This window comes from Mytilus galloprovincialis, chromosome 2, assembly GCF_965363235.1.
Source record: "Mytilus galloprovincialis chromosome 2, xbMytGall1.hap1.1, whole genome shotgun sequence".
NCBI classification, from domain to species: Eukaryota; Metazoa; Mollusca; class Bivalvia; order Mytilida; family Mytilidae; genus Mytilus; species Mytilus galloprovincialis.
In genome coordinates, this window is record NC_134839.1 from 39,057,421 (window position 1) to 39,164,638 (window position 107,218).

Genomic DNA, 107,218 nt, shown 5'->3' on the forward strand with positions numbered 1-107,218 from the left:
ATGTCTTTCTTATAACCAACAACGTGATGATTGTATGTATTTTTAAACATTCATGTAGTTTACAGTTTCTTTTATAATTTAGAATCATATTCAAAACAGTGTGGCTGTGGCCATTGATTGACGACCTTAATTATCCCATTGACTGGGACAGATTAGGTGAACGTTTGTCTGTAACGACCACTGCTCACTACTTACTTATTATAGAATTTAAACTGTGGGGTAACCAAAGGTTCTTAACGCCTTCAATAATAAAATAATTCGAAAAATTAATCAGGAATAACCTTTATGTTTTGATTTATATTATTGATATAAATTATAGCATCGTGTTATTCCTGATTAATTTTTCGAATAACTTCATTTAGGTGTTGAGAACCTTTGGTGACTCCACAGTTTAAGTGTCTTTAACAAGTACATAGTGAGCAGTGGTCGCTACAGACAAACGTTCACATAATCTGTCCCAGTCAATGGGATAATCTAGGTCGTCAATCAATGGCCACAGCCACACTGTTTTGAATATGATTCTAATTCATTTCCTCCTGTTTTGTAACTGGCAGTTATTAAATAACCTCTTGTGGTGTCAGGGATTTGCAGATACATAATGTACTTTTAGTTATGATATTAAAAAAATTCTTATGAAAAAAATATATCAGTTTTCGACATTTTACTTCATCTACACATCTAAAGTCTGTAAAGGCTAAGCGACAATATTCCGATAACTATAAACTGTTAAACATTTTAAAAGGTTAGGAACAATGTTTCCTATAATTCAGGTCATATGTTAAAATATTTCCGACCACCTAGAAGGTATTAAAATGCCATTTTCAACAGATAAATTTACCTAATTTAAAGTCAATTATATCACCCATTCGTCTCAACTCGGTCCATTCCGTACCCTCATCTAAGAGGATAGCGAGAGAGTAGCGGATTCTATCGAAGATTGCCGAATGTTAACTCACCCTGTTACCAAATGAGAATTGTACTAAAGGTACTTTTTTTTGTATTTTAAGTGACTATAATTCATTTCAATCCGTAGACTATCTCATCTTTCCCTTTCTAGTGGCTTTAGAAACCATGATCTTTTTAGTTCTTTTCGCATTTTAGATAGTTTTATTAAACGGTTTAAGCGCTGTCTCTCTTAAAAACAAAGAACGCGAGGATTTCATGTATTTTTAAACTTCCATGTAGTTTACAGTTTCTTTATAATTTAATTCATTTCCTCCTGTTTTGTAAATCGCAGTTATTAAAAAACCTCTTATGGTGTCAGGGATTTACAGATACATGATGTACTTTTAGTTATGATATTAAAATTCTTATCACAAAAATATATCAGTTTTCGACATTTTACTTCATCTTCTCATCTAAAGTCTGTAAAGGCTAAGCGACAACATTCCGATAACTATAAACTGTTAAACATTATTAAAGGTTAGGAACAATGTTTCCTATAATTCAGGTCATATGTTAAAATATTTCCGACCACCTAGAAGGTATTAAAATGCCATTTTCAACAGATAAATTTACCTAATTTAAAGTCAATTATATCACCTATTCGTCTCAACTCGATCGATTCCGTACCCTCATCTAAGAGGATAGAAGGAGAGTAGCGGATTCTACCGAGGATTGCCGAATGTTAACTCACCCTGTTACCAAATGAGAATTGTACTAAAGGTACATTTCTATTTTATTTCAAGTGACGATAATTCCTTTCAATCCGTAGACTATCTCATCTTTCCCTTTCTAGTGGCTTTCTCGTGTTATTAGCGTCCATTTTTCTTTAGTGTATGACCTCAGTTACTTCCTTATAATCTATAACCAGTGACATGGTATATCTTCCTTTTTTTACCAGATTTAAGTGTATTCTTCTGACTTTTCAGTCCCGTTCAGTCTCGTTGAAATCTCGTTCTTGAATTATTTCCAAACAATGTGATACAAGTGGAAAATATCAATGAATTTTTAAAGTATTATAATCAAACATAACTCTGTGGAAAAATTGTGTAATTACAATGAATGGTTTTTGAGTAATCCAGTTTTCAAATTTTACGACAAATCAAGTCTGCATTTTTAGCCAAAATTTTGAGAAAATGGGTGAGGGATACAAAAAATGATTTTACAAGAATCATGTACATCCCATATCATTTTGGTCGTTTCAAATTTCTAAGATATGTATTTTTTTTTCAATCATTTATAACAAAAAAGTTGAAATAATATGCATTTTGTTCTTAAAACTGAGAAAAATCAGAAAAATACCAATTTGACAGCATGGTAAATTTTACACAAAAGAGCGTCAAAATATGATAAAACGTTCTTATATTAACACATACCTATAGTTTTTTTAAGTAAAATTTATTCAGATTGGTCCACTTCATCTTTATAGAAAGTATGAAAAAAAGTTTAATTGTGGAACTGTGATTTTTTTCACGATAATAGCCCAAAAATAGGTAAAAATCGATGAAAAATGAGAAAAACATCAAAATTGGTCATTTTCAAAGGGCCGTAGCAAAAAAAGAATTGCACCACCATATGTTTGATTTTTTCTTCACCAATTGTTTTGTTACAGTCTTATAAACCCAAAAATCAGGTTAAGAAAAATGTTTAATTCTAGAAATTTTTGGCTCCTCAGAGGTGTACATCCTTAAAGTCATAGATGGAAAAAACGTGAAATATATATGCACTTCATTGTTGATGAAACAAGTTTAGGTTTATTTATTGAGAGTGGAGGAATATTGTAGTCAACGAGGTAAATAGAATCTGTATCTGTTTTTTTTTCAAATAGTTATATGTAAAGTGCAGAGTTCAATGTTCCAATTAGATATGACAAAAAATTGCACAAGAAAATTTAAAAATAGCTAATAGAAGTTGTTGTTTATATTTGAATATGGCTTCTTTCGTATTCTCCTTTCTTAAACAAATTAATGTATGAGTTAGCTCCCGAAACATGATACATTACAACTTATAGCTTTGGAATTCGATTTTCGATACAATATTGTAATTGTGTAGTAAAAAAGTAGAATGATTCCTAAATAAAATGAGTGAGTTTTGATCATTTACATAAGTTGATTAAAATGATAATCAAATAAGATGACTGTTGCCACTGCGGTGATTTGGGCATTTTTTTTAAATAGTTTGACATTACACATATTAGTTTATAAATCTCTTTGAAGTGGTTACTAAATGGACAACCTGGCACATTTACAAGTCTGTATAATATAAACTTATTATGTATAATGTAGATATCTCAATTCTCAATTCAGAGAAGTAAGGAGCAAATCAATCTTCAATCAGGAATTGTTCAAATGAAGATAAATGTATATGTATGGCAAATTCAAGTAAAGATTAAACAAAAACGACAAACAAAAGTCCATTATGGACAGATAAAAAATCGTTTCAAACTGTGAACACGTAAAAATATTCGAAGAGTTTTCTTTACTGTTCAATTATGCGCCAATCTTATTTTACTTTTTTTGTGACATAATTTATTATTTGACATCAAGGTATTTGTAACTGAATGTAAAAAAATATCTACAAAACAACTCGGTGTTAGTTATAATATAAGATACCAATAAACATGTTTAAATAAATCCTTCATTTTCACCTAAACTAATCCCTTCTGTGAATTGTTCAGTTAATAACGCTGTAAGAAAAGTTGCTATACATTCTAAACATTTTAATTTTATACCTTTTTTCAAATATAAATACAGTTGCCAATCTAAAAGAGGACATTACAATTGTATTCAGATACTATTACAATCCAATTTCATAATTAAGCTCTGAGGTAAATCAAATTTTGTAGAATCATTAGTTTTTCTTACTAAATTTTTTGTTATTTTTTTTATACATTCATTGTATGAGAATGGAGATATAAATGTATTCTGACTTGTCGAATTAGTGAAGGTATCAATCGGTTAGAACTCTGCCTAAAGATTCCGATATTGAATGTTCGATCCCGCATATAACATCCATGTTTTTTCAGAAAAAAAAATAAGATTTATAAACTAAGGTTTCAACTTCCTCATGCAAAGTTGATCTTAAGGATGTAGTCATGTCAGGTTTGGGATTTTTTGTCAGATTTTCGGACTTTCCTATTATGAAGAGTAAACCATTTTGCACCATATCGCTTACTTTTCTTTTCATATTAGACTTGAATAGCTAATAAAAGGGGATTTACCACAATTTAAGCAGATTCTAGATTTCTTTTCTTACAATTTGAGGCCCAAATGATTAAATGCTAAATACAAAATATATACGGTAAAAGTCCGAATAAGCCTTTTCCCACCATTTTTGTTCAATTAAATAACTCGAAAAGGAGTTCCGTAACCTTTCAATATTTTGAGCTTACTTTTTCCTTTACTAATCATCTTCTGATTTATAGTACCAATTTTTTAATTCCAGATTTTTGTATTTTTTCCTGACTACAACTTTTGGCGGATTTGGCTAATATAATATTAAATTCCTTAGTCCTACAATTTTCGACTTTTACGCTGTGCTACTAAAGACAATATTGAAAAGCGATTTCACTCATCATACTAAAAAAAGTGTTATTTTCATTTCAATTGCTTATTTTCGTACGTTAACTTACGGATCATATATTATATCAAGGTTAGGAAACATTTTTTAGATTATTCAAATGTAGATTTTACAGTATTGAGAGATACATGTAGTACAAAATTACATATATCTCATATGCGCAATTTCGAAAATATTTTCCTCGTCAAAGCACCTATGAGAGATCTAAATTTGAAACTGAAAAGCTAGACGTCCTTTTGGGCTATTTATTCAATTGATTGCTGCTGTCTTATGGACAAAAAGTGTACCTACCGTCTCTTTTTGTTTTTCTATATTCGTAATGTCAATATTTATCTTTGAGATACTAGTTACAAGTTAAGGAAGAAATATGTTGTATCTTAAGAATACATGCATTTAGTAATATGTTGGAGCTTGGGTTGCATTGGATCATGTTATATGCAATTAATTTGTCGTTTAACCAGATTTATGTATATCTAAAGCTTAACATTCAGTTTTCATTATCAACCGTCTATCCTTTGAAAAACTCGACCAAATTATGAATTGATAATACCCTGGTATTGACATAAATATTATAATAACCTGTAGATGGCCATGGGTGACATTTCAATTTGAAATAACCCCCAAAACACCCCCAAGAAGTACACATGGAATATGGCACCTAATTTTACTATATTGCAGTATTAGCAGCAATATCCACTATATCGAGGACGAAACAGCTCTTTCTGCATCATTCCAATGTCATACAAAATACTTTTAACAAGATTGATTAATAAAAAGTCAGGAATATGACAGTTGTTCATTCTTTTAACGTGTTTTATCATTTGATTTTGCCATTTGATAACGAACTTTCCGCTTTGAAGTTTCCTCGGAGTTCAGTATTTTTGTGATTTTACTGTTTATGAATAGGTCAAATGATGCGTATTGTCTATATACCTATCAACACCTTATTCTCTTGAAAGGACCACCTTAATCATTTTCATAAATCATTTGGTGTTACGTCAATTCTAACCGTGTTCCTTCCAGACCATATAAGTATTTGGACCATACGCACTTGCTCATGACAATATGCGTATACTCAATTGATCTGACCATCAGAATATGGTTTTCAAGTGTTTGGAATTTTCATGATGAAAAACCAATCGTATTACATGTTACAACATCAATTCTTGACTGACGTCAGACGCCTTTAGGGGAACTTGCTGAGACCACAGGGGGCTACATGCACATATATTTTGGGGATTTTTCTACATCTCGCATAACTTGCATTATCTTTACACCCTCGGTTTTGATATCAAAACGTTTGTTTATTGGATACAATAAGCCTAAGATTTTGATTTATTAAAGTATTATCCATCATTTTATTATTTAATCAGGTTAATCTCTAAACAAATAATACTGCACGATCCTTCGCTAAAAAGTGCATTTTGGTGAAAACTGATTTTTTGTTTGACATTTTGAATTACTTCTAATCCTTACGTTGACTATAGGAAAGTGCTGAAGAGGTGTATCAAACTAACAAAAAATGAATGTCATATTTACTGATAATTCTGAACGAGAAATTCAAAATTTATTCTAATCGTTTGGGTTTTATAAAGGCTTAAAATGGGATTTTCTCAAACTTAATAATATGATGAAAGTTTGCTCATACATCAAGTAACAAAATTTAATATTTCACAAATATCATGTAAGGTCACAATTGGTGATGCCATGTTTTACTTTCAATGATAATTTGTCATATATATGCGCTCCTTCAATTTTTATTTAACCATGCTATAAAAATTGAATGGTTGACATTCTGAACTTTTCTTGTGTCAAATCCACAACGGTAAATTGTATTGTTTTTATATCAAATATGAAAGAAATCTCCGTTGATACATAATTGATAGTACAGGTGCAAACTGGTAGATATGGCATAGAGAATAATTCGAATTTTAGACAAAGCGAGAAAGGGCGAGACGAAAAGATACAAATTGCATCACTCGTCAAGATATTTCATATTTGCACACTTTATCATACAGTATGAAGGCTAGGAATAAAACAACCGGGAATAAAATTGAATATCTGTAAAAAAACATATCATATAAGTTTATATGCATAAAAGACGTCTTTTAAATGGTACAGAAAATGATTTATTTAAAGGAAAGACCTAATTACCATAGGAATTGAAAAAGGCAAACAGACATCAAAGGTGCAACCGAAAACCAATCATGTCGAACAAAAATGTAACTTAATTGCAAAAAGACAGTCTTTAAAACACTACACCGAAATCTAAAATTTTATTACATTAGGGTTTAAATTACAGTAACAACGAGTTAAAAGGCTCTTCTGTGCAAAATGTATGCTGCTTTTACATAATATTATCTTGAAAGATCGCAGAATTCTTACAACATCTGAAAAATATTTGTAAATACATGTAACATGGAGATTTATTGTTTGTATTATTTACAATTGAAAAATAAAAATATTTGTATTTTGATAATAAAAGAATACAATCTTTGCTTAACGATGAGTAGCGAAATAATTTTGTGGACTAATTTTCAATAGATCATAAGAAGAGATAAATTACTTCTTAAGTATACTATTACAAGATATAAATTACTTATGTCGTGGTACGATTTTGGTTAAAACATAATGGTGCTTGAGACAACAATATTCCATTAGTTAATTCAGAGAGTTCTTTTATGTTATTTGTCATATTGAGAATTGACAAGCAATATTAATGAGTACTTCTATGCACCAAGTGCGTGTTCACATTATGGATATGTAATTGACTAACTGTGTTTGACTTTATAAACTTTCACATGGATTAGGACCATGCAGAGATAAAACTTTATCATAACTCGTTTTTCATAAATCAAAATCGACCATTACACAACTTATAAATTTGCAATCGCAAACGAAATAGGTCTGGGAATATATCATAGAAAATGCCATGTTTTCCCACTAAGCTTTAGACAGAAGTTACATGCAATTCCGAGCGAACAAGTAATGGTCCTGATTCGTTCTAATCCTATTTCAAAAAGCAATTTGTTACCTTGAGTTAACCTTTTAGGCTTTTATTTATGTAATTTAATGGACATGATATTATTTTTACTGATTCTATTAAAATCTATAATTTATTTATTTGTAATTTTTGTTGCTAAAATTGGCATTCATAATTTCATTTTTCCCTTAAGGTGGTACCCAACACCTTCGCTAAAATTAATTTGGCTCGTTTAATTTTCATAAAATTTTGACAAAGTATTTACTTTGACCCTTTGACAAAAATATAAAAATTTCAAAAAATTTGAACCAACCAATTTATCAGAAAAATTACACTGGTTATATAGCAGTTTGAAAAACACTAATTTTGATCAATGAGAAGCTTGATATTGCATTCACAACGCAACGTTATTAAAACGTTTAGCTGATTTTACAGAGTTATCTCCCTGTAGTGTTAGGTACCACCTTAAAAGAGGGTTTGGTTTAAAATCTTGCGATTAAAAGGACATTGATCTTTCAACGTTTTGCTAATACATGTAAGGGTTAAAACTCTTGCGAAAAGGAGGTTGTACATTAGAGCTTAAACGTCCGATTTATTTTCTCGCTAAAATGTCCTGTCGTGGCGCTTAAATATCCTCCGTCGGTTTGAACAAAGATGTAAGAAGGTTGGACTGTTGTTTTATTTCAAGCATTAATTTATTAAAGCGGATGTGTAAATTAATATTTCGCTAATCCTTGTGATTTTTTGTTCAAGTTTGTTAGGTAAGCCCAAAAACATCGATGACATATTATTGGTTAGCAAGTCATTTATTCAACTCATTTGAATCCATATTCATGCAAACTTCAACCTTTAACTGGGTTGGGCTAATCATGTTTAGTTGTTAAGAAGAAAAAAATCAGCATTGGAAAAGTGACTCAAGGCAACCACCAGAAAAATCACTTACGTTGACTGATTTTACTCACAAAACAATCATTCAAACATAGGTAAAACAACGATTTACATTTTGTTGTTGAATTTATAACATGAAAGTAAACAGACAAAGAAACTGGTCAATATACGATTTGTCAATACCCGAATATGTTTTGAAAAAGTGCCGAATTTCAAAACATTTACTCGGCTTACGTTCGTAGTGAGGCTTAAGAAAAGTCCTTCTACTGTCTGTTAGATCTGTACAGTTTGGAATATATAGGAAATTCATCAGCTTTCTATCCAGAATTACACAGTACACAGACTCTTTCCTGTCTAAAATTCGAAGTAACTGGTGATTTCAAGTTCTAAATTTACATTAATTTATTTAATTTTTATAAGAAAATGAGTCTAAATGTTCTCAAATTAAAGGTTTTCTGGAAGACCGATTTTTTTTACAAAATCTATTTCAATTTCTGATATGCAATTCGCTGAAATTGGTCAACTATTCTCTGTCAGATGTGACTTTTGTGGATTAAAACTTGTTATTCCTCTGTTCAATCCAAGAATATAAAAATCCATAATTTTATGATATCATCGAAAGACCTTCATAGACCAAAACAACTTTTATCATATTTTAAAGACAACACGCAGATCAACTGCATACCAAGTGTTTGTTTTTGATTAGGAATATCCTTCCTATTCGACTTTTTTATAAATATATCGTTAAGACTTATAATTTCCTTTGAATTTTTATTGTCAATATTTGGTTGTTTTTTTTTAAACAAAAACAGCATCGGAAAGTCGATTATTAGTCTAATATCAAAAATGTACTTTCTTATTCTGTTTGATTTTGTAATCATGTATTTCTCTGTTAGAAGCATAAACTAATTATCTAGAATGATTAAACTTTGAACGAGTTAAAATTTAGGTCAGTATGGTCAACACAAGTCAATTGTGTAATCAAAATATAATCTTACTATACAAAGCCAATTTTATTATAAAATAATGTTTTCAAATTAATAACTCAATGTTTTTCAAAAGGTCTTCTGAAAATGTACAAACATACATTCCTTCTGTAGACAATTTGTCCATGCTAAATTAATTGTGTACAAATTCCCGTCTTAACAAGAACCGGTTCGGCAGATAAATAGAGAATTCGTGGTGAAGTACTCGAACATTTGAAAGTAAATTATTCTCTACCCGATCTTTGACTTTTAAATTCGTAAAACTTCAAGTCACATCGTTGTGTCTGCTAACACAAATTGCTCATCGCGAGTTCCCCTGCGTAGATAAAAAGACTGTTACACCATGATACTACGATCCTTTGAAATATTAATTTATTCATCATTCTTGTCATTTTGAATTGTTATTCGACGACAAAGCATTGTTTTGTAAATTAAGATGACATTTCATATCTTTCGATTGCTAAATGTAAAAACTTCACACGAATACGTCACCATCTTCCACTAAACAATTATAAACAACATGAGTAATTACAGATATTATGTAATGATTGATCACTGTGGTAAATGTCCGCCATATTGTAATGGATTTGCACTTTTGAAATATCCGTCCCTGGATGTTAAAACCTAAAATATGAGTGAAGCCCAATAAACCCTTCCAACGAAAGCACTCGTACATTTTAAAGAATAAGATGAGGGATTGCCAAATGATAATTCTTCATTATAGTACAAATAACGCTTCTATAGATCACTAATTAAACATAAATAAGAATCCGATTTTGAACTTTAAAAAACTAAAAAAAAAAAGAATAAGACGTTTAGCGAATAAAACTCATTGAAATATTTAGTCCAAAATCTGAATTTCTCATCATGATTCACACAAAAAAAAAACATTTAAAGACAACGTTGAACCCTGCATCTATTTCTGTTAATTTCTTTTAATTTACATGAAAAATTAAAAAATATATACACCATTGTCTACATTTGAAAATGCCTGTAGCAAGTCAGGAGTATGACAGTTGTTGTCCATTCGTTTTTGGTGTGTTCTGTCAATCGATTTTGCCATGTGATTAGGGACTTTTCGATTTGATTTTCCTCAGAGTTCAGTATTTTTGTGATTTTGCTTTTTTTTTTGCAACAAAAGTTGCGATATATAGTGACATACATCATATATATAGCAATGTATCGTCTTCGTTAGTTTTGTTACCTAATATAAATAATGCTTTGAAAGAGAAGGGAAATTCTGCGAAAAAAATTGAAATGTTTGTTTCAGAATCTTTGAAACAAACCATTTTCGTACTCCAGTCATAAATGTGACGTTACAATATGATTGTCCGTCCGTCAATTCTTTTATCCGTCCATTCGTCGTACAAATACCATTGAATGCTTTCGGCAATTTACTAGTAAGTGAAAACTCCCTCCCGATTTTGACAACTACTCAAAGTAATGGGACTTCAGATTTGAGACAATAATTCGCCTGAAGCACACGTTCCAGTTTCAAACATTTTTATATCAATCAACGTATAAATTTACACCGTTGTAAGCTCTTTTTGCAATAAAATATGCATTTGTTCATTTATAGAGTTTTGGAACTTCGATAGTGGTAATTTTGAAGATATCTTCTCCAATATTCCATGTAATTCTTCAAACAACATTATCCATACCATGAAAGAAATACCCGCTGCTCACGCACCTGATTATACAAAACTACGTATAGTAGTTATACATTTATTTATTTTTTACAATAAAAATTAGCAAACCATCAAAGAACTTAGAAATAAAATTAATTTAATTTCAATTGAGACAAATGTCGGCATGAAATCTTAACAATTGTTTTTAATCAACTTCAATATTTGTCAGATTGACGTAATATAAAATAGTCCGGATTTTTTTTTAGAGGTTATGTAAATAATCATATAAGTAAAATGCACAACAATATTTCAGAAGTCGACAATTTCAAGTATTTGTTAGAATGATAATTGGAAGTTTATATGCATTATTAAAAAAACACTAAATTAATTTTAAATGATTGTTTAATTTATTTAAAACAAATACCGAAGAACGTTAGATTGACTTAATTTCAAGTGTTCACATCCTTCTTAAAAGTCAAATGAACTATTTCTGAAAGTATTTATTTTCATTTTGTTGTAAATATTTGCAACAATATTATGAAATAAGGGCTGATGTAAATGATACTAATCTAAATTTTTTAAAGAGTTGTGATTCGAAGAATTTTTGTTCAAACTATTAATAGATAATTTAAGTCAGTATACAGAAGGAGTAGGGCTAATTTCTCCAGTATTTGTTGCACTAAGAGAGTTAAAATCTTAGAGACTATATCGTACACTTCAAATGTCAAATATTTCCATAAAATTTAAATGTTATTCAGTGTTAGAGGTTGCTGTAAAAGACATTTGATACAAAATTGCAAATCATGCATATATTTTGTCGAATTTACCATTTAAGGACATCGCTTTATCCGAAATACAATACACAGTTTAAGTTTCAGCATACTTCCGGTAACGGGTTTTGTTTAAATATGTCCTTTTGTCTATGATTTTTGGGACCAACATTCAAAATTCATCAAAGTGTCTAAAGTGATTTGGTCTATCTTCAGGCGTTTGTAATTTAATGATATGTCAAGATATAAGCCATATCTTTTTTCAGATCCACACTAGGGGATGTGATACTATGAATTTAAGTACAGATTGAAAGACTTTTGGAAAATGGGCCTAATATGGAATACGTTGAGGGAAAATCGACCTTACTCTATTAATGAAATTAAATTGATAGGACAATCGTGTACTTACATATATAAACTAGTATCAATTTTATTTAGGGGCCAGCTGAGGAACCACCTCCTGGAACGGGATTTTCTCGCTGCGTTTAAGACCCATTGGTGGCCTTAGGTTGTTGTCTAATCTTTGGTTGGGTTGTTGTCTATTTGACATATTCCACATTTCCATTCTCATTTTCACTTTATACAAAGTCATATACTAATGAAAAGGGACTCCACAATTATGATATTAGTATAACTGTTTATTATTGAAATGTTGTAATATTGATCCCAAAAGGTACTTTACAGACAGTAATGGGAGCTGTCAACAAAATCATCTTGCATGACGTTGCAATATATCTGTAAAATGCTGTGCTTATTTCATTCGTTTATAAAACAGTTTAATAAAAGGTAAGCATGTTTCGACTGTCGAGTTGTTGAATTACACTGTAGAAGTGTCCACATTTATTACGGGAATTGTGTTTAAGGTAAGCGTATCACATTCAACAGTTATGGTAATATTTCATAATATTAATAATAAATCTGTTATAAAACATTGGAAGTATTCATGTTCTATTTGAAAGAAAATCATTTATTTATGAAAATTTAATTTTCATGCATATTAAGTGATTTTCTTTAGTGTTTCCCTAATTTCAACACTAAACTAGTCATAAAGATAAAGCAAGTTTTTATTTAGTTTACCGAAATAAAATGGCAATTTCCGTGAAAATGTGTATTACGTGAAAAATTCTTTTGCGATAAAGTTCTATATTTTATCATTTTGATCAAATCTTTTGAACTACTTGGAGTCACACAGTTGTACATTTTGGATCTCTAGACATTTTAGTTATTTGTATCAGTGTTTATAACATTAAAAGGAAAATACATAGTGCAATTATTTAATGCAAGTTGAATGACTTAATTTTGGTATTTTGACTTTTCAAAAATTAAAGTCTTAGAGATTTGAAAGTACTAAAGAACGTAGGTTTATCCGATGATTCTGATAAGGTATTCATTCACACACCTTTTAATTGATTGGTGACTAGGAAGTTTTCTATTTTAATCTGTTTGTTTTTACTTATAAATTGAAGTATTTTGAGAATCAGTAAATACTAAGAACTGATAACAGCAGGTGAAAGGTAAACGTCAAATAAATGGGCGGAGACAATCCAACCTAAACAAATTTCACTTTAAACAAAATTTGTTGAAAAGTATTCAAGAAGAAAAGTAAGTTTTATTGTTTTTAAAAGTGTACGCTTATATAAGGTAATTAATTAGTAAGATATATAACTTGTTTGATATATAATTATAACTTTTAATTTCTTTCGATTTTGACCAAGTTCTCTGTTATCTAAGCTTAACTTCTATATGTTTTAATTATAATTTTTTTTATTTTCAATAACTTTTTCTATTTAATATGTTATATGGAATGAAACACACTTTTTAAAATTATTTAATTGAAATGCATATATTCAAATCATCGAGAGGTTGTTTGTATCGCTGGATATCTGGTAAACATTCTAAACAAAAATATTAAAATATATTAATGGAGCAATTGTATACCAAACAAGTGACGACAATAAACAGATTATTTGTTGTATACGATGAGTAAAAGGGGCATGAAACGCCAATGAGACCAACTAATCATCGCAATTATCCATTTTTCATGCTATGAAAATTTAATTGTTCTATTCTATTGCAATATTTCATAAATCTTGTTTTAGTATTAAAATTGAAATTGAGAAGATGTTGTAATATTGCGAAAAAGACTAAATTAATACACCCGGTACAGTGATGTTAACAGCTGAAGGACTTACAGGTAATCGCACATCATTCAACAATGAGCAAAACCCATATTGTTTATTAGATAATAAAAGACACCGATATAGAATGAAATTCAAAACAGTGTGGCTGTGGCCATTGATTGACACATTAAATTCATCCATTGACTGGGACAATTTAGGTGAACGTTTGTATGTAACGACCACTGCTCACTATGTACTTTTTAAAGACACTTAAACTATGGGGTCACCAAAGGTTCTCAACACCTTAATAGGGTAGTTCGAAAAATTAATCAGAAATAACACGATGTTTTGATTTATACCAATTATATAAATCAAAACATAAAGGTTATTCCTGATTAATATTTTGAATTATTTTATAATTAAAGGCGTTAAGAAACCTTTGGTAACCCCACAGTTTAAATGTCAATCGTAAGTACGTCGTTAACAGTGGTCGTTACAGACAAACGTTCACGTAAATTGTCCCAGTCAATGGATGAATTTAATGTGTCAATCAATGGCCACAGACACACTGTTTTGAATTTCATTCTACCACATGCGAGGTACTTAAACATCCTCTCACGTAGGACAGTGGAGTAACAACATTACAACATATACATATTTTTATTAGGTAGTTAAAGTTTCTTTTTTAAATAACAAATATATTTTAACACGTAATTAATATTTTTTATCATTTCTTTTTTTTCAAAATTCTTGTTTGTCTAAGTCCATTAACCTTTTTGACTTGTTGCATGTACATGTAAAGCGATGCAAATACTCTGCAGAAACAAACCACTTGCTTGCTATCTCTACAATTTAAAGAAAAGGGTTTAATCGTTTCCTCTAATCATTTCATCTCTCAATCTGTTTTAAGAATTTCCAGGCGAAATAAATTTAATGAATTGTGTTTCCGCAAATATAAAAAAGAAGATGTGGTACATGTATGATTGCCAATGAGAAAAATCTCCACAAGAGACCAAATTACACAGAAATTAACAATTTTAGGTCAACGTACGGCCTTCCACAATGAGCAAAGTTGTCACACTGATTTGTTCAAAATTATGTACATTATCTGTCTACTGAACTGTTTGAATGAATTCTCAGGTCTTTATTGCAATCAGTTGTTAACAGACAATAAACGAGAAAATGGTGAATCTAGACATGTCAATTATGAGTTCATAGTTAAAAAATAAATGTCTAGAATTACTGTAACTATAAACTGGGAAAATAACGCTTTCTAAAACGTCAAACTTCCGTAGACAGGTCCGTACTGTTTGTCTACCTTTGCTTCAATTATTTGTTTATTGAAAATGCAGATCCTTCAGATTTCATTACAAGTATTTACAATTACTCAGTATATGCAGTTAGTTTTGATATATACAGTATCTGAAAGTGTTTTACTTGAACTCTAGTAAATATTGACACCAATGTTTTATTCAAATGAAGCTTGCATTAGTTGTGTACAAGAAAATTGCTCTAATTCAAAATGTTATGAAGACTTTATGAAAATATTTCAATCGAATTGATGGATTTGTATCAATTTGTTTTCGTTCGTTAATTAATTATTGTGTCATTCGAGTACGGGCCTAATAAGTTAGCAAATTCTATGTTATAAGGGAATTAAACCATGATCGAAAAGAGGCCTAAAGATCGATCACGTATCAATTGGATTGTTCGATATCACAGAAAAACAGGAACTCATTCTCACCATCTTAATTTGATTCTACTTGTCTGATAAATTTCACACCAATTTTCGTTTATTTCAATTACCCAAACATATATTACGCAGGTCATTTGCGGTATTTCTACGGACCCTATACTAAGCTACTTCCTGTCCCAATTACTGCGTCCAAATCCAAAAGACTGTTTTTGTCGTTTGTTGCTGTCGTCCATAATTGCTGTAACAAACTTAGTTCATACCCAAAACGTTTTGTACAAACTCGCACGTATTCCACACGAATTGCCTTATGACCTTCCGAAATTTAAACTCCTTCGGACGCATTTTTACATATGTTACTAAACAGAGTTGTCTAGGGTTGCTATAACAACGCGTGCTTTTAATAGATACAAATGAATAAAGATATAACCATAACAAGAATTCCACTGATTACTTAATTCACAAACGTTTTAATAGTACTTTTATATCCAAACATATAAATTAAGACAATTTAAAAAAAAAATGAAAAAAGGTCTTTTAAATTTAAATTCAAAGTCAAGCAAACGTCAAGGGTAATTGAAGCTTTCAAAGACGATTTCTCGTTTGATAATTGAATTTTCAACAACATCCTAGGCTTAAACAAACATGTCTAACACCTTATGAGATAATAACTGTCAAAAGTTTATAAATATTACAATTCGAGTTTATTCTCATCTTAATTAGCATAGGTAACACTTTAGTTATATAATACTCAGAAAATGTTGTGACGGTTGCTACACCAACAAAAATTGTCTTTTCTTATGCACAATCATTTGACCAAAATATAGAACTTAAAACTGCACGATACATGTATCATTCTTGCTCCCCTCATCACGTGTTTATTTTCCATAAATAAACAACCGTGCATTGGCCATAGAACGTCAAATGGAGTAATTATAGAACATTATATTGCGATTTTATTTTTACTCAAATACTTTGAAAAAAATACCCAACATAACATTACCATTTCCTTTGAAAAGTTCTGGGATTACTCAAGCATTTGATTTTTTTTAGGAATAATTATTAGAATGTTTTTATTATCCTTGAAAGATGACCAGACGTTAAAAGACTAATTGGTATATATAGTTGTTTCATTGGCAATCATAACACATCTCTTTACTTTTATATAGTGTACAAAAGAATTTATAAAAGCAAAGTCTGGACCATATCAAATCCATTAGAAGCATGATATAAAATATTAACCATGCTAGTTTTCGTACCTTAAGATTAAACTAGCCACTTTTGATAATTCACTGCTATAGTTGAATTATGTACGTTGACATAATATTCACGATGATGGGAGGAGCCTGTGATAAGGGAGGTTACAATTTACTCTTTAAATACGTGATGCGTTTGTAATAGACAATATCGTAATTGATTATTAACAGTTTTTGCGGAACATAATTTTATTAATCTATGAGATAAGGAAGCTTGCTGATCAGACTAGAGAATATGTTTTGCAATCATTCCATCCCTCAAACTACTAGAATGCACAAAACATATGGTCAGGAAAAACAAATATTTGTAGTTTATGCGTTTAAATTGTAATTTTTCACAATTACTACGACTCAACATACTAGATGCACTAGATTCCATTCTTCACTTCGTGCCTATAGATTGACAATTGTACTTCCACAACTAGCATGTCATTTTGGGTATTCAGATGCACTATCTGGCTATTGTTTAGAGTTTTATGTGTAAACACGCGCAAACTGTTAAACAAACGCAGATACATCTGTATCAACGACGTTGAATTTCAAAGGTCGGTATGCGGATACCGGAGGTTTTGTCAGTAAGTCTAATCTGGAACTAATAGATTACTCCCAGGTCTATACTTACGTAAATAAATTAGGGATACATCGCTTAGTGATTAAAACTCGATGTTATGAAAAGCACACATTACATGTATCATGTTTGAAAAAATTAAACGCTTTTCCGAAATCATTATTTTTAACAGTTCTGATAAAAATAATATGTTCTATTTGCCGCGTTCAACAGGAATTTATATGATCTTATATGGTGATCGAATAATTCATCAACACCGTTCAGAAACAAACATTATAAACCCGAGAGGCGGGATTCGACGTACTGAGTTCTTTGAACTGTATCTCCACAAAGAATATAGAAATAGACTTAACTTGCAAAAAAAAACAGTTAGCCCCGTCCCATCCTCAAATTAAAAAAAAAATAAATTAAAAAAATAAACACTAAGTGAAATCAATATTCATTGTGCAGAAAGAAAATCTATTTGTAAAGCTGTTACTGATTGGTGAAAAGTACTCTATAAATCATACACATTGCCTAAATCTTTATCCTATTCATCGAATTCGAGTTCACGAGGAATTTTCTCCATGAAGTTGCCAAATTAGAAATTATAAGTATTTATGTTGGGTGTTCACTTTTTTTGGAGGGAAAAATCACTCCTAAATTCTAATTAAAATACAACGTAGAAAGTAAACAACCTTTTTAAACAGGAAAATATAACCGGATGTCGTCTGCTTCGTGCTTTTCTGCAATAACTTGTTTCCGTTTAAACTCATACTATTTTAAAACGTAAAGCGGTCGGAAATATGAAATTGACAAGTATAAATAACACCAATGCTAGGATACACTATACCTTTCACAGCCTTTCTCTGCATATTGTGTAGACGTTACTAAATCTTATATTTGAATTGCTATATAATTTTGTAACACTTTTATTGCTTTGACAAATTTATTTTTGCTTTCATTAAATAATTGACGTGTTAAATTGCATCTTTTTCAACAGTGCGTTTAACACACTTGGCGGAAAATCTGCATTTTGAATTTATTTCTTACACTTTTAAAAGGTATCTGAATAACGCCAATGATATCATGAAGTCGTGTGATTATTGGCTGCTAGTATGATTTTGTGAGGTTTATTTAACTTGTCAAATTAGATGAAAATTTCTCAAATATGTGGCAGTAAGATTTTCAAAGCAAATTATCAATATGTAAAAAAAAATTTAAAGAAAAGACGACAAGAAAAAACATAATATGGTTAACTGAGGTATATAACAATTATCAATATGTGGACCTCGATTTCAATAAGTTAGACCAATTATTATAATTCCATAGTTAAATTGTTTTGTTAGTTTTGTTTTTGAAATCATTTACTTTTCAATTTGTTTTCCTATTTTTATTATATACAATAGATATCGTCTGCCTTGCTCGTTAGGTCCGTTTTATAATGTTTTATAACGTTTCGTTGACCCTCAAGAAACATCAATTACTAGTGTTGTGTTATTTCGTAAGAAGAATCAATTCAGACTTTTTAAACAAAAAGTTCAATTGATATACTAGTGTTCTTAATGGTATATTAAAGAGTGTCAGTCCTAATATGTCAAAATTATTTGCGAATTTGAAATGTTTAATAAATTGTGCATTTAATCAAATTATTCTCCTCTTAGAAAATATAAACATTTGAAAGCAAAACTTTATAATGGAGAAATAGTTGTGTAGTCAAAATAATTGAATGTTTTAATATGAAACAGCAAATAGAATAAAGTATTTAACGGCTGAACGAGCCAAGTTTCCATTTACAGACCGATAGCCATTGTTTCGTTACTAATTTTAATGATTTATTAAAGAGATCTATAGGTGGACCCTAAGTCGAAGTTGACTTTACAAGATCTACTATGCTCTCGGAGAGTGTGAAACTTTTAATGTTTTAATTGTTTAACCTCCCAAATTTTTTAACACTTAACTAATGGAGGTTATTTCTGAGACACATGCTGAAATCGGTCCCATATGTTATGTGCAACAAATCGGTAACGTTTACATTTGTATTACTATTTTTAGTTTTTAGGCCCCATTTATCGGCATGATGTTTTCTGGTATGTACTTCCGTTCGTTCGTTCGTATATATCTGTACGTCCGTAAGTCCATTCGTTTGTTCGTTCGTTCGTCCGTCTGTCCAGCTTCAGGTTAAATTTTTGGTAAAAAAAGGTAGGTTTTGATGAAGTTGAAGTCCTATCAACTTGAAACTTAGTACACATGTTCCCTATGATACGATCTTTCTAATTGTAATGCCAAATTACTGTTTTGTCCCCAATTTCACGGTCCACTGAACATAAGCAATGATATTACGATTTGGGCATCCTTGTGAGTAGTTATGGACACATTCTTTGTTATAGCTATTTTTTGGTTATTTTTATTCTTTCTTGTTTTATGTTTTAGATATTATACAGACAACACAGTAGTATGAATAATGGCTGATTTACCTAGATGGGAATACGTCCTCATTATTATATGTGCTGAAGTTATATTGGCGGTTATCATTACTCTTGTTATCTGTTGGAAATGTAGATGGTCAAAGAAGGATGAGTAAGTTTTTAAAAATAATTTAATATTTATTTTTCGTAGATTGGAAAATCAATTTGAATTAAATCATCCGACTGTCACACTATATATTGCTTAAGCGAGAAGAGCTACAAAGACATATACTTAGTACAAATTGAAAACTGCTTATCCATGATAAAAGCCGTGAACATGTATTTTGCAAACTGTTTGTAGGTTTGTTGCGCATAAATGTATACCGATGACTTTGTTAGTTTAAAGTGTTCGTCTTTTAGATTAAAAAAAAACAAAACAAACAACATCATCATTATTAAAAAAAAAATCAACAAAAAGCAGAACTTTAGTCTTCTGTTAAAGGAGATGTGACATGATTTTTTTATATTTTTTTTTTGGTAAATAAATATTTATTTATACATAATTACCCCCCAAAAAACATCGAAAGCAATATAATTATCGTTTAAATGGATAAATAATGAATCTAAATGTATCGATCTGTCGACCTACTAATTATGCATATTTCAATCCCGGAAGTCACTCAGAACGAGGCTGTGACGTCAGTGGTTACATCAATCATATTTGACTGACGGGTGTATAGGCATAATTAGCGCAATTTCATTTTCGAATATCTTAAAAAAAAGCATGACAGTGATTAAAAATAGTTCTGTGTGCTGCCAGTGGATGCAACAGAAGGCATAAGACAGTTTGAATTTATTTTTTTTCGTTTTCCGAGTAGATCATCATCTAACCCAGGAAGAGATAGGACTTCCTACCAAGCACTAGTCATAGACTTTGTTGCCCACTTTACAAATGTTTGTTACGATCGTGACCCAGAAGTTAAGAAGAATCTCGAGGGATGTCCTACCATGAAGCTAAAACTCCAAATGCAATACCTGATATTCCATTGAAACAACAAACAACAGCTGAGCCCAGTCCACCTATACCTATACGCAGGGAGCTTATAAAAAGCAGAGAAAGGCTGAAGAATTTTTTTTTTTCTTCGCAAATATTTTTTGGTTCACTTTATAATTTTTTTTTTATATAGTTTAGTCATATTTGTGTATAATTGTATAGCCAAATATATCTCAATATTAAAAATTGGTATTTTGTACCTCCTGTGTGTACCTTACTACCTGTTCACGTGTGCAGGTGTGTACACTGAAATTGGACATAATAAATTAAAAGTCACCAACATTGATCAGAAGTTACAAGTATCGGCACACGTTCTCTACAACGCTTGATTTACCTTTGAAGTTAAAAGCTACAGGTGTCATGCCCCCGGGTGGTGATATGTAAGACATCGGCAATACGCGCTATTGCGTAACATGCGCCGAATCTGTGTACATCCATGGGCTCACCTACTGGGTTCACAGGTGAGGTTGGCAATTGTTACGGATATAAGTTACGTAATGCATATCTGTTTAACCTGTTTGAATAAACAATAGTCAATACCTAACTGTCGGATATGGGGTATTACAGAATAGAACTAATACATAACCTGTAGTTGGTACATAAATTTCTATGAGTTTTCTAATAGAAATAAGGCAGGTATGAAAGGTGTATTGCAATAAGTTATTAGTACTTACCCTTATTATTTTATTCTTTAATTAATAATCATTTTATTTCTTAATAAAAAATAATTGTGAAGAGATGCCAAGTGATGCTTTTAAAATGACAGACCATTGATGCAAGGTTATTGCGGTGAAAAACTATACGCAAAAGGTGATTTGAATGTGCAACGAATATTTTGGCTAGTGAATGTATGCAAGTCTTTATATTGCATAAGACATAAAGCTGTATTACATAGTTTTAACTTAAATAATGCAAATACATCCAATTGATACAGACCTGGGAGTAGTAGATTATGTATAAGTATAGACTGAGTTAGTTGAAACATTATTTTATTTGCCGAATTAAAGCAAATTGGATTAGACACAAGTAAATCATACAACATGGACAATATAAAATTACAATTATACTAGTATGATATAATGGACATACATATAAGGCAAACAGTTTATAGAATAATACTAGCTTTCATTCGTAAAAAAGAGAAAAGGAAAGTTTGAAAAGTCATATGATAATGTGACAATGACGTGTGTACTTATGATGACGATCATGATGTTCCGTGCCAGTAACAGTAACGCTCTATCATAGACTATCAAGGCTTAACAAAAGCTGTTTGACCATTGTATGAAATTTTGAACATGTTTGAAAATTTGAATATTTTGTTCATTCGAAAGTTCAATGTGTTCGCAAATTAATAGTTTTGTATCTAAAACAATGCTTTCAGATAGCCAGTTAAGATTATTGAATAAGGTTTTTCTGCATGATGTGTATTTTGGACAAACAAAGAAGTAATGGTAGACATCCTCAATATCTGACCCACAATGACAAGAAGGATCATTTATAATATTAGCTCTACATAGATCATGATTGTTATAAATGAATGGGAACATCTCAATTGCGTTATTGGGCCGTACAAATGAAACGTTTCAATTTTATATAATCGTTTATCGTGTTTGTTTCAAATTTCTGTTATGCATTACTGCTCTCTGTTTTCTGTCGTGAAGATAGTCCTGAAACCAATTCAATAAGTTTCCGTCAATACTGTAAGCTTTCATTTTACATATTATACGGCCCCTATGCCAAACTTTGTCGAAGTTAGACAGAAGTCACAAAATACAAAACAATTTAAAGACTGAAGATATACCACACAGAAAAATATTAAAAAAAAATAAGACAGTGCCATAGAACATTTTCAATGGGATTATTATGGAGGAGAAGAGACATATGGATTTATTTTACTGTTTTACTTTAATACCCCCCCCCCCCCAAAAAAAAAAACCAACCCTGTTATGTCATACTTATAACACATTTATTGGTAACAGCTTTAGTGATTCAAATTTTACACCCGTCATACTTGGTAAGGTGATAGTTATTCTATTATTTTTATTCATTTGCTTGTTTAAGAAATTTTTCATGAAGCTTGATTAATGAAAAAAAAAAAAAATATCATGCAAAGGATATATCTGACGCCAAAATGAAGCCATTTATAGATATCAAGCCACTTTGACATGTTATTTTTATAACAATTATTTGATTATTGATATCTATTGAATAATTTTAAGTAACAAAGTTACTTCATATATAATAAATCAAAAATTTTGAATTTTCCTAAATTATTTTTTTCTTGTTAGGGGCTAGAAAAATAATTTCGAAAATAAATTGTGACTTTTTGGCTGTGACTTTTTGTCCTGTGACTTTCTGTCCTACATTCTTTATGACCTATCCTTTTCTCTTATTAAATGTAATTAAATTTCACTCAAACATTTTTAAGAAATGTATCTTTATTTTCGGTGAAATTAATTATTGATATAGTATTTTTATATTATATCGACATTGCTTGAAAGATCGTCAATGTCGGATGACGAATTTATATCTTCTACTTGATTTTTTTCTACAAGTAACGGCTCAAAATGATACGGTCGAATATCTAAAGTTAGAGAGTTGCCTTGAAAACTGATGCTAACACTGTCCATTGTTTAATTATGTAGAAATATGATCGAGTTCGTCCTCATTGAGACATTTTCTCGGCTTGTATCCACTGACGTCATCACGATCACGTGACCGGTATCTCATTAAAAATCAAAGATTACGACAAGCGCTGGATTCTTTGACCATTTAAAGGCCGTTAAATGATGTTTTGACAAGAAAAATTTATTACAATATATTTTTTTTACCAATATTTATTAATTAATCAAAAAAAAAAAAAAAAAAAAAATTGTGTCACGTCTCCTTTAACACAATACATGATTGTTCGTACATGCTGTTTGCACTGTATTTTTTTTATTGGAAGCGACATTATGTCATACGTTGTATGTTACTTATACCTACATGTATTAAGAGCGCTCAGGTTTTTGTTCCCAGCTGAGATTTTCTGATTACCGACAGATAACTACAGTTTAACACATTTTCATTCATTCATTTCAATGTGTCATATAGGGACAAAACTTGATTTTAATATCTAACGTACATTTTCCACTCTGATATGCATTTCTTTTTTAAACAATTCTAAAAGCAAAATATAATTCTTATTTTAAGATTATTTTACAACAAGCGTTTACATGATAATGTCTTGTAAGTGAATTTATGACTAAGGTGTTCCTCAGTGACTGAGGAACACAAAGTCAAGTACATTGCGATAACTTCACCATTTAACAAATTTTCTTTAAATGAATTGTCAACTTGTAATCTTTGAGAGTCATTATCAAAGTGTTTAATGCTTGTACAAGGCCCGGAATTACTGTAATTATATTCCTTTTGAAATGTTTTGTGTACTAATTTAAAAAGAAATATTTGCTTTAGTTTAAAAGAAGAGAAAAGACCTTTGCCTATGCCGGAAGTGGACGATGTAATGGATGATATGTTTAAGAAAGACAACCAAATTGTAGTTGGTCATGCTCCACTGCGTCACGAGTTTACTTACACGTCCAAAAAAGTGGCATTCCCTGACGAACAAGATGCTGTATTTTCAACTGCCCCAGCTGCCTACACAAATTTTGCTTTTGCCAATCTCGACCACAAAACAACAAAGTTAAACGAATCAGTAACTCCAAATAAAACAGAAAGCGACGACATACAATCAAAAGACAATCACACAGAAATAGCCGTAGGAACTGCAATTGTGTATAATGACAAAACGTCTAGACAAAGTAAACAACAATCTTTGTCTGTAGCAACTCAGCATACACCAGAGAATGTTTCGAGACAATCAACAATGATTCAAAATTATAAACGTCCAAACTCTATCACGATGGGAAATGCAATTTATGTTGTTAATAACCAGTTGCTTACCACCAATCATCAGCCTTCACCTAGTGCAAGTGAAAGCGCACGTCTCACTCCTGTCGAGTTTGAAATGAATGTAATGGATTCCCCTGGATTGGGCAATTCACCAATGATCCCTCGTCACAGCGTTCAGCCATTGTCTCCGTTGATTGTTCAAAGTGTTGACGCAGAACCGATTGAAATGGAACATATGATGTCAACACAACCACACACACTACAACCCTCCGAATGGAGACAGTTCAACCGAGAGTTAGACCTCCTGAGATCTCCACCACCCAGTTACCAGTCAGCAACAGGACGAAGAACCAACCCATTTATGGGGCAACCAGTCATGTTGGTTGAAGCAGATTATTAAAAAGTAATGATTTTTAAAAGGTTTATATATTGCTCTTACAAAACATGACATGAAGTCCGATGAGAAAGATCGGGTGTGATAAGGAAACGACCATTGAATTACATAAGGCCTCCCCATTACCTTATAATCAAATGTTCGTCCTTATGATATCATTATTACTGCGCATGGCTCTTATTGTTAAAATAATCTTCATCGGGTACCATCGGCAATCAAATATGTTTAAATGAAAGTGCATAAAAACAAAAAGGGTCATTTTGTCTTTTGTCTGCCGTGTTCAAGACGGTGTATATCGCTACTAAAATTGCATTGTCTTTTGACAACTGAATACATATGTACATATATCAATGCAATTTTTATACAGAGAGTAATTAAGAAAGTTTTAGTGACCGCTTCTTGAGTTTCTTTCATGAGGGAAAAAAACTTTTTCAATGGTGCAGCTCAGTTATCAAACACTGCATCAAACATTCTTTAGCAGAGGGGTTTTTTAAGTACAAATTACAACGTTTGAAGAATGAAAGATTGCTACTTTTTTTTAAACAACCAGAAAACTTGAAAAAGTATTTTTTTAGATGCCCACTTTTTTAACAAAGCATGATCTTTAAAAAAATGCTCAGACTGTCCTACTCTTGTAAAAAAAGAGAGACATAATAGCACATTTACAAGATTTTATTGTCTTTTTTACAGTGACCAACTTTAATGACAGTACAGACAGTCAGAAGTAAATGTGAATGTGCATAATTCTGTTGCAGGACTCGTCAATTAATGGAACATTTTTTTTTATTTGTGTAAATAATTTTGTATACTATTTATTAAAACAAAGAAATGATATACTTGGAATTCATTATAATGTATTATACAACGAATTTGAGTTTGAGAACGTACATTTACTGTATTTGTATTTCCTACTAGGAAATCAAAACTGTACTGTACACATATGTGTATGTGCCATAATGAGACAACAATTTTATGTCTTTTACCTTGATTAATGAATTCAAAATACAAATTAAATGACAATAACTGATTTTACCGATATCTCAAGAAACAATTTAAGATTTTGAAAATATCTTGAACATAATTTTGTTTTGCACTGTTTTTAATAAACTTTTTAAATTTTATTGCTATATAGCTTTTTATTAGTTGAGCCATTACTCCTTGTGAAACCATATATCTTGAATATCGATCCTCCCAGAAATAGAGTTTAAAAAGCAACATCGTGTGTATTTTCAAACTCTGTTCTTTATTGATAATCTTGTGGTGTTTTATTTCCTTTCATTTTTTACAAAAGTATGCAACTTCAGCAAACAAAAATGTCGCACTAGTTATTTTTGCATATGAGTTACATGGGAAGAGTCCAAATATGCACGAACCAATGCGAACAACCAGCAGCGTCCCAGAAAAAAGAAAAACATGAGTTTGGGAATAATATTATGATTTATCCATTGGAATAAATCTTTCTCAACGTTTCTAGAAAAGTAAATAAAAGAACTACTTTAAAAAAAATCCGTATAAGAAAAACTCCAAATGAAACCTAATTACTTCTGAACTATCTGTTTTTCATCGATATAGAAAAAATAAAGAGATGATGTTTGACTACCAAAGAGTCAACTACATGTTCCACAAAAGACGAAAGAACACGAATGCAAACCACTACAGACAACCGTACAACCTTCAAATATGAGCAAATTAGTTTTAAAGACACTGTGAAACAGAATGAAAAAATATCATAGCGAAATATTTTCCTCCAGATAAAAAAATAACAACAACTACTGTGACATTTTTTCCACCGGATCAAATTTCACCCGGATATAAATTTGCTTTACATATGCACTTAGATCGTGGTTTTCGACCTTATCAATGGATGTGACACCATCGAAGGCAATGACTGCCTGCAATCAACAACAAAATGTTTGCCATAGAGGTCAACCAGTTCTTTTGGGCTCATTTTGAGTTCTGTTTTGTACTTTCTGATTTTGTCTCTGTCGCATACAATACAGTGTGTTTAAGCAATTAAGTGGTTTAAAATTTAGTGCTTCGAATGTTTTCTGCAGTCGATTCTTTGGCATTTCAGTATACGGCAAACAGGATTGGCATTATTCTGTCTGCCATGACATTCATCGACTTGATTAGCAGTTGACGTTGTACATAGCTGAAATCATGTCTCGCAAATGAAGTTGCAGAGTCAAAAATTTCTGACGTTGCGTTGTCATTACATATTTATCTGGCCATCATGGATGGTCATCAATACATTCCATCTGCCTGAACTGTTGTTGTAAGGACAGTAAAACGAGTTTCTGACGTGAAATTGTCTGAAAGCAGCACGTTGACGTATTCTTGTCTGCAATATTCTTATGGTCTGATTCAGATTTTCATTGCTTAATCTCAGCAAAATAGAGATGTAGTATTCGTATGAGCGTGGGTATGGATCAGAAGAATTGTTTCTAGAAAAAATAATCGCCAAAATATGTGTTGCGTTTCAAAAATCTGTCAGTATATTTTGTTACTTTCTTGTATGCTCTTTTTTAACCGGGACCTATCAGGTGGTGTTACAAAGTTTATCCGAATCATTTTGCAAGCAATTATAGACCTAGGGCCGTCTTAAACTTGCAGTGAGGGGATAATTTGTATGCCCCGTGTTGAAGGCTTCACGACGAAGTGGCCTTAGTAAATGATAGAAAACATTTCTCTACCTCAGGAATAGATTACCTTAGCTGTATTTGGTAAAAAATTTAGGAATTTTGGTCCTCAATGCTCTTCAACTTCATACTTTATTTGGCCTTTTTAACTTTTTTGGATTCGAGCGTCACTGATGAGTCTTTAGTAGACAAAACGCGCGTCAGGCGTAAATACAAAATTTAATCCAGGTATCTATGATGAGTTTATTTTCTCGGATACCTTTCTTAATTGTATTATCAAGACTGTTGTTAAAACGCGTCCTATTGTTAAAATATGTCAGCTTTCGAGTGGCTTCGCCCCCCAAATTACAACTCGGAAACAAAATTCATTACATATATTTACAGACCTTTGAAATAAAAAAATAAATAATTATGTTATAAGCCTTTTGAATAAAATGTAAACTTCAAATACAAAACTTTCAAATTGGCAAAACTTTTCTAATGACAAAAAAAAAAAGCAAGTAGCCATTCCTCATGAAAACAATTATACAATTATACGTAATAACTTCTGAAAGTGACAATAAAAACAAATGAAAAAAATATCTTGTATAGTCTGATAGTCGAGAAGTTAGTCAAGTTTTAATAGTTTACACTCATAAAAATGCACAACGCAAACGCTGTTTGTACAAAATGATGGTTTAAATTAATAAATAAAACAATCATTGGTTATCTAAAATTATCCTAACTGCACCTTATATATAACTCAACTATAAAATCTCCCAATAATACAAGTAGCCATAAAAATGAAAATTCTCATACTTCGATATAGTTTATTACTGCAATTCAGTTGTAAAAATTGTATGACAAAAATGACGCATATTTCCGTATTCCTGATGAAATCATGGTATATTTTGAAATAATTTTCATTAGTACAAACTGGAATTAACATAGTTTATCTGTGCATTGATAACAATGTTCCTTCTTCGGTAAGTATAGGAATATTTTGGAATTTCATGTCATTCTCTTCATTTATTGATAAGATGTTTATTGTGATTAGACATACTCGTACGTGTTTATGACTAAAATGGACACTACCGCCAACACTTTGCATTTGTGATATCATAAAAAATAATGGAATGATCAAATGTTTATCACAGTCAACAAGTCCAGCTTTATATTCTTAATCATTTAATTTCTAAGTTTAGTAATGTCTTTTTTTTATCTTAAAAAGTTGAATTACAATATTTTACTATTTATGTCCAATAACATCAAAAAAGGGGGTTAGCATGTGATTGTGATATCGATATGACGAATGGTACAAATTCAGAGTGTCAAACAAGTAAAACCGATGGTAAGCAATGAAAATAACATGTCTATATATTCTAATTGGTTTTTTTTTTCGTCAGTCTCAAAGTTAATTATCGAAAAAACATTCACCAGGATGATTTTCTTACTTGGAAAATGTAAATATTGTAAACAAAAATGCTTTATTCAGTTGTGTGAACAAGGGGTCTTAACAGTTTGTGAAATATTAGAAACAAGAATGTGTCCATAGTACACGGATGCCCCACTCGCACTATAATTTTCCATGTTCAGTGGACCGTGAAATTGGGGTCAAAACTTTAATTTGGAATTAAAATTAGAAAGATCATATCATAGGGAACATGTGTACTAAGTTTCAAGTAGTTGTGACTCTAACTTCATCAAAAACTACCTTGACCAAAAACTTTAACCTGAACTTTGCACTTTCATTTTCTATGTTCAGTTGACCATGAAATTGGGGTCAAAACTATAATTTGGCATTAAAATTAGAAAGATCATATCATGGGGAACATGTGTACTAAGTTTCAAGTGGATTGGACTTCAACTTCATCAAAAACTACCTTGACCAAAAACTTTAACCTGAAGTCGGACGAACGAACGAACGGACGAACGAACGAACGAACGGACGAACGGATGAACGAACGGAGGCACAGACCAGAAAACATAATGCCCCTCTACTATCGTAGGTGGGGCATAAAAAATCGTATCGGAAGAAGAGGTATTAAAATGTCCTTAGGAAGCCTTATAGCCGTTCCTTTTACATCACTGTATCCCGACCACGTGCGTATCTCAATATGTAGCAAATGCTGATAAAGGTGTCATACCACCAATTACTCCCTCAAATTTAGAACGTATACATGCGAAAGTAGGCCTACTCGGACAAAAAATAGTGCATTTGATGTCATTGTTTACTGAAAATAACCAACAAATTGGCAGAAATGAAACTTTTGGTGAAAGAGAAATATATTAAGACCATGTTGAGCTAAAATTTACTTGTTTATGAGTTTGCATTCAAAATTGAGGATTAACGCACTCCATAGTATACTAATTTAAGACTTCCAGAAAACCAGGGGTTTTTTAGTGGTACCTCTATTCGGAAGACCTTTTCTTTTTTATATGATTTTAAACATCTGTTGAAAATTGGCATGTAGAAAGCTGATACATGTACGATTCAGGATATACCTGGGCCGTATGCATAAAACATCTTAACTTAAGTATTCCTTAAACTTAGATTTCACTAAGAATTTCCTTAGTTAAGTCAAATTCTTAAATGGTATGCATAAACTTACATAAGTCTACACTTAACTAAGGAATACTTAAATCGGAACCTTTCTCTAGTTACCGTATAATATATATTAGCTCATCACATGTACTCATCCGTGTAAAAGTTTGTTATGATTATTTAAATTTATTGATCAACGCATGATTTTATTTTAAAGAGCTGGGATTAAATTGATATAGGTATGTAAAACAATTCAATAGAACGTAACATAGTATAATGATAACAATTGGCGCATATAAGACAACGCTTTTTATGGTTGATGTTTTGACGGTTGAGCATTGGAAGAAAAATATTTCGGTAATCCACAACTTTCCTCTACTTAATCTTTAATTATCTTTCATGGTTGTAATATTTTCTGGAGACAATGTATTTTAAACGCTATTAAGCAAGATCAAGGTTTCAGTGGCGTAGCACAAGACTGCGTGTAGCGTTGTAAGCATGACATTATTGTGCTAACAAATAATTTTACAAAATACTTTTTTCAATAAAATGTTCACTATAATCGTTCGGCTTATTATGCGCTGCCACCTCCCTTGCTTACATTTTGCTTATGGTTTAAAAAAAATCTATTTTGATGTGAAATTAACATTTTTATCACTTCCCTTTTACAACAAAAAAAAGGGGAGGGTAGATTTTTTCCCCAAATATCCATATACAAACTTACTAGGATATTTTCCAAAAGTCCTACAATCTTTACTTAAACAAAATATTACAGGAAGTATATTCTCCACATCTTAACGTACTTAGCAATATTTTCGGAACCGCAATATATCTCACGGAGTATATAAGGTAATATGAAAAAATAATTCAATACCATTACGAGTAAGGTATTATAAATGCCTTATTCCATGGGGGTGTAGCAGTGGGGACTTCTGATTGCCGTAACAGTGATTCTAAATAATCAACCTAATTGTTTCAACAAAATGGAGGTCCATGCTCCCCCTTATGAAAGAAATCCGCTTCAATCTGATTTTGTCCCTGTAAGTGATTTTTTTTAGTGTATGCCCTACATCTTCAGAATAATACTGAATTGAAAATTCAAATGACGCACCCCCACCCCCACCCCCCTCTTCATTCCTTGATTCGGTTTAAACTAACGGTTACAATTGACACCGCACGGTGTATTTTAACAATGTAAAAAAACGTGCACGTACAGAGTAAACAAAAGAAAATAGTACCATGAATTACATGTGTGTAAAAATTGAGTACTTTTCGGTATTTAACAACGAGATTGGGAAATAGTATATATAACTACTCACTGTTATCTCTTAATTTGTTGATTATACGTGATTTGAAAATCACGATGATCGTTAATATTTACTTATTATTTAGCAATAAATAAACGAATAATTAGTATTTTATTACTGATATACATATTGATCAATCAAATGGTAGGTAACATATTAATGTTCTACCAAAAACGCAAACTTTCGACTGATTTTTAACTATTTTTGAAAATTTAAGGTAGCTCTATATGTACCTTAGACTTAAGTGTTATCTTAGGCGTTTCCTTAGTATAAGGAGTTTTATGCATACCACTTAAGTTTTGTTGGCGTGACTAAAAACAACTAAGATTTTACTTATGAAATACTTAGTTTAAGATTTTTTATGCATACCACTTAGATAAAAAGGGCGGAGTCTCCTTAACTTAAGTGTTTAGTAAGGAAAATCTTAACTTAAGTAGCTTTATGCATACGGGCCCTGAGGTTTCTATGAAGTTAAACTTAAGGTAAAATATTTAGAAAGCTGTGAAAATTGTAAAATTTGGTTGAACAGATAGGGACTTTTAATTGGTGGTATGACACGTAAACACTCCCGTTGAACAGATAGGGACTTTTAATTGGTGGTATGACACCTAAACACCCCCGTTGAACAGATAGGGACTTTTAATTGGTGGTATGACACCTGAACACTCCCGTTGAACAGATAGGGACTTTTAATTGGTGGTATGACACCTAAACACTCCCGTTGAACAGATAGGGACTTTTAATTGGTGGTATGACACCTAAACACTCCCGTTGAACAGATAGGGACTTTTAATTGGTGGTTTGACAACTTAACACCTCCGTTGAACAGATAGGGACTTTTAATTGGTGGTATAACACCTAAACACTCCCGTTGAACAGACTAGGGACTTTTAATTGGTGGTATGACACCTAAACACTCCCGTTGAACAGATAGGGACTTTTAATTGGTGGTATGACACATAAACACTCCCGAAAACATAATACTAGTAATGTCTTACTTTCACTTTATGTTTTGAATAAAATTGATAAAAGTTTAATGAAATTTTGTGTCTTAATTCCAGGTTTTTACAGGTCTTTATACTTCATGGTTTTATATCATTCACAAAAGAGCAAACCTATAGTAAGTAAAGAGATAATACATGTTTCAATCATGTTCACATTTAATTTGGTTACATACAAAAATGCTATGATATTGCATGAAAATGAAATAGACCATTGCTGATCTGCGAATAAGATCAGACTTACTAAGGCGTTGGTCGTTATAAAACAAATTCAGAAATGATTGTAGTAACTATGACTGTGTTCCAGACCTTACCCTTCAGTCGACACATGCAATCTCCTGATGTTGCTTCTACTTACTACACACGAAATTTGGAAATAACAGCAAAGATTTAGAAGAATTTACGTTGAGTTCCGGCTAAGTGATTCGGTCAAGCACAAAAAAGGGTTCATATTCATATCAAATCAACATGACCTCGTCCTGAAATGCAAGTAATATTTACACCTGAAAATTAAACACTGATCCGAACAATTCACATTATTATTACTGATAACCACTTGAGTCCAAGGAAGATCAACTATCCGGCAATTTCCTAATAAGAAAAACGTTGGCACCAATGAGATAACGGTTGAAAAGTAATCAGCGTATATTTCAATGTATCGTAAAAGGTGGCAATATTTCAGATGACTTCTCACAAATGATTGCTTCTAAATTTCTTATTCTGATTCTTACACACATGGGTATATTTGTATGAAACAAGTTTATAATTTTTGACCGAGTCAACAGCTATATATATTTGACAGTTTATCAATGTTGGTACATGTGTAGTAATACAAAAGTTGAATCAAGACGTCAGAATTTTGAATTTCTGAGACATCTTTTATTCACTATTTAAGGTTTGAATTTACTTTCATTATGCCCAAAGTGTGTATAAATCTAATACTCTATTGTGCATGCGACGATAGCGCATGAATACATATAATTAATATTTTAAAACAAAGGTCATATGAAGTCCCACTTTGAATTTACATAGTCAATTCCCCACATGTAATAAACATATATCTGTATGTGCCATTTTCAGAGGTAAATGGAATTGATTTCTTAGACTTTTACCCCAAAAAGGTTTCTTGGAGTTACATTTTTGTTTCAAAAGATAAACGCAAGAGGGTTTTTGTAAAACATTTGGAATATGTTCTTTACACAACTGTGCTGTTTGAGTAACTATTCTTTAAGAGTAATTCGTTTATATTGAATTTTATGATTTAATGAAAAATGTCAGTGTTCCTACTAATAAAAATCATCGGTGATTTGTTCATCAAAGTGTGTACAAATGATCTTCATGTCCTCATAACCAATCAAAGCAAATTTCAATCTGAAAAGAGGGGTCCATGAATTCCTTTTACAAATCATGAGCATAGAACACACAAAGAACGGCATAACATATCCAATTCTTACAAGTTTGTTTCAGATTGTCCCGATCCATGGGTTACTTTTGGAGGCAGTTGTTACAACTTTGTCTTTTATCCAACAAACTATTATCCACAAGCTAAAATGACTTGTATGGTAAGTACATATTAAAGACTGATACCGTTTTCGTTAATTGATAGCAGCGTTAAGGTTGATTTAGATTTTGATACATTTGACACTCAGTGAGAATTTTAAAATTGCAAGTAAGAATTACATTTAAAGTAGAAAAATGATGAACCTTCTAATGACTCATTCATGTGTTTTAATTAGTGTTGTCAAATCGTACACTTTTTCCTAACCGGTTACTCGGATAATCGTTCGACCGATTAACCGGTTAACCGGTAGTTTAATTTGGTGTTTGAAAGCCTTATCAATAGTACCCTTCACATAGATAAGATGTGGTATGAGTGTCAATTTGACAACCTTTCATCAAAGTCATAAATTTGCGCTTATGGAATTAAAGTTTGTCCTTTGGCATTATAAGGCTTGTCTGTGAGGATTCCTGGCGAAGTTTGACTCTTCATAATCGAATACACCGAAAAATTAAAACTTTTAATGTATAATGCTTTTTGTAAATTTATAGCAATCATGAGGTTTGTTTTATTGCGAAACTGAAATCGTAAGAATTAAAGATTCTTATTTCATTGCATTTTCTCTATTAATGAAATACATTATGTACGAAACCATATGAAAATAAAAATAATGGGGATAGGTTTTATAAGGGACACATGACCTTTAAGAAACAAAATTATGACGTTTTTTTTCTGATTGCGAAAGCTTCTAATTTATTTCCTGAATTGGTATAACAACAGATATGCATGGGACTGATCATCGATATCTTTTTGTTCTTTCAACAGATGGATGGTGCTGCCTTAGTAAGTGTAAACACATTAGTTGAACATCAGTTTGTTAGTCAATGGTTAATGGCCAATGACCCTGCAATGTAAGTAATTATCGATGGCTCCTATATGTTCGTTCTTTCGATTCGTTATATCTTGCTATCTGTAATTTTTTTTTTTTTTTTAGGTTCTGTATTTTTGGTTATTTTTGTTTTGTTAACCTCTTTTTTGTTGTTGTTTGTGTTTATTTTTCCTTGGTTAAGAAATGGAACACATATAACATCAGTAAAGATACAGAAACAATTTTGTTATTGACGTATTATAGAAACACTTGCTGCATTAGCGGAATAATTAATACAATTAAAAGAAATTTAGTACATTAACGATGAAATGGATATATTGTAGGAACAAATGACACATAAGCGGTACACACGATACATTTAGAAATACTTGTAAAATTAGCAATATGACACATTCGAGAAACACTAGGTACATTTCAATTCAATCGGTTTCAGTTGTTACAGGAGCTGAAATTAAGAAATACACTACATTATCAACGAATGTTATTGATACATTTTGTAGAAACACTTGGTACACTAGTGGTGTTATTGATGAAGAAACGCTAAAAATGAGATGGGAGGGTGATGGTATGGATATTGAACCTGGTATGCAATATTGGTTAAACAACGACCACAAAGATAAATCTGGTGATCATATTGTCTATACTTATGGCGGTAAGTGTTGCTACAGTTATCATATCGTCTGTATCTATGGTGGTAAGTGCTGAGTACAGTAATCACACAGTCTATTGGTATGGCAGTAAGTGCTGATTACAGTGATCACACTGTCTTTACTTATGGTGGTCAGTGCTAATTGCAGTGATCACACCATTTATACTTATGGCAGTGAGTGCTGATTACAGTGATCATAGTCTATACTTTATGCGGGAGGTGCTGATTACAGTGGTCATATACTTATACTTATGGCGGTAAGTATTGATACGTCTACAGTGATCACACCATCTATACTTATGTAAATGTTGATTTGTTTTCCGTGATCCAACCGTTTATTTATTCTATATTATATTCCAAGTCAGGAATATGACAGTTTTTAGGCTGAGCCGGACTCAACTAGTTTAACCAGGTGACTGTATCGCAATCTCGGCAAATATATAAAGAACACAACTTGTTTTGGATAATTATGATATTCCACCAGAAAGGATTACAAAGTAGTCAGTATTGTTTGGTAAACTGAAAGAAATAAAAATACAATATTTTACAATGTGTACGAATGAAATATGAACGTTAAATACAAAAGCATTGATCGAGTAAAAAACGAAAGTCGAATTTACAGTTCGTATGCATTTATAAATCACTTATCCAAATTAACGGAGTTAAACAGATTAATTTATACAGTTTATGAAAGAATCTAATGTACTTGACAGTGGCATGTCTCGATTTCCTCAGAAGGTTAATATTTTTCCATTTAACATGTGTTGAAATATTGAAGCGGACGGTGTCACAGGAATTAAAGCCGTCAATAACTACGGTGATGTAGGAAATCGGTTCAGTGCTATTAGTTCCGGGTAATAATGAAAACATATAATAACATTGAATGTGGAACAGAATACTCCCCGTCTGATGTCTAAATGATATCACTATTTCAAATATATTACACACTTGAATATCTGACTATATAAATCCAAATTATATGCATAGAATTACACAGAGTTGTTCTCTACGAGAAGAATTATGTCCACGATAGGTCGTGTGTAAGTTGTAGCTTTTCCATTCACGATTATTCGCACTTCTGGTTTTCGGATATGTTCGTCAGAACTTTAAAATGAGTTCACTATAACTCCAACGGGCCATTGGGTACAGCAAAGGTTCTTGTCCTTTAGTAGAATGACGTCTCCTTCGATGAGATCACGGTGATCTTCGGTCCATTTTCGTCGTTGCTGTAGGAACGGCAGGTACTCTTTCTTCCAACGGGACCAGAAAACACTGGCCAGAGCCTGTACACGTCTCCATTCGGCTAGACATAGTTCCCGTTTGTCGAATTCTCCAAGCTGATCTGAGGTTAAGATGTAATCGGTCTTTTGTGTCAATAACATAGCTGGTGTTAGAATCAACGGATTCTATGGATCTGTCGGTACCGGTACCAGAGGTCTTGAATTAATTATTGCTGAAACTTCTGCCATGAATGTATTTAGCACGTCATAAGTAAGACTCCTTCCAGCGGCGTTGATAAGCATAGAATCAAGTATTCTCCTTGCGATACCAATCATTCTTGATTGAAGATCCATGTTGTACCAGAATTGTACAGGAAGTTCTTGAAAAGTCCATCTTCAACGTTGATTGAGTCAATCTTTAAATCGTCGATTGCTCCAATAAAGTTTGTACAACGGTCAGATCGGAAAATCTCAACTTGACCTCTTATAGCGGCGAATCTTCTGAAGGCGTTTATGAAGGCTGAAGAGCTAATTTCCTCGATTAGTTCGATGTGAACAGCTCTTGTCATTAAGCATGTGAAAAGAATTGCCTAACGTTTTGAGTTAGCGTATCCACCACGTTTCTTACGTGAAACAATTGTCCAGGGTCCAAAGGTGTATATTACAACGTTGGTAAACGGAGGTGACGGTTCAAGACGGTCCTCTGGCAAATCAGACATAATTTGATACTCAGTTTTTCCTCTGAGTTTGCGGCACGTCACACATTTGTGAATATTAGAAGAGATCAAGCGTTTTGCCCCGACGATCCAGAATTCTGCGGATCGAATAGCTCCAGCTGTGAAGTGGCGACCTTGATGTTTTATCTTGTCATGGTAGTGTCGGACTAATAATGTCGCTATATGATGGCGTCCAGGGACGATTAATGGTATCTTTTCACGGAGGTTTAAGTCAGATTTGACAATACGACCTCTTACTCGTAATAGTCCTCTTTCGTCTAAAAACGGATTGAGGTTAGCTATTGGGCTCCGCTTATGAATTTGTTCCTGACGTTTTATGCAATCTATTTCTAAATATAGTTGTGAAAATGAATAATCAGTCCCTTGCTTTAATGAAAATGAATAAATCTTGCTTCAATAGAGCAGAAAATGAATAATCTGTCCTCTTAGTTTACAAAAATAAATAACCGATCAAAAAATAATTCTCTCCCCCCCCCCCCCCCCCCCCCCAGAATATCAAATGGTCGTCCCCTAGGAGAAGAATTTGGCAATTTTCCTCTATTGGTGGAATTCTGCCTCTGACTTCTTTTAAATGAGGGTGATGCATTGTTACTTCAGGAGTAGGTATTTCATGGCTATTATTGGGAATATGATCACATTCAATCAGTACAGACAGGTCATATTTATCATTATCATTAATTAATTCCATGACGAAACCTCTTCCTCTTTTCCCGGAAGTGACAACTCTGCCGGAGCATGTTGATAAAGTATATCTTTGACGTCGAAAAGATTGACGAATTCGGGCGATGCTAGTGACCGGTTGCTTTGGTCATCAATGATGGCGTATATCCGGATAACTTTGTCCTGGTTATCCTTGTGATAAACATTCACAGGTAGTATTTTAGCACAAGATTTCACGCTATATGTATCCTTACAGATCTCAGTACAGGTAGAGTTAACTGACGTTGACTTAGTTTCAGCGGATTCTGTTGGCTTCCCGCAGTAGGCTTGCTTGGGTGAGCTAGACTGAGAACTTGCGGGTTGCTGTGGTTCTAGTGATGTGAAGTGCTGTAGGGTGTTGTTTAGTTCCACATTCTTCACAACTTATGCGTGCATTGCAATCCCGACTCCTGTGTGTCGTAGAATCGAAAGACTTGTAACAGACATTGTTTTGTTTCAAAAGAACTTTGCGTTCCTCTATTGACTTGGTTCGGAACGCTCGACATTCATTTAAGGAATGCTTTGTATTTTGCAGAATACAAAGACCTTGTTTGCTAGAGTCTCCAGATTGCTGTTCAACCGCTGTTTAATAAGCACCAACTATGTCTTGGGATGAGACGTGAACCTTGGCGCAGCACCTTTTATATTTGGTGTGGCTTTTGACCCAAAGATGAAACCAGGATCGTTCTTTGTTTTGCTAATTTCTCTGATAAAGGCAGAGTTTTCTGTGAAAGGTGGAAAGGCAACTTCACATTTAGACTTGTATCTTGTAGCCCTTGTTATCCACTGTTATTGGAGTCCGTATGGTAAATTTTCAACAATAGGATTTATCCCGGACGGAGAGTCAAAATATGCTAGCAAACATCCCAGCTTGGGATTTTCTTTGTGATACTCTATTTCTGATAGAATATCAGACATGTCATAAAGACGTGCGCTATCTTTGTTCATCAAGGTAGGGAAGTTGAGTTTACTTGTGAGAGAGGCCTCCAACATTTCTGGAGCACCATATCGCTCATCCAGTCTCAGCCATAATCTTTGTATGCCTTTTGTAGGATTATTGGCGTTTGACGCTCTGATGCTAATGACATGTTTAGCAGACTCTGGACCGAGCCACTTGATAAGTAAATCAATCTGTTCCGAGTCAGAAACTTGTAACTCGTCTGTCACGTTTTTAAAGCTTGCTTTCCATGTTTGGGAGGATTCTACCCGATCGTTAAAGCTTGTTAATCGGGAGAAAAGCAAGTCTTTACGTAGGAGAAATATAGTTATCTCCGATGTAGGGTTTATTTATTGCTGGTGTACAACAGGGATCTCTTCTTTAACACCCTGTTTTTTGTGTTCAGCAGGGATTTCATCTGAAAGGCCTAGTTTTTGTATGCCAGTTACTATTCCAAGATCTGGGATTAAGGTAACTTCCGGTGACTTAGTATCGGAAGACAAGACAGTAGATGTCAGTGACGGCATGTTAGTGCCACGGATGGCACGAACGCTGGTGCTTCATGACTCAGCTCAATCTTCACAGGAATTAGTTTTATCTTTTGAGGTCCTGTTACTTCCTTCACAGCAGTTGATACAGGAAGTTTATTGACGAAATCTTGCACACGCTGGAGCTGGTCTTCATTTACGTCATGGAGATCGCTAAACGCTTTGCTGTCATCTTATTCCAGAAAACGAGCCTCTGGTTTCGCGGCTGCAGCTTCTCTCTGTGCTTCGAAAAGGTTCAAATTGGCCTTGAGTTCGGCCTTTTCCCGGCTTACACGTGCAGTCTCTTGTTCTAGTTGAACTTTTCTGCATATGGTCTCTTGTTCTAGTCTAGCTTTCCTTTGTGCAGCCTCTTGTTCTAGTTGTAAGGTTTCTTGTTTTCTTGAATGGCTTGTTGGTCCATTTTGGCTTTAATTTCAGTTTGTCTGAACAGAGCCTGTTCCTCTAATAATGCCTCCTGTTTAATTATCGAGGCATGTTTACGGCAAAGGCTATTTTTGACTTAGCAGCCTCTGCTTTGGCACGCTTCCTCCGTGCCAGGCTTGGCATATAGGAGACATTAGAGCTTCCGCTATGTGAGGTTTTCTTACCCTTAGATGTTTTTGTTTTAGTGGATTTAGCCTTTGTAAGGGCAAGGCGATGTTCATGTAAAGCTTTCATGGCTAGTTCCATCTTGGAAAGTAAATCAACTAACTGTAGATAATGTTTGTTCAACGTTGTTGGTTTGCTGCCTAGGATACACAAGCTGTGTTGCGTAGTGTCAAGGTAACAGCTACGAACGATTATCCGTTGAATTTCCTAATCAGGAGATGTGTAGACAAGTTGTTGTCAATTTAATATGCTGAACTGGACTCAACTAGTTTAACCAGGTGACTGTATTGCAATCTCGGCAAATATATAAAGAACACAACTTCTTTTTGGAAATTGTAATTATGGTATTCCACCAGAAAGGATTACAAAGTAGTCAGTATTGTTTGGTAAACTGAAAGAAATAAAAATACAATATTTTACAATGTGTACGAATGAAATATGAACGTTAAATACAAAATCATTGATCGAGTCAAAAACGAAAGTCGAATTTACAGTTCATTTCTCGGAAATAAATAACTTACAGTTCGTATGCATTTATAAATCACTTATCCAAATTAACGGAGTTAAACAGATTAATTTATCACAGTTTATGAAAAAATCTAACGTCCTTGACAGTGGTATGTCTCGATTTCCTCAGAGGGTTAATAGTCGTCCATTTTTAAAACATGTGTTGAAATACTGAAGCGGATGGTGTCACAGGAATTAAAGCCGTCAATAACTACGGTGATGTAAGAAATTGGTCCAGTGCTATTTGTTCCGGGTAATAATGAAAACATATAATAACATTGAATGTGGAACAGAATAGTTCTTGTCCATTCGTTTTTGATGTGTTTTGTTATTTGATTTTGCCATGTGATTATGGACTTTCTGATTAGATTTTCCTCTAAGTTAAGTATTTTTGTGATTTTACTTTTTTTATACTCATGGTGGAAAGTGCAAATTCATCTACAGTTATCACACTGTCTATACTAATGGTGGTAATTGCAAATTCATCTACAGTTTTCACACCATCTATACTTATGGCGGTAATTGTTGATTCGTCTTCAGTTATCTCAACGTTCATACTTAGGGCGGTAAGTGCTGATTCATATACAGTTATCTCACCGTCTGTACTTATTGTGGGAAGTACAAATTCATCAATAGTGATCACACCGTCTATACTAATGATGGTAAATTCTGACTCGTCTACAGTGATCACACAATTTATACTTTTGGCAGTAAGTGCTGATTCGTCTTCAGTGATCCTAGTGTCTATACTTCACAGTGCTATACTTCTGGCTGTAAGTGCTGATTTATCTACATTTATCCCGCCATCAAGAGACCAAAGACGTAAATATGTTAAGCAATGCAGGTCACATAACGGACACCGGCGTAAAAAGTTTAGAATAATTCAAAAGAGTATACCAATAGCCTGATGTTTGCTAAAAATAAATTAAAAACTGTAAAGAGAGAAAGCAACGAAAGACAACTAAGGGAATAAATGCAACTGACTTTGGATAGGCTCATAAAGACAAGGTAGGGCAGTTTGTTTTAGATTTATGAGTTTGACTGTCCCTTTGGTATCTTTCGTCCCTCTTTTATTACCACTGGGTTGATGTCTCTGCTGGTGGACATTTTGTCCCCGAGGACATCATCCGCCCAGTAGCAAAACTACAATTGCATGAACTTACGAAGATTAAACAGGAAACTGGCTCGGACGTCGCCCAGTATAAAAAGGTCCGAAACAGACGTCACCATGGACACGGTGTCGTCTGATATGGCAGGTGTCCCCTCATCACCAGACATGACAAATATCTCAAACACGACTCATTCAGATCATCGTCCTAGTGACAATAGCAATATTACACATATACAGCCATGTTCAGTTCTCCTTAAAGACATTTTGGTTTTTGATGACACAGTACAACACTGTCGCATTTCAAAATGTGAGACCAAAGGTTGCAAAACATGTGCTATTTTAATTACAGATGCTGAATTCACTAGCAATTTGACCAAGAAGTCATATTTTACCAGAAGTTACGATGATCTGAATTGTAAATCGATAAATGTCGTCTACGGATTAGAGTGCAACCTTTGCGGATTGGTATACGTCGGTGAAACGAAAGGAAGGCTAAACAAACGTATGTGCGGTCATAGATCAGACATTAACCTCAATGCTAACGACATTCTATACCAGCATTTCAATCAGCCCGATCATTCCATCGTTTCTATGACAGTTCGCATTATCGAAAAGATATACCATAGCTCTAACAATCCTAATCTTTCAACGACTCTCCGTAGACAAAAAGAAGACTTTTGGATTAGACAATTGGGAACTGCAACACCGTATGGCTGCAATGACAAAATTGATGGTATAGGTATTCTATCTAGTCCTTCGTGTAACTCGGTGAATGTGATGAACATTTTCAACTCGACTCCTCGACGTAGACGCAGTCATGGTCATCGTCATTATACATCACCTTCTCTGCATGATGTCTTTATTAATGACTTGCTGTCATTCATACAAAAGCCGTTAGGTATTCATCACATTCGCACGAAACTTTATTCATTACCCCTTACAAAACTTCATTCTCTGTTCAATTTATGTTTAGAATCCACTGTTACAAACCCTCATTCAAACCAATACAAACTTCAAGCTATAATTTCGGATATTGCAAGTCACAGACTTTTCAAGCCAGTTCGCATTGGAAAAGATGAAAAAGAGAAAAGATCTTTTCTAAATCTTTCCTTTGCCAACAAAGGTCTCGATGGCGTCAACCTAGGCAATATCCTTCATCATAAATTAGTTCAATCGAAAATACCTCCTTATTTCAAAGACCAGTCTGTACCAATAATTTCTTATACCTATACCAAACCTATTGCAACTAAAATTTTCAATTACAAACGCCTTTTGCAGAATCTCGATATTGACGACTTCAAATCTAAACCTCCTGATTGCACTTGTGCTAGTTCCCAATTCATATATAATCCTGCTGGCCACGTTATTACCGGTGACCTTAACATTGTTAATAACACTTCTCTACGAAATGTGTTATCGAAAGGTCCGAAATATCGTGAGCCTAAATCCATCAATTGGAAATACAACTTTAAAATTTTGATGGACTCAGTCGAGGATTATGCCAGGCAATGGGCTAAACGTGAAAAGGAAGACGTAGACACTCTATCCGAATGGATTAAGGCAGTGAGGTCGTTAATACAAATCAGAATCAAGAAACTGAATGGGTCCATCAATGCCCATGATACGTCAATTTTTAAAGACCCAAATGTTGCTAAACACTTATCCCACCTCCATGATAAATATGTTGTTGTCCCTGCAGACAAAGCCCCAAATAACATCGTTTTTGTCTGTAAAAGTCACTACATTAATTGCTTGATAAACGAATTAGGTATAGACAATTCACTTGGAAACTCAACATATACCCTCACGACACTTACCAAAGAGGAAATCCTGGATAATCATAGGTCTGTTCTTTGTTCCTTTGGTATTTCAACCAAAGATGAAGAACTGGATCTTCCATCACTGTATTGGATACCTAAACTACATAAGTGTCCTTACAAACAACGGTATATTGCTGGGTCTTCCAAGTGCTCCACGAAACCTCTTTCTAAATTATTAACATCTATTTTATCAGCAATCAAAGATGGGCTTCAAAGTTATTGTGAAACTGCCTATTCTAGAGGTGGCGTGAATCAGATGTGGATACTTAAAAATTCCAAAAATCTTTTAGAGTACATACAATCTAACTCTCTTTCATCTTGTAACAGTATTAAAACATTTGACTTTTCTACTCTTTATACAAGTATTCCACATTCCAAACTAAAAGACAAATTGAAAGAGTTGGTATTACTTTGCTTCATAAAAAAGAATGGCCAACGTAGATACAAGTATCTTGTTTTAGGGAGGGATAAATCATACTTTGTAAAGAATCACTCTGATTCAAACAAAAAATTCTCTGAAACCGATATTATCAAGATGCTTGATTTCTTGATTGACAACATATTTGTAACGTTCGGAGGACGTGTTTTTCAACAGACTGTCGGCATCCCAATGGGAACAAACTGTGCCCCTCTACTTGCCGACTTGTTTCTTTATTATTATGAGGCTGACTTCATGCAGGAACTTCTTAGGAAGAAAGATAAGAAGTTAGCAATATCCTTTAACTCTACTTTCCGCTATATAGATGACGTTCTTTCACTAAACAATTCAAAATTTGGTGACTATGTGGAACACATCTATCCCATCGAATTGGAGATAAAGGATACTACAGATACAGTTAAGTCGGCTTCATATCTTGACTTACATCTAGAAATTGACAATGAGGGTCGGTTGAAAACAAAACTTTACGACAAAAGAGATGATTTCAGCTTTCCAATTGTGAACTTTCCATTTTTAAGTAGCAACATTCCAGCAGCACCTGCATACGGGGTATATATCTCCCAATTGATACGATATTCCCGTGCTTGCGTTTCCTATCATGATTTTCTTGATAGAGGGTTACTGCTCACAAGGAAGCTATTAAACCAAGAGTTCCAAATGGTGAAGTTGAAATCATCCCTTCGTAAATTTTACGGACGCCATCACGAGTTGGTTGACCGTTATGGAATAACCGTTTCACAAATGATATCGGATATGTTCCTTTCGTCGTAACTACAATCCCCTTCCCTTTCATGAATGTGACCTACCGAATTAGACTATTTACCGGATTTGTTATCACATAAGCAACACGACGGGTGCCACATGTGGAGCAGGATCTGCTTACCCTTCCGGAGCACCTGAGATCACCCCTAGTTTTTGGTGGGGTTCGTGTTGTTTATTCTTTAGTTTTCTATGTTGTGTCATGTGTACTATTGTTTTTCTGTTTGTCTTTTTCATTTTTAGCCATGGCGTTGTCAGTTTGTTTTAGATTTATGAGTTTGACTGTCCCTTTGGTATCTTTCGTCCCTCTTTTAAACATGTTCTGACCTTGGGAAGTCTTGTAACAACAAAACATTAGGTCAAACTGTAAAATTCTTATTTCACTTTTTTCAGCAAATTTGTTTGGAAAACAAAAGTCACTACGTAAAAAACTTTAAAAACTTTTCAACTCTTTACCCTTGCAATATTTCAAAACATAATATGTAATTTATCTTCTTTTTTTAGTGTATGAATATCTTTGGAGTAGAGAGTATTCCCTAATATCTTTGCCGTATATATGCGAAATAAGCCAGACTGAAGCCTACAAAATAGTCAAAGAAGACAGAGATTTTGGTAAGCTAACTTGATATGATAAAAACATACTGAATGCTAATTTAGAGTATGCATCAACACATATGTAAAGAAAAACGACTTTCTTTCTCTTGTCGACTTTTTGAAATAATAATAAATGGTACTTTAAGCCAAAACTATTGTTAGATATATCAGTTAATGATATAAAGTTTCAAAACTAAAACAAAAAGCCTTATTAGCAAATAAGTTCAAATACATGTCAGGTGAATTAAAATGTAAGTTGAATAACATGATAATTTATGTAAAACTATTTAACGAATTGTCAAATATCTTTAATATTTTTTGCAGATTTTGGGTCAAATTACTCGGATCCACTGTTTGCACCTAAAGGTCCAAAGTTTGTTCTTCATCAACAAAGTGTAATTGTTGTTCGAACTGATAGTACACTCAATGCTGCAATAGAATATATAGCCACTGGGTTACCTCAACCAAACTACAAAATCATTCAAACTGACGACGAGGGCAATGTTACAGACATGAGTACACTGGTTGATTCTCGATACACTATCACTAATGGGAAGTTGTCAATACAGAGCCCTAACGAAGCTTTAGATTCAGGGACTTATCACTGCACTGCACAGAATGAGTTTGGTCTTGTAGTCTCAAATCCAATGCAGCTCTCCTTCGGATGTAAGATTTATAAATAATGATTTATCTACGTACTAAATCTCTTGCATTGTTTTTACATGTTATTGTTTTAGCATATGTTGTATAATTTTCCTTTGTTTTTTAATAGTTTCTTCTTATTGTCTTTTCTTTGGGGGGGGGGGGTGGGGATCTTAGATGTTTCAGGGAATAATCAGTATGTTGCACTTACTAAAATGTACGAATGTGCTGCAATGTTACCAACCTGTAACTATGCATTTAATGAAATCATACGAACATAATCTCATAAGATGGGAAGTTAAAAAATAACATCTAAACAATAAAAAAAAACAATTCCTAAATTGAGCGCACAATATTAATATATAAAATGGTTTTTACTATTGGCGTTAAATATTTCTATTAATTTTATATAAACAAATGTGGGGTAAACGTTTACAACAACGAAACAAAAACTGATATATAATAAGATAAAATACCAATAGCACCGACAAAAAATATCAAACATAGACATTACATATTTCAAAATCTAACAGTTCTGGATAATATGTTTAAAAAATTAAAATAGTAATTAAATTAATATCTACTACTACTGAGATATATTGGCTTCTTTTTCCATCATACAGTTTTATCAGAGTTCAGTAATGTTGAACCATCACCAGTAGATGCTTATAATGATGACAGAGCAGCCATAGATTGTACTCCTCCCAACTATAGGCCAGGTTTGTTACTTTGTTTACATATAGTTTTATCCGAATTCAGTAGATGCCTATAATGACGACAGAGCTGCGACGGACTGTACACCCGTTAAATTAGGCAAGGTTTGTTATTCTGTTTACCCACAGTTTTATCAGAGTTCTGTAATATTGAACCATCACCAGTATATGCCTATAATGATGACAGTATATATCCCAACTATTGGCCTGGTTTGTTACTTTGTTTGCACATAGGTTTGTAAGAGTTCAGTAACATGGAACCATCACCTGTAGATACCTATAATGATGACAAAGCAGTGGTAGACTGAATAGCTGCTATGCACAGACACTCGTCTCAGAAAAAATAAAGGTATATAGGAAAATTGAGACGAGTACCTGTGCTTCTATTTACGGTTCCTATTTGCGGCTCCTACCAATAGGTCAGGTTTGTTTCTTTGTTTACAGAGTTGATTGAATGATTAATTTTTCATTAAAATAATCAAAATTGGATAACTGAAAGGAAATATGTCCTTAAATAGAGAAAACGCATAAGCGACTTAAGTATATACAATATTTGAGAAGTGAATTAATAAATAACTGAGAAAGTTATCTTTTATCCTATACAAAAAAAATCCGGCAATGCACTCTCGAATGGATTTTTAACTTTAAGACAAGACGTATAACATTGCGGTTTTTTTAAGACGAATTTTCCTCAATTTTCGTTTGAACAACAGTATACTACGTTTGCCTTAATTCGTATACTTCTATCTATTGCTTATTATTCAACATAAGATGTATATGAGATTTTTCAAATTACAGCAAATTTCTCTCATGGGGGATATTTTAAAGCAGTAAATTGAGTAAATGATTACAATCAATTATATGTTTGATGTGGTTTTCACTCTTTCATATGGCTCGTGCAAATCATTTGCACCAGATATACTAAATATGAAAATTAATGGTAACATTTATATAACTTTCAAAAATAATCGAGTGAATTGAAATTATCTTTTATTTCCCATCGCAAACTTTCTATGAAACATTCACGCATGAGTTGGAGCGGCGTGGTCATTTTATATGGTTATCCCACGTTGTTACGAGTTTCTTTTTTATTCTATTTCCAGCCGTTAATTTCCAGTGGTACAAGGGAAATTACCATTTTATTCGACCAGATCTTCATGCGTACATGTTTATTTCAAGGAATGGTAAATTATATTTTTCTGTTGTGTCTACCAACGACGCCGGAGCTTACCGATGCATTGTTAAGCTGTCATCTAATAACGGGGCGGCTATTGGAACAAATCAGCCTCCAAGCAGAATAAGTCTGCCAATACAACTTCGGATTATTAATGCAGGTATAATATATAGGCACTTTAGAAATCACAACTAAAAATCATATTAATATTTTCTAATGCAACATTACGCATGTCTTTTTAGTTTTGGGAATCTTTTAGACCTAATTTACACTAGTATTCCACATTCCAAACTAAAAGACAAATTGAAAGAGTTGGTATTGATTTGCTTCGTAGAAAAGAATGGCCAACGTAGATACAAGTATCTTGTCTTAGGGAGGTATAAATCCTACTTTGTAAAGGATCACTCTGATTCGAACAAAAAATTCTCTGAAACTGACATTATCAAGATGCTTGATTTCTTGATTGACAACACATTTGTTACGTTCGGAGGACGTGTTTTTCAACAGATTGTCGGCATTCCAATGGGAACAAACTGTGCCCCTCTACTTGCCGACTTGTTTCTTTATTATTATGAGGCTGACTTCTTGCAGGAAGAAAGATAAGAAGTTAGCAATATCCTTTAACTCTACTTTTCGCTACATCGATGATGTTCTTTCACTAAATAATTCAAAATTTGGTGACTATGTGGAACGCATCTATCCAATCGAGCTAGAGATAAAGGATACTACAGATACAGTTAATTCGGCCTCATATCTTGACTTACATCTAGAAATTGACAATGAGGGTCGGTTGAAAACAAAACTTTACGACAAAAGAGATGATTTCAGCTTTCCAATTGTGAACTTTCCATTTCTAAGTAGCAACATTCCAGCAGCACCTGCATACGGGGTATATATCTCCCAACTGATACGATATTCCCGTGCTTGCATTTCCTATCATGATTTTCTTGATAGAGGGTTGCTGCTCACAAGGAAGCTATTAAACCAAGAGTTCCAAATGGTGAAGTTGAAATCATCCCTTCGTAAATTTTACGGACGCCATCACGAGTTGGTTGACCGTTATGGAATAACCGTTTCACAAATGATATCGGATATGTTCCTTACGTTGTAACTACAATCCCCTTCCCTTTCATGAATGTGACCTACCGAATTAGACTATTTACCGGATTTGATATCACATAAGCAACACGACGGGTGCCACATGTGGAGCAGGATCTGCTTACCCTTCCGGAGCACCTGAGATCACCCCTAGTTTTTTGGTGGGGTTCGTGTTGTTTATTCTTTAGTTTTCTATGTTGTGTCGTGTGTGCTCTTGTTTGTTTGTCCTTTTCATTTTAGCCATGGCGTTGTCAGTTTGTTTTAGATTTATGAGTTTGACTGTCCCTTTGGTATCTTTCGTCCCTCTTTTACGATAATTACTTTTAACATTTCGTAATTTTGATTGTTTCAATAGTTTTTTAGCTACTCAGGTTTTATGGTCGATATTTCTAGTTTATCCTCTTAGAAACATTCTGGGCATTTATAAGTTGTTTATTCGTGGGAATGTCTTTTGGATTGTTTGTCTTGTTAGTTGGCTGACTCAGTCTATAGTATACCATACATCTCCGTATAAAAATAAGCCGGAGTCGTGGTATGAATGATTTATAACAAAACATTTAACGAACTCTAAGTATGACAGACAGCAACATACTACAACAACTAAATACCAGGCCCAGACTCTGAGGCAAGCACCCTAGGCATGTGGTGTAACAACAAAACATTAAAACACACGGTAAAACTCAGTTGAAAGGGCTGTTGGAAATAATCGCTCATCATTTATATGTGCATAAAATTGAGAATGGAAATGGAGAATGTGTCAAAGAGACAACAAACCGACCATAGAGCAGACAATAGCCGAAATCCTGTAATCCAGTGGTTGTCGTTTTTTATTGACTGTCAATTTTATTTCGTTATATGTTGTAGAAGTATTAATCAGACCGTTGAATTTTTCTTTTGTTTTGTTTCACATTGATCATCCAGTGGCCATTTACTTAAAAATTGAATCCTTCTTTTCGTAACATCATTGGGGTGTAAAAGCGTTGACCGAAGTACATTTTGTATGAAGCGCAGAATCGCTTCAGTCTAAAAATGGGCGCACGGGCAACGCTTTTACAACCGTATGAAGTTACAAAAAGAAGCATTCAATACTTATAATTACATTTTTAGCTAGGATCATGAAAACACGAGTTTTGTCAAGTTTTAATCTAATTTACCTGTGCACTTTATTGTGAGACCTCGTGTCATCGTAAATGATAAATCTTATTATGTGATGAAGTTGGTTAAGAAATAAACGCGAGATTCCTAGTTAGCCAATCAGAAAAACGTATTATAGTGAAACATACATCTAATGTAATTATTAAACAGTAAGTTTTGTTTATCATTGTATAAAGCCTGTAATTTTTACATCGTTTTTTCACCATGTTATTGCATAGTGGTCTCATTATGATTATCAATTAAACAAAATTACTTTACTTTTATGTTACTTTTAGCTGCATCTGTATGGGGACCAGAAATTGCCAATGATTTTCCTGCGGTGTTCCCAACTACCCCAAAGCGTGGTCAGAATGTTCATCTTGAGTGTTTAGCGTATGGATCGTACGTATAAACAGACATTAAATGACTATCCTAGTATACAATGAGATTTGTAAGATTTTGCTTTAATTACCAGAAAAAAAAACATTTTACATCTCTATGAATTCAAATTTTGATGTCAACAAGTAAGTTACCATATATTTTTAAAGGACGAAAACAACGGTCACACATAGCTTTACATATAAAGTATAGATCTTTTTTTTTAAATCGAAGTAGTCTTAAACTGGGGTCACACATTCACGATTTTTACTGCCGTCCTTGACAGGACCATTCACGATTAAAAGTTATTAAAAGTCTGATCAAGATCCTATGAATCGTGGATGGAAATTCAAACTTTAATTAAAATTTGTAAAAAAAAAATGTAATCACGACAACAATCAGATATTGTTCAGGAAGCGTCGATATTCAACATTTTCCAAGCGAATTTATCCGATAATCCCGTTCTAAATCCGCTTCTAATCCGATTTGTATCTTTCGCCAGGTAAAATTCGACCGAGTCTGTCACGACTGCGTCCCGATTCGACAAGATCTGGATGCAATCTGGACTCAATCGGCAGAAAAAAAGCAATGAAAAATTTCTCCAGGTCATTCCCTTTCCACAGGACACCGTCGCGAATACACAGAACAGTGTTAGGAATTCGATCTGATACAGCAGAATCTGTCACAACATAGGCACGATTGTAATCCGACTAGACAAAATCGGCTGACTTTCCCCGAATGTTACGGGACGCACCTAACTGTCGGGGTGCTTTGCTGAACTATTCGGACCCTTCCCGACCAGTAGGAATCTGTTACAAACTACAACGTCTGCGTTCAGACAATAATAGGACATTCCAGATAATTGAAGATACTATTCCGACTTTTTCACTTTTCGTGTCGTATCGCTGTCTGATCTCAAACGGGAGCAATAATCGGCAATTTGTCAACCCCGCATTAGAGACCATCAAATATCTCGAGACAAATAAGATAAGCAGCATAATCACCTACAAAAAATATCACCAAATATTACACAGATAACTGAACAAGAACATGAAACTCGCTAAAAGGGAAATCCCATGTTTTCAAAAAGAAAACAAGTTCGGTCCAGCCGTATAAATCAGATAATAGCATGGTAATGGCCAGTAAACTGTGGCATGTCAGTAATCATGCGTGATAAAGATATTCTGTAGAGTGTAACGTGCGAAAAATAAAAAGGAACACACGATAAGTATTTGTAGCTTATAGAATTTCGTAATGTTAATATCATTTGTACTTTTTTTTATTATAAAAATTTGATAATAATTATGTCCCTGCTCCTGTAATCTGTTGGAATATCTTCAAACTTTCACTATGGCAGTATTTTTCTTCACGAGATAACCATACCATTTTTTTTTCTCTTTTCTCTCCCAAGAATGCCGCTATCCTACTTCTGGACACGCAATGGATTACCCATGCCACCAGACGCTTACATGGAGGATCACAACAGGGTGTTAGTTATACCAATAGCTAAAGTAGAGGATAGTGGAAATTATACATGTCACGTGACACGGCAGAATGTACTTGGTGATTTTAAGCACTTTTATCTCTCTATCGAAGGTGAATACAAAATTAAAATCTTTTATTTTTATACTTTTTTTATTTTTAGCAGAGAATTAGTTTCTAAATTAAAGGCTTTATCGTTACCTATGAATATTTTTTATATTTGTTAGTTTGATGTTGCATATTCAGTGTCGTTTGCTATTTATCCAAAAGTCTATGTTTCACTTTATTCAATTAATTAAGTTCATATATATCCTTGACTTTCAAATATTCAGATTTGAGCGTTGCGATGAAGGTAAATTCAGAAAACTGCATCTGACCCTTGATATTTATAAAATGGTCTTTCCATTGATTACCTCACTGGGTTTGGCTATCTGTTCCCGAAGGAATATTTAGCTTAGCTTATGATTTATGACATAATTTCTCACACTGTCCGTTCGTTGGTAAATCTATAAATAATAACAAAAAACATACGGTTTCAACTCCTTCAGGCAAAATTAAACTAGAATGGATTTGGTTATTATATTTAGCCCCTTTTTCGACATTAAGCTTTCAGCTGTTACGGTTCTTATACATCCTTCACTTTCAAATATTTCACTTTGACTGTTCCTGTTGAGGATAAGAAAAGCGCTACAGGGATGCATGGAGGTTTTGAAGTTTTATTTGTATTTTTCTAGAATTTGGTTACAATTTGGGGGTAATCTTTTTAGATTTACATAGTTATTTCCATCTTTAACTTTTGTGTTTTTATTCAATTGTTATTTAATTATAATCATCGTGATACTATCCTCTATTTTACTAGTTATAAAGCGCAGATCTTTAAGGGTATTCAATGAGATTAAATATGTTCCGATTATGTAGGACCATTCCTAAAGCTTTAAGGGTTATTTTTACTTTCTGCAATTCTCGTTATGAAACTGTTAGTATTTTAGAAGGTACGACACCAGTCACCACTATTGTCACCTGTTCATCTTACCTGTATCTGAACGGATACACACGTGTATAGTACATAAATACAAGTAGCATTACTCAATGCTCTTCAACTTGTACTTGTTTGGCTTTATAACTTTTTTGATCTGAACGTCACTGATGAGTCTTATGTAGACGAAACTCTCGTCTGGCGTATAAAATTATAATCCTGGTACCTTTGATAACTATAAGAATGAAACTATAATACTTTGTAGCTGAACCTTTTTTCCTGTTTCCACTTAAAGACCAGCACATCGACCAAGGAAGCCAACTAACATGGCATTGTGCTGCACGTGGAATACCTGCTCCAACATACTTCTGGCTGAAAAATGGCGTCAGACTGTATACAATTGAAGGGGACATAACTATCAGTAATAATGTTCTTGTTGTTCACAATGCTGATCCTGTCCGTCATAATGGAATGTATCAATGTGGAGCCGAAAATAAACATGGAATAAGTCACACAGAAGGTCAATTACGGGTTCTAGGTAATAAAGACTTACACTATTGTAAGGGGGAGGTTGGTACCTATTAAAATGTTTAAACCCGCTGCATTAGTTTGTTACTGTCCTAAGTCAGGAACCCGGTATTCAGTGGTTTGTTAATGTGGTTCATAAGTGATTTTCGCTTCTGTATTTTTTTAAACGATTGGAACTTTGTTTTTCTCTGTTTGAATGGTTTTATACTTGTCATTTTTGGGGTCCTTTATAACTTGCTGTTTGGTGTGAGCCATGGCTCCGCGATGAAGACCTTTCTTTGACCTCTTATGGTTTAATTTTACATGTTTTACAAATTGTGACTTGTATGGCGAGCTGTCTCATGAGCACTCATACTACATCTTCCTATATCTATGTATATAGAATTTTACTTAAATTTTGAGATACGACTTTTTTCTTACCCTGAAAAGAATAAAATTAGGATGCAAGTATGAATAATATAATAACTAAAATTTAATAAAAACAAATACGGCAACGTTCTATTGAAAGTCAACTTCAAAGAATGTTTTTAATGCCTGCTTTGTTTATTTCTACATTTTTTATATTACTGTTGCTGTTAAAAAATTCTCTCTAAGCTTTATTGTTATTGACAAATTATGCTCTAGAAGTGTTCACCGGTTGCATAGAATACCAAGAATGCTTATCAATTCTATTATATGAAATTCCGTTTATGTGGTAGTTATGGGTGAATTGTTCAAGTTTTTTCTGCCACCCAGTATACATTCACTACTTTTGGTTTTGATACTTCAAATTTGTGTGATTGATTCAGCTTTCCATTGAATTGTAACCAAGGTATCTGATTATTGTTTAAGTAATCTTTAATATATAATATACTGTATAATGATTTGGTCGTATATCGTTTGCTTTCGATTTCTAGCTATCAAGATTTTCAAATCATGCTAATGTTAAAAATTAAAAAATCATAGTTGTCAAGACCTTATTCTGGACAGTTGATTGTAATTGTTTTTATCCTGTCCATGTTTTCCTTTTGGTTGTATTCTATACACTTAATCTGTAGAGACTTGATTTTAAGTTGAATTATACAGTAAATGACTAAAAATCCGACTTACTATCTAGTTATTCTTTTGGGTTCATTCATTATAACTATTTTTACTAACCGCAGGATTTAAACCCACTTTCATAAAACGCCCAGTAGAAGAAGTGGTCTATGGCGCTCTTGGTGGCAATGCTTCGTTTGCATGTCAACCTGAGGCAGCCCCATTTCCTTCATTCAAGTGGTTGAAAAATGGAGCTGAAATCAATTTAGTTCCGGGAGACACATCCTCCAGAATAATGATGCTAACCAATGGAAACCTGTTGATAACTGAAGTAACCACTCTCGATGCAGGTTACTATACATGCGTTGTTGAAAATAGTTTTGGAATAGCCAACAACGCTGGACAATTGGTAATTACAAGTGAGTCCATTTCTTAAAATAATACCTTTGATTTTGGTATTTCATTTTTATTTACTTCACTAAAAGGGACGGAATATTTAAGGATACATTAAAAACTCATAAGATGAAGAGAAACGGAAAACTTAATTTTAAAAATATAATTTAGTACCCAAAACCGGACAGCGAAAACTAAAGACCCAGCAAAACTAACCCACACCAAATTTAAGGGGTGATCTCACGTGCTCCGGAAAGGAAAGTAGATCTTCCTCCAAATAAATATACGTGAGTTCTGAATATCTATTGGAATTTATACCTTGTAAATGCGTATTTATATATATAAGCACATTTGTGACTTATTATTAAACATATATGAATTTGTATATCCAACGACGAAGAATAAAATCTTATTATAAAATTGAGAATGGAAATGGGGAATGTGCCAAAGAGACAACAATCCGACCATAGAGTAGACACCAGCAGAAGGTCACCAACAGGTCTTCAATGCAACGAGTAATTCCCGTAACCCGGAGACTTCAGCTGGCCCCTAAACAAATATATACTAGTTCAGTGATAATGAACGCCATACTAAACTCCAAATTGTACACAAGAAACTAAAAGTTAAAATAATACATGAACAACAAAGGCCAGACGCTCCTGACTTGGGACAGGTGCAAAAATGCGGCGGGGTTAAACATGTTTGTAACTTGTTTGCCATTTGTTAGATTTAAGGTTTGTACAATTACTGGTTTTGGGGGAAATTGTTGTCTTCAAAACTACCTAGGTTACTTCCGAGATCAATGTAAGTATGTAATATTGCTAATCACTTTTGGAAAAACGTTTTTTTCTTTCTTTTTCTTATGCAGGCAGAACAGTGATTAGTGTAAGACCTCAACCCGTAACAGCCTCTCTAAATGAAACTGCGTTTATCAGGTGTCAGGCAACAGTTGATCCAAATATAGATCTGGTTTACGGTTGGAAATTTAATGGGCATCAAATTGATGTGGAAAACGACATTCATTTTACATTAGTATGTAGTACTGTAGATACATTTAACATAAAATTCACCCAGACTAGCTATATAGTTAAACAATTATATCATATTTTGTGTGTATGTACAAGCTTGGAGCACTTGCTTAAGTAATATTGAAGACTTTAACTGATAAGACAGACGAAAGGGTATATTAACATGATAATCATATATTACGACACAGATCTTTATTAATTTGAGAGAGAAAAAATGTTAGTACATAGGGATTCTATAATCCACAACAAAAATGAAAACAAGAATCGTATCTCCGAGGAAAATTCAAAACAGAAAGTCCCTAATCAAATAGAAAAATCAAATGATAAACATATCAAACGAATGGACAACAACTGTCACATTCCTGACTTGGAACAGGCATTTTCAAATGTAGAAAATGGTAGATTGAACCTGGTTTTATACATTACAACGGACAACATAAACCGAAAACATCCCCCCCCCCAAAAAAAGGTATAAAAAAGGGGACACACACAAAATAACACACGGACCAGATGCATTCACTTTGTTTCTGTGAAAGTAAATTCGTGCGCACAAACATCCTCTTACCTTCCCAAATCATGTGTCGTAACACTTGCATAGAGCAGATACCAATATGATAATCACTTACTTACACAAGGAAATAAAAACTCATCAAACACATCTGATTAAATAAGCGAGAGACGCGTTTTGTCTACATAGAACTCAGTATTGATACTCGAATCAAAACATTTGAATGATAAAATACTCAGTGTTGCTCAGGTTATCGGGGGTTTTTACATCACAACAGATGCATGGTTAAATCAAATTCACAATTCAAAGGCGTTTTCACCTTGAAATTACTATTTAGTTCAGAGAAAATGAACATATCAGTGATTTTCTATGTCAACATAAAAGTGCTGACTACTGGATTGGTGAAACCCTCGGATGAAAACGTCAGCATTCATGCATCGACCCAGGGGTTGTAAAAATTAATCAAAGATGTGAAGCTTTTAATTTGGTTCGACAAATGAGCGTAACGTACTGCATACGAGTCATTTGTGGTTCCCGATTCAATACAGTTGAATGGCAAACAAATCAGTAGAGCATTATAAACCAACATTTCGTAAAAAGGTCGCATAATTCCGAAAGCGCGGCCAAAACATTCTCGCTATTACATGAAGCTAGCTAAAGAAGTTACAGCTCTTGAATACTACAGCTAATGGGGGAAATCGAAAAAGCACTCTAACCAGGTTTCATGAAATGTTATAGAATGGTATTGGATTCGTACTTTTGAGAGATCTGTAAAATTATATATTGAAAACCGTTCATTTAAGTCAGTATCATACTCTCGCAAAACTTAGGATACGACAAGAGGAATGCAACTGTCCATGAATGAAATATTTTATTCTCCTCGTTGTGATATGTTTAAATTTAAGACATACAGTCAGGCCTATCATTTTTCAATATAAAAATGGTTGTTTTATTTATCTGTTTGTTGAACTATCTAATAAAAATCGCCGGATTTTACAATTTAAAAGATATTGTGTTTTCGGTCTGAAATTCTTATTATTAGCTAAGGTTTTTGTATGTGTGATAGTTCGGAGTAGTTATCACTTTGTCTCATTATCCTCTATGTCATACTAGCTTGATTGCACAAAAACACAATAATATTTATAAATTTAGATCACGAGGATTATTATGCATATTTTAAGTTAAATTTTAACAGGGCACATCATCTATGCTGGCAGGTTTGTTTATAAGAATGGCACAACATAAGCACGCTGGATACTATGAATGTGTAGCTAAAACTCCAATGGACACAGACATTGCAGGCACGACATTGACTGTCATTGGTGAGACCTTTTGTGTATTTCCATCTAATTAGTGATAAATAAAAAAAAATACTTCATGTCAATATAGCGAATTGATAAATAATTTGCACCATCAAAATTAATAAAATTTGATATACATAAAAAAGAACTGTTAACCAAATTTTTATCCATACTTCTTTAACCTGAATTAAGAGGGAATAGCAGCCGACTATAATAACTAATTATGCGAAAATCTTGTTCTACGCAGCTACATAAGAATATGATTATGATAGCATTGATAAGAACCGCTGCTTTTATGATGTGACCTGAGATAGAAAAGCTTTAGTATTTCAAAATTTTAAAAGTTTTGTAAACAGTTAATTTTTTGACCATATCAATGATAATTCGTTGATACCTGGATTAAATTTTATATTTACGTCAGATGCGCGTTTCGTCTACAAAATATTCATCAGTGACGCTCGAATTCAATAAAAGTTAAAAAGGCCAAATAAAGTATAAAGTTGAAGAGCATTGAGGACCAAAATTCCTAAAAGTTTTGCCAAATACAGCTAATGTAATCTATTCCTAAGGCAGAAACGCCTTAGTATTTCAAAAATTCAAAAGTTTTGTATACAGTTAATTTATGAATATGACCATATCAATGATAATTCATGTCAGCACAGAAGGGCTGACCACTGGGCTGGTGATACCCTCGGGGAATTAAAACTCCACCAGCAGTAGCATCGAACCAGTGGTTGTAAATAAACTCATCATAGATACCAGGATTAAATTTTGTATTTACGCCAGACGAAACGAACAGTATTTGTATAGAAAGAAATGTGTGTTTATTTCTGTAAACAAGGGTGATTTTCCTGTAATTTTCATTTTGGTCAGGAGCATTTATTTTATCCATTTGTTTGGTTTTTTTTCAAAGTCAAAAATGTAAGAGAAAAAATACCAAAAAAAAGTTACTGTTATCATATTTAAGGTCCACCTGGAGAAATTGCATACGTGTATGTTGAAACTGGTACAATAACAGCAACTTCTGCACGCCTTGGTTGGGTTTTAGGATACCGATACCAGAATCCAGTAATGTACTATACCGTTGAGAATGCTAATGAACCTTATACAAACTGGACAGTTTCGATACCAAGTAAGCACTTCAAGTGATATCGTAATTTCATAATGTAAAAACTTCAAAATGAAGAATTTCAAAAATGTAATTGCAATAAATGAATATAATATCAAAATAGTAGTGTTAATGAATATGAAAATTAGACTTTGTAAATGTCATGCGTCCGAACCGAAGCACTTTTCTGAATTCATATTCAATAATAAAAATAAAAATAAATAGGTTTTAAGATTGTTGTAATATTTTATATTCAAGCATTATTTCAATTATGAAATGTAAAAACAAAATAATCTCATCATTTAAATCATTTCAATGTAATGATAAAAATTGTGGTGTGTATTAAGGCAACAATAGTTTAACAGTAGCAATATACCAACTGCACCTGCATATGGGATAAATATTTCCCAACTTATTCGATATTCAAGAGCTTGAAGATGTATAGATTCTGCGTACTGATGTTGTTTATCATCTTAACAACGTGTTTTATAGTTCTTTCATTTGTCTTTGTCCTATTATTAATATTACTTTTACTGTTGAATGGTTTTATGTGATATCCGTTTGATGTGGCTCGGTACTTATACATCTCGTCAATGTGTTTGTATTGTCTTTCATATTTTGGTGGTGTGTTTTGTATATGCGACTTTTTGTATTTCTTTGGTTCTTATAACGTGACTCTGTACTTTAAAAGATCCCGTCAGTATGATATTGTTCTATTTTATGTGGAATTACCTATTTGTGGATTCTTATGAGTCCTATATATAACTTTTGGACTGTTTTAAATCTCGGTCTATTTCTGAAGTTTATTCTTACATACTTTTGATTTTTTAGCCCTGTATGCTAGCATTGCCTATGTAAATTTTAAAATTGTTTGTATGCACATTGAACGACAAATCTATGTGACGTATAAAATTTTCTGAGGTCAGACACACAAATCAAAGAATGTGTTTGTAGATAGATGTTTTTGTGTTCTGTTAAATTGTTCCTTTTAAAATTGTCATACGATGATGACTGATGTACCCATATTTTGACTATTTTATTTATTGCGTCTGTTTATTTAACGCATCAATGTAAATATAACGGAATTTGATGAGACTGTCATCAAAGTGAGAGGGTTAGCGCTATAAAACCAGGTTTAATCCACCATTTTCTACGTTTGAAAATGCCTGTACCAAGTCAGAAATATGACAATTCTTGTCCATTCGTTTTTGATGCGTATTGTTATATGATTTTGCCATGTGATTATGGACTTTCCGAATTGATTTTCCTCTAAGTTCAGTATTTTTGTGATTTTACTTTTTATCGATTTTTAAATTTCACAAATAGAATAAGAAGAGACAAAATAAGGAAACAAAAGTCAAACGTGTGAATTGTATGAGCCCTTAAAGAAATGTGATCGTGATAAGGTTCTCTTGCTATGCATCACCCACCAAACGAATCACACCACAGAAAATTTCAGACTCGGGAATAGAACATGATCGGTAAACTTGCAGATCAGACGACCGTACTAAAGATCCACAAAAATGTGTTGCCATAAAGGTTAGACACTGTCTCATCGTATCTGTTAAGGGTGGTAATTAAATTTATGTTATGTCATTTTAGTCGATTTTTCTTTATTATAACTCTGTTTGTGCAGCTTTGGTGTAAGAAGAACACCCTGTTAATATATAAATACATAATGCTAATCCTTCACATTTCAACCAAAAAACACCCATCTGAACGTAGACAATTCACATTTAGTGTCTTTATTAACATGTAAAGACACGCACCTCCATATTAAACTACAATTGTCTGTCATAGGATTAAAGCTCAAAACATATATGTACTTTAAGATCTACCGGAAGCTGATGTCATCATTCCAATAGAAGATAACAGCAAAAGAATTTACCAACTGTCTGGACTCAATCCCGGAGTTCCCTATAAATTTAGAGTTAGAGCAGCCAATGCTTTCGGTATCGGACCTATAGGTAGACCATCAAGTATGTGTAACTAACATATGGAATTTTTTTTATATATTTTTGTGTGTGCAAGGTGTTTAAAATATTGAAATGATACCCAAATACTAGAAGTATGAGCCTCATTGCACCCACCTTGTCCGTTCGTTCGTACAACACACATGTTCGACACATTATTTTCAGAAACTGCTTAACACTGAACTAGCATACATTTTTTGTTTAGGGGCCAGCTGAAGTACGCCTCCGATTGTGGGGGTTTCTCGCTGTATTCAAGACTCATTGGTGGATTTGGCTGTTGTCAGCTCTTTGGTCGGGTTGTTGACTCTTTGACATGTTCCCCATTTTCATTCTTAATTTTATTGAGGAATTGTTACGAGTGGTAATGGCAAGCAGTTTTACTATTTATTCCAAATTCTAGATATCTCGTATAATATATAATATATCTCTATATCTCCCAGTTGATACGATATTCCCGGATCTTGTATTTCCTATAATGAATTCCTTGATAGAGGGTTGATGTTCACAAGGAAGTTATTAAATCAAGAGTTTCAAATGGTGAAGTTGAAATCATCCCTTCGTAAATTTAACGGACGCCATCACGAGTAGGTTGACCGTTATGGAATAACCGTTTCAAGGATGATATCGAATATGTTCCTTATGTCGTAGCTACAATCCCCTTCCCTTTTCACGTATGTGACCTACCGAATAAGACTATTTACCGGATTTGTAATAACATAAGCAACACCATGGATGCTACATGTTGAGCAGGATCTGCTTACCCTTCCGGAGCACCTGATAAAACCCACAGTTTTATATGGGATTCGTGTTGCTTAGTCTTTAGTTTCTTGTGTACTATTATTTGTCTGTCTTTTTCTTTTTTCGATCTATCATCGGACTGTCCCCTTGGTATCTTTCGCCCCTCCTTTATATAGATTCTTATAATATATACATAAGATATCTTATAACACCTAGTACCTTATAAACTTTATAAGATATTTGATAAATATTTTTATGCCCCACCTACGATAGTAGAGGGGCATTATGTTTTCTGGTCTATGCGTCCGTTCGTCCGTCTGTCCCGCTTCAGGTTAAAGTTTTTGGTCAAGGTAGTTTTTGATGAAGTTGAAGTCCAATCAACTTCAAACTTAGTATACATGTTCTCTATGATAATTTAATGCCAAATTAGAGTTTTTATCCCAATGTCACGGTCCACTGAACATAGAAAATGAAAGTGCGAGTGGGGTATTCGTGTACTGAGGACACATTCTTGTTTTATATGAGATATCTCATAAAGTTTATAAGATATTTTATAAAAAAAAATTGTATAAGATATCTCATAAAGTTTATAAGATATTTTATAAAAAAAAAAATTGTATAAGATATCTCATAAAGTTTATAAGATATTTTATAAAAATAAAATTGTATAAGATATCTCATAAAGTTTAGTACTATTATTTGTCTGTTTGACTTTTTTAACCATGGCGTTGTCGGTTTATTTTCGATCTATGAGATTGAATGTCCCTCTGGTATCTTTGGTCCCTCTTTTATATGATATTTATAAAGAAAAGTATATGAGACGTCTTATAAACTATATAAGATATCTCATATAAAACATTTTATAAAGAAAACGATATGTATATTTTGTAAGTATATGGTTTGTCGGATAACCTATACATCATATCTTATAAACTATATACGATATCTAATAAACTATTATATAAGATATCTAATAAACTAAATAAACGCTTAAATGTGAAAAAATCATCAATAAATCTTAACCAAATATTCATAGAATCTTTATAACAATCAGAGTTTCCGCTTAATATTGTTATTTTCTTGCCAGTTTGATTTTTATGCCCCACCTACGATAGTTGAGGGGCATTATGTTTTCTGGTCTGTGCCTCCGTTCGTCCGTCCGTTCGTTCGTTCGTCCGTTCGTTCGTCCCGTTTCAGGTTAAAGTTTTTGGTCAAGGTAGTTTTTGATGAAGCTGAAGTCCAATCAACTTGAAACTTAGTACACTTGTTGCTTATGATATGATCTTTCTAATTTTAAAGCCAAATTAGACTTTAGACTTTTAATACGTTCAGGTATTTCACATCCAATTTTTTATGGTAATATTCTTTATAAAGCACAAAGGTGTCAGTATTCACCTCAGAAACTTACAAAACCTTTGAATAGACTTATTAAGAAGGGATATAATTACGATACTGTTGTCAAGTCATTAAAGATTGCATATTTTGGCGTTAATATTGAGTCATTGATAAGGTCTTTGCATCGGAACTAAACACATTTATTCTAAAAACAGTTGTTGGCATGACACGGGTTATGTTCTTCTCATATATGTTATGATGGTATGATACTAAACCCCTAACGGGAAGGATTGTGCCTGATGTTCATATGATGAAATCATAATCTTTCAGTCAGTTTAGTTGAAGTCTGGAGCTGGCATGTCAGTTAACTGCTAGTAGTCTGTTGTTATTTATGTATTATTGTCATTTTGTTTATTTTCTTTGGTTACATCTTCTGACATCAGACTCGGATTTCTCTTGAACTGAATTTTAATGTGCGTATTGTTATGCGTTTACTTTACTACATTGGTTAGAGGTATAGGGGGAGGGTTGAGATCTCACAAACATGTTTAACCCCGCCGCATTTTTGCGCCTGTCCCAAGTCAGGAGCCTCTGGCCTTTGTTAGTCTTGTATTATTTTAATTTTAGTTTCTTGTGTACAATTTGGAAATTAGTATGGCGTTCATTATCACTGGACTAGTATATATTTGTTTAGGGGCCAGCTGAAGGACGCCTCCGGGTGCAGGAATTTCTCGCTACATTGCAAACCTGTTGGTGACCCTCTGCTGTTGTTTTTTATTTGGGCGGGTTGTTGTCTCTTTGACACATTCCCCATTTCCATTCTCAATTTTATTTTGACCCCAATTTCACGGTCCACTATATATAGAAAATGAAAGTGCGAGTTTCAGGTTAAAGTTTTTGGTCAAGGTAGTTTTCGATGAAGCTGGAGTCCAATCAACTTGAAACTTAGTACACTTGTTCCTTATGATATGATCTTTCTAATGTAGACTTTTGACCCCAATTTCACGGTCCACTGAACATAGAAAATGAAAGTGCAAGTTTCGGGTTAAAGTTTTTGGTCAAGGTAGTTTTTTGATGAAGCTAAAGTCCAATCAACTTGAAACTTAGTACACTTGTTGCTTATGATATGATTTTTCTAATTTTAATGCCAAATTAGACTTTTGATCCCAATTTCACGGTCCACTGAACATAGAAAATGAAAGTGGGAGTTTCAGGTTAAAGTTTTTGGTCAAGGCAGTTTTTGACGAAGTTGAACCAAACAACTTGAAACTTAGTACACATGTTCCATATGGTATGATCTTTCTAATTTTACTGCCAAATTAGATTTTTTATCCAATTTTACGGTCCATTGAACATGAAAAATGATAGTGCGAGTGGGGCATCCGTGTACTTAAGACACATTCTTGTTTAATACAGATTTCCTATATGAAAACTAAGCTATTAAATGTCTGAGAATTTGATTTTTGTCGAGCCTGTGACTTTTGTCGCAGAAAGCTCGACATAGGGATAGTGATCCGGCGGCGGCGGCGGCGTTATCTAACTTCTTAAAAGCTTTATATTTTAGGAAGTAGGAGACCTGGATGCTTCAAGTTTTATATAAAGATGCTCCATGTTATGAAGTTTCCGTCTGTCCCAAGTCCATTGTCCTTGACCTCATTTTCATGGTTCAGTGACTACTTGAATAAAAAGATATTTTGTAGTGTCAAATGCACTCTTATTATGAGTAATAGGGTAACTATATTTGGTATGTGCGTACCTTGAAAGGTCCTCATGTCCGTTTCACTTGACCTCAACCTCATTTCATGGATCAGTGAACAAGGTTAAGTTTTGTTGGTCAAGTCCATATCTCAGATACTATAAGCAATATGAATATTTCTAGTATGTTCGATGTATGGAAAGACTATTAGGTGTACATGTCCAACTGGCATCTGACCTTGACCTTACGTTCATGGTTCAATAGTTATAGTTATGTTTTTTTGTTTTGGTCTGTTTTTCTTTTACCGGATGCAATAGGTCTACTATATTTGATGTATGGAATGAGTGTAAGGTGTACATGTCTAGCTGGCAGGAGTCATCTAACCTTGACCTTATTTTCATGGTTCAGTGGTCAAAGTTAAGTTTTTGTGTTTTGGTCTTTTTTTCTGATACTATATACAATAGGTAAACTATATTTGGTGGATGGAAATATTTTATGATGAACATGTCAGTCTCGCATGTTTTATTTGACCTTGACCTCATTTTCACGGTTCATTGCTCGGGGTTACGTTCTTGTGTTTTGGTCTGTTATTCTTAAGCTATCAGCAATAGGTCAACTATCTCTGTTGTATGGAAAAATTGTAAGCTGTACATGTCTGCCTGGCATGGTTCATTTGACCTTTTCATCATTTTCATGGTTCATTGGTCAATGTTTAGTTTTCTTGAGTGAGTCTGTCTCTCAGAAACTAAAGGCAATAGATCAACTATATTTAGTGTTAGGTGTGTAGGTATTTCTTGTTTGGTTTATATGACCTTGACCACATTTTCGTGGATCATATTAAGTTTATGTGTCTGATAGTTGTAATAAAGCTTTATATCTAGGACTATCAACATTATGTAAATTATTAATAATGAAGGCGAGACATTTCAGCGTGTGCACTCTTGTTATCATTATTATGAATTTAGAGTTTAGAAGCGGTCATGCAATAATGACTTTTTTTTAATGAAATGGTGTAAAAATGTGATGGGCTATATTAATGTAGTAAAAGATTATCATAGTACGTTCGTCAATGATTCCCCTCGCCAGTCATTATACACTAGATTTTTACTCATCTGTACCTGCATAAAATTAAAATACATTTTGTTTATGTTATTGTTAGTTATTTATCAAACTCTGATGGCACCGCCACCAAAAGCGCCTGACAATGTCGGAGGTGGTGGTGGAATGGTAGCTGACCTGAAGATAAGCTGGGATACTCTTCCGCCTTTGCACCAGGGTGGACCAGGCATTGGTTATCATGTTTACTGGAGAATGAAAGGAGGAGACACATGGTCAAAGGTAAGTTTTGATAATGCAAAAAAGAAGATTGTTTCCTACTACCAATCTCGAATAGAGACGAAATACACCAAAGGGACATGCAAACTCATAAGTCGATAATAAAAATGACAAAAAGACAAACAGTAGTATACAAAATAGAACATAGAAAATGAAGACTGAGATACACGTACTCCACCAGAAACCGGGGGTGATATCAGTTAATTAGGAAGGGTTGGCATATCCTGATTTGTTAATATATATATATAATTGTATTGTCCCCACAGAATGTACTTAACTTTAAGTAAATGTTACCTTTGTTTGTTTATAAGCGAGTTTACGTATCCGGACTTATAACAGACAAGGATGAGAGTAATAATTATATTGTAATCGAGTTGAAGAAAGTCCATTTGCGTCGACAAAATAAGCATTTTCTTCTTTTTATTGATCGCCCTATTTCGAAGACCCATCCAACTGCAAATTTTATGTAAAATAATCCAGAACCACGAAAAAAACAGTAACAATATCATGTTAAGATACTTCATTTCACAATTGTATAGTCAGCTGTAGAATAACATCAGTATTCTTTTTTTGGATTAGCTGATTAGCAGAAGTAAAAGAGTTCAGATATAAAAAATCTTTCAGGCAGATAAATTCATATTCTATAAAAAAAAAATTGGGGTTGATTTTCAATGAGGCGCAGTCAATCTCAAAGATTTCAGTTCGTTTACTTTTTTCAGGGGCAGGTAAATGCGAATGAGGGAGTGTTCGTTACACAAATTGGAGTCAACAACTATTATCTACAATTTGAAGTCAAGGTCCAACCGTTCAACAATCTAGGAGCAGGACCAAATTCAACTATATCTTCTATTTACTCTGCAGAAGATTGTAAATACATTACATTTTAAATAATGCCGTCCTCAATATTCATGCATTGTATATGTATAAATGAACAGTACATGTTAACTTCATACAAATGCTTTCAACTATTGACTTGAAGGCGAATGATTTGTCCAAGAAGTACTTTCAATTCGTATAAATTTTCCGAAGAATAGCATTCAATTTACAATTTTATACGAAAACAACTGTACTTGTTTCACGCAACTAGTGATTTTTACATGTTCTTATACTTTTCATCATTTAACTATATATTTATACTTTTTTTTATAGTATACAAAAACTATAAAATTTCATAGCAATTAATTGCTAGTATCAAAATATAACAACATTCATTTTTGTGTAATATTTATTATCTGACGCATTCTTCTGAAAAGTGTTGATTAAAACGTATAAGTAAACTATAAACGTCACGTTTCTGGTGGGAGTTTTTGTTTGTTAAGTGTAATTTGCAAAACATCACCAATGAGACCAGACAAACGCGCGTTCCTACATCTTATACGAAGTAAGCGGACATAATAATTTAAACATCTCCAAATGCATGCCATAACGCTACATTAGTCAATTAATACATGGTAAATAGCGTGATACCATATAATTCCGTTTGAATGTCTTTTGTACACTATATATATGTTTGTCAAAAATCAAAATATACTCATTTGTAGAGCTTTGAGTGTAGTATTTGTGAATAAAGACACCTCAGACTCTATTGAATTATTTTCCCATTATGTTAAAACATAAGAAATATAAAAACAACTGACAAGCAGTAACGGCAGGCGTCTAATTGGTGGCTAAGCAATATTTTGTCTTCACAGTGCCTATCGTAACAGTAACAGGTATCAACGCCTATAGATATAATGCAACTGCAATTTTGGTAACATGGGATTCAATTGATAACACCCGAGAGGTAATGAAAGGAGAAATCATGGGATATCAAGTAAGTACACGGCGTTAATGGGTGTTTTCGTGTAAAACCTAAAATGTCGTCCAAAAGGTGGCGAATTAGGATATGACGTCAAAAATTATACTGGAGTTAACACTGAAGTGAACATCATAATACAAGAGAAAGTCAAAATATGACATCCACACAGATATCTCGAACAAGAACGAATTCATATACTAGTACTAAAAATGACAATGCCCTTTCCTAATCTTGATATCTATATCTCTAACGGGAGGCTTAATACCAAAATTTACGATCAAACAGATGGTTTTTCATTTCCTATAAATGTTAATTGTCCATTTAAAGATGGCGATGTTCCATCATCATCCTATGGTGTTTATATATATATATATCAGGTTTTTTTATTCGCTCGTGCATGTAACAGCGTATTTAATTGTATCGAAAGAAATATCTGTATAACAGAAAAATTAAAACACCAGGTTTTTTGATATTTCAAACTAGTCAAAACATTCACTGAATTTTATCATTGATATAAGGGCATCATTCGTAAATATAAATCAACATGCATATATCTCATAAGTTTATGTATTTCAAAATCTACACTCGCATAAAACAGGTGATGTTCTTCTCATATATTTTATGATGGTATGATACTTAACTCCTAAAGGGACGGATTGTTCTTGATTTGCATACGATGAACACATAATCTTTCACCTTCATATCTACAATAACAAAAATATTGTTACATTAGAAAAAGATATAATATTAATAGTTAAGCCAAAATAATCTTTGGTGTCTTCAGGTAAATTATTGGGAACGAAGCGATCCTGATCCAATTGTTAATTCTATAAGTTGGAGAACACTAGACACGTTTGGACTTTGTATTGGACTGTTACCAAACACATGGTATGAGTACGATGTACAAGTTTTCAATACAGCAGGACTTAATTCAAGAGGAGAAGTATACTTTCAAAGAACAACACTGAACGGTGAACATTTTTGAATTTTGTTTTATGAAAATGTAAGGAAATCGCATCACATATGTGAAACCGTCCATGTTCTATCAATAGTAAAAGATAATCCTTAAAAAACACAGAACTTACTTTATAAACGTACAACAAAGCTGAAAGTTTTAGTTTCTATTCTAAAAAAGTAAGGCAACAAGGAACAATATAGCCAAAGAGTTGAAATAATATAATAATATGGAGAGGAGGAATGGTTGCCAATAAGACAACTATCCAATATGGACGAAGGAACGGAAATTTAAACATCTATAGGTTACCATACGGTATTATTCAATGGGCAAAACTAATGCCGTATGATAAGCCATAAAAAGACATGACAAATTGTAAAGCAGTTCAAAAGAGAAACACACGGCCTGTCATAAAATGATTACTAATAAACTGCCAATTGGAAATATAAAGTTCTCTATGACTAATAAAAGTAGACCACAAACAGTGTGCTTTGCAAAACAAAGCTTTCATTTTTTGAATTATAAATAAATAGTCATTAACTTTACTGTCAATTGAAACCTTTTATAGCCCCATTATCTTACCCGACGGAAGTAGCTGTTACTTCTCATGGATCTGATAGTGTGGCGGTATCATGGAGAGGTATTTTGACTGGACCCGAAGAGGAATCTCTCAATGGATACATAGTAAGTTGCTTAATTATTCGAATATTTTCTATCTAAAGCAACCAATATGATTTAACATTGCTGACTTGATTACAATTTAATATGTGTGCTTGTTCCTTGAACTATATGAAGATGATTGATAAGTAACATCAATGTACAATATTGTAAAGAGTATAAAACTCATTCTTATAGTTATGTATTCGTACATAGTATTAAAAACTTTTGAACATACAAAAAATAAAAATCACAAACATACTGAACTCTAAGGAAAATTCGAAACGTAAATTCCCTAATTAAATGGCAGAATCAAAAGCTCAAACACATCAAACGAATGGACAATAATTGTCATATTGAGTGTATTATGTAATAATTTGATCAATTCAACCTCGTTAACACCATTTCAATGATAGATCACAAAAGTTCTGTGCATTTATACATGCAAATAGAATATAGCGTTTTATGCTTTCGTTCATTTTCTTTTTAACACAAGGTAACCGCTTTTAGAGCAGAATTTGGTATTACGTACTGTTTTCATTTTTGTCATTCGTTCACGATATGGTCTTTCCTCCTGCGACATGTGTGTTTAGTATCCCCTTATATTTTAAGGTAAGATATTGGTTACAAGGAGATGACATAACGCAAGCCAAAGAGTTAAAGACAGACATGGAAACGCATGCAGTAATCTATGGCATCGGTAAAGGTGAACTTTACCAGTTACGACTAGCTGCTAGAAATCGTGGCGGTGATGGAAACTTCGGAAATACTGTGCATTTTACACTAGGTAACTTTTAGTGGTTGTCCTTGGTATTACCTCCCAACATTCAGATAATAGATAAATAAGACAATATAAAAGAGCTTATTTTGACTGTATATATGGATTTCGTTTATAAATCAAGCCTTTGAAATGAAAAGAAACAGTTCGCAACATCTAATAATCATATAGTTCATAATAGAAGAGAAGAAATTCTATAAGACAAACACGAAATAACAATATATTGAGACTTTTGAAAAAATTAACTCCAAAATTTTTTTTTAAACGTAGAGCATTATTCTCTTTTTTTTCGAACTATCTAAGCCTTTGATAAACGTTGCTATGTTCTATTATGGTAGTGAACTAAACTTTTATCATGTCGTAAAAATCATTGTCTGTATAAAATCAATCCAAGGTTAATATAACAGTAACACTCGAAGCAAAATACTTTAAAAGTCGGAACAGAGTACGGAGTTTGAGCTAGTTTTTTTTATAAAGTTTTCCGAATTGATGCAGGACACTATAATCAATGAAATAAGTATGACTAAAATATTATCCATGTTAACGGTTTTGTTGATCCTACTACTAGTAAAGGCAATACCATGTAGTCAAATATCCAAGATTATGTAAATCCAAAATTGCTACTCACGAAAATATGTGAATCCACAGAATAGTAAAACTAGATTAGTTGTCCTCTTCTTATCGTTATTTTTGTTCTGCCAAGAAGATGCTCCAATAGTTGATATGGTGTTTTACCAGGACGGCACCTCTGCTCTGTCTCCCATATTCCTCTTTCTAACTGCTGATACATTTTACTTTTTTTCAGGTGGACAAGTAGTCATAGATCCAACCTTATCTGAAATTAGAGCTGGAGTAAATGGACTGCTTCCCAGTTTAATATGCATTCATATAACTTGCTTATTGTCGTGTACATTTCATATTTTTTGTTATTTCTGAAACGCGGATTGTTACATGGTTGTGTTGTATTTCTTATTATTGAACTAAACAAAAAGTGGAAAATATCCGTGATACTGAGTGTCCACATGCTAACTATATAAGTGCGAAGCATAAATGTAAAAAATAACACTTTAGAACAATTGTTTGTCATTTATTTTACATGCTGTAAATAGTAATAGCACTCCAATGAAAAATTTTCTATGTGTATATAGTAGTGATCAAAGAGAGAAATTTTTAAAGTATATTTAACAATTTTCATTTCATTGTACTAAACAAATGTTACACCGAATTGTTACTTGCCATGATCAACTTGACCTGTACCAAAGGTTCTGTTTACCCCTTTGAAGCACCAGGGTCGTGTTGGTCAGTCTGTTTATTCTATATAAATTTTGGTATTTTTAGTTGTTTTTCGATTGTTGCCATGGGGTTGCAAACATCTATGATTTTGATTATTCCTTTGTATCTTTTGTTGTTTATAAAAGGTTTTGGTAAGACTGTTCACAGTAAAATGGCTTCAATGCTCCCAACATGGTTGATTTGACTTCCAAATATTTCTCACTCGAGCGTGTATACTAGTATTTAATTTATTTTAGAACTAAGTGTCATCCAGAATGGTATTAGTTATATACTATCTATTTTTGTTTTATTAGACCCAGTCCCGCAACTCCTTAAGATTATAAATAAAGTCCTCATAGATATCAGGAATCAAGGATTTACATTTTGTATTTGCGCCTGACGCACATGTTGTCTACAATAGACAAATCAGTGACATAGCTTTACTGTTATGTTAATGACCCTATAGATGTCGATGTTTGAGTCTTTTGTAGACGAAACGCGCGTCTGGCGTAAATATTAAATTTTATTCCTGGTATCTATGATGAGTTTATTTCAAACATAAGAGCTGCTACCAGATACAGGTCTCTGTTTTAAATTGTTCAATGCACATATATTTCTGTAAGCAAGCATTAGAAAATTCAAATAACGTTTACCATGCTTCATCATGATAAAGGACGATGAAAAAAAAATCCATTATTTACACTAGATACCTAAATTTCATAAACATCCATATGAAGAACAATGTATTTATTTTTAACCGGGTTCGACTGAACATCTTTCTAAAGTTCTTACTTTGTTGAGTCTAAAAGATCTTATCCAAAGTCCTCGAACACAATCTTGCAGTTTTGTAGTAATATACAATATCAAAACTTTTGGGGTTTTTTTTTACGCTCTATAATACATTGACCCAATTAAAATATCATCATCTCATAAAACAAAAGCATCATTTACCCAAAAAAATGGAAATTATATGCACATTTTCCTTGTTTTATGCAAGAAAACCAATACTTTGTTAAAAACCAGACTGATTCAAGTATTAAATACACCGATTATGATATGATAAAGTGGTGTACTTTTTGATCGAGGTTGGTGGATTATCATTTTAAAAGACAGTCGGTATTCTAGTGGGTACTTAAATTGTGCATCCTTACTGAATCACTTGTTTTATACTGTTATGAAGCTGAATTCATACAAGCTTCACACAGACAAGAAGAAAAATCTTCTTGCAAAGTTTTTATTTTCACTTTCGGTTACATTGATAATGTCATGTCACTCAATTCCAGCGAGTGCTTGCATCTCCAATATCCACATTAAATTAAGAATATGGATACTAACGAAGGAAATAGACTTTCTCCTGCATACATGGACCACTTGAAACTAGAATCTATAATAAACTCTTGCATGTTGTAAAAACATGTTATCGCTTCGTAGATCTTCAGATACCAGAAAAGACGTTTGGTCTGTTAATTTACCGATATTCACTTTTGACTGAGCATGGATTAGATTGACGGGCGATGCATCATAGTAAGAAACCCTTACCGTGTCGACAAACCCAGTCTTAATCCTTTAGGATTCATACAACTCCTTAATTGAAATGATTTGTATCTTCTCAATGGATTTATGGGATTTGAACATTGGTAAAGTGTTATTGCTTCTAATTGTGGTATATCATGAGATTGACTATAAAAAGCCTAAATTCCAGGCCGTAAGGGACTATGATAACGTTATATGAGCCTTAGATCAACTTATCAATTGTGAGATGGAGAGCTTGTAGGAGAGAATTTGCTTTAAAATCTTATCATTTATATAGTGTACAATGTAATTACTGTTGAGTTTTTTTTTTATATATTTTATCGAACATCATGTTTTATCACAAGTTTGATATGTATTATAATGCTATCCTTTATTTTGTCATATTGTATTGAATTATGTTTTGTATGTTGCTTGATCCATAAATTTGAAAAATGGAAAATAAAGAAATATTATAACGCAATACTAGTAAATGTAACGTCTTTTCGGATAACGTCTGTCATTTATTTCAAGCTTGTCAGTCGGATTCGTTTCGTTGTCAACCATGTTGCGCAATTGCGGTTAACTTGATACAATGATAGATTTTTTTAAGAAACTAAGATTTTTAAAACTTTTTAAGGCAAATTCACTTTGAAAGGATAATTATCTGTATGTTCAGTTAGAGCAAATAGCAAAACACGTATCATTTACATATCCCCATCGTTATTTTTTTTGGTTTCATGGGGGTACTATGATCAGAAAGCGTTTGAATTGTTGCTTTCGTCAATATTGCTGTCTCCTATTTTTGACAGTTTTACCTTTTATGCCTTTGTTTTGTTCACATATCGTTGTGACTATAACGGAATTTTATGCGGAGTTCGGTATTTTTGTTTTTTATATTAGATTTCTGCATACTGCACAAATTATTTAATAGTATTGTCAATTATAACATCATTTTGTAACATAAATATCTGACCATACATTTTATTGATACACTTTTGGAAATGTTCATGGATATGATGTATTGAATGTTATGATAAATGCACTATACTTTGTGTATATGAACAGTTGTGATGTACCTTGGAGGATATACATATATATATCAAGTCACTGCCGTTAGGTTTTGATTGCATTTCGTGCATTTCTTCATTCACTTTTGTGGTTGCTGTTCTTTCTGTTACTAATACCCAATAGAGATCAAAATTAACAATAGGTGGCCTTTATGATATCCAACATTTTGTGTATAAGAACAGAGACATATAATACAATGTTATTGTGTCATATGTCTCTAATCAGAACCGAATGATAAAGTTTGAAGTTATTTTGTACTTTTAATGCAGAATGCTATGTATTTACACCCTTTTGCTCTTCCTTTTTTAACTTTATCTTCACTAGTTAATGGTTAAGAGGGCGGACTGGATCGAAACCTTTGCCTAGTGAAGATGTTTGAACTTTTGAAATCCAAAACGCAGGAAATTGACAATTCCTTCAAGGATTTGTAGACGTTATTTCGATGAACACCTTAGATTTTTACAATTTATCTGTACCAATTACAGTTTTTTTGCATGGCAATACATAGTCTCCTACTAGTTAAAAATTCATTGTTTTGGAACACAATTCTAACTCGATATCAAGTCAATATCTTCAAGCATGACGAAAAAAGCGTTGAAAACTGATTATCTAAGTGAATTTTCCAAGCCCAAGGACCCTGCACAAAATTCGAACTTCATGACTATATACCAATTTTCAAATTTTCAAATCTTCAAGCATGACGAAAAGCAGTGTGGAAAACTGATTATTTGCGTAAATAGTGTTAGTCAATAAACTCATCATAGATACCAGGATTAAAATTTTATATATACGCCAGACGCGCGTTTCGTCTACAAAAGACTCATCAGTGACGCTCAAATCAAAATGTTTAAAAGGCCAAGTTAAGTACAAAGTTGAAGGGCATTGAGAATAAAAAATTCCTAAAAGTTTTGCCAAATACAGCTAAGGCAATCTATTCCTGAGGTAGAAAAGCCTTAGTATTTCAAAAATTCAAAGTTTTGTTAGCAGTTAATTTATTATTATGACCATATCAATGTAGCTCATGTCAACTCAAAAGTGCTGACTACTGGGCTGGTGATACCCTCAGGGAAATAAATCTCCACCAGCAGTGACATCGACCCAGTGGTTGTAAATAAACGCATCATAGATACCAGGATAAAAATTTTATATATACGCCAGACGCGCGTTTCGTCTACAAAAGACTCATCAGTGAAACAGACCATAACACTGCACAAAATCATCAAACCAGAACAAAATTCATCATGATAAAACAATATACAAAATATCAAGATCTTCAAGCATAAAGAATAAGTGTGGAAAAGTAATTTGCCGGACTGACGGATGTACAGAAAGACAGACAGACAGACAGACAGACAGACAGAGTGCAAATCTGAAGTCTCCTGTGACTTATGGGACAACTTAATTCAAATAAACTCATCATAGATACCACGATGGAAAATTTATAGTTTTGCCAGACGCAAGTTTCGTCTACAAAAGATTCATCAGTGACACTAGAATAAAAAAAAGTTAAAAAGGCCAAATATTGTACGAAGTTGAAGAGCATTCAGTACCAAACACTCCTAAAAGTTTTGCCAAATACAGCTACGGAAATCTATTCCTAAGGTAGAAAAGCCTTTATATTTCAAAAACTAAAAATTTTGTTATCAGTTGATTTACAATTATGACAAAATGGGTTTCCGCAGAATATAGAATTTGATTTGATTATTCTTACCAGATAGATTTGCTCTAAAGCTTGTGAAGTCAAACATGTACCTGAATATTCAAGTCTGTTACCCTTCTTCAGTTATGTTCCTTTATATCATTATATGCAAGCAGAGGATCATCTGAATACATTCTCCATTTATTCAAGGGTTAAATCTTAATATTGGATAAACTATTAGCCGACTACACCTGACAATGCAGCATAATAATGAATGCAGCTTTCGACATCCTTGTTTGAACCAATACTTTATCTGAATGAAGAGTTCTGATTTGTATCTTTTATAATCTTTACTTGCATAATAAGACTTTGAAAACAGCCACAGTGTGTCCAAAAATACAAGGATAAACTATTTAAACAAATATATGTGCAACATGATTTGAACGCAATAACTGAACGTGTAAACAAACTTAATTTGTAACTACGACAAACATCAGATAAATCCAAATGGAATGAAAACCACAGCAACATGGTTATAATGTAATAGGATACTACTGTACATTTGTATTTAAATAAAAAACAGTTCAACAATACCTTCTGCAAATGTCTCTATTAAAGTTTACCTGTGAATAGAGTTGAGTTACTGTCTTACTTCTGTTGTTCTATACTACTGTAACTAAGCTTAATGAATAATATCTTCATATTGAGAAAAAGCAAATCCTTTTTTATCCTGTCATAACTATATTCAATGATAGCATTTTGTACCTAGTTTTATTAAGTCTGTACTTAATTTAATCATCCCATTTCTAGTTCATCAAAATGTATTGAAAACATTTGGCTGTAGAAATTTTTGTTTCTAGTGTAAAAAAAAACACATTTAAAGTGAAATTGCAAGTTCCATCTGATCGTTTTTTTAATTCTGTAAAAGAAAGATTTTAAAATATGTCTCTATCAATGAAATTAAAGTATCTTAGGGGTTTTTCTGTTTTATTCTGGTTTTGATTTTGTTTGTATGTTTCTGTTTTATTTGCTTTTTATTTGTTTGTTTTTGGAGGATAGTATCCTTTGTAGAATAATTAAAAGCCCACACTAATTCATTATAACAAATGATTTTAATTATGAACGCTAGCTAATTAAATCTTTGTCTTCCTCAGACTGTCCATCTTTACTTGCTTCTGTTGTCAAAGTGTCCGTTGTTGATGGCATATTGTCTTTAATCCCTTCCACATTATCCTGATTTACTGTTTCCTGTGTGACGTCACTTTCTTTAAATAGTGATGAAATGTTAAAGGAATTTGATTTGACATTTTTAATTCTTCTTTCCAATAAATGATATAGCGTTGGCGAGCTACCACAAATGATTTCATGTGCTTCTTGTATTTCTTGAATAAGTTTATTGACATTTTGAGCATTTACATTCCTGCTAACGTTATGTTCAACATCGAGAGGATTTTCTATGAATAATGCATTGAAAGTTTTCTTCTCCACGGGAACTCCTTCCACAACTGATATAGAATATTTCTCAAAGTCAAAATCGGCATAGAATTTGAAGAAATCTTGAAGTAGAGTACCTGAAAGATATAAGACAAAATGAAAATATTGCTTAAAGGTACAAATGAGGTATGGTCTAAGTGTCCTTCTTATCTTTTTTGTTGTCTTTATTATTAAATATCAATGTTTTAATAGAAGATGTAAGGTGATCTCCACATGTGTTTCATATTGTTTATCTTGTTGAAGTAATATTTGATTTTTGATTTTTTTGTCCGATGTTTCAACTCCTCAAAAAAAGTTAATCTAAGGTTGTTCTGTTAAGACCCTTCCAGGCTTCGTTGTTGTGCAATGTTTTATGTACTGTATTTGGTTTTGAATTTTTGGTCTAAAACTTTGACTAAATGAAGTTAGCATTGTTTTCTATTTTTTTTTTTGAATGAATATGTTTGTTTTGTACTACTTTTTAATTGATATCTATTCCTAATTTTGTTTTAAATGTAATGTACAAACATGATGAAATTTTTTGGTGTACTATTTATAAAACTGCTCAGTATCTGTTAAAGCCTGGAAAAAAAACTTAAGTATGCCAGAATACATATAATAAGTATTTATATTCACTGAACTAGTATACATTTTTGTTAAGGGGCCAGCTGAAGCCCACTTCCTGGTGCCTGATTTTCTTGTTGTGTTGGGGACCCATGGGTGGCCTTAGGATGCTTTCTGCTCTTTGATTGTTGTCTCTTTGGCACATTCCTCATTTCCGTTCTCAATTTTAATGATATAATAAAACCACAAAAATACTATAAAAACTGTGTGGCCTATAATATCTGATAAAAGTTGTTGAAAACAGAAGTAAGTGTTTCATGTAATAAATTTTGAAAATATCACTTTACATGAAATACAGTTCTGTTATTAGAGGAAGCTTACCAACATCGGGAACAGATTCTTCAAAGCTTGTTTGATCTACACTTTCATTGGATAAGAATTTTTTTTTTAAAAGATCTATGTTTGTAGAAAAGGAATAATCATGTCCATCTTCTATGTATCTCTCTGTCTCAACTGCAATATAAATAAAGTGAATAAAATTTAATTTTGTTTTTGATGCAATTCTGATCTCCAAAATTGTCAAATATTTTTTTTAAAATGAGTAAGCTTTGTGTTTTAAAATCTAATAATACTGTGGATTCATTTTTATTCGTGGTATACCAATTTTCGTGGGTTTCGTGGGTCACAGCGAACCACGAATTTAAAAATTCAACGAAGAATAATCCCGAGAAATGTGTATGGAGTTGGATGTTTATTTCCGGTTATGTTATGCAGTTCTAGTATAGTGTTGACTTGCGATAAACATTGTAACATAACACGTGATTTTTATTGAAAGAAGATACAAGTATTTTGATTAAATCTATAATAAATATATCGAATATCAGTGATAATTTACTTTTTAAAATTGATTAAAACTGTTCATGGAAAATAACTGCAAGTTGTTAATTACCGTGTCATAGTTTGGTTTACCAGTGATTAAAAATCAATAGGATTAAGTACGGGGATATTGCCCTTAGGTAATATTGTTTATGACAGGAACATTTATTTTCACACCTTATACTTATATCACTGTTTATTATATTGTGATTAGGGAAATTATCTTTCAATCATAAAGTTTTGAATGCCTTATAGAATTCAGACAAGAATTTATAAATTGTAAAACAAACAAATAATTAGTTATCTCTGCCCATTATTGTAATCGAAGTTATCAATGAACACTTTAACCTAGAATGACCAATTAAGCGAGGATTTTGACAATTCAAAACTTTTTCAATGAATTCCTTCTTTTTTGTTTTGTTTTATTATTGATCGAACCAAGGATGTTATATGATCTCCTAAATCAAAAAGAAATCCACGAATTACGTATCTATTTTTTCATGTTGTAATCAGCGATCCACGAATTTACGTATACCACGAAACGTCTTTTTTTCTCTATCCACGAAAATTGATACCCACGAAAATAAATGAATCCACAGTAGATGTTTCAAACTGGATGCATTTGTAGCACTAGATTTCTTCAACCCTTTTAGTATAAAAGAGGTTCATTTTATATTTGCATCTTTTGTCAAGATATAACTTTGTGCTTGTTTTATTCTAAAATGTCTAAGTAGCTTTCTAATTTGGTACAGTCAAGCCTATCCTTTGTCATGAAACACCTTGTTTTCATTTCAATCAAGTTAGTGTTTATGAATTTACTTGCACCTATGGTTAATGGACTGGATATGGTGAAGTCTTTTAAAGAGTTTAAACAATAGACAGGCCGTTAGTTTTCTCGTTTGAATGGTTTTACATTATCTTATCGGGGCCTTTTATAGCTCACTATGCGGTATGGGCTTTACTCATTGTTGAAGGCCGTACAGTGACCTATAGTTGTTAATGTCTGTGTCATTTTGGTCTTTTGTGGATAGTTGTCTCATTGGCAATCATACCACATCTTCTTTTTTATAATTTCAACAATAAGCTAGTGTCATGAGCTCTGTCAGGGTCTGTAGCTCCACTAGTTGTACTCATAAGTAGGAATAGTTTTATTGGTAATGGTGTAGCTCAATCTATTGTTATCTGTGTGGTGTTTTGAAAACCATTGTTTGTCTGGTTGCTTATTTTTGTTGTTGTAGTTTTTGTTTCTGACTAATGGTTTTTATTTAACCCTTTACCCCTTTTCTATAAATACAAATATAGTTATCATTTTGACAAATTGTCTTCTTTGTGTTGTGTGCATAACTAAACAGGGTGATTACATGTGATTTGGTTGTGAAACTTATTTATGATCCTGAAACATAAAAAAAACTACTGCTTATACAGAGACAATATTTTAGAGTAAATCACACACAATCAAAAGCATTGACTACAAAACAAAATTGCTATTCAGAAAACATACTTCATTATTGAGACAATGAAAAACATATGGTACCAGTATATAAATAAATTAACATATATATCTCATTTCTCCTCCCACCGCCACTGTTGCTCTGTCATCAGTTTTCAATTCAGGGCTCACACTACTTCAGAATTATAGGGAGAAGTGACTTCTCTTTTTGAAACTGATAGGGAGAAGTGGTGAGATTTGAAAGAGAAGTGCTCATTCGCGCGGTGCGCTACAATGTTTGGATTTTACTATAGTATAATGGGTCATATGTAAATAATGCTCTTTTTATATTATTCCATTCATATCTGAGTATACAATTAAAGTATTTAAACATTTCAAATTAAAAGTTGTTTAAGTTTAACTAAGGTTTTGAGAAACTCCAAACTAAATATTTATATCTAGCACTAAAATTTTGTTTTTTTTTATTTTAAAAAATGTAAAGAAATTATAATATATCAATTACAATTTAATTCAAATCTATCTTGTGTATGAAATTCAGTGTTTATCATAATAAAATATAAAAGTTATTAAGCTGGGCCATAATATAATTAATAGTCTCAGAGTTAAGCAACTTTGAAACAATCCATAAAAAATATAGGGAATTATATACACCAATCAATTAGATGTAACCAAAAGTCTCTTAATGCGTGTGGAATATGTAATTTTTCCCTTTGTGATCAATATTCTTCTGTCAGCTGTTCCATCCGTGCGTCCGTAGTAATTATTGTAAAAGTACGGATTTCGGTCATAGCTGGTCCGGTTCAGATCCGTAGTTTAGAAATCGGTCAATGGCGGACGAATGCAAGAAAATTTACAAAAATAAACGATGTTTGACAAGTTATTTGGAAAGGAACATGACGTTTTTAATGCAATAAATGGATTGAACATTTACTGGAGGCAACTGTTATCACGTTTAAATGAAGTAACAAACTTATTTTGCCGCCGAAATTTAGGTTGATGTACGTTTTCGAGTAACAACCACCGGAACTTGCGGAAAAGCACGAAGTGATAAAAAGTTATATTTTTATAAAATAACCTGCTACACACTGCAAAGACAATGCTTCAACCTTTTTTCTTAAGATAATCAATCTTTTAGGTCTTAATTTCTTTAATTATCAATAACTAGAGGCTCTAAAGAGCCTGTGTCGCTCACCTTGGTCTATGTGACTATTAAACAAAGGAAGCAGATGGATTCATGACAAAATTGTATTTTGGTGATGGTGATGTGTTTGTACATCTTACTTTACTGAACATCCTTGCTGCTTACAATTATCTCTATCTATAATGAACTTGGCCCAGTAGTTTCAGTGGAAAATGTTAGTAAAAATTTACAAATTTTATAAAAATTGTTGAAAATTGACTATAAAGGACCATAACTCCTTAGGGGGTCAATTGACCATTTCGGTCATGTTGACTTATTTGTAAATCTTACTTTGCTGAACATTATTGCTGTTTACAGTTTATCTCTATCTATAATAATATTCAAGACAATAACCAAAAACAGCAAAATTTCCTTAAAATGACCAATTTAGGGGCAGCAACCCAACAACGGGTTGTCAGATTCATCTGAAAATTTCGGGGCAGATAGATCTTGACCTGATAAACAAATTAACCCCCATGTCAGATTTGCTGTAAACGCTTTCGTTTTTGAGTTATAAGCCAAAAACTGCATTTTACCCCTATGTTCTATTTTTAGCCATGGCGGCCATCTTGGTTGGATGGCCGGGTCATCGGACACATTTTTTAAACTAGATACCCCAAAGATGATTGTGGATAAGTTTGGATTAATTTGGCCCAGTAGTTTCAGAGGAGAAGATTTTTGTAAAAGATTACTAAGATTTACGAAAAATGGTTAAAAATTGACTATAAAGGGCAATAACTCCTATATGGGTCAACTGACCATTTCGGTCATGTTGACTTATTTGTAAATCTTACTTTGCTGAACATTATTGCTGTTTACAGTTTATTTTTATCTATAATAATTTTCAAGATAATAACCAAAAACAGTAAAATTTCCTTAAAATGACCAATTCAGGGGCAGGAACCCAACAACTGGTTGTCCGATTTATCTGAAAATTTCAGGGCAGATAGATCTTGACCTGATAAACAATTTAGCACCTGTCAGATTTGCTCTAAACGCTTTGGTTTTTGAGTTATAAGCCAAAAACTGCATTTTACCCCTATGTTCTATTTTTAGCCATGGCGGCCATCTTGGTTGGATGGCTGGGTCATCAGACACATTTTTTAAACTAGATACCCCAAAGATGATTGTGAATAAGTTTGGATTAATTTGGCCCAGTAGTTTCAGAGGAGAAGATTTTTGTAAAAGATTACTAAGATTTACGAAAAATGGTTAAAAATTGACTATAAAGGGCAATAACTCCTAAAGGGGTCAACTGACCATTTCGGTCATGTTGACTTATTTGTAAATCTTACTTTGCTGAACATAATGGCTGTTTACAGTTTATCTCTATCTATAATAATATACAAGATAATAACCAAAAACAGCAAAATTTCCTTAAAATTACCAATTCAGGGGCAGCAACCCAACAACAGGTTGTCAGATTCATCTGAAAATTTCAGGGTAGATAGATCTTGACCTGATAAACAATTTTACCCCCATGTCAGATTTGCTCTAAATGCTTTGGTTTTTAAGTTATAAGCCAAAAACTGCATTTTACCCCTATGTTCTATTTTTAGCCGTGGCGGCCATCTTGGTTGGTTGGCCGGGTCACCGGACACATTTTTTAAACTAGATACCCCAAAGATAATTGTGGCCAAGTTTGGATAAATTTGGCCCAGTAGTTTCAGAGGAGAAGATTTTTGTAAAAGATTATTAAGATTTACGAAAAATGGTTAAAAATTGACTATAAAGGGCAATAACTCCTAAAGGGGTCAACTGATCATTTCGGTCATGTTGACTTATTTGTAAATCTTACTTTGCTGAACATTATTGCTGTTTACTGTTTATCTCTATCTATAATAATATTCAAGATAATAACCAAAAACAGCAAAATTTCCTTAAAATTACTAATTCAGGGGCAGCAACCCAACAACGGGTTATCCGATTCATCTGAAAATTTCAGGGCAGATAGATCTTGACCTGTTACACAAGTTTACCCCATGTCAGATTTGCTCTAAATGCTTTGGTTTTTGAGTTATAAGCCAAAAACTGCATTTTACCCCTATGTTCTATTTTTAGCCATGGCGGCCATCTTGGATGGTTGGCCGGGTCACCGGACACATTTTTTAAACTAGATACCCCAATGATGATTTTGGCCAAGTTTGGTGTAATTTGGCCCAGTAGTTTCAGAGGAGAAGATTTTTGTAAAAGTTAACGACGCCAGACGACGGACGACAGACGACGGACGACGGACGACGGACGCCAAGTGATGGGAAAAGCTCACTTGGCCCTTTGGGCCAGGTGAGCTAAAAAATTGATGTTTCATCAACTTGGTAAAAATTGAAAATGTCCGATGACGGAAGCGACTGAAAGCGAGTATCGTCAAGAACAGGGCGACTTGTTTTCGCTTTTAGGGGTCGGGGAAAGCGAAGTGACGGTCGGGAAAGCGACTTCTTCGCCCAAGTCGCCTGGTAGCGTGAGCCCTGCAATGTAGTGTTTTCTTCAACATATACATGTGTTATTTTCCTTTTGGTGACTTTTAGTCTCTTCTATAGCTTGAAAATACTTTTATAAAAAATAAAAAACTTCTTCACTGCAAACACAAAGAGAAAATGTAAAAAGGTTTTGCAGATGTCAACTTTGATGAAACTAAAAACTAAACACTTACATAAAAAAAATAATAACTAATAACTTTATATTGTCGAGACTTGTAGAACAAACCTGCTACTTCTTGCATCTGTCTAAAAGACGGCAACAGTTTTCTGTTCTGCAGATAAAATGCTGTCATCATTATGAGCATGAAGTTAGACATCCATGGTCCAGGTTGAGATTCTTTTGTCACACCCTTTGCACTAGCCCATTGTTTTATCACCGTTACTAACTGTCGAATTTCTGGACATAATTCTCCAAAAGTGAACATCAATTCTGCCATTTTTACACCAGACCTATAAATAGAATAAAAGTGTATTTATAAACTTTTGAAGAAGATTTGAGATTAGACCAATTCCAAACAGTTCATTAGGGAAAATTTGTTACTGTCTTATAAACTCATCAAATATACCAGGATTGAAATTTTGTTCTTTTCTTCTACAAAAGACTAATCAGTGATGCTGGAATCTAAAAAAGTTAAAAATACCAATTTTTAAGTAAGCCGCAGTGTTCTCCCCAGGATTTTTGGATAGCGCTGTGGTAAGCGCGTAATTTTCGACAATGCTCAGTAACTTTATCGCGGCGCGGTTTGTTTGTAATTGATTTGATATGTGTTTTTATTATATTATGCTGTTGATGTTTCCTCTTGTTATGATGTCCTCATCATGCTCATGGAAGTTACAGTGTACCCCTTAATGAGGCTGTGTTTGTTAATGTTATTGTCTGGATATAGAAGAAGAGTCTTTTTTTCTCCATTGTAAATTCATATATTAAATCCTCATACTATCTATGTATAAAACTGAAAGAGAAGTCTTTTTCCATGGGTCTACACCAGACTACCTGTGTGAAGATTTCTTAGCACTATCAGGTAATGTTGCAGAACATGTAGGACCAACAATAAAGTCATGGTCAGCTTCTGTTTGGTTTTGTAACCAACTGTAGCAGTGTACTGTTAACCTTACGACGTTTGACAGGAATTGACGTTTTTTAGCATAAAGATTTCTCATTTTTATGACCTTAATGTTTTATAATATTTAAATGGCCTCATCCAAGCTGGACATCGAGAAACTGAAAGTAAAATTTCTCAAGTCGTATCAGCTTGGGTTTGTTTTTCTAATCATATGCTATCAAATTGCTATCAAATGGTAGAATTTCTGACTAAACAATTATAAGTTCGAATAGGGGATAATTAATACTTAAAAGACTTGCTCATTTTCAGGGTTCGTATGGATAGTAAACCCAGCAAATAATTTGTAACAAACCCCTGTGTTAGATCGTTTTTAAAATCATCGTTTGTTCAAAGTTCGTAAAACAAGTTTGTGAGTGACGTCGGGAAATGCGGTCAATTCATTTTATCTTATTTCATTCATATATACTTCTATATATTCTTTAAATTAAAAAAAATAGATGTCAACGTTGAAATCTTTGTTTATTTTGATCTTTCAAAGATGCCATTTTGTAAAATTTATTAGACTGTTCCTGCGGAGTTACTTTAATACAACGGAAATAATTCATTAAAAAATCGTAAACCAGTCGATCACGTGATCCGAAGTGAAAAATAAGCGGGAAATTTGAAAAATATGGAAAATACGGGAAAAAAATATAGGGACGCGCTTGCGTTGGATAGCGCTGGGGTCAGTGCAATAGGACAGCGGGGAATTGCAATAGCGCTGAAAAGCGCTGTGCTAAAACGGCCTGGGGAGAAACTGAGCGCCTACCAAAACCAATAACAACAAAGTACGAAGTTGAAGATGTATTCATTTGGACTTTTTGCTGATGTAAATTGAAAGTATTTTTTACACATCTTTGTCTTCAAGATGACGAACATGACACTTCTATGATTTATCATTTTTCCTTAGCATTTTGTATTCATAAATCATCTTATTTAGCATAAAACCATCAAACATTAAAAAAAAAATGACCATGCTTGCATATTACATATAACATTATAAAATGATATGACTCAAGAACTGTAAAAAATGAGGCTACCCAAATTCATACTTGATCTGAGTTTTGTGGTAATGAGCACAAGTTTCATATCATTCAGTTGAGGCAAACAAAAGTAAGAGAACAGAAACAAATATTTCAGGAATTTTTCCATTTGTAAAGGGGCATAACTCTAGAACAGTATAATTGCTCTGTGTTTCGTGGTAATAGGCAATGTGTATAAGTTTTATTATAAAATTTGGTTGAAGCAAGCTAAAGTTACTGAATTGAAACCAATTTAAGAATGTACCTTCATCTGTACATACAGACAGACAAGGGTGGTCAAGCTTAATGCCCCGTCCACTACTGTGGGGACATAAACATTAAGACAATATATTCAGTTATAAGAGGGTAGTAAGGGTTGATTTTGACACGTTATATTGTATATACTTACATTCCATTAAGTGAGATGTCACATTCTCTTCTTGTGTTATTATGTTGAAATTTTACAATGGGAACCCGTGCATTCAGTATTTTATTAATTCTTCCACTACTTGGTACGAATACCCAAACCATATTACCAATTATATCTAGGAGATGTTGCTGCCATTCACGTTCACTGTTAAATCGCTGGTTAGTTAAAAATTTTAGTATGTGAGCTTCTTCCTGAAATTACAACAAACAAAATAAGATGTTCTTTGTGTCATAAATTTAATACATACATCTATAAATACTTTTGTAAAGTTCTATAGTTTTTTCTATATGACAATCAATGAGGATTTCCCTACTTTAGCACAGTGCCTACATGGATTGAAATTAAGGTAAACATGCAGGCCACTTACACTGTTAAACCTGATGTGGTTTTCCATATTTAATCATGTAAAAGACATAATTCTTCCATTTTCTGTATAAATCCTCATCTCAGTTAAACAAAAAAGGTACAAAAATTCCTGTTATCTGTAATAACCAATGTTTACGTATATACATTTGTAAAGACCATTCTTAATGAACAGTTCTTCCCTTATTCAAATAAATGAAGAAAATTTTTAAATTGAAAAACCAAATCGCTGGGACATGGACTAGTAAGGACTAACAGCAAAATAGGTATCCACAAAATATAAGTTGATTAGGAGATACCTGTATTGTATTTTCAGCTCCGACGGCATCAATTGGGGATTTGATGGTCGCAAATTAAGTTTACTGGCGGCACATTAGCGGAGACAGCAAACAGGTATTTGCAACCATCAAATCCCAAATTGATGCCGTCTGAGCTTAAAATACAATATTGTTATCTCCATTCTAATGAAACTGACAGAAAACAACATTAAAACATGTATTTAAAATCTGTCATATGCCGTCTGCGCTTGCGCGTACGTCCCATAGCGTCAATTGTCAATTAATGCCATGTAAGAAAGTGATGTTATCCAATCAAAATGAACGTTACAAACGTTGTTGTATTAGAATTAACATTACACTTGTGTACTTACACTGTCAGCTGACTTCTGTTTCAAGTCTAAAGTAATATCCAAATCACAGCCTGTATTTCCAAAACCATTTACACAAGATCCAAATAAGGAAGCATTACAATGTGGAAACATATTAGACAACATTTCTTTCAAAGTAGATGCTATGAAGTATTGGAGTCTAATATCATATTCTGTCAATTTCACATTATTCCATAATAAATTTATTCCCTCTGATAGCTGCAATGCAATATACAAGATAACTTATTACTTGTAATAAAACATAACTATAAAGTGGTTTATTTCTTGGCATTTATAAAATTGTCTGATTTCTCAGGTCAAATCCCTTGCAATGTTTCATTTTCATTTTTTTTTTTCGCCTTTAACTATTTTCCTTAATGATCAAATTTCTCAAATTTCTCAAAATTCTAAAGATTTATAAATTAATTCATAGCATTTATTGTATTGGAATCAATAAAGATTCAGTATTTTTGACAATCTCATTTTTAAATAAACAATGCGCTTGATATGCTCTTCTCTCATGTCTCTTTTTCAGAGAATAAAGTTCATAACTTCTTAATATCAAATTAGAAATTCACGAAATAAACTGTTATCAAAGAGATATGTGTCGCATTTTTGAAATTTCCATAATGCAAATGTTGAAATTAAGATAGCAACACTTTAACAAAGTCAAAGAACCATGACTGAAAGCACGTCATGGCTAAACAAACTCCATGAAAATGAGATATGCCAATGCTAATATTTACAACTGTATAGGTGTAACACCACTAATTCAGGCCTGGCCAGAAAGCACATACCAGAAAGTAGTACATATTTAACACAAAATAGTTCCTACGCATGGACATAACTTTCAAAATATTTAGAGTATTTTATTAATTTTGGTATCAAATGAAAGCTGCATGACTGGTGATCATTGTAGAACAATTTTTGACTGATAAATTTGAATAATAAAAAAATGGCATGAAATTTAAAAAGGAGGGTACATTTTGCCTTTTTGTCAGATCGGAAGTACCTGTTTTGGTACATCCTAAGTTCCGGGAACCAGTTCTTTCTTATATGCCATGTAAGGTATGTTGATTTTTTCAGTACAGGACACCAGAAGGTGTTGCTTTGACATTCAATGATTGTCACTTTATTTGAACTTAAGATAAAAGAGCTGTGACCACTCGAAATTGAGGAATTTAACATAGAAAGCAATGGGACCATGAATTAGTGGTGTACTTCCTATTAATACAGAGAATCATCAGAAATCCAATTTTTAGAAGTTATATCTATTCCAATGAAAATAAGTCAAATTTGATGCTAGTAATCATGTTTCATCATCTTTTTTTGGTGAACAATCCTGTTTATAGGAAATGTAAGCTCTTAAATTGGCATACTCAAGTATTTTAGCCTTTTATGGTCATACAACATGCATGCAGTTAAGACTTGACTCCAAGTTCTTATTTTTGCATTTTTTATGATTGAAATCAATAAAACATGTATTTTATGACTTGCATATGGTACAACAACATAGCTCTTGGTCAAAATAATCCTATGATTTTTCAAGTTTTATTGTGTTTCTTATGGTAGCCTTTTACAATCTAGGCACATGGTATATACTCATATAAGAATTCCAAAATCTCACTGTACATGCAATTTTGAACCAGTTTAGCAAGTTATCTAGCTGAGGGATATATAAATTGCTCTTAATAATCTATGTTTTACCACAGAAGTAAGGTTTATACAAAAAAAGGCCATTTTTTTTATTTGAAGAAAAAAGGGGGGACAATATTCTCAATTGTGTCTTAAGTTTGGACTAATAAATTTTTATTTAATGAAGAACCTCTGATAAAAATATGACTATTGGTTAGCACAGAGCTTTCCTAATAGAAATTAATAAATAAAACAATAATATTGAGAATAAAAAAGGATTTTGGCCAATATGCAGTTTTCTTTGAATAACCCATATATTACTACCAGTCCAATTTGAGCTTAAAATTAGTAAAATAGTATTTGGACTAAAGCTTTATATGTTTTTTATTGCTTGGAATAGATCATAGAATGAAATAAAGTAATGCTCAAGTCAATATAACAAGTTTGGTTCTGTTATAGGTGTAACACCACTATTTCGGGCCCGGCCAGAAAGCACATACCAGAAAGTAGTACATATTTAACACAAAATAGTTCCTACGCATGGACATAACTTTCAAAATATTTATAGAGTATTTTATTAATTTTGGTATCAAATGAAAGCTGCATGATTGGTGATCATTGTAGAACAATTTTTGACTGATAAATTTGAATAATAAAAAAATGGCATGAAATTTAAAAAGGAGGGTACATTTTGCCTTTTTGTCAGATCGGAAGTACCTGTTTTGGTACATCCTAAGTTCCGGGAACCAGTTCTTTCTTATATGCCATGTAAGGTATGTTGATTTTTTCAGTACAGGACACCAGAAGGTGTTGCTTTGACATTCAATGATTGTCACTTTATTTGAACTTAAGATAAAAAAGCTGTGACCACTCGAAATTGAGGAATTTAACATAGAAAGCAATGGGACCATGAATTAGTGGTGTACTTCCTATTAATACAGAGAATCATCAGAAATCCAATTTTTAGAAGTTATATCTATTCCAATGAAAATAAGTCAAATTTGATGCTAGTAATCATGTTTCATCATCTTTTTTTGGTGAACAATCCTGTTTATAGGAAATGTAAGCTCTTAAATTGGCATACTCAAGTATTTTAGCCTTTTATGGTCATACAACATGCATGCAGTTAAGACTTGACTCCAAGTTCTTATTTTTGCATTTTTTATGATTGAAATCAATAAAACATGTATTTTATGACTTGCATATGGTACAACAACATAGCTCTTGGTCAAAATAATCCTATGATTTTTCAAGTTTTATTGTGTTTCTTATGGTAGCCTTTTACAATCTAGGCACATGGTATATACTCATATAAGAATTCCAAAATCTCACTGTACATGCAATTTTGAACCAGTTTAGCAAGTTATCTAGCTGAGGGATATATAAATTGCTCTTAATAATCTATGTTTTACCACAGAAGTAAGGTTTATACAAAAAAAGGCCATTTTTTTTATTTGAAGAAAAAAGGGGGGACAATATTCTCAATTGTGTCTTAAGTTTGGACTAATAAATTTTTATTTAATGAAGAACCTCTGATAAAAATATGACTATTGGTTAGCACAGAGCTTTCCTAATAGAAATTAATAAATAAAACAATAATATTGAGAATAAAAAAGGATTTTGGCCAATATGCAGTTTTCTTTGAATAACCCATATATTACTACCAGTCCAATTTGAGCTTAAAATTAGTAAAATAGCATTTGGACTAAAGCTTTATATGTTTTTTATTGCTTGGAATAGATCATAGAATGAAATAAAGTAATGCTCAAGTCAATATAACAAGTTTGGTTCTGTTATAGGTGTAACACCACTATTTCGGGCCCGGCCAGAAAGCACATACCAGAAAGTAGTACATATTTAACACAAAATAGTTCCTACGCATGGACATAACTTTCAAAATATTTATAGAGTATTTTATTAATTTTGGTATCAAATGAAAGCTGCATGATTGGTGATCATTGTAGAACAATTTTTGACTGATAAATTTGAATAATAAAAAAATGGCATGAAATTTAAAAAGGAGGGTACATTTTGCCTTTTTGTCAGATCAGAAGTACCTGTTTTGGTACATCCGAAGTTCCGGGAACCAGTTCTTTCTTATATGCCATGTAAGGTATGTTGATTTTTTCAGTACAGGACACCAGAAGGTGTTGCTTTGACATTCAATGATTGTCACTTTATTTGAACTTAAGATAAAAGAGCTGTGACCACTCGAAATTGAGGAATTTAACATAGAAAGCAATGGGGCCATTAATTAGTGGTGTACTTCCTATACCAAATACTATTGACTTATCATAAGTAGTTCCCTTTAAACAGACCTAAACACAAACTAATAAAATTGAGAATGGAAATGGGGAATGTGTCAAAGAGACAACAACCCGACCAAATAAAAAACAACAGCAGAGGGTCACCAACAGGTCTTCAATGTAGCGAGAAATTCCCGCACCCGGAAGTATGTTTAATTAAATTTCGTCCCTACTTCTGTAGCACGTTGACCGGAAGTAGATGGACATACGGTATTTTCTATTCATTAAATCTAGTGGTCAACTTAAGCCAATGCTGTCCTCCCCTTGGGTTCAAAGTTAATTCGAAGATCTCAGTGTTTATCTCCTCACTTACGTAAAGTGGGAAAATTCTTGTTTAGTTAATTTAGTGAAACATTGAAAAACAAGATAAAATTGAGAATGGAAATGGGGAATGTGTCAAAGAGACAACAACCCGACCAAATAAAAATACAACAGCAGAAGGTCACCAACAGGTCTTCAATGTAGCGAAAAATTCCCGCACCTGGAGGCGTCCTTCAGCTGGCCCCTAAACAAATATATACTAGTTCAGTGATAATGAACGCCATACCAACCTCCAAACTGCACACAAGAAACTAAAATTAAAATAATACAAGACCAACAAAGGCCAGAGGCTCCTGACTTGGGACAGGCGCAAAAATGCGGCGGGGTTAAACATGTTTGTGAGATCTCAACCCTCCCCCTATACCTCTAACCAATGTAGTAAAGTAATCGCATAACAATACGCACATTAAAATTCAGTTCAAGAGAAATCCGAGTCTGATGTCAGAAGATGTAACCAAAGAAAATAAACAAAATGACAATAATACATAAATAACAACAGACTACTACATGTAAATTAAGGAAAATTTCAGAGTCAATAAAACATAACTGAGGGGGCATGGTCAAATAATCTCCATGGTTATAAGATATGTCAATGCTTATACAACTGCTTACCAAATATCATTGACCTCCCACTAGTGGTTATCCATAAAACAACCTAATAACAAACTAATACATGAAAACTAAGCAAAAGTTTTAAAGTCAATAGACCATGACTGAGGGGAGAGGGCTAAATAATCTCCATGGAAATGAGATATGCCAATGCTTATTCAACTGCATACCAATTATCATTAACCACTAGAGGTTCCACATAAACTGACCTAATCACAAACTAATACTAGACAAGAGTGCACACGCTGAAATGTCTCGCCTTCTATACTAATCATTGATATTATGTTGATAGTCCTAAGTATAAAGCTAAGCTTTATTACAACTGTCACATAAACTTAACATTAACCAAGATAACTAAACAAAGACCAATGAACCTTGAAAAAGAGGTCCAGGTCAGATGAACCATGCCAGGCAGACAGGTACAGCTAACAATGCTTCTATACAACATTTATAGTTGACACATTACTTATAGTTTAAGAAAAATAGACCAAAACACAAAAACTTAACACTGTGCAATGAACCGTGAAAATGAGGTCACGGTTAAATAAAACCTGCTCGACTGACATAAAGATCATAAAATATTTCCATACACCAAATATAGTTGACCTATGGCATATAGCATTAGATAAAAAGACCAAAACTCAAAAACTTAACTTTGACCACTGAACCATGAAAATGAGGTCAAGGTCACATGACATCTGCCCGCTAGACATGTACACTTAACAATCATTCCATACAACAAATATAGTAGACCTATTGCATATGGTATGAGAAAAACAGACCAAAACACAAAAATTTAACTATAACCACTGAACCATGAAAATGAGGTCAAGGTCAGATGACACCTGCCAGTTGGACATGTACACCTTACAGTCCTTCCATACACCGAATATACTAGCCCTATTGCTTATAGTATCTGAGATATGGACTTGACCACCAAAACTTAACCTTGTTCACTGATCCATGAAATGAGGTCGAGGTCAAGTGAAAACTGTCTGACAGACACGAGGACCTTGCAAGGTATGCACATATCAAATATAGTTATCCTATTACTTATAATAAGAGAGAATTCAACATTACAAAAAATTTGAACTTTTTTTTCAAGTGGTCACTGAATTGTACGGTTATATGCATAGCCCCACAAGTGGCATTTCGGTTAATTGCATAAGAAAATAATCGCCAGCTAGATATGCTTAGTTAAAACTGACGAGATGTTTTGACCGGAAACAGCAATTTGGTAAGTATATTTTTTTATATGCATCATTATTTTTTATATTATTTCACATTTACTTCTGTGTTATTTAAATAAAGTTTTAAAACAGTTTCTTTCGTGTTTATATGATTATAAAAAAGACCTCGTTGTGTACACAGGTAAAGTTTCCCATATTCTATTTTAAGCCTCGAGGTCATAAAAATGTCAATCAGCTGATTGTTGTAAAAACACAACCATTCTATGATCTTCTATCTCAAAAGGTGTTAATTATTGATTGCATTTCAAACATTGTTCATAGATTACATTTTGGGTGTATTTTTAAAACAATAACGCCTGCTAATTATCGATCATTATCCAATGTGCAATCTCGTAATTTGGCTAGGGGTGATCTACATTTATGTTAAATATTACAGGGCATTTATATATGGTTGAAGAATTTCATACATCAATCTTTCATTTTTAATATTTTTTGAAAAGAACATTAACTTAAAATTATTATATTTTCTCACTTTCAACACTCGTGTCCAGCAAATAACCCGTGCAGGGCCCCATTACATGTGCTTTGCATATACGAAACTAACGAGGTTAAAGTAACAGTGTTACATCACTGTGCAATCGGTAAATACTGCATATTAAAGGCAGTTCATTACACATTTATTGCATCAAATGATTACAAACTGTGTAGCATTGTTCAACAGTTTGTTTTAATCAAAGCGTAACAATATAATTTGTACATCCGGGTCATAGAAACAAATCTATTTTTAGAACAATTTTATTTTCGTATCTCAGGTAAAGGAAAAGTCGGTACATAAATAAACTAAAACTAAATGTGTTTATAAACTTTGTTGAAAGAATAAACAATGAAATAAAATGCATGACACTAGACAAATAACTTTTATTAGAATAAATAATCATTTAATATGTTGTAAGAGGATTATGGACGTTCATCTTTCTTCAGGATTTCCTTTTAATGATCTGCACTATCAATGTTATTTGACTCCGTATTTTGGCATTTCGGATATAAGCATACTCCGCTTTATTGCATAATTTCGTCTGACAAATAGGCTATGCAAATAACCGGAATGTACTGTAGATATAAACCAGTCACCAAAATGTCATGATAACTGCTTAAAACATTGTCTAAAAACTTGAAAATCCCCCTTTTTTATGAATAGAATCACATTACTCTGAAAAGTTAAATCTAAAACTTATAAAAATTGAATGGGAGCTTACGTCAATAGATTTAAACAAATTCCACAAAGTTTCTTGCAAATTGGTGAAAGTGTTTTTGAGTTATTGTCCGAAAACTGGAAAATCTCAATTTTTTCATGAAAAAAAAATTAAAACTCGAAAACTTAAAATCTAAAATTTTTACAAAATTGAAAGAGACCTCAAGTCAATAGATATAAACAATTCAAGAAAGTTTCACGCAAATTGGTTCAAGAAATTTTGAGCTAATGTCCAACATGTTGACAACAGTCAACAGTGTACCACAATACCTCCTCTATAAAAATGTGAAAATTTCAATGAACAAATTTATATAGTTTAGCACATGTTTTGACACATTTGGACACATTTACTTTCATTCATCAAAAGTTACAGCAAAATACTTAATATTGGACTCAGTCAAAGTACACTCTTATATGAATAACTGGATTTGTATCTTGAGTATCCAAGACAAATTTCGACACATATGAAACTTTCAATTAACCAAGATCAAGACAAGAGTCCACTGTAGATATGTTTTTTTCAAACATAATTGTTCTAAAGTTCTGTGCCTTATTTCAAATTTTGTATTATTTGTTGTCTTTTCATTATGAATCACCATTAAAGTAAAAAAAATATGAAGGCCTCACCTGTGCATTTTGTTTTAATATTCCCAAATTAAAATTGTTTGGTTTAAAAACATTCACTGATTTACTGTCTAATCTGTTTTCATCCATCAATGTAGTTTTTCCATGTTCTTCTTTGAATAAATATCTTGTTCGAACTCTAACTGGAATTTTACTGAATGCATTGCCACGGAAATGTCCAACATTTCTGAATAACTTTTCTATACAATCGTGGTCTTTGAATTCTACCAGTAAATGATCCTAAAATGGACGTAGGTAAGAGTTTAAAGATTTTTTTTTATCAAATTATTCAACAATGAAAATCACAAGGCAAATCAAAAATATAACCTATAGCACTGGTTATTAATACATTCCTAAGAGATTGATTGACTGATGGTTTGAAGTCAATTTCAGCACTCTCCCCTTTGTTGTGGCAGCCATTTTTTATTAGGGTGGAAGCATGAGTTCCCAAAAAGGATATGCTTGGTGTGCATCTGTTCATGTAAACAGATAATATCGTTTTTATCTGTTTATTTTCATTGTTTGCCACTGATCTTGGAGAACCCTTTCCTTTCCAGTTTTTCTCAGCGAATGACCAGATATCCAGGATGTCACCACATTTCATACAGTATTCACTCAGACTTGTTCACACATAAATAAGACAATTATAAAATCACATTGCAGTGCGGTGAGAGATTATACTTCACTGTAATTTTGAGATGAAGAATGGCAATTTCTGTTCTTTGCTTATGTTTTTTATGTGTGTGCAGTGATTTTGTGGGTCTTACGAATTGATACATCTGACCATATCCTCACTTATTCATTAAATGTATGTTTCAGAAAGTTATTTGTTAAATGGTTACCAAACTTTCATTGACAGTATTTATTTCATCTATTTTTTCATTTACTTTTGTGTGTTCTTACTTTAAAAAGTTTTGCAGTCTAACTGAGTTAATCCTCTTTATATTTTTATGTCGCCTAGCTAGTATTATATATATATCTTTTTTAATTTTTTTTAAACCATTATCTAAGATTTTCATGCCGCATTACAATCATTTAAAGTATAAAAAAAGTATAAAATATGAACATGCATTGGATTATTCAAACAAAATGTCCTTCAATATATACAATAATATAAAGGAAAATTAATTCTTACTGGTTCTGAGTAACATGCACACTTGACTGGAACATTTTTGGACTTGAACTCATCTAACAAGTAAGAGACATCAGCTTTCCCTTTGACCTTTATCAAAACTGAACGACTAGCTTCATCAGACCTGGATTTCTGGATTTGTTCAAACTGTGATAAATTCTCTTTTGTGGCAAAATTTTTCTCACCACTAATTTTCTTTGAATTTTCCTTCTCTAATTTCACTAGAAAATATATGGATAAATTAATAACATTAGACAGCATATGTTCACCAAGGAGCATCAAGAACCATAACTATCTCTTTACGTGACTATCACCCAGTAAATTGTTTAACATCAAGGAGCATAAACAGTTCTTATGACTATCACTTATAGCATTGTTGATTTTGAATCATCTAGGTTCATTGAAAGGTTCATTGAAGCGAGTACGGATGCACTGTCTTTGTTCCCAAAACAAGTAATTTATATTGAAAGATGTTTATTAGAAATTTCATCACCTAACAAATTGAGTCTTAGGCCAAATAAAAATATATGTGTGGTTCCAGTAACCCTACCGTCCCTACTTTTTCGGCTTAAAAATAGCCTACCCTAAAGATTTTATTGTCATTTTTCATTAAGCACTGTTAAAGTCAGATTGTTGCTCCCATAGACTCAATGTAAAAAAAAAACATAAAATCAAAAAAAATCCCTACCTACCTACCCTAACTTTTTTTCAGATGTAACTGGAACCACACATACTTTTTTATTTGGCCTTAGGAAAGATTTGTTGTTTCAATTTACGGTGTTCACTCTCTTTAAATAAAGAATTTACTATTATAATGATATTACGAATATGCTGAAAAACTTGCTTGTCCAAAGTGAGGCTGTCGTTGGTTGTTATCTATGGCTATCATATTTGTTTTTCATTTAATAAGTGTTTAGTATATAAATCAGACTGTTAGTTTTCTCGTTTTAATTGTTTTACTTTTTATCATTGTCTGGGCTTTTGATAGCTTACTTTATGGTATTGCAAAGACTTGACATCAATATTGCTAGTGACTAGTAACAATATTTCTAGTTCCTATAAATAATATAACAGATGAGAGGAAAAAGTAAAAATAAAGCCTAGACAAATTCAGGATTACAAATATTAGATATACTACCTGCTTCCATCAGAGATTCTGTTTGATGGTGGCTTAAGTCTACAACTTTCATATTGGAACGAAAACCATCAATAATGATTTTACCATGTCTTTTTTGTATCTTCTGCGCTTCTTGTAATTGTGATTCAGTGTCAAACTTTACAAATGCAGTTTTTAACCTGTAAATACAATTAAATATTCGGATCAAGACTTTTTTTGATGAATTATATGCATATGGTATTAAACTTTCAGTAGCAAATATTACATGGACATCAGGACAAGAATAAGTCAATGCAATGTGAATATAAACCCTGCTTTGTATAAAACTACATGGAAGCTAGATTTTTGTATGTGCAAGATAACAGTCTGCAGAAAAACATGTCAATTTTACATGTACACGATAAAACGGACTCCAAGCACATCAGTCTTTGCACTTACTAAATGCTGCAAATTTACAAAAGAAGCAATAAATACCAATTTTCAAGTCTTAGGCTTGATCCAAAGGGATACTGGGATATCTAGCCTATCACCTCCTGTTCTCTATAAAGCACATACCCTACTTATTTAAAATCACAATTAAGACTGACTTCAATCATAACTGACATTAAAAGCTAACTGTTTTTTACAGTATCGAATTAGAAAAACATTGTTGGCTTTTTTCAAAACTTTGTTATGAAAATATTCTACATGAATATCATTAAAGTGTCACATACATGTAGCTGATTACTTGATAATAGTAATTAAAAATGATAAAGTGAAGTGGAGAATTCTGAATACTAAAAGATTGACAGCCTTATCATATTTTTTCCCCATTAAGAGACTGTATAAAATCCATAAAACAATTGCTTACATCTTTCCTTCCACATCTAATGGTTGAAAATGTATATCAACTGCACTGGGGAATATCTTCATCAATTTTTCTTTTGAAACCTTATTTAAAACTCTCCAAATGTGTAGAATTTTTCGTACCTCAGCTGTGCCTGTTAACAAAATAAATTCAATGCATATTAGTAAATTCAGTACAATCATGATAATTGGAAAAGCATTCATGGAAAAGCAAACAAAAAATGTACTTTCAATAACTTTAATAATAAATAATAAAAAAAAGTACAATGCATCATGTGCAAAGTGTGTAATAAGATGTGTTATACATGTTATAGCAACAGAACTTGTTTTCAGTATCTTTGATAGCATGGTAAGTTTTATACATGTATATTGGCCTTATTTCTAAGACTAAGGTGGTACCTAGAATTTATCAAAGAGACAACAACACAACCAAAGAGCAGAATGCATCTCTTCAAATGCTATAGGAATTTTCATGAGAACCAAAAATGGCTCCCATGGCCATACTTAAAAATATTTGGGTTTGCCATTTAATGTAGAAAAATTATAATTTTCATTTGAATATTCAGCTAACAGATCCTAAATCAAAATGTCTTAAATCAATCCAATCGGAGGTTAATGTTATATTATTTAAACTGTAAAACTTATCAGAATTAAAACTGCTCCTGTCATGCTCCAGTGATTCCCTATATAATCAATCAAATGTTTTCCCCACCAATATTGGTTTGAAGTAAGGGTAATAGATAAATATCAATCCAAACTACTGGAATTTACAATAATAATTGAAGTTTGAGAACACATTAATTTCTTAATTTATAATACCAGTAGAACATGCACCCTGAGGGACAGTTTTGGATCTTTCATCCTGCTGTAAACTGTTGGTACTTTCTGCTGTAGCTCCATCTCGGAGTGATTCATTCACAAAAGTAGCTGGATCTGTCATAAAGAAAAAATAAATATCATTAAATTTAAAACAACATGTCTTTTGAGAACAATCATGACAATTAAAAGATTGAATGTACTTAATTTCAAATGACTAGAGATGAGATCAAAAATATTACGTCAGTACACTAAATCCCTTGGATGTTGATTGATATTTTAAGGATATATTCTTCTAACATTTCAGTCTCGTTGAAATCTAGTTCTGGAATTATTTCCAAAACTGTGTGATACATGTCATGCATGTGGAAAATATCAATGAATTTAAATAGTGTTATATTTGCCATATTTAAAGTAATTTTGAGTGATAATTTTTTTAATTTCTTTTACCAATCAAGTCAATCTTTTTAATCAAAATTTTGGGCAAATGGGTGAGGGGTACAAGAAATGATTTTATCAAAAACATGTACATCCCATATCCCTTTTTTTTTCAATTTTTTTAGATATGTATTTCTGCATGTTGTTCAATCATTTATAACAAAAAACATGAAGAAGTTGAAATAAAATGCATTTTGTTCTTAAAACATAGAAAAATCACAATTTTACAAAATTGACAGCATCATGAGCATGGTAAATTTGACTCAGAAAAGCATCAAAACTTTCTTATATTAACACCTGTCTATAGTCTTTTTAAGTTAAATTTATTCAGATTGGTCCACTTTATCTTTATTGAAAGTATGAAAAAACATTTAATTGAGGAACTGTGATTTTTTTTTAATAGGAAAAAAACGGGTAAAAAATTATGAAAAATGGGAAAATCATCAAAATTGAGTACTTTCAAAGGGCCGTAGCGAAAAAAGTTTAAAGTCATATGAAACCTCCAATGAAAAAAAATTATGCATATGTTTTTTATAACTAAATGGGTAGTTTTCATTATAAAACTTATGTACATATACTTTTTTCTGAAGAAAATTCATTAATTTGTCCACATTAGTAGAAGTTTACTTTTTTTTTAATTGCTTGCAATTTGCCGACATATTTTCCGTATGCAAAGTGACCTAAGAGTGACCCTTCTGGTAAAAATCTGGTGATTGCAATATGCATGTATCTGTTGTGTCTGTCATTAAAATAAACAATTTTTTGATTGTACATGTTAAACACATGCTCAATATCCATGCTTCTTTGTTTACTATGAGGTGACAATTGGTAAACTATGGCTTCAAAACAGGACAATTAAGTAGCAGTCATTTTTTTCACTTCATAACAGACAGAGAGAGAAAAAAATGACAATTATACGATATATTTGCATAAAAAAGGATACAATCGTACACAAAAGACTAAGTTTATGATATACATGTATACAAGCATTGGTTCAAGAATTGGATAAACTTTATTTTTCACCAGTCACTTGTTTCATATATATGACTTTAATTCCAGACAGTTTTGCTCTTCAGAGATGAACATCTTTTTTCTTAGATATTGTTATTGGCTTTGAACTAGCTGTCAGTAACAGCAAGTACTCTCAGATCTGTACTTAGTATCTTATTTTTGAGGAGTAGATAAATTAATTCCTTTCCACATCACAGTCAAGAGTGTAAGTCTATAGGGTTATTAGAGAAAATATACATGTGAAAGTTCAAACTATTTATTTCTATTTGTGCTATTTTGCAGTTCCTATTTCTGATTTTTAATGAGACTAAAAATTAAAAAAATCATTGGAACTTTTTATGCACAAATGATTTTTGTTGCTAGATGTCAATAACCTTAAAGGGGTACAAGCTACAAAATATATAAAAAATCTAAAGTATGATTTATTTTGTTCAATCATTAAAGAAAGTGAAATAGTGAAATAATATAGAGACAAAGTCCCCTATTACGGTACAAAAAAAAAAAAAAAAAAAATCAGGAAAATTTCCAAAATTTTATTCTTCTAATAAACTAAAAATCGTTTACTTTTTTGCAGACTTTTTAAATCCCTGCATCTACGCAGAAATCTACTTCCTTTTCAAGTCTTGTTTGCATGAGACTTTAAATAAAATATATATATATATATATCAGTCTAGTCCTGTCTATACAGGAAGGAACTCAATACCAATTCATTTTTAATAATTGTTTGATATGAAAAAAACGTAACCTGATGACAGCGTTTCTTTGTTTACATTGAATACGACATCATTACTTAAATAACATCACAACTAAAATCCCTAACAACAGAACCAAAATCTGAAATGTTACAGTATTTCCGCTTCTTTTTTTAACATGTTTGAATCAAAAAAAATAATTCATACAGACTTCGTCCCCTTGCACAGGTAATGCCTGCCTCATATTAATTCACTTTTAGCACCCAGTATGGTTCAATTCTGTGAAATTAAGCTAAGAAACATTGATGATGAATTACTCATTTGCAAATGAATAGTACATGTTGTATGAGCTCATGCATTGAATCCGCATTCATCATATTAATGTGAACTTCAATTTAACCCCTTACCTAGAGTAGAGGTGGAAATGCATGAAGTGTGGGTGTTTAGCTATTAATTATTTAAAATAGCAAAACTATGTATGAATTGCTTTTAGCCAAGTACTTGAAGTAGACAATTTTGATAGAGCATGTAAAGTAGTCCTCTTATTTTTCTGGAACCGACAAGATAGCCACTGCAATTTTTTTTGGTTGAAAAAGTTAGAAGCCTTGAAATAAAACAGTCAGGGGACTTACTTAAATGAGTGATTTTCTAAATCACTGATTCAAGTTACATTATTTCCATAAAGGTTGGGAGTAAGAGTTGTTTTTCTTTAATAATCACCTATTTAAGTAGTACAAAATAATCACTAGAAGAAGTGATTTAATTTTACTGTACATTGTAGCTTTAAATATAGAATACTAATGATCCAGGGACTAATTATGTTCCTAAACTTATCAGAACCAACATCTGTGTTGTCTAGGATGACCAGGTCAATTCAGGTGATGACCTTGTACTGAATCTAGGATAATGACAAAAATCACTTGTTTAAGTATCATGATACCTCAATTTTCTTCCCAAAAATCACTTCTTAAAGTATTATTATTTTAATAACCCCCACTTATTTCAACATCCCGGAACAGTGAATTTTTTATAGCGAACAGTAGAATTTTATTACATAATCTGAAAGATGAAACCTTAAACTTTATAGGGAAAATACTCCCACCACTGCTGGAAAAAGTCTGAGAAGAAAGTATCAGTTCATTATTTAAAGCCATAATTATAGCATTTTTTCAACTAAATTAGAATTTGCAGCTAAATGATAGCATCAAAGGCATAAACCTGGCTACTTAAAAGAAGCAAAAAATTCATTTTTTTTCAATTTTACCAATGAAAAGATATTATTTAAACCTATGTGTTTAAAACTTTGGTAAAACTACAAAATCACAATTTGTGACAAAACTTCAAATTTGCTACTCAAATAAGTGAATTAAAAATCACTTATTTCAATAAGTCCCCTGACTGTAAAAAAAAAGTTTTCATAGACATACATATTTTCGAACATCCTGGCACTTGAAATTTCTAGGAGGTGAAATTCTCGGGATTTTACCTCAAACTCTATGGGAAAATACAATTTTTAATTCCAATTTAAAACCAAATGGTAAAAGATATCACAAAGATTTTTAAAACACATGTCTAGTATGATAAGGAGATTTGAAAAAACGATCTCAAATTTTATTTTAATGATTCAACAAAAAATAAATTAAGTTTTAAGTTTGTGTACCTATATATGGTAAAACCCGAGGATTTGCCACCGCTTCAACTCCAATATTCAAATAGATAAACACAATCTAATTATCCGATTGGTCAATCTTCAGATGTGATGCAAGCATGAAATTATGTATAGGCTTCTAACTTTTCAGTAAATCAGATTACATGTAGATTTATCATTGTCTATTCATCTTTTGTAAACTTGTTGAAATATTTAGGAAAATGTGTTATTTTGGTTAAGAAGACTCAGATTAAAAAAAAACTAGCACTATAAAATGATTACTCAAATGACATTTGATGTGTTGTCCCCAACCTGTGGAGAGGTCAAAAAGATCTTAGCCAAATGAGAGATGATACATCACACAGAAATTAATTAACCCTGATTTTCTTTTGATTTCGATATCCCTTTTTCAATTGTTGTTTTGTTTCTGTCCAATTGATACAACAAGCCATATCGTCTTATTTGCGGTCTTGTTAACCAATTTGAGCAAATTCTTGCCGTAAAACTCAACATGGGCGCAGACATCTTGAAAATAATCTCTAACCCTTTATAGTTCTCGTTAGATTGTTACTAGGCCGCACCATTGAAAGGATTCCATGACCATCAATTGAAGTTTAAACAACAACGCACACACGTCATTCAAAAAATAATTCCGTAATAAGGTAACATCACGCAGTAGAGAAGAAAACTTTATTCTTTTGAAGAAATTGAGTCAGTGCGCTCAACAGAGAGTTATATAGAGGCAACCGTATCATATGCATATCACTGATCTTTAAGGGCATACGATACAGTTACAGGGGAGGTAATCACTAATGACGTTGCTAACGTAAATTCGGTGATTTTCGCGACGTCAAACTATGACTTATCGGGAAAAGCACGCGCGCAGCTACGTTTACGTAAAAAACGCACGGGCGTACACTTGAATTTTGGTTAAAATAATTAATATCAATAAATCAAAAAGATCTGATTTAAAACCTTGTAAATCTTTTTTCAATAGCCGCTGTAATTGCGAATAAAAGTGATGAAATTAAATTGACTTTCGATCAAAGGATACCGTATTATAATTTGTTAATTTTCTGTCAGTCAAAGTCTGAATCTACTGATAATTCTTTAAAGCAATTCATAATCAGCTGAAAATCAGTATGCGCTTTGAATTTTAGCCGAGCCTGCGACATCTATGTCTCGAAAGCAAGAAATAGCGATCCTAGATTTCGTCGAGGGTGTCAGCATTTAGGTTCAGTATGGTTAAAGTTGTTTTTTTTTATTTTATCAAACCTTCATGTAATTTTACAAAAGTTGGACAGAAGCTTTTTATTCTCAAATGAGTATCCAGAGCATAATGATGTATTTATATATTTAATTTTCCCGTATTTTTTAATCCTATAACATATGACCTCGTGGGCATTATTTATTATTTCTATTTACTTGTTTATTTTTTACTATCAATGTGCCACCACCCGAAAAAAAAAAAGAAGGAAAAATGAAAATATCGGTATAAAAACGTTAAAAATTAAATAAATGCTAAATCATATGTTATAGCAAGGAATTGTGTATTTAAGTATACAATTCCTTGATGCAATAAAAGAACAAAGTATATGCAGAGACATATTTCTCTGGTACATGTATATGTTATGCGGCGAAATTATGTGACGCCACCCAATTGCTTATTCAGTCTAATCTTTGTTATTTCTAAGAACATTTTGAGTAGATGCTCTATTATTCAATAAAATAAAAACACATTAAATTGATATCTATATATATATAAATTATATGATATGCGGTATACAGTGCAGGCGATTGGTGTAACGATATCTCAATAGCATGGGTTCGAAACTCGGCGAGGGAAGAACAAAAAATTTGCGATAGCCAGTTTACAGATCTAACATTGTTGGGTTGATGTTTAGACGAGTTGTATATATATATACACGAGTCTAAATTGAAAACTACTTTCAAATCTATGATTGCGTTGGATATATAAAAACCGCAATTTTTATACGTGTGCATGTAAAACAAATTTCGTTGTAGAAGGGTCTAAAAACAGCACAAACAACATTTTTCAAAAGACCAATTAAGTGAAAAAGTATATTTAAACAAAACGCATTTGACTTAACAGGTTGAACAACTGATGTTCTTTAACCCTGCTGACTGCCATTGGCGATTGCCAAATAAAATTGATCACAAGATGTAACAAAATGGATCTTAATATAAATTTAATACTAAACAGAAAAAATTAGCTTCATCAGGCGTCTTGTAATTAGGCAGTTTCTTTCTCAAGTTTTGTATCATGAAAATGGCCGATGGTTATTTAGTCGGATGTTAAATGGTGTTTCTGTCTCACCAACATATTGTAATTTGCAAGTTCCACACGTTAGAACATAAATGCAATTTTGCGTTTTGCAATTTGATGTTATAAATATGTTGTATTTTTTCTTTGTGACTGTGCTGACGAATTAGGTTTCGATGTTTGCGACTTTGCAGCACTTACAATTGCCCCTTCCGCATGGTTTATAACCTGCGATTGTTGATATCTCCTGTTTAGATACTTTGGATGATACTAGAATATATTTGAGGTTTTTGGGTCTGCGGTAAGACATAACGGGAGGTGATGGAAAAATCTCTATTTAGGAAGGATCATTTTCAATAAGACGCCAGTGTTTGTGGACAATTGATGAAAGATTTGTCAGGTCAGGATGAAAGCTAACAACAAACGGGATTTTATTTGTCTGGGCCGTCTTTTCTTTGTATTCAAGTAGGTTTGTTCGGTCTTTTTCTTTTGCTTTACCGAAAGCTTGTGAAATATTTTTGTTCTTATAAACTCTTGATTTAAGTTGCTGTGTGAGTTCAGGGCCGTAGCGTAATGGAGGCAACTGAGGCAAATGACTCACTTTTGAAACGACGACCAAACTTTAGAAGTGTCATTTTTTTCAATCATGTATTTTACATTATGATATTAATATCATTATGCGAGTTTCGAGTTTCAAATTATCTACCGGCACACTACATACAGTGTGTCCACTATGCAGCAGCGTGCAGCTTTTACCATAGCGGTGACGGTAAAACAATAAGCACATTCCGAATACAAATCAAAATAGAAAAATTGAAACAAACTCGTGATGTCTTTACAAAACTGGTTGAAGACGGGTTCTTTAAAGAGAAAAAAAGATGAGAAAGGTAACTCATGAGTATAAACACCCCCTATAATATGCAGGCTTATTGCTTGCTTTATTTTTTTGAATGGATAATGCTATAGTTACCAATGTATACACTATCAATTCACTGAACAACAAATGCTAATCGATAAAATAAAAATATATAACAATTATTTATAATTAGTTTTAAACAAAATCATGAAGCGCCTTTTCTATGGGAGACTCAAGTCTTTAATGTATTACTTTAAGGCAATTCATGATATTTATTTATCTTTAATAAAAGTGTGAAATATATTTTTGGTATTGTTTGAAAATATTTTTTTCGTATTTCTTTTTCTGATTATGATCAGCATTGTCTGGTTGTATGCTAATGTGTTCCATTGCTTCTAGAGCGGTAAGTCGTGGGTTCGAACCCAGGTTGTTCAAAGTTAAAACCAATTACTTGAAAATTGGTAGAATAATGTGTCCAGGTAGGTTGACATGTCTTCCGGCGGAAAATTTACAGGAAACTTGTGATCACTTGTGACATTAGCACGTCAAAAATCTGGTTAAGTAACAATACCTGTATCTATTCTTATTCTTATGATTATGTATTAAAAAAGATATATCCTAATTGATGCTTATAACATGTTCTCGTCTTTTATAAGCTTATAACTTGCTGTTTGACATAACTATATATAAATACATATAATAAAGCAGTGACTGTGTTTGTATTCATATTCACATTAACATGTTCTCGTCCTTTATATGCTTATAACTTGCTACTGGAGATGAAAAAGGCATCCATCATCATTATCATCATGCTAGCATCTGGTTATTTGTTCAATTTCTTTGTAGATGACCATTCTGATACAGAAAAATTAACTCCAGATATATCCTCTCCCATTCAAAGTGAACCAGATCCAGAAATAAGAGAAACGCCAGAGCCGAGTACTAGTAAAAAGTCCACTCTTATGTCAGTTAGTAGTCAAAAGGGGCTTGATCCAACTATATTTGTTATTGAA

General features: G+C 32.7%; 2 protein-coding genes and 1 long non-coding RNA gene across 11 annotated transcripts; 2 read left to right on the forward strand and 1 right to left on the reverse strand.

Annotated features, from left to right (window-relative positions):
* The first annotated feature begins 12,569 nt into the window (after nt 1-12,569).
* On the forward strand, nt 12,570-26,263 carry LOC143063561 (uncharacterized). Of its 6 annotated transcripts, none has more exons than XR_012975043.1 (5): nt 13,281-13,378; nt 13,876-13,970; nt 19,826-19,972; nt 24,311-25,151; nt 25,833-26,263. It is a non-coding gene; the product is annotated as an uncharacterized LOC143063561 (long non-coding RNA). The 6 variants fall into 6 exon arrangements; XR_012975047.1 differs by having other exon boundaries at nt 19,837-19,972; XR_012975045.1 differs by lacking the exons at nt 13,281-13,378; nt 13,876-13,970 and adding an exon at nt 12,570-12,639.
* Nucleotides 26,264-28,610: 2,347 nt separating this feature from the next.
* LOC143063563 (contactin-like) lies at nt 28,611-73,618 on the forward strand. 2 transcript variants are annotated; one of them, XM_076235769.1, is made up of 24 exons: nt 28,611-28,746; nt 32,674-32,732; nt 34,081-34,175; nt 34,937-35,022; nt 35,501-35,652; nt 45,519-45,626; nt 45,933-46,274; nt 46,874-46,969; nt 48,067-48,297; nt 50,666-50,771; nt 52,159-52,343; nt 53,471-53,743; nt 54,876-55,169; nt 56,012-56,175; nt 57,875-58,001; nt 58,948-59,112; nt 60,921-61,067; nt 65,990-66,168; nt 66,885-67,032; nt 67,857-67,978; nt 68,748-68,934; nt 69,487-69,602; nt 70,188-70,362; nt 71,159-73,618. In XM_076235769.1, the coding sequence occupies exons 1-24, from the start codon at nt 28,733-28,735 to the stop codon at nt 71,287-71,289; spliced, it is 3,702 nt and encodes a 1,233-aa protein (XP_076091884.1). In that variant the 5' UTR covers nt 28,611-28,732; the 3' UTR covers nt 71,290-73,618. The 2 variants fall into 2 exon arrangements, with proteins under 2 accessions (XP_076091884.1, XP_076091885.1); XM_076235770.1 differs by lacking the exon at nt 28,611-28,746 and adding an exon at nt 30,527-30,544.
* A 3,319-nt stretch (nt 73,619-76,937) lies between these two features.
* LOC143063564 (poly(A) RNA polymerase, mitochondrial-like) lies at nt 76,938-103,610 on the reverse strand. Of its 3 annotated transcripts, none has more exons than XM_076235774.1 (11): nt 103,443-103,610; nt 99,295-99,393; nt 98,465-98,594; nt 97,636-97,793; nt 96,501-96,718; nt 95,369-95,605; nt 87,432-87,647; nt 86,399-86,610; nt 84,091-84,314; nt 78,263-78,394; nt 76,938-77,415 (listed from the first exon to the last, which is right to left on the reverse strand). In XM_076235774.1, the coding sequence occupies exons 1-11, from the start codon at nt 103,588-103,590 to the stop codon at nt 76,970-76,972; spliced, it is 2,220 nt and encodes a 739-aa protein (XP_076091889.1). In that variant the 5' UTR covers nt 103,591-103,610; the 3' UTR covers nt 76,938-76,969. The 3 variants fall into 3 exon arrangements, with proteins under 3 accessions (XP_076091889.1, XP_076091888.1, XP_076091886.1); XM_076235773.1 differs by having other exon boundaries at nt 98,465-98,588; nt 99,280-99,393; XM_076235771.1 differs by having other exon boundaries at nt 99,280-99,393.
* Nucleotides 103,611-107,218: the final 3,608 nt, after the last annotated feature.

Coding starts and splice junctions, on each gene's coding strand:
- LOC143063563 (XM_076235769.1), top strand. Junction 35,023..35,500: donor ATGGCCAATGACCCTGCAAT/GTAAGTAATTAT, acceptor TACATTTTGTAG/AAACACTTGGTACACTAGTG. Junction 35,653..45,518: donor TATTGTCTATACTTATGGCG/GTAAGTGTTGCT, acceptor TTCTTTTTTTAG/TGTATGAATATCTTTGGAGT.
- LOC143063564 (XM_076235771.1), bottom strand. CDS start 103,590: ATGTCTGCGCCCATGTTGAGTTTTACGGCAAGAATTTGCTCAAATTGG. Junction 96,719..97,635: donor AGAATCTCTGATGGAAGCAG/GTAGTATATCTA, acceptor TATATTTTCTAG/TGAAATTAGAGAAGGAAAAT. Junction 95,606..96,500: donor GTGCATGTTACTCAGAACCA/GTAAGAATTAAT, acceptor CGTCCATTTTAG/GATCATTTACTGGTAGAATT.